Source organism: Acanthopagrus latus, chromosome 2 (assembly GCF_904848185.1).
Source record: "Acanthopagrus latus isolate v.2019 chromosome 2, fAcaLat1.1, whole genome shotgun sequence".
NCBI lineage: Eukaryota > Metazoa > Chordata > Actinopteri > Spariformes > Sparidae > Acanthopagrus > Acanthopagrus latus.
In genome coordinates, this window is record NC_051040.1 from 11505409 (window position 1) to 11631556 (window position 126148).

Below are 126148 nucleotides of genomic sequence, written 5' to 3' on the forward strand. Positions count from 1 at the left end.
GCCAGATATCTGTTCTGCAGACATGTCCAGTAGCTGCAGACCCACACGGAAAGAACCTATATGAGGATATATGCACATATGTGAAACCTAAATGCAGATTATCTGCGCATATAGGCCATGTATACAGCATATATGTGTATATTCTATATATATGCCAGATATGTATATCATATATGCTTATATATGCCACATATATGCCTCATGAAGGCCACATATAGGCCAAATTCAGGTCTATATATGTGCATATACTGGGCATATGAGTCTCCTATATTGTTTCTTTTTATCCACATATAAGCCCTATATATATATATATATATATATATATATATATATATATATATATATATATATATATATATATATATATATATATATATATATATATATATATATATATATATATACTATATAGCTTATAGACCCAGTGGCAGGTTATATTTGTCATACCTATTGTATAGCTCATATCTCACTTTTGCAACTGGCATGTTATGTGGAAACCAGTCATTATTAACTAAGTTACTGCCCCTTCTACATCAGTTTGTTGTTAAATATTAATTATTGAAAATTGTCATCATAGAATAATATAAACACTGAATGACCACTACTCCCTTGAAACTTTTTCCCTTTTTTGTTTATTCCTAACATTTTTAGGGGTAACTGACATCATGTCACACTAGTCAAGCTTCACATACTTGATGACGTCACCCTCATGCGCAGAACTAGCAGAAGCAGCTGGGAGCAAAAATGGCGCCATCACCCTTGGAGATTAGATATGCCCTGCTGGGATGGACAGAGGGTGGGGATAGAGGGGCACATAATAGCCGTTTTTATACTGGGCAGCAAGCCACCAATTTGGCCATCCTTTTTGCGGCCAGGTCCGCGGATTTAGACAGAGGGCGGTGTAAGAAAATATCGATACACTTAAGAATCGCAATATTTTTTTTTTCACAAAACCATATCGATATTCAGCAGCGCTGTATCGATATTTTATTAACAGTTAAGATGCACATACTCACGGCGTTAGTTAATTTTTGCGTTGCAATTAAACTTCCAGCCGCTAGTTGGCAGCAGTCATTGCGTCCTCCGCGCCAAAGGAACAATGAAATCCCGCGAGATCCTGCAAGAGCACCAGTCTGTGACAAACTGCATGCTAACCGCTAACTTAGCACAGTTCACCAGCGATGACTGAGGACGAGAGGATACAGCCGTCTCCAACAGCTTTTAAATCTGATGTTTGGTCATATTTTGATTTCAAAACAAAGGATGGCAGGTACGACTTCAACAAGAGTCATGCGGTCTGTAAACTCTCCAACGCCAGAGTCAAGTACTCTGGCAATTCTACAAATTTGCGATCACTTGTGGCGAGACACCATGACAATGTAGCATTACAGGCTAACGTGAAACGAGTGGATCCTGCTCAACAAACTATTCAAGAAGTTAACTTTTTGAAACTACCATCCACCTCAAATCACGAAACCAAGATAACACAGTCAGTACTTTCTTTTATTTGCAAAGACATGCGCCCTCTGAGTGTTGTGGAGAATGAGGGATTTCGTAATATGATGACAACACTGGAGCCCCGTTACACCATCCCTCCCTGACAACACATCACGGACATGGCTCTCCCAACGTTGTGTGGACAAGTCAAAGCAATGGTGCTGGACTTGCTCAGCTCAGTAGAGAGAGTCGCTTTGACATGCGACGCTTGGACTTTCGAGGGCCACTGAATCGTATGTAACTCTGACAGCATAGATGACCAGTGGAACCTCAAGTCCCATGTACTGCAAACCCGAGCCATGCGTGACAGTCACACGGGGGAACACATAGCATCATTACTGAATGAGGCTCTGACTGAATGGGGATTGGATGGAAAAGACCCCATTGTTAAGAGATAACCTTTTAACAGTCAATACATCTGTTAACTTATTTTTTTCATTTGTTTATCCAAAAAAATCCTGCAAATGCTTGTATTTCTTGTGAAATACAAATATAGATCCCTCTGTTTGAATTCAGTAAGCTGATGTTAAGCGTGTAACAGCATTCTGTGTTTACTATACTATGACAGTTTTCCTACAATTAAATTCTTTAAAAGAAACTCAATGTATCGTTGTTTCTACAGTATCACAATATATCACAATATATCGTATCGCCCCTGTTATCGTGATATCGCCAGATTCTTGCCAATACACACCCCTAAAAGTAAGTGTATTATTTATGATGATTTCATGTGCTTTGTTGACAGGAAGTATGTGAAATAAGGAGGTATAGTTAATACAAATTTGGGTTGAAAGTTAAAGTCTCTCTCTCTCTCTCTCTCTCTCTCTCTCTCTCTCTCTCTCTCTCTCTCTCTTATTATTATTATTATTATTATTATTATTATTATTATTATTATACTGTCTTGTCATTATTCTTGCCTTCTCTGTAGATGCTACACTAAAGACATGGCCAGCAGCCACGCGAGGGCAGATCGGCACATCCATTAATGCCAAGCTCACCGACCTTAGAAGAGCAAAGAAAGAATATTATTTTAGAAGTTTCTATTCATTTTTTGATGTTTAATTTATTATTTTTGTTCTTGTTCTTGTTTTATTTGATTGTTAAATTATGTAAAGCTCTACATTTGGGGTTTTTATTTGTTTGTGTAGGTTATGTTGCTATGGATTTTAATAATTCTAAAATCTTTAATGTACAGTTTTTAATAATGTACATGCAATCACATGTAAAGAAATTTCATCACTACATCACTAATAGGTACATATATATGTACCTATACATGCACCTATATATTAACCTATTTAAGTACCCATATGTGCATCTATATGCTCACATATAGGTACATATACACGTGAACATATGAGTACATATATGGGTGCATGTGTAGGTGAACATATGTGTACCTATATGTATATGTACATTATTTGAAACTTATATCAAAACCTATATTAAAACCTATGTTTAGATAGGTTCTTTCCGTGTGGGGAGACCACAGGATATAAACGCATAGAGCATTCTTGGCTATCCTTATCCAGACTAAAGTCTGTACAGGATACGTTAACCTCCTATCGTATGGGGTCAGAATGACCTGTGAGAAACATATTTTTCTGCCACAGTTGCCACATGACACATAACCTCACCACTCGGCATGACAGAACTCCAATTTTAACCATCAAGGTTGATCTCACTCAGTGAGTGAGATTGGAATTATGTTCTGAGCTCTGCTCTTCAGGCCTTACCAATCAACTCTATGTCTCATAGCATGGCTTTAAACATTCCAACACCAAGGTGGAAGGCTTTACAGTTGAAGTCAAGTCTCAGGAGACTGGGGGAAACTGGGGGAAACAAATAAATTAAGCCAAAGGTGTTTTTGTCTGTGAGACTCCAGATTGTATTATTTTATTCTAGTTTTATGAAGTGTGTTAAATGTTATGAATCAGGAATTAGGTATTGTGCATTTGTTTGTATTTAATTATACAGTACATCGATTGAGGTGATTGTGGATCAGGTCATCGACTGTTAACAAGGTTGGAGGTTATTTTCCCAGCTCTGAAACTCTGTGGTCTGCCAATGTTCAAGCCATCAAGTATAGTTGCAAGTATATGGGTATTTACCATTTGTACATGAATGTATGTTAAAGAAAAATGATATGAAGAAAAATGTTCAGCTGACAGTCTGGTTAATATTCTATTATGTCAAAATTGAAAGGACATTTGAATACTTTTGCTATCATTTATTTCAAGTATTTGTTATGGTTTTGAGGCTCCCTTACCCATCATACTCTTTTTTGTATTCTTCTCTGGTTTCAGTAAAATAATATAGCATTTTGGAATAAAAATGCAAATGAGCAGTCCAAAACTTGAAGCCAGAATAGCAAATATCTCCACAGCTACACTGAACTTCCCAGGAGAGCTGACATACGCTGGGATAAAAGTGATCCATACTGCACAGAATATCAGCATGCTAAAGGTGATAAATTTGGCTTCATTGAAATTATCAGGCAGTTTCCGAGCCAAAAAAGCAAGAATGAAACATAACATAGCCAGAAGTCCAATGTACCCAAGTACAGCCCAAAAGCCTACAGCTGAGCCCAGAGCACACTCTAAGATGATTTTGTTCTTGAGTTCCTTAAAATTCTTAAAGGGAAAAGGAGGAGAAATTGTTAACCAGAGGATACATATAATAACTTGTATAAGAGTGAAACCCAGAACACTGAGTTTCTGCTGTGCAGGCCCGAACCATTTCATCACATCACTACCTGGGAGTGTGGCCCTGAAGGCCATTAACACCACTATTGTTTTCCCCAGAACACAAGAGATACAGAGGACAAAGGTGATGCCGAATGCTGTGTGTCGCAGCATGCAGGACCACTCAGAGGGCCGGCCGATGAAGGTCAGAGAACACAGGAAACACAGAGTCAAGGAGAAGAGCAGCAGGAAGCTCAGCTCAGAGTTGTTGGCCCTGACAATAGGAGTCTGTCTGTATCTGAAGAAAATGAACGCCACAACAGCAGTCATGCATGTTCCAAAGAGAGAAACCGCAGTGAGCAGTGCTCCCATAATCTCCTCATATGAGAGAAACTCTGCCTCCTTCCTTACACAGGCATCTCTTCTCTCATTTGACCAGAACTCAGGATCACATCTCACACAAGTGATGGAATCTAAAAAAAATGATATTGAATTGTGTGTTAGACTTGCTCAGGACAGTTATCTTGTTTTGATCTTCATGATGTATCTTTTGAAGCCCATAAGACAATTATCAGATAACAAATTACTATCTTATTAACTTTAATTCACTCTCACTGTATTTATTGCAATTTGAGAGGATGGTCAGCAGTTAAAGTAAAATCTACCTTCGTGCAATGATACCACAAGGAGGACAACAGTATATATCTTTGATCTTTTTTTTTTGTATTTGAGTGAGTGCACCATTTTTTTTATAACCTTTCACAGTTAATTGCAATATTATTTTAATCAATTACACATAAGTAATAATTGTTATCGTATCCCTCACTGTGGTTGAAACAAATAATACACTGCTGCTGACAATGCATGACACAGTTCCATCCTTCTATTCCCATGGATTAGATCCAAGAAGTCTGAAAATGAAGGACTGAAAACAGGCAACCACTTTTTTTTTCTATAAACAATGACTTTGGGGTCATTTTAAATACACTTGAGTTCCAAATGTTTTATTTGACCTTGATGTGGATTTCCAAAACGGCACATAAATGCATGTTGCTGACACTGTTCAGATTTTTGTCTTGACTTGCATTAAATTTTACCACACCTGTGATGTTGCTGATTTCTCCCTCTGCACATCTTAAACAGTCATAACAGCAGACAGGCTTTCCTTTCTGAAGGACCTTGCGAGTTCCTGGTTGACATTTCTCACTGCAAACTGACAACGGCACCTGCATGAACAACCAAATATGTGGATACAGTCAACATAACTAATTTTTCATAATTTCATAATTATAAGAATACAATTTGCAGGGAGCAGATTGTATCTCACTTGTTGTGAATTCTGTGTCCAAACTAAAGGCTTATTTTGCAGAGTCAGCTGTTTGTCTGCAGGTAAAGATGCATCATAAAGACCAACTTTGACAAAGTCCACAATGCCATTTTCTGTTGGCTGCCAGTTTATAATTTCATACTTGGCCACTGGGTCTCCATTCTCATTAAAGTAAACCTCATCTCCTTCCTTTGTTGTGAACCGAATCTTTCTTATGTGCTGTAAAATCTAACGAGATGTCAAGATATACATCAATGAAGGGTATCATCTGAAAAATACAGTTCTATTGTCTCAACATGACAGACACCATTTTTTCACTGAATTGTTAACCAATTGTGTGAATGTGAACTCTGTGTGTGAATGTGACCTAATGTAAAAACAATTAACTTCACTCACCGTGAATGGATCTAGGTGTACCTTGTTGTCACAGGTTTTATTACATCTGAGAATATTATGAAGTGCATGAGCCACAGCATACACTCCTTTATAAACATTGTAAAAGATAGGCATGAGTGACATATCGTTGAAGCTGTTTTGCACTCCAGTTACGTCTTCATGCCCAGTACATTCCGTCTGATTCTCTGCTGATGACCTTGAATTATTCAACTTACAGCTAAATAATGTCTCCCAAAACTCTGTAAACAATTCATTACTAGATGAACTGAGCGGCTTCACATCCAAAATAAACTCTCTAAGGCCAGTGACATGTGCTTTGGGGATGGACAGGCCAATGGCACCATCCAGAATGTGATGCCTGTTCATTGCTGCAATATGAGAATCAGAGATCCAACCCTCACTGCCTACCCACTGGTATCCTGTCAAATTGTATCGAGACAGCTCATGTATTAGCACATCCATATCCATGTATGAGACGAAAGCTATAATCACCTTTGAAGTGGATGCTTTGATAATATCAAGTGTCTTTTGTATTTTGTCTGGTGCATCTGTTTTGAAGAAAGGCACAGAGTACTCCAGACAGATACCCAGCTGTTGGGCAGTTTCTATGAATGTGGCGATTCCATTATTACCATAATCATCATTTGATCTAATAGCTCCAACCCAAGTCCAACCAAAGTACTTGACCAACTGGGCCAGGGCTCTGCTCTGGTAGTAGTCACTGGGTATTGTTCTGAGGAATGATGGGTACTTGGTTTTATCACTGAGACAAGCACAAGTAGCAAAGTGGCTGATCTAAAAGAAGAAAAATATATACATTCTGACATAGGGATTTTACATAAAGCATTCACAAAATGCATCACAATTCTTTAAAACAAACAAACAAAAACCAGCTGCAAGAATTACAACATAATAACTTTTGTTCACATATACAATTTCATTTTAACTATTCTTACCCACCAGTGGTATATGAAAGGGTCCGATTACAGTAGATATGGCCATGCAAGGAGAGGAAGAGGTCACTCCTAAAAGAGCCTGCACATTGACTGGCCGGGTACATGGTACATCGGAGGGTGCAAATACCATGTCATTACCAGTAGCTGAGGCCAGTGCAACAGTCACACCTCTTGCAATGGAGCCACATACATCATAGATCTTATATCCTAGGGATATGCCAGGCAGTAATTGTGTGCTGTTATTAATCTCCGCTATGGCAAAGAGCATAGTCTGGGCATACTGGAACCCTCTGAAGTTCAAACTTGATGTAGACAGGTATATGTAAAAAAATATATTGTTGAAATTGCAACTATTTACTCCTTGAAATTAAAAGATTGGCATAGAAAATCAAACTTTGATGATATTAATTCACAAGAACATCTCTTATGTTACTCCTCGGTTTGATGACATCATACCTATTTTGTGTCTGCAGGAATTAAATATTCTAAATCTAAATGGCTTTCTATGGCATGATTTACCTGGTGCATTGCAGTGGCAGTGGTTTGTCCATGTAGGTGTCCTGTCTATCTTTCCATCGGCTGTGGAAAGAGAAGATTCCCCCCAACACAATGTCCCCATCCTTAGATAGCTGCGGATTCTCAGAATCCCCTCTCCTCCTGCAAACTAGCTCCTCAGCCTGAGAGACAGACACCAACAATAAGTGTAAGAGTGCCCAACCCTTTTCAGGCCACCTCTGTGCGGACGTCATAACACCTGAAAGAACTGAAGTACCTTAATGTAAATCCAAAGTTTGCACTGGTATTTATACATTTTGGAGCCGAATAAAAAACAATCAAAGAACAGTGATGTAGACCTTTGAGGTGGGGTGAGAGGAGGAAAGTGACCAAACAAAAAAGGATTTGTGGCCTTAATCTTTTTAAAACATCTTAACTGTATGTTTTATCAGATATCAATTCTCATTTGTTTCATCATAAGCACACAGTCATGTTGATTAATCAATTATTAAGTAATTGAAACACTGAAAAGCAGTGCGGTATAAAGGTGAAACTACCAATGTTAACTGAAATAGCCAACTGATTTATTTATTTCATTAACATATTATTAAGCCTGTTGCATTAATTTCATTAATGCAACAGGCTTAATAAATAACCAAGCAATGTAGCAATTGTGAAAGCAATTAATGGTCGAGCATCTGTAAACACCAAGCCAAAGCCACAGGCATGGAGTCAGATTGAGGAGTCAAATATTTAAAATGTATTTATTTGAATTTCTTGCCACTATGAAGTATTCTAACCTCCTCTTCTCTGGTCACATTTTGTTCTGCTTCTACTGCAAAATGTGTGTTGAAATTGTGCCGTGCATCAAAGGAAGACGCGATTAGTATGTTTGGTTTTGCTAACTTTGCATCAGTTTTTAAAAGTTTGCTTGATAGTTATGGCTAGTCTGCTGTTAGTGTGTTGTTTTGCATTAGAATCACTCACTTATTGACCATCTGTTTGCTAACATTTAGTGGTGCAGCTTAAGGCACTGTAAATTGTTTCAGTAATGATACATCAAAGGGAACAGGGGACTCTGCTATACAGTAAGTACAATTCAGATATAATTTAAAGAATGCCCAACTAGAATGTGTTTGCAATCTACAAACTGTGAGCTGTTATGATTTTGTGGAATATTTAATCTTGGACCTTAAAGTGAAACTCTCACCAAAAACCAACCTAGGTTTCATTTGTGATTGAATATAAGTCAAACCTCCATGTGAAAGCATAATTACGATGAAAGAGGCACCTTAAGACTCATTGTGGTTTTGTTTTCGGGCAAGCTAATTTTCAATGGAGTGCATGGGGCACCGGCACGCTAACATCAAAATCGCTATTTTTAAAAGACTAAGAAGGCTCGACACAACATCAAACGTTGCTCGTTGTATCACCAGGGTCTCTACACATGAACACAAGCATTGAGAACATCGTTTGTGTATGTAGAGTTCACTAAAAAGAAGGTTTTTGAACTGCTCACCGTCAGAGCTGGATCTCCGGCGCGCCGCCGTCATGGCAGACAAAAATTGTCGATCCCCGAGTGAAACCTAACAGGCAGAAGAGTAATAGTGGACGGCTCCTCAAGCCTTCCTGTGAGGTCACATTCGGGGATTGACACTTTTTGTCTGCCATCTTACCTGTCTAACACTCTGTTGTCTATATTTAACTAAGCCAGGCTCCAAGCGAGCATGGCGGGTGCCAGTACCAAACACAAACTCTATGGCTGTATCCAAAATCACTCACTACTCCCTATATAATGCACTACACAGTGACTAAGCCAATTTGTGGCGCTGTCCAAATGTCTAGAGGGAAATATTATACCCTATATAGTGCACTCAAAGTATGCCACAATGCATAGTGAAAAGTAGTGTACAATCGATGGTCACTGACCAAGCAATATTTACCATCATGCATTGCGCTCAATGAAAAATAGCAGACAAACGCATCATGGTCGCAGAGCTGGAGCGGATTTTCAAATATTAGTAATTTTGATATAATTTTCCTATGAACATTGGAGAATGTGTTGAAGTGTGTGTTAACAGTTGCTTAGCAGTGTTTATGGCATAATTTAAGGCATGATTTGCAGTTGGCTATGCTTGCTAATGTTAGCTGAATGTTAGCTAACTGTTAGCCCACTTCTCTACAGTAATTTGTAATTCCTATTAGCATCGGAGTTAAGTGAAAACTAACTTTGATGAGCTAAATTTCTCTAAATCATTAGCAATAAACGTACGTTTGAGTGTCACATTAGCACTAGAAAAAGTATCCTATTTTAATCTCTCCATGGACTGACAACGATGTGGCTAAACTGATCTGCCTGAGGAAACGCTTTGCATCTGGATGGGAGTAAGTCATGTCACATTATTATGAAGAAACATCTTATATTGTTGTGCATTCTTAATAAAGGTTAGATTAGTTTTATCTTGTGACTAAATTACAGTCTATCAAGACTAAGTTAAATTGATATATTTCACTGTTATCTGCTTGTTATTGCATTGTGTAGAGCTGTGTTGAAAGAGATGGGCTTGGCCAGTGTGGTGACTCCTGCCTGAGTGGCCAATAAATGGGAACATTTAAAAAAGACCTACAAGCTTTGTATTAAGTGTATTCTATTACCATAGCCCTATAAAGTGAAAGTGTATATGAATGATCACAGTTACTGTTGTTTGTTAGTGGTTTCTTTTCTGTATTAGCAAATTTTTACCTTTATTTTTTTTTAAAATATGAACATTACATGAATTATGGTCTACAAAAATGTGAAGACCTGTAGTTATATTTTAAATATGAGGTGCTTATTTTATTATGATTATAGGATATGTATGGCATACTAAGTAAAAACAATTGATGATTCAGGGAAGATAGAGTGAGTGATGGCTCCTCCAGTGCTTACTAAGTCTGATTTTATTTTATTTCAAAATGACCTTTTACCAATACACAGGTTGACAAGATTGTTCCTTTTTGAATGTGGGAATACTTAAAATAACTAAGTTTAATAGAAAACATAGGTATATGGGACAGTGTATTGTCATGAATAATGTCAGCCTCAATTAATACCAAACTTTTTGCGACATACCCTGTGATGATAGAATAGGTACTTGGTGGATTAAAAAGTAACTACAGTGTAAGTTCCCAAATTACCCCCTTTATTCCTTAACTTAATGTCTTGTTACTCTGTACCTACATATATGCGTTGGTATGTGCTGAACTGGTACACTGTGGGAATAGATGATTACACAGTAAACTCTGGGGTCAGGTTTTACATTGCAGGCTATAAACTGAAGTGATAATGAAATGTCATATACTTTAAAATGTGCGCAGGAGCAAAGGAAGCCACCGACAGGAAATGGCACTGAATCAGAGGAGCCCACTGCTGGGACATGGTGGTCCCAGAAGTGGTTCTTCCTCATGGATGAGACAAAAGGGGGCAGGCCATCTATTCAGCCTCCATGCCTCATTGCCTCAGCATGGGGAGAGAACCCTTTGGTGTCCAATTCAGTGTCCCCTGATTCAGTGCCACCTGACAGTGACACACCAGAGCCAGGGAATGTGTCAGGGAATGTGACTGATCGCCATCTGGTCCTCATGATGCCAAAGGCCCATTGTATGACTGAACCGGCCTTTGCATGGTGCTGGTTAAACCGTCCTTTGACCACACCGCTCACAGGCTCTTTGTAGGGGGTTACAAGGGCAACTGGTTGCAAGATGAGCAGTATCCACCATCCCCTAGGATGCAGTAGCCCTCAGGTGGACACAGGCTCTGGACATATAGAGGGCTGTTTTTTGGGACTCTTGAGTCATGCACTGAGCCTGGATAGCCAACAAATATGTCCAAAAATTGGCACTGGTGGTCACACATAGCTTGCAATTGTATTGAATAGAACATTTTCTGATTGAAATAGCACTGAGCTATATAGACCCCAGCCATGGTCAAACGGCCAGCAGAGGACGTGGACAAGATGGGCCACTGTTGGTTCAGTCTATAGTACTGAGTTGGTTGTTCACGCTGTAAAAAAAAATAAATAAAACTGATAATACAGTGTCATAAAATGAAATATGCAATAACAATCGTTTTTAACTTATTTAGTCATCTATCTTTTTATGAGCTACTGGACACCTTAATTTATTTCAAGGGATGAATAAAGTATTTATCTGTTTAGCCATCTATCTAATCTAATCAAATAACAAAGTTGTACCATGTCTGTTTCCACAGGAGGGGGCGTAGTTTGACAATATGAGTAAATTATTGACAATGACAGTACATCAGTGACTTAGCTGTCTAAAATCCTTCATCTTTATACTTACAATCTGACGACATCTTGCTAGGTTAGCAGGAGCCACAAATCTCACTCTTCTTCTTCTGGATTGCTCTGTTCTTCAGTAAGAAAACAGATGCATTTACGGTTGGTGGCATTTTCGGGAGCTCTTTGCTAAGGTATACATTTGAGGTAAATGGGGTTTACCTATAGCTCTTTGATCGTACAGTACAAGAAAACGGACAAAGACAAAAGATGTGATGTGAAAATTGTGTGTATTTATATACATGTATATTATATATATTTTATACATTTTCAGGATGTACATTGAAATGCTTGTGTTTTGACTCAATATTAACAGTAAACCTTTCAAATACTCATTATATAATTAAGTAGTTATTATAGATAGTCCACAGCCGCCGTTGATGTATAACATTTCAACTGGGGGACAGCAGTGACGTCATTAACAGTGACTGAATAGTGTCCCAAAGTGCAGTTTTCTTTCTGCCATTGAGCTCACCATATAGCCCACTATGTTGGACTCCCTATGTAGTGACAAGGGACTCGGGAATGAGTGGGTGATTTTGGACACATCCAAAGAGCAACTGCATTTTTTTGACAACAGGAAATCCAGAAGGAAGGTGGTTTACAGGGTTGAGCTGCTGTTAGATGATGTTACAAGTTGGATCTGTCTTGTAACAAAGGAGGAAGCTTTACCTTGATGGGCTATTAGGGGGACACAAACATCACTTTGATGGGCTTTAATTTGGCCAAATTACAAATCATCAAAACGTGCAAATCTGTAAAGTATCAGTAGTCTGAGGAGTGGATGGCTGAGTGTGTCAAACGGAGTGTGTAAAAGTAAGAATGAGCACATGTTATACATGTGGAAAGCTGGACATTCCATGGGGTCTGTCTTGGTGAAACAGAAAGAACTAGAGCATGGTTTCCCGTCATCTTAAATGCAGGTGAGCCAGGTGGTATAGGTGTGCCACGTCTGACAAGTCACTCCACTCCATTTTTAAGGTTAATATGCAAATAACACTCCACCATCCATCACGGGAACTTAATAACAATGTAAAGCCCATGTGCACCCCATGTTAACCTGTTAACTTTATGTGAAACTCATGTAAAATCTTGTAGACAGAAGTATGTGCAGGTTTATACTAAACGTGTTAGTACTTAGAATTTCTATAAAACGTTTTATCCAATTAAACACAAATGTAAACATAAGAACATGATATTCAGAATGATTTTGGTGCTCCCTTCCCCATCATACTCTTTTTTGTGTTCTTCTCTGGTTTCAGTAAGATAATGTAACATTTTGGAATAAAAATACAAATGAGCAGTCCAAAACTTGAAGCCAGAATAGCAAATATCTCCACAGCTACACTGAACTTCCCAGGAGAGCTGACATATGCTGGGATAAAAGTGATCCATACTGCACAGAATATCAGCATGCTAAAGGTGATAAATTTGGCTTCATTGAAATTATCAGGCAGTTTCCGAGCCAGAAAAGCAAGAATGAAACATAACATGGCAAGAAGTCCAATGTACCCAAGTACAGCCCAAAAGCCTACAGCTGAGCCCAGAGCACACTCTAAGATGATTTTGTCCTTGAATTCCTTAAAATTCTTAAAGGGAAAAGGAGGAGAAATTGTTAACCAGAGGATACATATGATGACTTGTATAAGAGTGAAACCCAGAACACTGAGTTTCTGCTGTGCAGGCCCAAACCATTTCATCACATCACTACCTGGGAGTGTGGCCCTGAAGGCCATTAACACCACTATTGTTTTCCCCAGAACACAAGAGATACAGAGGACAAAGGTGATGCCGAATGCTGTGTGTCGCAGCATGCAGGACCACTCAGAGGGCCGGCCGATGAAGGTCAGAGAACACAGGAAACACAGAGTCAAAGAGAAGAGCAGCAGGAAGCTCAGCTCAGAGTTGTTGGCCCTGACAATGGGAGTCTGTCTGTATCTGAAGAAAATGAACGCCACAACAGCAGTCATGCATGTTCCAAAGAGAGAAGCTGCAGTGAGCAGTGCTCCCATAATCTCCTCATATGAGAGAAACTCTGCTTCCTTCTTTACACAGGCATCTCTTCTCTCATTTGACCAGAACTCAGGACCACATCTCACACAAGTGATGGAATCTAAAAAAAATGATATTGAGTCGTGTGTTAGACTTGTTATCTTGTTTTGATCTTCATGATGTATCTTTTGAAACCCATAGGACAGATACTACATGATTATCAGATAACAAATTACTAACTCATTAACTTTAAGACAGCTACATGGTATTGTCATAAATGACTGGGTTCTTAGAACATACAGCATGAAAATGTTTTACTCCTTTCTTTTTGTTGAATGTTTTTCTTGTAATTTGTAATATCTGAAGTTTTGTGTTGACAAAATTGGTCTTTCTCTGATTTTTTTTATGCTTTGAGTACGTTTTTATTTTTTTTTTCTCTCATGCCATTTTTCTTTCTAGTGCTCTAGCAAAAACGCAATTTAATTCTCGCTCAATATATTTATTGCAGTTTGAGAGGATGGTCAGCAGATAAAGTCACAACTACCTGCACGCATTGATACCACAAGGAGGACAAAGGACTATCCCGTAGTCCTTTTTTAATTTTTATTTGAGTGAGCTCACCATTTTTATAACTTTTCAGTTATTTTACAAATTGTAGCATTCCAATATCATTGTTTTTTTTTTCACTTAATAATCAATTAGTTAATAAAGAATCATTTGTAACCCAAGCCCTCATTGTGGTTGATCCAAATTATATACTGCTGCTGACAATGCATGCCACAGTTCCATTCTTCTCTTCCCATGGATTAGATCCAAGAAGTCAGAGAATGAAGGACTGAAAACAGACAACCACTCTTTTTTCCTCTTTCTTTCTTTAAACAGTGACATTGGGGTCATTTTGAATACACTTGAGCTCCAAATGTTTCATTTGAACTTGATGTGCATTTCCAAAGCTGTGCATAAATGTATGTTGCTGACACCTTTCAGATTTTTGTCTTGACTTGTATTAAATTTTAATATACCTGTGATGTTGCTGATTTCTCCCTCTGCACATCTTAAACAGTCATAGCAGCAGACAGGCCTTCCTTTCTGAAGGACCTTGCGAGTTCCTGGTTGACATTTCTCACTGCAAACTGACAACGGCACCTGCATGAACAACCAAAGATGAGGATACAGTCAACATAACTAATATTTCATACAATTATAAGAATAAAATTTGCAGAGTGAAGATTGGATCTTACCTGTAGAGAGTTCTGTGTCCAAACTAAAAACTTATTTTGCAGATTCAACTGTTTGTCAGCAGGTAAAGATGCATCATAAAGACCAACTGCAACAAAATCCACAATCCCATTTTCTGTTGGCTGCCAGTTAATAATTTCATACTTTGCTGCTGGGTCTCCATTCTCATTAAAGTAAACTTCATCTCCTTCCTTTGTTGTGAACCGAATCTTTCTTACGTGTTGTAAAATCTAAGAAGATATGCATAAATAAAGGGCATAATCCAAAAAATACAATTATATTGTTTCGAGGTGACAGACACAATTTTTCCCCTCATTGTAACTGATTTCTTGTGAATGTAACCCAATGTAAAAACAATGAATCAACTCAACTCACCGTCAATGGATCTAGCTGCACATTGTTGTTACATGTTTTATTACAGCTGAGGATATTATGAAGTGCATGGGCCACAGCATACACTCCTTTATAAACATTGTAAAAGATAGGCATGAGTGACATATCAGTGAAGCTGTTTTGCACTCCAGTCACATCTTCATGTCCAGTACATTCTGTCTGATTCTCTGCTGATGACCTTGAATTATTCAACTTACAGCTAAATAATGTCTCCCAAAACTCTGTAAACAATTCATTACTAGATGAACTGAGAGGCTTCACATCCAAAATAAACTCTCTCATGCCACTGACATGTGCTTTGGGGATAGACAGACCAATGGCACCATCTAGAATGTGATGCCTATCCATGGCTGCAGTTTGGAAGTCAAAGATCCAGCCCTCAGTGCCTACCCACTGGTATCCTGTCAAGTTGTGGCGAGACAGCTCATGTATTAGCACATCCATATCCATGTGGGAGAGGAAAGCAACAATCACCTTTGAAGTGGAAGCTTTGATAATACCAACTGTCTTTTGTATTTTGTCTGGTGCATCTGTTCTAAAGACAGCTACAGAGTACTCCAAACAGATACCCAGCTGCTGGGCAGTTTCTGTAAATATGGCCATGCCATTATTACCATAGTCATCATTTGTTCTAATCGCTCCAACCCAAGTCCAACCAAAGTACTTGACCAACTGAGCCAAGGCTCTGCTCTGGTAGTAGTCACTGGGTATTGTTCTGAGGAATGATGGGTACTTGGTTTTATCACTGAGACAAGCACAAGTAGCAAAGTGGCTGATCTAAAAGAAGAAAAAAAAAGACATATTCTGAGGGAGACATATATTCTGACATTTTACATAAAACATCTACAACACACATGACATCTCAAAAAAAAAAAAAATTAAAAAAAAAATCCTGCTTCAAGGCCAAATGCAAGAATTACAACATAATAACTTTTATTCATATATATGATTCCATTTTAACTATTCTTACCCACCAGTGGTATATGAAAGGGTCCGATTACAGTAGATATGGCCATGCAAGGAGAGGAAGAGGTCACTCCTAAAAGAGCCTGCACATTGACTGGCCGGGTACATGGTACATCGGAGGGTGCAAATACCATGTCATTACCAGTAGCTGAGGCCAGTGCAACAGTCACACCTCTTGCAATGGAGCCACACACATCATAGATCTTATATCCTAGGGATATGCCAGGCAATAATTGTGTGCTGTTATTAATCTCCGCTATGGCAAAGAGCATAGTCTGGGCATACTGGAACCCTCTGAAGTTCAAACTTGATACAGACATTTACATTTGAAATAAATATTGTTGAAATTGCAACCGTTTGCTCTTTGGAATTAAAAGATTGGCATAGAAAATCAAACTTTGATGGTATTAATGCACAAGAACATCTCTTATTTTACTACTCAGTTTAATGACATTGTACCTATTTTGTGTCTGCAACAATAAAATATTCTAAATCTAAATAGATGTCTATGGTATGATTACCTGGTACATTGCAGTGGCAGTGGTTTGTCCATGTAGGTGTCTTGTCTATCTTTCCAGCTGCTGTGGAAAGAGAAGATTCCCCCCAACACGATGTCCCCATCCTTAGATAGCTGTGGATTCTCAGGATCCCCTCTCCTCCTGCAAACTAGCTCCTCAGCCTGACTGACAGACACCACCAACAATAAGTGTAGGAGCACCCAACCCTTTTCTGGCCACCTCTGTGTGGACGTCATAACATCTGAGAAAACTAAACTATCTTAATGTAAATCCAAAGTTTGCACTGATATTTATACATTTTGGAGCCACTTAAAAAAACAATCATAGAACAGTGATGTAGACCTTTGAGGTGGGGTGAGAGGAGGAAAGTTCCCAAACATCAAAGGACTGTAGCTGTCATCTTTGTTAAACATCTGGACTGTATATGTTATCAGATAACAACAGTGTGATGTAGCAATTGTGGAGGCAATTAATGTTGGAATATATGTAAACATCAATCCAAGGCCACAGGCATGGAGTCATATTGGGGAGTCAAATATTTAAAATGTGTTTATTTGATTTTCTTGCCAGTATGAAGTATTCTCTCCTCCTCTCCTCTGGTCATATCATAAAGTTACATACATTTATCTTGTATGATGTCTATGCCTTGCCTGCTTTTAGTGTGTTGTTTTGTGTTAGCATCACTTCCTAAATGACTGTGTGTTTGCCAACACTTAGAGGTGCAGCTTAAGGCACTGTAAATTGTTACAGTAATGATACATCAAAGAGGACGGGGGAATCTGCCGTTCAGCAAGTACAATTCAAATATAATTTAAAGAATTCCCAAGTAGAACGTGTTTGTAATCTACAAATATCACTGGGAAATGTGAACTGTGAGCTGTTATGATATTGTGGAATATTTGAGCTTGGACCACTTGGATCACTCTATTGTGTATATTTAGAGAGACATTAAAAGACATTCAACATACAATGATAGAAAAAAAGGGAAAAAACACAATGTTATTGACAGTGTTTTAATCAAAACTTTATCCAGGAGGATTCTGTAAAGAGTAGTCAAGATTCCCCCATGGAAACACTCATTCAGATTAACAATTTCCCATGTGAAACGCATGGGATTACATGTGAAACCCAGGAATCACACATGACTTGGTCGAACTACAAATTAACAAAATGTGCTAAACTGTTGTAAGTATCAGTAGTCTCAGGATTTGATGGGTGAGTGTATCATACAGTGTGTGTAATATAAAGAATTAATTCTGTTGTACATGTGGACAGGTGGACTTTCCATGGGGTCTGTCTCGGTAAAGGAGAGAGAAATAGAGCATGGTCTGGAGTCGTCTCAAATGTAGGTAAACCAGATGGTATAGTGTGCCATATCTTCCCTGTCAAGTCACTCCACCCTGTTTTTATGGGAAATATGCAAATAGCACTCCACTATCCATTTGATGGGAAATTAATACCCATGTGCACCCCATGTTAACATGGGCATTTACACAGGTATCATACTGTAAGCAGTCCAAGACGTTTCACATGTAATCCCATGCGTTTCACATGGGAATTTACATGTGTTTGTTCACAACCTTTGACACCCAGGACAAACCATGAACATGACCTTTCTGCTGGTGGTATGGAAATAATAGGTGCCATGAAAATATTTTGCACATGTGCTCTAAATGTTACATCAGATCTGAAACAAATGCAAAATAGAAGTAGATGTGTAGCTGTCGGATTCATGTATTCCTCTCTCTCTCTCTCTCTCTCTCTCTCTTAAAGACAAAATAACATATTATTCAAAAAGATTTTGGTTCTCCCTTCCCCATCATGTGCTTTTTTGTATTTTTTTCAGGTTTCAGTAAGATAATATAACATTTTGGAATAAAAATACAAAAAAGCAGTCCAAAACTTGAAGCCAGAATAGCAAATATCTCCACAGCTACACTGAACTTGCCAGGAGAGCTGACATACGCTGGGATAAAAGTGATCCATACTGCACAGAATATCAGCATGCTAAAGGTGATAAATTTGGCTTCATTGAAATTATCAGGCAGTTTCCGAGCCAGAAAAGCAAGAATAAAACATAACATGGCCAGAAGTCCTATGTACACAAGGATAGCCCAAAAGCCTACAGCTGAGCCCAGAGCACACTCTAAGATGATTTTATCATTATATAGTAACACATTTTTAGAAGGAAAGGGAGGATTGATTGTCAGCCATAGTATGCAAATTAATACTTGTACAAGAGTGAAACCCAGGACACTGAGTTTCTGCTGTGTAGGCCCAAACCATTTCATCACATCACTACCTGGGAGTGTGGCCTTGAAGGCCATTAACACCACTATTGTTTTCCCCAGAACACAAGAAATACAGAGGACAAAGGTGATGCCGAATGCTGTGTGTCGCAGCATGCAGGACCACTCAGAGGGCCGGCCGATGAAGGTCAGAGAACACAGGAAACACAGAGTCAAAGAGAAGAGCAGCAGGAAGCTCAGCTCAGAGTTGTTGGCTCTGACAACAGGAGTCTGTCTGTATCTGAAGAAAATGAACGCCACAACAGCAGTCATGCATGTTCCAAACAAGGAAGCTGCTGTAAGAAGTTTTCCCATAATCTCTTCATATGAGAGAAACTCTTCCTCCTTCTTAATACAGGAATCTCTTCTTTCATTTGACCAGAACTCAGGGTCACACCTCATACAGGTGATAGAGTCTGAAAAATAAGATTGCAGCTGGTGTTAAGACTTGGTCATCATGTTTGTATTGTTTTTTTGCCTATGTGGCATATTTTCTGTGCCTGCAAACGCTACATGATAACCAGATAATACATTGAATGAACTCATAATAACATATTTAATTCATACAGCACTTTTAAAAACAAAGTTTTTATCCGTTGAATTCGCCATCGCACCTCAGGTTTAGTATATCAAAGTACAGACACTGTCATTTCTAGTGGCCTACTGCTGTCACTGTGAGTATAATTAAAAACTGGCATTTAGATTTCCTCAGGCTACCACAGGAAATGTGGGGCAGAATGATGTATGAGAAATGATGTATGAGTAACTAGTTACTAGTAACTCCCTTTCCAAAACAATGAAACGATGAAATTCTACAAAAACTGAAAAGCTTTGCAACATAGCATAACAAAGATCTTCTTAATGCACTGACACTTAAGTTGATCTGGTCCATTCTCAAGGAAGAGTTTGTTAAAGTACAGCACCTGTATATGGCAATAAAAATAAATGCTGAATTCAGAATGGCTGAATTCCTTTGGTTTTTGGGTTGCGAAACCAACAGGCTTTTATGGAGATATGGATTTGATTATTAGCTACACTTATTAGTACCTAACATAATTGTTTTGATAGAGTTTGTTTGTTGCTCTACCTTGAATACTAAGAGTTTCAATAATCTAACCTGAATTTAATTAAAGCATGGATGTTTTGTCTTGAGGACCTCTCATTTTATTACTTCTCAACAGGTTAAAAGAAGATAGAAAGACGTCATTTGTTTTGCTAATTAAAAGTCCTGGACTGTCGTTCATACTTGACTTAAAAATGTCTGATCTTTTCAATAACATAGGTTGTTGCAATGCAAGCCACGATTACTTCTTTCTCCACCACAAATGTAACCCAAGGTGTCTAAAACTGACTGGGTGGAAAAAAATACCAACTGTTCAGATATTCCCAGTGATTTCTTTGTAGTCATATAAACAATGAAATGTGTGTAATTGCACGTCTTTAACCTTGATACCAGGTTTCAAACTTCATGACACCTTTTAGCTTTGTGTTTTTTCTGACATGAAATACTACCACACCTGTGGCATTGCTGATTTCTCCCTCTGCACATCTTAAACAGTCATAGCAACAAACGGGCTTTCCTTTCTGCAGAACCTTGCGAGTTCCTGGGGGGCATTTCTCACTACAAACTGACAAAGGCACCTGCATGAACAAAGTGGCAATGAGGAAAATCTATCAGCATTCAGTTTGACAAGATAGTTGTTATGCAAGCATGTATGAATATTGTTAATGCATCAAATGCATTGAATACTTTGCTACTAACAATGAATTTTAACTGACATACTTTCAATAATCAAAATACACTTTACATATTGATTACACAGAATGCATGGGGGCTAACCTGTTGTGAGTTCTGGGCCCAAATTAAAGACTGACTTTGCAGTTTCAGCTGTTTATCTGCAGGTAAAGTTGCATCATGAAGACCAACTGTGACAAAGTCCACAATGCCATTTTCAGTTGGCTGCCAGTTAATAATTTCATACTTTGCTGCTGGGTCTCCATTCTCATTAAAGTAAACCTCATCTCCTTCCTTTGTTTTGAAGTTAACCTCTTTTATGTGCTGTAAAATCTAAAGATATACATCAATGTAGAATGTTATCTGACAAATGTGTGTAGGTCTACAGCATGATAGACAAATTGCAACCATTTACTTTGTTCACCACACATGATGTACAAAACCACAAGTAGTTAAGTAAGTTTACCAATTTGTAATCTAACTCACCATAAATGGATCTAGCTGCACCGTGTTGTTACATGTTTCATTACAGCTGAGAACATTATGAAGTGCATGGGCCATAGCATACACTCCTTTATAAACATTGTAAAAGAGAGGCATGAGAGACATATCAGTGAAGCTGTTTTCTACTTCAGTAACATCTTCATGTCCAGTACATTCTCTCTGATTCTCTGCTGATGATTTTGAAAGTGTAAACTTACAGCTAAACAATGTCTCCCAAAACTCTGTAAACAATTCATCACTCGATGAATTTAGTGGCTTCACATCCAAAATGAACTCTCTCATGCCACTGACATGTGCTTTGGGGATGGACAGACCTATTGCACCATCGAGTACGTGATGCTTATCCACAGCTGCCGTTTGGAAATCAAAGATCCAGGCCTCAGTGCCTACCCACTGGTACCCAGTCAAGTTATGGTGAGACAACTCCTGTATAATCATATGCAACTCTGTGGGTGAGAGGAAAGTGACAATCACCTTGGAAGTTGAAGCTTTGATAATATCAACTATCTTTACTATTTTGTGTGGCGGATCTGTTCTCAAGACCGACACAGAGTACTCCAGACAGATACCCAGCTGCTGGGCAGTTTCTATAAATGTAGCCATGCCATTATTGCCATAATCATTATTTATTCTAATTGCTCCAACCCAAGTCCAACCAAAGTGCTTGACCAACTGGGCCAGGGCTCTGCTCTGGTGGTAGTCACTGGGTATTGTTCTAAGGAATGATGGGTACTTGGTTTTATCACTGAGACAAGCACAAGTAGCAAGGTGGCTGATCTGAAAGAAACAAAAAATAAATTATATCCCAAGACAAATAATATAAAATATACAACACCTAACAATACAGTACAATTCTTAACAGCATATTTTTCTTTGACACATGGATGAACTAAATAATGCTGTCTATTCAAAAACGTATTATTTGTGTCAATATTACCCACCAGTGGGATATTAAAGGGTCCGATGACAGTAGATATAGCCATGCAAGGAGAGGAAAATGTCCCTCCCAAAATGGCCTGCACTTGGGCAGGTCTGCTACATGGTGCCTCAGATGGTGCAAATATCACTTCATTGCCGTTAGCCAAGGCCAGAGCTACTGTCACTCCTCTGGCAATGAAGACACAATCATCATAGAACTTATATCCCAGAGAAATGCCAGGCAATAAATCTGTGCTGTTATTAATCTCTTCTATGGCGAAGAGCATAGCCTGGGCATACTGGAACCCTCTGAAATTCAAACTGTATGTGGACAGTAATAAATAGTTGAAATTGCAACTAATCCATCTTCAAAATAGAAAATACTGTATGAAGTAAAACCATTTGAAGGCAGTTCTACACATAAGGAATATTCTTTTTTATCCTCAGTTTGAAAGCCAAGCTTTTTTGTTACCTGTTTGCATCTGCACCCAATTACTCTTGCATAGTTGAAATTAAAAAAAAAAAAAGAAACAAAAAAGAAACAAAAAACGGTTCATTTACCTGGTGCATTGCAGTGGCAGTGGTTTTTGCATGTAGGTTTCCAGTCTGTTTTTCCACTTGTTGTGGAAAGAAAAGATTCCTCCTAACAAAATGTCCCCATCCTTAGATAGTTGTGGATTCTCTGGATCCCCAATCAGCCTGCACACTGGCTCTTCAGCCTGAGAGAAAGATGCCAACAACAACAAGAGTACCCATCCCTTCCCTGGCCCCCTCTGTGTAGACGTCATGTTTTCCAGGAGAACTAAACCACTGGGTGGCATCACATCTAGATTAATGCAAATCAAAAGCTTGCACTGATATTTATACATTTTGAAGCAGAAAAAATAATACTTGAATGGTGATGTTTTATCTGTGTGGACATAACAGGCAAGTTGAGAGGACGGTGGTGCCCAACAAGATTTTGTGCGGCTGAAGTTTTCTCTAAAGGTTGAGTGCGTATGATTTAGGGGGGGACTACTGGCAGAAATTAAGTAGATATTGAAAATCACGTATTACTTTTTTCAGTTTTACATTTCAATCTGTATTTTATCATCAGTAAACAAAGTAGATGTTTTCATTACCTCAGAATGACTCTTTTACATCTATAAAGGGCATAGTGTCTGCCATGTTGTATTGCCATACTGGCTGTAGTGAGGGTCACTGTAGTTCCTCCTATATGCTTACTGAGATGGGCTGTATTCAATTGGTTGCAATCTGCAACCTAACCCATACATGACACTAACTATTACACAGTAGTCCTTTAAATACCATAACAGTATGTAAACAGATATAAATTTATTTGTGCACCCAAAAAATCAGATCAATTCAAAGTACATTTTATTCATTTCACTCAAACTCACAAATCCTAATTTTCCTCAGAGGGCTTATCATATGTGCATTCTATAACACCATCTGTCCTTATACACTCTTTACAGTGAATGTCCCAAAATGAAAAAAAAAAAAAAAAAAAAATCGCCATTGAGTAGGGAACTTCCAAGATGTACAGACATGCAATACCATGGTGTACACCGTAAGGATTCAATAAAAAAGGACAAATCTCTACTTGAATGTCCTGTTAACAATCTATTATGTAAAATCATAATAGCACTAGAATGTCATTTCCACAATATTAATTTAAGTATTCATAATGATGTCTCCTTCCCCATCAAGTGTTTTTTTGTATTCTTCTCTGGTTTCAATAAGATAATATAACATTTTGGGATGAAAATACAAACAAGCAGTCCAAAACTTGAAGCCAGAATAGCAAATATCTCTACGGCAACACTGAACTTCCCAGGAGAGCTGATATATGCTGGGATAAAAGTGATCCATACTGCACAGAATATCAACATGCTAAAGGTGATAAATTTGGCTTCATTGAAATTATCAGGCAGTTTCCGAGCCAGAAAAGCAAGAATAAAACATAACAGAGCCAGAAGTCCAATGTACCCAAGTACAGCCCAAAAGCCTACAGCTGAGCCCAGAGCACACTCTAAGATGATTTTATCGTTATATAGTAACAAATTCTTAGAAGGAAAGGGAGGGTTGATTGTCAGCCATAGTATGCAAATCCAAACTTGTATGAGAGTGAAACCCAGGACACTGAGTTTCTGCTGTGTAGGCCCAAACCATTTCATCACATCACTACCTGGGAGTGTGGCCTTGAAGGCCATTAACACCACTATTGTTTTCCCCAGAACACAAGAGATACAGAGGACAAAGGTGATGCCGAATGCTGTGTGTCGCAGCATGCAGGACCACTCAGAGGGCCGGCCGATGAAGGTTAGAGAACACAGGAAACACAGAGTCAAAGAGAAGAGCAGCAGGAAGCTCAGCTCAGAGTTGTTGGCCCTGACAACAGGAGTCTGTCTGTATCTGAAGAAAATGAACGCAACAACAAAACTCATGCATGTTCCAAACAAGGACGCTGCTGTAAGAAGTTTTCCCATAATCTCTTCATATGAGAGAAACTCTTCCTCCTTCTTAATACAGGAATCTCTTCTTTCATTTGACCAGAACTCAGGGTCACACCTCATACAGGTGATAGAGTCTGAAAAATAAGATTACAGACGGTGTTAGACTTGCTAATTATGTTTGTATTGTTTTTTTGCCCATGTGGCATCTTTTCTGTGCCTGCAAACACTACATTATAACCAGATAATACATTGACTGAACTCATGCTGCTGTCATTGTATGTATAATTAAAAACTGGCATTTAGATTTCCTCAGGCTACCATGGGAAATGAAGGGCAGAATGAACGATGTATGAGTAACTAGTTACTTGTCCCTTTCCAATGGCAAAATGAAATTCTACAAAAACTCAAAAGCTTTGCAACATAGCATAACAAAGGTCTTCTTAATGCACTGGCTGTCTATCAAGTTGATCTGGTCCATTCTCAAGGAAGAATTTGTTAAAGTACAGCACCTGTATATGGCAATAAATATAAATGCTAAATTCAGAATGGCTGAATTCCTTTGGTTTTTGGGTTGCGAAACCAACAGGCTTTTATGGAGATATGGATTTGATAAGCAGCTACACTTATTAGTACCTAACATAATTGCTTTGATAGAGTTTGTTTGTTGCACTACCTTGAATACTAAGAGTTTCAATAATCTAAGAGAGATTTAATTAAAGCATGGATATTCTGTTTTGAGGACCTCTCTTTTAATGCTAATCAACAGGTAAAACAAGATAGTAAGATGTAATTTGTTTTTCTAATTGAAAGTCCTGGACAGTCGTTCATACTTGACTTACATATGCCTGTTCATTTCAGTCACATTGGTTGTTGCAAAAATGCACTGCTACTGACAATGCAAGCCACTATTACATCTTTCTCCACTACAAATGTGACCCAAGGTGTCTAAAACTGACTGGGTGGAAAACAATACCAACTGTTCAGATATTCCCAGTGATTTCTTTGAAGTCATATAAACAATGAAATGCGTGTACTTTCACATAAATGTATGTCTTTAACCTTGATACTAGATTTCAGACTTCATGACACCTTTTAGCTTTTAGTTTTTTCTATCATTAAATATCACCCCACCTGTGGCATTGCTGATTTCTCCTTCTGCACATCTTAAACAGTCATAGCAGCAGACAGGCTTTCCTTTCTGCAGAACCTTGCGAGTTCCTGGGGGACATTTCTCATTGCAAACTGACAAAGGCACCTGCATGAACAAAGTGGCAATGAGAAAAATCTATCAGCATTCAGTTTGACAAGATAGTTGTTATGCAAGCATGTATGAATATTTTTAATGCATCAAAACTGAATACTTTGCTACTAACAATGCCTTTTAACTAACACACTTTCAATTATCTTAATAACATTTGCATATTGATTACACTGAATGCATGGGGGCTAACCTGTTGTGAATTCTGGGCCCAAATTAAAGACTGACTTTGCAGTTTCAGCTGTTTGTCTGCAGGTAAAGATGCATCATGAAGACCAACTGTGACAAAGTCCACAATGCCATTTTCAGTTGGCTGCCAGTTAATAATTTCATACTTTGCTGCTGGGTCTCCATTCTCATTAAAGTAAACCTCATCTCCTTCCTTTGTTTTGAAGTTAACCTCTTTTATGTGCTGTAAAATCTAAAGATATACATCAATGTAGAATGCTGTCTGACAAATATGTTGTAAGTCTACAGCATGATAGACAAATTGCAATCATTTACTTTGTTCACCACACATGATGTACAAAACTACAAGTAGTTAAGTAAGTTTACCAATTTGTAATCTAACTCACCATGAATGGATCTAGCTGCACCGTGCTGTTACATGTTTTATTACAGCTGAGAACATTATGAAGTGCATGGGCCATAGCATACACTCCTTTATAAACATTGTAAAAGAGAGGCATGAGAGACATATCAGTGAAGCTGTTTTGTACTTCAGTAACATCTTCATGTCCAGTACATTCTCTCTGATTCTCTGCTGATGATTTTGAAAGTGTAAACTTACAGCTAAACAATGTCTCCCAAAACTCTGTAAACAATTCATCACTCGATGAATTTAGTGAATTCACATCCAACATGAACTCTCTCATGCCACTGACATGTGCTTTGGGGATGGACAGGCCTATTGCACCATCAAGTATGCGATGTCTATCCATTGCTGCCGTTTGGAAATCAAAGATCCAGGCCTCAGTGCCTACCCACTGGTACCCAGTCAAGTTATGGTGAGACAACTCCTGTATAATCATATACAACTCTGTCGGGGAGAGGAAAGCGACAATCACCTTGGAAGTTGAAGCTTTGATAATATCAACTATCTTAACTATTTTGTGTTGTGGATCTGTTCTGAAGACCGACACAGAGTACTCCAGACAGATACCCAGCTGCTGGGCAGTTTCTATAAATGTAGCCATGCCATTATTGCCATAATCATTATTTATTCTAATTGCTCCAACCCAAGTCCAACCAAAGTGCTTGACCAACTGGGCCAGGGCTCTGCTCTGGTGGTAGTCACTGGGTATTGTTCTGAGAAAGGATGGGTACTTGGTTTTATCACTGAGACAAGCACAAGTAGCAAGGTGGCTGATCTGAAAGAAACAAAAAATAAATTATATCCCAAGACAAAAATATAAAATATACAACACCTAACAACACAGTGCAATTCTTAACAGCATATTTTGCTTTGACACATGGATGAACTAAATAATGCTGTCTGTTCAAAAACATATTATTTGTGTCAATATTACCCACCAGTGGGATATTAAAGGGTCCGATGACAGTTGATATGGCCATGCAAGGAGAGGAAAACGTCCCTCCCAAAATGGCCTGCACTTGGGCAGGTCTGCTACATGGTGCCTCAGAGGGAGCAAATATCACTTCATTGCCATTAGCCAAGGCCAGAGCTACTGTCACTCCTCTGGCAATGAAGCCACAATCATCATAGAACTTATATCCCAGAGAAATGCCAGGCAATACATTTGTGCTGTTATTAATCTCTTCTATGGCAAAGAGCATAGCCTGGGCATACTGGAACCCTCTGAAATCCAAACTGTATGTGGACAGTAATACATAGTTGAAATTGAAACTAATCCATCTTCAAAATAGAAAATACTGTATGAAGTAAAAACATTAGAAGGCATATCTTCACATAAAGAATGTTCATTTGTTCCTCAGTTTGAAAGCCAAACTTTTTTATTACTTGTTTGCATCTGTACTCAATTACTGTTACATAGTTGATATCTGAAAATAGTTAATTTACCTGGTGCATTGCAGTGGCAGTGGTTTTTGCATGTAGGTTTCCAATCTGTTTTTCCACTTGTCATGGAAAGAAAAAATTCCTCCTAACAAAATGTCCCCATCCTTAGATAGTTGTGGATTTTCTGGATCCCCAATCAGCCTGCACACTGGCTCTTCAGCCTGAGAGAAAGATGCCAACAACAACAAGAGTACCCATCCCTTCCCTGGCCCCCTCTGTCTAGACGTCATGTTGTCCAGGAGAACTAAACCACTGGGTGGCATCACATCTAGATTATTGCAAATCATAAGCTTGCACTGATATTTATACATTTTGGAGAATAAAAAAAAAAAAAAAAAACTTGGAGATGTTTTATCTGTGTGGACATAACAGGTAGGTTGAGAGGAGGGTGGTGCCCAACAAGATTTTGTGCGGCTGAAGTTTTCGCTAAAGGTTGAGTGTGTATGTTTTGGGGGGACTACTGGCAGAAATTAAGTAGATATTGAAAATCACGTATTACTTTTTCAATTTTGTATTTCAATTTGTTTTTCATCATCAGTAAACAAAGTAAATGTTTTCATTACCTTGGAATGACTCTTTTACATCTATAAAGGCAATAGTGTCTGCCATCTTGTATTGTCATGCTTCCAGACTAGCTCTGAACAGACAAACCAAACACTGGCTGTAGTGAGGGTCACTGTAGTTCCTGCTATATGCTTACTGAGATGGGCTGTATTCATTTGGTTGCAATCTGCAACCTAACCCGTAAATGACACTAAATCATACACAGTGGTCCTTTGAATACCATAACAGTATGTAAGCAGATATAAATTGATTTGTGCGCCCCAAAAAATCAGGTCAATTCAAAGTACATTTTATTTATGTTACCCAAATTCACAAATCCTAATTTTCCTCAGGGGGCTTATCATATGTGCATTCTATAACACCATTTGTCCTTATACACTCTTTACAGTGAATGTCCCAAAATGAAAAAAGAACCTATTGCCATTGAGGAGGGGTCTTCCAAGATGTACCGACATGCAATACCATAGTGTACAGCGTAAGCATTCAATTAAAAAAGGACAGATCACTATTTGAATGTCCTGTTAACAATCTATTATGTAAAATCAAAAAAAGCACTAGAATGCCTTTTCTACAATATTAATTGAAGAATTCATAATGATGTCTCCTTCCCCATCAAGTGTTTTTTTGTATTCTTCTCTGGTTTCAGTAAGATAATATAACATTTTGGGATAAAAATACAAACAAGCAGTCCAAAACTTGAAGCCAGAATAGCAAATATCTCCACAGCCACACTGAACTTCCCAGGAGAGCTGACATACGCTGGGATAAAAGTGATCCATACTGCACAGAATATCAGCATGCTAAAGGTGATAAATTTGGCTTCATTGAAATTATCAGGCAGTTTCCGAGCAAGAAAAGCAAGAATGAAACATAACATGGCCAGAAATCCTATGTACCCAAGTACAGCCCAAAAGCCTACAGCTGAGCCCAGAGCACACTCTAAGATGATTTTATCCTTGAATATTTTAAAATTCTCAAATGGAAAAGGAGGAGCAATTGTTAACCAGAGGATACATATGATAACTTGTATAAGAGTGAAACCCAGAACACTGAGTTTCTGCTGTGCAGGCCCAAACCATTTCATCACATCACTACCTGGGAGTGTGGCCCTGAAGGCCATTAACACCACTATTGTTTTCCCCAGAACACAAGAGATACAGAGGACAAAGGTGATGCCGAATGCTGTGTGTCGCAGCATGCAGGACCACTCAGAGGGCCGGCCGATGAAGGTCAGAGAACACAGGAAACACAGAGTCAAAGAGAAGAGCAGCAGGAAGCTCAGCTCAGAGTTGTTGGCCCTGACAACAGGAGTCTGTCTGTATCTGAAGAAAATGAACGCAACAACAAAACTCATGCATGTTCCAAACAAGGACGCTGCTGTAAGAAGTTTTCCCATAATCTCTTCATATGAGAGAAACTCTTCCTCCTTCTTAATACAGGAATCTCTTCTTTCATTTGACCAGAACTCAGGGTCACACCTCATACAGGTGATAGAGTCTGAAAAATAAGATTACAGACGGTGTTAGACTTGCTAACTATGTTTGTATTGTTTTTTGCCTATGTGGCATCTTTTCTGTGCCTGCAAACACTACATGATAACCAGATAATACATTGACTGAACTCATGCTGCTGTCACTGTATGTATAATTAAAAACTGGCATTTAGATTTCCTCAGGCTACCATGGGAAATGTAGGGCAGAATGAACGATGTATGAGTAACTAGTTACTTGTCCCTTTCCAATGGTAAAATGAAATTCTACAAAAACTCAAAAGCTTTGCAACATAGCATAACAAAGGTCTTCTTAATGCACTGGCTGTCTATCAAGTTGATCTGGTCCATTCTCAAGGAAGAGTTTGTTAAAGTACAGCACCTGTATATGGCAATAAATATAAATGCTAAATTCAGAATGGCTCAATTCCTTTGGTTTTTGGGTTGCAAAACCAACAGGCATTTATGGAGATATGGATTTTATAAGCTGGTACACTTATTATTACCTAACATAATTGTTTTGATAGAGTTTGTTTGTTGCACTACCTTGAATACTAAGAGTTTCAATAATCTAACAGAGATTTAATTAAAGCATGGCTGTTCTGTTTGAGGACCTCTCTTTTGATGCTCCTCAACAGGTAAAACAAGACTGAAAGACGTCATTTGTTTTTCTAATTAAACGTCCTGGACTGTTGTTCATACTTGACTTACATATGTCTGTTCATTTCAGTCACATTGGTCGTTGCAAAAATGCACTGCTACTGACAATGCAAGCCACTATTACATCTTTCTTCACCACAAATGTAACCCAAGGTGTCTAAAACTGACTGGGTGGAAAACAATACCAACTGTTCAGATATTCCCATTGGTTTCTTTAAAGTCATATAAACAATAAAATTTGTGTACTTTCACATACATTTGTGTATTTAACCTTGATACCAGATTTCAGACTTCATGACACCTTTTAGCTTTTCATTTTTTCTAACAATAAATATCACCACACCTGTGGCATTGCTGATTTCTCCCTCTGCACATCTTAAACAGTCATAGCAGCAGATGGGCTTTCGTTTCTGCAGAACCTTGCGAGTTCCTGGAGGACATTGCTCATTGCAAACTGACAAAGGCACCTGCATGAACAAATTGGCAATGAGAAAAATCTCTGGGCGTTCATTTTTACAAGATGTTTGTAATGCAAGCATGTATGAATATTTTTAATGCATCAAAACTGAATACTTTGCTACTAACAATGCATTTTAACTAACACACTTTCAATTATCTTAATACACTTTACATATTGATTACACTGAATGCATGGGGGCTAACCTGTTGTGAATTCTGGGCCCAAATTAAAGACTGACTTTGCAGTTTCAGCTGTTTGTCTGCATGTAAAGATGCATCATGAAGACCAACTGTGACAAAGTCCACAATGCCATTTTCAGTTGGCTGCCAGTTAATAATTTCATACTTTGCTGCTGGGTCTCCATTCTCATTAAAGTAAACCTCATCTCCTTCCTTTGTTTTGAAGTTAACCTCTTTTATGTGCTGTAAAATCTAAAGATATACATCAATGTAGAATGTTATCTGACAAATGTGTGTAGGTCTACAGCATGATAGACAAATTGCAATCATTTACTTTGTTCACCACACATGATGTACAAAACTACAAGTAGTTAAGCAAGTTTACCAATTTGTAATCTAACTCACCATGAATGGATCTAGCTGCACCGTGCTGTTACATGTTTTATTACAGCTGAGAACATTATGAAGTGCATGGGCCATAGCATACACTCCTTTATAAACATTGTAAAAGAGAGGCATGAGAGACATATCAGTGAAGCTGTTTTGTACTTCAGTAACATCTTCATGTCCAGTACATTCTCTCTGATTCTCTGCTGATGATTTTGAAAGTGTAAACTTACAGCTAAACAATGTCTCCCAAAACTCTGTAAACAATTCATCACTCGATGAATTTAGTGGCTTCACATCCAAAATGAACTCTCTCATGCCACTGACATGTGCTTTGGGGATGGACAGGCCTATTGCACCATCGAGTATGTGATGCTTATCCACAGCTGCAGTTTGGAAATCAAAGATCCAGGCCTCAGTGCCTACCCACTGGTACCCAGTCAAGTTATGGTGAGACAACTCCTGTATAATCATATACAACTCTGCAGGGGAGAGGAAAGTGACAATCACCTTGGAAGTTGAAGCTTTGATAATGTCAACTATCTTTGCTATTTTGTGCGGCGGATCTGTTCTCAAGACCGACACAGAGTACTCCAGACAGATACCCAGCTGCTGGGCAGTTTCTATAAATGTAGCCATGCCATTATTGCCATAATCATTATTTATTCTAATTGCTCCGACCCAAGTCCAACCAAAGTGCTTGACCAACTGGGCCAGGGCTCTGCTCTGGTAGTAGTCACTGGGTATTGTTCTGAGAAAGGATGGGTACTTGGTTTTATCACTGAGACAAGCACAAGTAGCAAGGTGGCTGATCTGAAAGAAACAAAAAATAAATTATATCCCAAGACAAAAATATAAAATATACAACACCTAACAACACAGTGCAATTCTTAACAGCATATTTTGCTTTGACACATGGATGAACTAAATAATGCTGTCTGTTCAAACACATATTATCTGTGTCAATATTACCCACCAGTGGGATATTAAAGGGTCCGATGACAGTTGATATAGCCATGCAAGGAGAGGAAAACGTCCCTCCCAAAATGGCCTGCACTTGGGCAGGTCTGCTACATGGTGCCTCAGAGGGAGCAAATATCACTTCATTGCCGTTAGCCAAGGCCAGAGCTACTGTCACTCCTCTGGCAATGAAGACACAATCATCATAGAACTTATATCCCAGAGAAATGCCAGGCAATAAATCTGTGCTGTTATTAATCTCTTCTATGGCGAAGAGCATAGCCTGGGCATACTGGAACCCTCTGAAATCCAAACTGTATGTGGACAGTAATAAATAGTTGAAATTGCAACTAATCCATCTTCAAAATAGAAAATACTGTATGAAGTAAAAAACATTTGAAGATATTTCTACACATAAAGAATGCTCATTTTAATCCTCAGTTTGAAAGCCAAAGTTTTTTGTTACCTGTTTGCATCTGCACTCAATTACTCTTACATAGTTGAAATCTAAACATCATTTACCTGGTGCATTGCAGTGGCAGTGGTTTTTGCATGTAGGTTTCCAGTCTGTTTTTATACTTGATGTGGAAAGAAAAGATTCCTCCTAACAAAATGTCCCCATCCTTAGATAGTTGTGGATTCTCTGGATCCCCAATCAGCCTGCACACTGGCTCTTCAGCCTGAGAGAAAGATGCCAACAACAACAAGAGTACCCATCCCTTCCCTGGCCCCCTCTGTGTAGACGTCATGTTGTCCAGGAGAAGTAAACCACTGGGTGGTATCACATCTAGATTAATGCAAATCAAAAGCTTGCACTGATATTTATACATTTTGGAGAAGAATAAAAAAAAAAAAAAAAAAAAAACCCGGAGATGTTTTATCTGTGTGGACATAACAGGTAGGTCAAGAGGAGGGTGGTGCCCAACAAGATTTTGTGGGGCTGAAGTTTTCGCTAAAAGTTGAGTGTGTATGATTTGGGGGGACAACTGGCTGAAAATAAGTAGATATTGAAAATCATGTATCACTTTTTCAATTTTATATTTCAATTTGTATTTTATCATCAGTAAACAAAGTAAATGTTTTCATTACCTTGGAATGACTCTTTTACATCTATAAAGGGCATAGTGTCTGCCATCTTGTATTGTCATGCTTCCAGACTAGCTCTGAACAGACAAACCAAACACTGGCTGTAGTGAGGGTCACTGTAGTTCCTGCTATATGCTTACTGAGATGGGGTTAGGTTGCAGATTGCAACCAAATTAATATGGTTGCAATCTGCAACCTAACCCGTACATGACACTAAATCTTACACAGTGGTCCTTTAAATACCATAACAGTATGTAAATAGACATGATTGCTCCCAAAAAATCAGGTCAATTCAAAATACATTTTATTTATGTCACTCAAACTCACAAATCCTAATTTTCCTCAGGGGGGTTAATCAAATGTGCATTATATAACACCATCTGTCCTTATACACTCTTTAAAGTGAAGGAGAAGTCCCACAAGAAAAAAAAAAAATCATATAGCCATTGAGGAGGGGTCTCCCAGGATGTACAGACATGTAATACCATGGTGTACAATACAGCATATGCATGCAATAAAAAAGGACATACCTGAATTGTCCTGTTAACAATCTATTATGTAAAATCATATCATGATATCAGTACAATGCCTTTTTCCACAATATTGATTTAAGTATTCATAATGATGTATCCTTCCCCATAATGTGCTTTTTTGTATTCTTCTCTGGCTTCAGTAAGATGATATAACATTTTGGAATAAAAATACAAATGAGCAGTCCAAAACTTGAAGCCAGAATAGCAAATATCTCTACAGCAACACTGAACTTTCCAGGAGAGCTGACATATGCTGGGATAAAAGTGATCCATACTGCACAGAATATTAACATGCTAAAGGTGATAAATTTGGCTTCATTGAAATTATCAGGCAGTTTCCGAGCCAGAAAAGCAAGAATAAAACACAACATCGCCAGAAGTCCAATGTACCCAAGTACAGCCCAAAACCCTACAGTTGACCCCATGTCGCACTCTAAGATGATTTTGTCCTTGAACTTTTTAATATTCTTAAAGGGAAAAGGAGGAGAAATTGTTAACCAGAGGATGCAAATGACAACTTGTATAAGAGTGAAACCCAGAACAGTAAGTTTCTGCTGTGTAGGCCCAAACCATTTCATCACATCACTACCTGGGAGTGTGGCCCTGAAGGCCATTAACACCACTATTGTTTTCCCCAGAACACAAGAGATACAGAGGACAAAGGTGATGCCGAATGCTGTGTGTCGCAGCATGCAGGACCACTCAGAGGGTCGGCCCATGAAGGTCAGAGAACACAGGAAACACAGACTCAAGGAAAAGAGCAGCAGGAAGCTCAGCTCAGAGTTGTTGGCTCTGACAACAGGAGTCTGTCTGTATCTGAAGAAAATGAACGCCACAACAGCAGTCGTGCATGTTCCAAACAAGGACGCTGCAGTCAGCAGTGCTCCCATAATCCCGTCATATGAGAGGAACTCTGCCTCCTTCTTTACACAGGCATCTCTTCCCTCATTTGACCAGAACTCAGGGTCACATCGCACACAGGTGATAGAATCTGAAAAATAGCATAAAATCACAAGTTAGATTTTGTTCAACATTGAGTCTGTGTTGAATCTCTATTATGTGTAACACACAGTCACTGAAATATTTTCCAGATAATAATTGAATAACCATTGTGACCAGAAAACTATCCCTGCATAAGGGCAGAGCATTGTGCTCTGTGTGCGCAAATGTAGTTCTGTGAGCACGGGGCTGCAAAAAGCAGAAGCTTGACACTAATAGGCACACCAACAAGAAGTCAACTCTTGAGATTTTGGTGGCAGTGATGGGATAGACGGTGGATTATTTTATGCTGTTGCATAAATTTAACAATAATGCTGATTTTGCTCTGCTGTCAGTCTGGACAATGACATCATTACTTTTTAATTTCAGCGAAAACAGAAAGGTGAACAGCTCTGACTTCCAGGGTGTTTATTTGCTGACCTACCCAATGGTCAACAGCACCCCAGCATACTGGGGATACGTCTGTGAAGACCAGTTGTCCACACACACACACGCACACACACACACACACACACACACACACACACACACACACACACACACACACACACACACACACACACACACAGACACTCAATAAGATAATATAACATTTTGGAATAAAAATACAAATGAGCAGTCCAAAACTTGAAGCCAGAATAGCAAATATCTCTACAGCAACACTGAACTTCACAGGAGGGCTGACATACGCTGGGATAAAAGTGATTCATACAGCGCAGAATATCAGCATGCCAAAGGTGATACATTTGGCTTCATTCAAATTATCAGGCAGTTTCCGAGCCAGAAAAGCGAAAACAAAACACAACATTGCCAGAAGTCCTATGTACCCAAGTACAGCCCAAAACCCTGCAGTTGACCCCATGTCGCACTTTAAAGTGATTTGTCCTTGAACTTTTTAATATTCTTAAGGGAAAAGGAAATTGTTAACCAGAGGACACAAATGACAACTTGTATAAGAGTGAAACCCAGAACACTGAGTTTCTGCTGTGCAGGCCTAAACTATTTCATCACATCACTACCTGGAAGTGTGGCCCAGAAGGCCATTAACACCACTATTGTTTTCCCCAAAACACAAGAGATACAGAGGACAAAGGTCACACACACACACACACACACACACACACACACACACACACACACACACACACACACACACAGACTTGCCCTGTAGCACTACATCCATCCAACTTTCCATCAAGCCACCCATCCATCCATTGTCTTCAGACATGTATAATCACTCCAGCAGGTCCAGGGTCTGGCCCAAAGTCTCTTCGCAGTTTGTCATGCCAACGGAACACCAACAAAGTGGGGCATCCAGGAGGCATCCTAATCAGATCCCCCAACCACCTCAGCTGGCTCCTTTTGACACTAAGGAATAGTGGCTTTACTCCAAGCTCTGTGCAGATGTCTGAGCTCCTCACCCTCTCTCTATGGCTGGGCCCAGCCACGCTACAGAGGGCAAGACCCTGATGTTCTTTAAACTCATTCACTTGTGGTTGGCAATCACCCCCCTCGCAGACACAGCAATCTACTGTTTTCTAGCAGGGAACCATGGCGTCAGACTTAGAGGGGCTGACCCTAATCCTCACTGCTTCATACGCTGCTGCACACATCCTCAGTGCCTGCTGGACATCATACACTGATGAAACCACATCATCTGTATAAAGCAGAGCAACAATTCTGATGTTATGTAGTTGGAGTCCAACCCAAACTAGAAACATGCTTGAACTAGTGCTGAGTATGAAGCTCTCACTGAGGTTATAATAGGACTGGATAGCCCATATCACTAGGCCCAGTACCCCATACTCATGCAGTGCCCCCCTCAGTACTCGCTTGGGGACACAGTTGCAGGCCCTCTCCAAGTCTACAAAACACATGTAGATAGACAGGCAATCTCCCATGACCCCAACAAGAGAATAGCTTCAATGTGCTCCAAAAATATAAAACATTGCCTGATAGGACAGTTGACAAAGATAGAAGGACACAATTGTCCAAGTATTGACCACAGAGGTCTGCATAGCCATAGCTTTGTGCAGCTTACTAAGCAAGCCAACAAACAACAAACAAATACAAAAAATAAATAAAAAAATGTCAGGGAAAATGGCCTTGCCAAGAATGGAGCTCAAAAGAGAAACCAATGAAGAGAGGGCTCGATCCATCAGGGGGAGTGATGCGAAGTCAACTCACTTCTTACCTTGCATTTTGGAGAATCTTCTACACAATGCAGACAATTTTATTTGGCACTGGTATCTCAAAATGCAAATCAGGTTTTTTATAATCAATAAGGAGGAGCACTTGCAATGGTGTTTTATGAATCCTCACATCCTAGTGAAGGGCTGATTGCATTCTGGCGCCGTGCCAGATCTCCAGCGTACCGGCATGACTGCGAAAGAGAGATCTAACATACAGTTCTCTGAATCTAACAGAGGCACAACTGTCACTCAATCACACTAATGATAGGTCTACTAGCCAATCAGAAATATGGTGGGGGCAGGCCTAGGTCAAACAAACTGATCCAGAGAGCAGTCGGTCCACTCCTCTGAATCAATTCAAGCAAGCAGTGGCCCCCGACCATCTGCTGTCCCTCACTGGACACCTCTCGGTCTCCGCAAATTGAATCGAATCGTTAGGTTCTTAACAATACTCAACCCAAGAGATGGGTAACGATGGAAAGCCCTTTGGGAGCCGGTGATACTGTAATGTTGGCTCACATTGGGTTTGTTTATCTCATGTCTGAATGTTGTCCATTTATTTCCACAAAATTCACCAGAATCTATCATTTAAGAGGCTGTGTTTCAAAAATTTCTCCCAGGGAAACAACCCCTTGACGATACTGTAGCTCTGACATTGTTTCTTATCAAGAACAAGAAAAGCTGTAGCTCTGCCCATAGGTGCTACGGTTTGTAGGTACAGCAGGAGGGAGGGGGAGGGTCCTGGACCTCTGGCACACCCCCTCCCCCTTCACGTACACCCCCGTCGGCATGAAAAAAGTTTTCAGGCTCAGGCTTTGCAATCACCCCTGCTAGTGTGTAAAGGAGCAATATCGCAGGTCCTTCCTTCCTGCTGCTTTTAGACTTAACAACCAGCACTGCTCACAGTAGACCCCCAGCACACACCAAATCGACTTCAGAATGTGAAACCTAAATCCCAATAAGCAGTTTCTTTGCCTCAATATGCAGTGGTGTAAATAGTATTGTCAGTGTGTCATACTGTAAATGTTTTTAGAGTCTTTGTGTCTCATTTATATTGTTTATATTGTTTTTACTGTGTCTTTTTGACTTATTTATTACTAATGTTTAAACTTTCTATTTTTCCTGTCCCCTTGGCTATTTCCAGTCTCCCCATTGTGGGACGACTACAGGATTGTCTTATCTTATCTTAAATGGCAGGTTAATATGCTGCTGCCATTTGCCCTTACCAACAGGGTAATTGATTGTCTTTAAAGGAGAACACAGTTTCTGCATGTTCTTTCTCTGACAAAGCCATTTCTCTGAAGCAATTCAGAAAAAAGAGGAACCCCTTTGATTCACTACAAAAAGGCTAGAATTGGACATGCTTAAGTTGTGAAAAGAAAGCTGCATCTAAACACAAAATCCTCAAAACTCAGATCAAACTCTCGAACTAGGCGCTGCTGATCAAATATGGATCAGGATTCTGTAAATGCATTGCCTATACCTCACATAAAATGTTTAAGGAAATATTTCAGGGTTACTGTTGTGCTGTAATACCAGAATGTTTGTGACCAGGCAGCTGCCATTTTGTGCCATACTTAAACTGAACTCAGATCTAACTGTTAAATTCTGTTTGATTATTTTCTTACATTGCACATTTCTTTATTCCTCATTTATTTCTGGCTGTTTCTACCACCTTGAGTGCAGACACAGAGGAGAGAGTGGGGCTCATATGCACTGACAAGGACCAGACCAGTGCTCCGAACAAAGAACTGACAAACTTGTATTACAAAACACACAGCTGGAATGTGATGTCATTATCTGCTCAGCATGCCATTCCTCCACTGTATCTTCACAAGGAAAATCACCTTCTAGCTGTATTAATTGTCAAATCTGACACATTTTTGTTGAAAAATTAAACATGACAACTTTAAAAAAATAAAATTAATAAATCTTGCGCCAATATTACTACACCTGTGGTGTTGCTGATTTCTCCCTCTGCGCAACTTAAACAGTCATAGCAGCAGACAGGCTTTCCTTTCTTCAGAACTTTTCGGGTTCCTGGGGGACATTTCTCACTGCAAACTGACAACGGCACCTGCATGAACAAGATGACTGATGAGAAAAATGTATGTGCATTACTTTGTAAAGTATTTGTTACTAAACCTGATGTATCAAAGCCTAATGTTATGCAACACAAACAATAGTATATACAATTAGTGCAATTCAAATACACTGTTGTTTTTGATTAAGGTCATCACATGGGTGTTTTACCTGTAGTGAGTTCTGGGCCCAAACTAAAGACTTATTTTGTAGATTCAACTGTTTGTCTGCAGGTAAAGATGCATCATAAAGACCAACTGTGATGAAGTCCACAATTCCATTTTCTGTTGGCTGCCAGTTTATAATTTCATACTTTGCTGCTGGGTCTCCATTCTCATTAAAGTAAACATCATCACCTTCTTTTGTTTTGAACCAAACTGTTTTGATGTGCTGTAAGATCTAGAAAGATTTGGTATGTATCAATGTAATGTGAATGTAACGTGGCCCACAAATATTTTAAAGGCATATTATCTCAGACTGCGACAATGTTTTTTTTTTTGTTTGTTTGTTTTTTTTCAAAATTCTGTAGTTTCAAGTGTTTTCCTACTCAATTAATGTGACTTCATGTAAAGAAAAAAAGAAATAAACAAATGAAATATTTAGTGTTCAACTCACTGTGAATGGATCTAGCTGCACCTTGTTGTCACATGTTTTATTACATCTGAGAATATTATGAAGTGCATGAGCCACAGCATACACTCCTTTATAAACATTGTAAAAGATAGGCATGAGTGACATATCAGTGAAGCTGTTTTGCACTTCAGTCACATCTTCATGTCCAGTACATTCTCTCTGGTTCTCTGCTGATGAGTTTGACTGTTTGAACTCACAGCTGAATAATGTCTCCCACAACTCTATAAACAATTCATTACTAGATGAGTTGAGCAGCTTCACATCCAACATGAACTCTCTCATGCCACTGACATGTGCTTTGGGGATGGACAGGCCTATGGCACCATCCAGAATGTGATGCCTGTCCATAGCTGCAGTTTGGGAATCAAAGATCCAGGCCTCAGTACCTACCCATTGATACCCAGTCAAGTTGTGGTGAGAAAGCTTGTGTATTACCACATACAAATCAGAGGGAGAGAGGAATGTGACAATCACCTTTGACGTGGAAGCCTTGATAATGTCAACTATTTGTTGTAATTTGTCTGGTGGATCTGTTCTGAAGACAGAAACGGAGTACTCCAGACAGATACCCAGCTGCTGGGCAGTTTCTATGAATGTCGCCATGCCATTATTGCCATAACCATCATTTGATCTAATAGCTCCAACCCAAGTCCATCCAAAGTACTTGACCAGCTGGGCCAGAGCTCTGCTCTGGTAGTAGTCACTGGGTATTGTTCTGAGGAATGATGGGTACTTGGTTTTATCACTAAGGCAAGCACAAGTAGCAAAGTGACTGATCTAAAAGTGCAAAAAGAAAGTATCCCAATGAGCACATAAAATACTACAGTTATTTTAAAACCCCTTTATTCTCTGACCAGCTGAAGGAATTACAGAATAATAATTCATATTCACAATGATCGCTCATTTTAACTAATCTTACCCACCAGTGGGATATGAAAGGGTCCAATGACAGTAGCTATGGCCATGCAAGGAGAAGATGAGGTCTCTCCCATAATGGCCTGCACTTGGGCAGTTGTGGTACATGGTGCCTCAGAGGGTGCAAATACTTCTTCATTACCATTAGCCAGGGCCAGTGCAACCCTCACACCTCTAGCAATGGAGCTACAGGCATCGTGGATCTTATATCCCAGAGTTATGCCAGGCAGTAGGTCAGTGCTGTTATTAATCTCCTCTATTGCAAAGAGCATAGCCTGGGTATATTGGAACCCTCTGAAGTTTAATCTTGAAAGGACAGTTCTAATTAGTTAGAATTGTAGCCTATCTATCATTGCAATTAAACAATAGCAACAGCAAAATGTGATGGTAATTCTACAAACATATATATATATATATATATATATATATATATATATATATATATATATATATATATATATATATATATATATATATATATATATATATATATATATATATATATATATATATATATATTGAATACTTAATTTGATTAGTCCTTTGTAACTGCTTTGTATATTTACTTAATCATTCACAAATATTTTAAATCTACATAGATTTCCATAGAAGTATTTACCTGGTGCATTGCAGCGGCAATGGTTTTTCCATGTAATCATCCTGACTCTCTTTCCAGCTGCTGTGAAAAGAGAAGATCCCCCCCAGCACAAAGTCCCCAACCTTAGATAACTGTGGCTGCTCAGGATCCCCTCTCTGTCTGCATGCCAGCTGCTCAGCCTGAGAGACTGACACCACCACCAATAGCAGTAAGAGTGCCTGGCCCTTCTCTGACCACCTTCGTATGGACATCATATTGTCTAAAGAGATCTATACCACTGGGTAACATTGCATGTTCCTCACTGTATGTTGAAAGCTTCCACTGGTATTTATACATGTCAGAGCAACATAAAACATAACAAATGAACAGTCACGTTTTATCTCAGTGGACATGCAAGGTGGATGGAGAGGAGGGAGGTGCCCAAACAAAAAAACATCCTTGAGTTCTTATTTCAGACGTCTTTTTTGTATATCCTGTCAGATATGAATATCAAGTTATGCTTTATAAATCATTTTCCCCTTTATAAATGCACTATTGCAGTGCTTGTTCAAAATGTGTCTGCTTGCTCGTCCTCTGGTATTCCTGCTTGCAGATTTCTTGAGAATGACTCATCAAAACTACTTCACACCAAACAATGACTTTGCAGGGTTTTCAAAATGTAACATTAACATTAAAACGCACATAGCGCCCCTCTCCTGTTCTGACAATTAAGAGGGGTAGCTATCCTGAGTTCTTTAAATTAAGTGTTATCTTTAACAATAAGTGTGTTCTAGTAAGACCCACTCTATTTTAGTCAAACACAGAACTAAAATAAATGTTCACCTTTTAGTCCAGAGCTAAAGCTATGCATTAAGCCTTGAATACAAATATCCATTAAAATGCAAATTGTATATATTTAGCTATTTACTTACACAAAATACATACATCTGTACACAATTATTAATAAACAAAGAAGTAGTTTTTAGTTCACTGTAATTACTTTTACTTCAATACACCAATTGTAACACCAGCAACGCCTCTTAGGACTTGCACCTAAAGAGTATATTCCTTTAACTTTAATTTCTCCCAGAGGGTTTCCCAAAAACAACCCATACACAGGTCAGTACGCAAGTGAATACAGGCACGATGTAAGGTAATTTAACAAACTTTATTTATTACTCACAATAAAACAATTTCTTTATCATGTTTGTAAAATAACACTTATATAGTTCCTTTTTTTATTTCCAACACATATGAAGTTCTGCCGTCACCATACCACACAGTGGTTCGATTAGGAAGTGCTACACCACCAATCAGAGAATCCAATGGCTCACACGGCCAACAGCCCACCTCTTTAGACTCTGCATGTTGAATTGGATCAGACAATGTCCACGTGGCACTGAAAGCTTCCAGCGCAGCTGAACACACCGAACATATTTGTTCCCGACCTCGTCCGAGTCTCCCCAAACGCTTCAGAAGTCCAATGGTTCGGCCGGTGTGTTCCTGCCTTTAAGCTTGGGGCACTGGTTACCTGTGTCCTGCACACATCAGTACTTGTAGCTGCTAGCAGCTACGGCGGCAGCAGCAGCGAACCGGACAGACTCTCTCTCACACACACACACACACACACACATCTCTGCGCAATGCGCCAACCTACAACAGAGGACTGTCAGCACAGCACCTTATAACCTCTTCTCATCATGAGACTGTGCTACATACCTGCAGAACGCACACACGGCATATACCGTGTCGGGATACTACAGCTCGGAGGAGCTGCAGGCCAGCCAGCACTCGCTTCGGCAGAGGAGGGCGAGCGACTAAACAACCAGTGGTGTATATGAACCGGTCCGCACTAGCTGCCGAGGACGCGGCTGCACTACAGTTGCCAGTAAAGGGCATTCCACCCATCTGCCATGATCATCATACCTGCTGCAAAATAAACAGACTAAGGGACACGAGAAATGAAATAGAGAGAACAGAGCTGCCGCCATCACCGATGGCGCGCTGAGCCGGATGAATAGGCTAGCGATAGCCGCATTAGCTTCCTGTTGCATATCGGTGGCTCAGTCCGAGTTCTCTGAATTAACTTTACATAACACAACTACACTGCTGTACAATATTTCTGTGAGATTCACTTGTCATTCATCTACAAACATTTACAGCAGTAATGCTTAACTAGATGTGTTGTCCAGGTAAAACTATAGCTGTGTGGAGCATAGCTCAACTTGTCGTCTCACTGTTGTTTTCATCACTTCCTCTCAACCTTTCAACATGACCCTTCAACTTACATCTCATTGGCTCAGAAAATAAATGTAATGCAAAACTATACATTAGGCTTCCTATTCTTAAAACATTTCCAGCATTATGATCTCAGTATTTAAGAAAACAAAATACATTTTACCTCATGTAAACAACTCTCTGTAGAGGGGTTATTTTAGATCCCACACATGACCCACCCTAATCTGCCTCTTTTTGGCTACTTCCTGCCTGTTAAATAATGTGCATGTGCAACTTCACTAACTTCACTGACCCCCAGATAAAAGTGTGAATCCAAAGATTAGCATGATAACACATATTTAACTTATTTTTGGAACATAACAAATGACTCTTGACATTTTGGTCACAAATGGGACACAGATTAAGGTCTCTGTAGGAAAACTCATGACCAGTGAGCCATTCAACCACCTCAACTTTTTTTTTTTTTTTTTTCTCACTTTTTTTCTCAACTGCACTGCAGGGGAGCTTTGTGAAGTGACATTAGAAAGGTCCCTCTCATGGAAAAATCAGCATAGGGCCCTTGATTATGATGCTGTACTTGAGATGTTGGGACTTACTCATTCTAACCCTAACCAAGTATCTTTGGTGGCTAAATTTGACCTAATCATGATTTTTGTCACAAAGGTAACAGTCAAAATCTATGTGAAATGTTTGTCAGAAAGCTCTGTTTTGAAAGTCAAAATGATCATGCATTTTTACTATTCCTAACATGACATCAGCTAGTACTAACTGATGCTTGAGGGGCAAGTAGGACTGCAAAACTTGAAGCTTAAAGGCCACCAGCGAAACTGCCTTATTGATGAGTTGGGATTGAGAATATGTGGGTTATTTACGAATAGCGCTGGATGAAATTGGATAGATGAATCACAGTTGCAATCAGAATATCCTTTCCCTATTAGCAAAATCAAGAGGATCATCATCAACATTAGCAAAGTACTGCGTGGGTCCTGGGGCTAGACCAATCAGCGCTACACTTCACTGCCACTTCACTTACCATTATGTTGAAAGCTATCATTCTTGAACTCAAGCATCAGGAACCCACACAAGACCAACAATGTCAGGCCAAAGATGTTTTTCTCTTTAAAAATGTTGATTTTACACTTTGATCAAAATTTTATAGCAATAAGCAAATAAGAAAATCTGTGTGTGACATTTACATTAATTTGCACTTAATCATACATTTTGGTTAGTATATCTATTGCATTGTATAAAAGTCTGTTTTCACTATTCTATGTCTTCAGTGAAGACAGGCTTGTACTTAACATTCTGGGTCTGTATTCACGGAGATTTTTATCTTAACGTTAGGAGTACTCCTAAATCGGACTAAAAGTTTTTTTTTTTATATAGGAGTCATTTCTTTAAAGTAATTCACAAAGCTGCTCAGAACTACTTTTAGTTATGAAAACATTGAACTCCTAAACTAGAAGTAACTCTCCGTTGCTATGGATGACGTCATTGTATAAGGACACACTTAGAAGTGGTGACAACGGTGATTGGTCGTTGAGTGACAGGGAAGCCCATTGAAAAGTCATTTAGGTTATGCAATGCATGAAGTGAAAATAAGGAAGTTGCCTACAAGTTGACCCCGCCCCCCCAACAAAACTGGTTCGGACAAAAATTACAAATTAGAAGACTGCGATGAAACATGTGAATTGCCAATAAAAGCGGCATTTGTTCGAAAAGCTGCATCAAACCACTCTCCATTAAAATTTGGGAATTGTGTGTTGATCCGGGCCATTTCGCAACACTGTCGAGCACTGTCCAGTTTTGTAACATGCGTCAAATACAATTTGTGTATTGATGGAATGCAAGTTTTTCCAATTGAAAAAAGCCCTATTCGCATGGGACTAGTATAACCTGGTGATCTCCAGTAATTTGTAATGTAATTTTTTGTGTTTTCCACACCTTTTTTCTGCCTTTTCCTGGTCGAAAATTATGGAGGCTGCGTTAGGAATCATTTTGGGCGCAAATTCAGGAGGCTCATCAGAAGAGCAAAATCTCAAAAACTGATTACATGCATGGCAGCATGCAGTAAGGAACATTTTTCCATCTTTCAACAGGCTCACCAGTTATTATATTAAAAATATCCATATCTAACCTTTGTGCTGCTCCAGCAAGGGCTGCGGTGCGATCAACCCGGGGGATAATGTCAGTAAATTCGAGTCAAAACACAGATTTTGCTTATCCTGTGCGAATGTATCGCACGAAACACAGACGTGGTGGGATAATTTCTAAATCACTTGAGGTCCCCAGGTAATACTAGTCCTGTGCAAAGAGCTGCAATCTCCCCATAGCATAATACCAAAGTGTTGCCAAACATTTTAATCTGATTATTGGATTGTTTTGGTTGGTTGGGGAAGTCATTGCATCCCTCACCAATTCAACCACAACTTAAATCCCTTCACAGTCCATCCGTCATTGTTTTAATAATTCCCTGTCATTTAGCGTCTTGAAATCATTTAGCTGTGACTAGGTCTTAGTGAGTTAGGAGTCCTCTGGACTACTTTTAAGGTCTCCCAGACTTAGGTGCTACTTTTAGGCCTAAAATGTTTTGTGAATAACTCTTATTTTCAAAAATACTAAAGTTACGACTGACACGGCCATTAGTTTTAGGAGTTGCTCCTAAATTCTCATGTTAGAAGCTACTTTTCGCCTCAAGATTCTTTGTGAATATGGACTCTGGTTAACAAATTGTTATGGAAAAATTCAACAGGCACGAGAATGTCCTTACCAACAGAGTACTTCATGCTTTCAGGATGACTTTGGTGCTCCCTTCCCCATCATATTCTTTTTCGTGTTCTTCTCTGGTTTCAGTAAGATAATATAACATTTGGGGATAAAAATACAAATGAGCAGTCCAAAACTTGAAGCCAGAATAGCAAATATCTCCACAGCTACACTGAACTTCCCAGGAGAGCTGACATATGCAGGGATAAAAGTGATCCATACTGCACAGAATATCAGCATGCTAAAGGTGATAAATTTGGCTTCATTGAAATTATCAGGCAATTTCCGAGCCAGAAAAGCAAGAATAAAACACAACATAGCCAAAAGTCCTATGTACCCAAGTACAGCCCAAAAGCCTACAGCTGAGCCCAGAGCACACTCTAAGATGATCTTATCCTTAAATGTTTTAAAATTCTTAAAGGGAAAAGGAGGAGAAATTGTTAACCAGAGGATACATATGATAACTTGTACAAGAGTGAAACCCAGAACACTGAGTTTCTGCTGTGCAGGCCCAAACCATTTCATCACATCACTACCTGGGAGTGTGGCCCTGAAGGCCATTAACACCACTATTGTTTTCCCCAGAACACAAGAGATACAGAGGACAAAGGTGATGCCGAATGCTGTGTGTCGCAGCATGCAGGACCACTCAGAGGGCCGGCCGATGAAGGTCAGAGAACACAGGAAACACAGAATCAAGGAGAAGAGCAGCAGAAAGCTCAGCTCAGAGTTGTTGGCCCTGACAACAGGAGTCTGTCTGTATCTGAAGAAAATGAACGCCACAACAGCAGTCATACATGTTCCAAAGAGAGAAGCTGCAGTGAGCAGTGTTCCCATAATCTCCTCATATGAGAGAAACTCTGCTTCCTTCTTTACACAGGCATCTCTTCTCTCATTTGACCAGTAGTCGGGGTGGCATCGCACACAGGTGATTGAATCTATGAAAAAGAATATTGAAACAGAGGACCAACAATGATTATTCCACACTTGTTTTCATTTAGTTCAAGTGGGTGGTCCAGTGAAATAAAATGAGCAACTTGCTAATGCTGAGCTGAGATCATGTCAGGTCAGTCATGTACAAAACGGGTCTCACATTTTAAAGTCCAAAGGGTCAAAGCTAAAGACATAGCTGATATCAGACTTATGTATCAGTATTTATTGCCGACATTTTATCTTGACGTATTGATTTGGTGAACATATTGTTTTTGGTTTGCTTAAAATAGTCATATGAACATGAAACGTATATGTTGATCTTTGAGCTTGCATTAAATATTACTACACCTGTAGCGTTGCTTATTTCTCCCTCTGCACATCTTAAACAGTCATAGCAGCACACAGGCTTTCCTTTCTGCAGAACCTTACGAGTTCCTGGTGGACATTTGTCATTGCAAACTGACAAAGGCACCTGCATAAATAAATAGACAAGGACACTTTGACCTTTTGCTGATTTTGCAAGAACGAATCAATAACTTGAAGCATCAAACCCAAACATTGTAATACAGTGACAGCAGCTGAAAACATATGCATTAAAAACTGAGAACAAAACAATTGTCATTTGCAATAACAGTGATCACATGGTATAGTAACTGTGGTGATGATAACTTTTCAAATTTGACAACTTAATTAGATTTTCAATCACAAGTCCAATGATTACATGAAAACGTACCTGTTGTAAGTTCTGTGCCCAAACTAAAGACTCATTTTGCAGAGTCAGCTGTTTGTCTGCAGGTAAAGAAGCATCGTAAAGACCAACTCTGACAAAGTCCACCATGCCATTTTCATTTCGCTGCCAGTTCATAATTTCGTATTTGGCTGCTGGGTCTCCATTCTCATTAAAGTAAACTTCATCTCCTTCCTTTGTTGTGAACCGAATCTTTCTTATATGCTGCAAAATCTACAACAACACAAAAAGTAAAACAAGATATGTATCAATGAAGGGCATTATTGAAAAAATGCTATGCAGTTCAGCTCTGTCAACATGACAAACACGATTTATTTCCCCAGTTTATGAACAATTGCTCTGTAAGTGTGACCTAACATAAAAGCAATGAACTAACTTAACTCACCGTAAATGGATCTAGCTGCACCTTGTTGTTACATGTTTTATTACATCTGAGAATATTATGAAGTGCATGAGCCACAGCATACACTCCTTTATAAACATTGTAAAAGATAGGCATGAGTGACATATCAGTGAATGTGTTTTGCACTCCAGTCACATCCTCATTTCCAGTACATTCTGTCTGATTCTCTTCTGACGACTTTGATTTGTTCAACCTACAGCTAAATAATGTTTCCCAAAACTCTGTAAAAAATTCATTACTAGATGACCTGAGTGACTTCACATTCAAAATAAACTCTGTCATGCCACTGACATGTGCTTTGGGGATGGATAGGCCAATGGCACCATCCAGAATGTGATGCCTGTCCATTGCTGCAATTCTGGAATCAGAGTTCCAACCCTCAGTGCCGACCCACTGGTACCCAGTCAAGTTGTGGTGAGACAGCTCCTGTAGTAGCACATCCATATCCATATGTGAGAGGAAACCTACAATCACCTTGGAAGTGGAACCTTTCATAATGTCAATTATCTTTTGTATTTTGTCTGGTGCATCTGTTCTGAAGAAAGGCACAGAGTATTCCAGACAGATACCCAGCTGCTGGGCAGTTTCTGTAAATATGGCCATGCCATCATTGCCATAATCATCATTTGATCTAATAGCTCCAACCCAAGTCCAACCAAAGTAGTAGACCAACTGGGCCAGGGCTCTGCTCTGGTAGTAGTCACTGGGTATTGTTCTGAGGAATGATGGGTACTTGGTTTTATCACTGAGACAAGCACAAGTAGCAAAGTGGCTGATCTAAAAGAAATAAAAATATGGATATTCTGACATCAGTATTTTACACAAATATTTACATACAATTACAATTATTTGCAAAAGATAATAATAATAATAATAATAATAATAATAATAATAATAATAATAATAATATCAAAAAACACTTGGTTTAGACCAGATGCAAGAATTACAAAATAATAACTTTCATTCATATATATAATTCCATTTTAACTATTCTTACCCACCAGTGGTATATGAAAGGGTCCGATTACAGTAGATATGGCCATGCAAGGAGAGGAAGAGGTCACTCCCAAAAGAGCCTGCACATTGACTGGTCGGGTACATGGTACATCGGAGGGTGCAAATACCATTTCATTACCAGTAGTTGAGGCCAATGCAACAGTTAAAACTCTTCCAATGGAGCCACATACATCATAGATCTTATATCCCAGAGAGATGCCTGGTAGAATGTGTGTGCTATTATTAATCTCCGCTATGGCAAAGAGCATAGCCTGGGCATATTGAAACCCTCTGAAATTCAGACTAAATTCAGACAGTTATACTTAAAGTAAATATTTTTGAAATTGCAACCAATTTCTGCTTGAAAATAAAAGATTGGCATACAAAATCAAACTATTTAATGGTATTAATGCACAATATTCTCATCTCTTATCTCATAGTTTACTACTCAGTTTGATGACAGTGTACCTATTTTGTATCCGCAGGAATTAAATATTCTAAATCTAAATAAATGTCTTTGGTCTGATTTACCTGGTGCATTGCAGTGGCAATGGTTTGTCTATGTAGGTGTCTTTTCTATCTTTCCAGCGGCTGTGGAAAGAGAAGATTCCGCCCAACACAATATCCCCATCCTTAGATAGCTGTGGATTCTCAGGATCCCCTCTCCGCCTGCACAACAGCTCATCAGCCTGAGTGACAGACACCACCAACAATAAGTGCAGGAGCGCCCAACCCTTTTCTTGCCACCTCTGTATGGACGTCATAACATCTGAGAAAACTGAAGTACCTTACTGTTAATCCAAAGGATGCACTGGTATTTATTCATTTTGAAGTTGCGTATATCGTAGAACAGTGATGTAGACCTCTGAGGTGGGGTGAGAGGAGGAAAGTGCCCAAACAACAAATGATTTGTGGCTGTTGACCTTTTTTAAACCATATGTTTTATCAGATACCAATTTTCTATTTTTTGTTCATAAGCACAAACTCATGTTTATTAATTAATTATAAAATCAATGTAACACTGAACAACAACACAGAATAAGAGTGAAACTTTCAAGGTTAACTTAACGGCCTACTGATTTATTTATTTTGTTTCTTAAAATGTATTTTATTTATGTTCTTTTTGCCATTTGATAGCTTTGCAACAGGCTTTATGAAGAACAATTCAATGTAGCAATCATAAAGGCAATTAATGTTTGAGCGTTTTTACACATCAAGCCAAGGCCTTAGGCACTGAAGTTAAATTGGGAGTAAATCATTTTAAAGTGCATCCATCCAAATTTATTGCCACTGTAATGTATGCTCTCCTCCTTTTCTCTGGTCATATTTTGCTCTTCTACCTTTTGATAGCAATTCAGCATAACAATGCAAGATGAGAACCCTTCATAAAATTTTACTTTTGCACACATAGAACTGCAGTACACAACTAACTAAAACTGTAATAGAAAAATAAAAGCTGCAAGCAGCAATGAACAGGCCCTCGCAGTCCACGCGCATCGTGGGCATGCTCCGTACCCAGTCCCATTGCCCAGTTATTGCGTACACATCTCTTAACTGACCGTGTTTCGGATAATGCAGAAATGTAATTTCTTGTGTCCAACATGTGGTGCTGTGACTATGACTGTATATTTGTCTATGCGTTCAGGGCTGGACTCTTATCAGACATGTAAAGTTTGGTCCAGATAGGGATGAGGAAGTTGTTCCTTTATAATTTGGTGGCCTGCTCCTGCCGCTATTAAATAACGTACGCTAAAGTCAGAAGAACTCCCTGCAGTTTGCAGGGTGATGATACTGATACTGAGGATGATACTGAGGATGATACTGAGTGAATTGATGAGTGAGTGAATATGGAATTTCCAGTGTCAAACAAATGGGATTGCATGTGCAACCCAGAAATCACATGTGAAACCCATAGGGATTACATGTGAAACCCTGTAAATACTTGTGTTAAACCCATGTAAATTCCTATGGAAAACCTATAGGATTAAATGTGATACTCATGGGATTGCATGTTAAATATATCAAAAATTCATCAACCAGGCCTCTCTGATTACTGTATAAAAACACATACTGTATGTCTAACTTTATTCGCTGATTTCACACTGGATCATATTATATGGATTAAATGTTTTCTGGTTTTTACTCCAATGTCTTCTGGCTGGTCTGCCTGAGCCCTCTGTAATATGTAGAGTTTGTGATGTAGATGGCTGTACTTGCAGCTAAATATCCACTAACAGCAGCCAACTAAAACAGGCTCCAAGTGATCATGGCAGGTGTCGGTACCAAACACAATCTCTAAGACCAACTGCAGCCACTTTGACAAGGAAATTCAGAAGGGAGGTGGTTTACAGAGTTAAGCTGCTGTTACAAGTTTGCTCTATCCTGTAACAAAATAAGAAACTTTACCTTGATGGGCTATTAGAGGGACACAAAGATCACTTTGAAGGGCTTTAGTTAGGCCAAATTACAAATTAACAAAATGTGCAAATCTGTAATGAGTATCATTAGTCTGAGGAGTGGATGGGTGAGTGAGTGTGTCATATGGTGTGTGTAAAAGTAAGAATGCATGCATAATATGCATGTGATAAGCTGGACATTCCATGGGGTCTGTCTTGGTGAAGGACAAAGAACTTGAGCATGGTCTGCAGTCATCTTAAATGCAGGTGAGCCAGGTGGTATAGGTGTACCACATCTTCACTGACAAGTCACTCTACTCCATATTTAGAGGAAATATGCAAATAGCATTCCACTATCCATTTCATGGGGACTTACCCATGTACCCATGTAAAAGCCATGTGGACCCCATGTAAACATGTCAACATTATGTAAAACTCATGTAAAATCCTTTAGACAGAAGTATGTGTGGGAGAGTACAAAAAGTGTCTATAAAATGTTTTTTCTTCCAATTAAACACAGATGAAAACTTTGACTGTGAAACTGTCAAGTTAGATGATTAAAAGTTTTACATGGGTTTAACATGGCAAAATAGTAGAATATTTATAGTTTTCTTCTCTCTCTCTCTCTCTCTTTCTCTCTCTCTCTCTCTCTCTCTCTCTCTCTCTCTCTCTCTCTATGCAAAATAACATATTATTCAGGATGATTTTGGTGCTCCCTTCCCCATCATGTTCTTTTTTGTATTCTTCTCTGGTTTCAGTAAGATAATGTAACATTTTGGAATAAAAATACAAATGAGCAGTCCAAAACTTGAAGCCAGAATAGCAAATATCTCCACAGCTACACTGAACTTCCCAGGAGAGCTGACATACGCTGGGATAAAAGTGATCCATACTGCACAGAATATCAGCATGCTAAAGGTGATAAATTTGGCTTCATTGAAATTATCAGGCAGTTTCCGTGCCAGAAAAGCAAGAATGAAACATAACATGGCCAGAAGTCCAATGTACCCAAGTACAGCCCAAAAGCCTACAGCTGAGCCCAGAGCGCACTCTAAGATGATTTTGTCCTTGAATATTTTAAAATTCTCAAATGGAAAAGGAGGAGAAATTGTTAACCAGAGGATACATATGATAACTTGTATAAGAGTGAAAGCCAGAACACTGAGTTTCTGCTGTGCAGGCCCAAACCATTTCATCACATCACTACCTGGGAGTGTGGCCCTGAAGGCCATTAACACCACTATTGTTTTCCCCAGAACACAAGAGATACAGAGGACAAAGGTGATGCCGAATGCTGTGTGTCGCAGCATGCAGGACCACTCAGAGGGCCGGCCGATGAAGGTCAGAGAACACAGGAAACACAGAGTCAAGGAGAAGAGCAGCAGGAAGCTCAGCTCAGAGTTGTTGGCTCTGACAACAGGAGTCTGTCTGTATCTGAAGAAAATGAACGCCACAACAGCAGTCATGCATGTTCCAAAGAGAGAAGCTGCAGTGAGCAGTGCTCCCATAATCTCTTCATATGAGAGAAATTCTGCCTCCTTCTTTACACAGGCATCTCTTCTCTCATTTGACCAGAAGTCAGGGTGGCATTGCACACAGGTGATAGAATCTGAAAAAAATTGTATTGAATCAGAGGACCAAAGATAATGATTTCAGATTTGTTCTAACTTAGCTCAAGAAGGGTTTGAGACATGCAGCACTTTACTTTGATCATCAACAGAAGAGATTTTTATAAACATTTTACCTTCATATTTCACCAGAAAAACTGTTTACCTTGCCTTATTTGGTGTCTTTTTTTTTTCTTTTCATTTTGACATATTGTATTGACACAATGGACCTAAAACCACACAAACAACATAAAATCCGAGTAGGAAAAAGTTAAATTATTTATTGTGAAACCACAAAAATGTTTCACGAACCATTTTCATAACTGAGAATGCAAATATAAATTGTTGTTTTCTAAATTTATGCATGAGTTTATAGAAATTTACAAAGTTATACACAACTATTTACATGAAAATGCAGGCAATGCCTCAGTTTCCCTCTTTTCCCAGCTCAAAGATGAGCCACACGGTCTGCTCTACATTCAGTAAAAAGACTACACTACACACTAAACATTTTATACTACACACTAAATATACACTCCACACTTTTCAGAAAAAAGCACGGCATAAATTATTCATCATAAGTCTGGTTTTACTTTATTTAATTTAAAAACTGGTAAATAGTTTGAAGACCGCACTTTTGACACAAGTTGAGATGGAGACTCAGCGAGGCCAAATTTTGAATAGAAATTGACGTTACATTTTTAAATCTTATTTTATGTTAATATTGTGTTTTTCAAAAAAGGAGAAAAAAAACACTGTCACTGTCAGGACATTTTTTTACAGTTTAAGAGTGTGTCACAACCTCAACAGATCAGATGGAAACTATGTATGCTGAGGTAGATGAAACATACTGTGAACCTTTTTGTAATAGTAGCATGCTGACAATTGTTTTCTTCATATTGTTTGGTGCAGATAGATTTTGATTCGTAGCAACACATTATTACTTTTATAATTGATTTAATGATTAAAAATGTCTAGGTTTATGAATCACATTGATTGTACCAAATAATATACGGCTGCTGACAATGCCTGCTGCAATCCCTTCCTTCTCCTACTATGGATGTGAGGCCTGTGAATGGCTGGGATGAAAAAATCTGTCTGTTGCAATCTTTTTTAACAATTTTCTCACATGTTTATGTCAGAGTGAGACCCTTTTTATTGCAAGCCCAGATCACTTTTGCATGGTGTTTTTATTTGTTATGTATTGGACCAAGTTGACAAGTGATTTTAAATAGCTGGGACTGATTGCATCCCACGCCTACTGCTCAGGAGTGGTGGATAAGACCTCCGGCAGCTGTTAAAGGGAGACTGAAAACAGGTGACAGAAGACAGAAGCAATCGTGACACGAAACAGACAGCAGAGACTTTAAGCTTCCTGTGTGGGGGAAAAGAAGTGAACAAAGGAGTTTTCGCTGGGCACGGTTGCTGTAAAGGAGACGGCTGCACTGAACTAAAGAAAGAAAGATGGAACGAGATGCCGGACGGGCCGCCGAGCAGAGAACACCCACTAAGAAACGATAAGAAAAGGAAAGTGAACCACATGAGTTGATTAGGAGTATGAGAGCTGCTGTTGGTGTGTGTAACCACCACTGAAAGTATGTCCTTTGTTTGTTTCTTTCCACAGCGGTGGTGAGAGGAGGATGGCATGGTGGAGTACCACAGCCATCAGAGAGAGACTGACGGCCACAGGGGCCCCTGGGTGCCACCCTCCCCCCTAAGACTTGAGTACCTCCAATCTCCCCTTTTTCTTGTTACCCTCATGTTACGCATGACTTTATGTGTTTTACTGCATTTTTAATTGGTGTTTTTAATAGTTTAAAATAAACTATTTAAATTTGCTCAGTGCCTGTTTTTTTTTAACAGTGGAGTTATCATTGCTGGTATCATTAAGAACCTAACACTACAGTGGGACATTTACAAACTCTGAAAGTTGGGTCATTTTAAATACTTTTGTGTTACAATCACATTGGGATTTTAACACTGATAGGCATTTCCGAGACTGCATCAATTCATGCAGCTGATTTACGGCTTATGTATCAGTATTTTCTTTAGGACATTTTATCTTGATCTATATATATATTTTTTTCTTACATATTGTTTTTGGTTTTGCTTAAAATAGCAATATGAACATGACAATTTAAATGTTATTTGATCTGGCATCAAATATTACTATACCTGTGGCATTGCTTATTTCTCCATCGGCACATCTTAAGCAATCATAGCAGCAGACAGGCTTTCCTTTCTGCAGGACCTTGCGAGTTCCTGGTGGACATTTCTCACTGCAAACTGACAAAGGCACCTGCATGGACAAATAGACAATGACACTTTGACATGGTACTAATTTTGCAAGACTCAATCAACAATTTCAAGGATCGAACCCAGACATCATGATACAGCGACACCAGCTGAAAACATATGCATTAAAAATAAATAACAAGAAAATTGCCATTTCCAAATATAGTATTTACATGGAATCTTACCTGTAGTGAATTCTGGGCCCAAATTAAAGACTTATTTTGCAGAGTCAGTTGTTTCTCTGCAGGTAAAGATGCATCACAAAGACCGACTCTGACAAAGTCTACAGTAGCATTTTCTGTTGGCTGCCAGTTTATAATTTCATATTTTGCCACTGGGTCTCCATTCTCATCAAAGTAAACTTCATCTCCTTCCTTTGTTGTGAACCGAATCTTTCTTATGTGCTGTAAAATCTAAGAGGATAGGCACCAATGTAGGTCAATATCTGACAAATGTCTCAACAATATGAATGACTGCAGCAAAAACAATCAATATAGAAAACTTTCTTTGGTATTGAACTCACCGTAAAATGATCCAGCTGCACCTTGTTACATGTTTTATTACAGCTAAGAATATTATGAAGTGCATGGGCCATAGCATACACTCCTTTATAAACATTGTAAAAGAGAGGCATGAGTGTCATATCAGTATATGTGTTTTGCACTTCAGTCACATCCTCATGTCCTGTACATTCTCTCTGATTTTCAAATGATGAATTTAATTGCTTGAACGTACAGCTAAATAATTTCTCCCAAAACTCTGTAAACAATTCATTACTAGATGAATTGAGTGGCTTCACATCTAAAATGAACTCTCTCATGCCACTCACATGTGCATTGGGGATGAACAGGCCTATGGCACCATCCAGAATATGATGCTTATCCCAGGCTGCGGTTTGGAAATCAAAGATCCAGCTCTCAGTTCCCACCCACTGGTAGCCAGTCAAGTTGTGGTGAGACAGTTCCTCTATTATCACATATAAATCCATGGGGGAGAGGAAAGTGACAATCACCTTTGAAGTGGAAGCCTTGATAATGTCAACTATCTGCTGCAATTTTTCTGGTTGCTCTGTTCGAATGAAAGACACAGAGTACTCCAGACAGATACCCAGCTGCTGGGCAGTTTCTATGAACGTAGCCATACCATTATTACCATAATCATCATTTGTTCTAATAGCTCCAACCCAAGTCCACCCAAAGTAATTGACCAACTGTGCCAGGGCTCTGCTCTGGTAGTCATCACTGGGTATTGTTCTGAGGAATGATGGGTACTTAGTTTTATCACTCAGACAAGCACAAGTTGCAACATGGCCGATCTAAAAGACAAAATAAATAATATCCCAGATGATAAAATATTTACAATGCAGAATATGTCTGCTTTTATTGGACTGTTTGGAAGAAATAATGAATGATAATCAGATTGTGACAATTTAATTTATGCAAATCTTTACCCACCAGTGGTATATGAAAGGGTCCAAGAAGAGTAGATATTGCCATGCCAGGAGAGGAAGAGGTTGCCACAATATTAGCCTGCACTTGGGTACATGTTGTGTCAGAGGGTGTAAATGCCATTTCATCTCTAGTAATAGAGGCCAGTGCAACCCTCACACCTCTGGCAATGGAGAAACAATCATCATAGAACTTGTAGCCCAGAATAATGCCAGGCAGTATGTCTGTGCTGTTATTAATCTCCTCCATGGCAAAAAGCATAGCCTGGGCATACTGGAACCCTCTGAAATTCAAACTGGATGCAGACAGTTTTAAAGCATTGCAAATGCAACCAAGTTGAACAATGGAACAATATCACAGTAAATATATAAATTAAACCATTTGACAGATTGTTAAAACATAGGGAATATCAGTTTTTTTTTTAAATGTTTAAAGAGATTTTTAAAGAATTTGACAGACAGGGAATATATCTCATCATAAAACACATCTGTCAGTCATTGCTGTTAGGTATTTGAAATGTAAATAACATTTTTACAGTCTAATTTACCTGGTACATTGCAGTGGCTTTGGTTTCTGAATGTAGGTATCCTGTTTGGGTTTCCAACTTCTGTGGAAAGTGAAGAAACCCCCCAAAATAATGTCCCCATCCTTAAAAAGCAGCGGGTTCTCTGCATCCCCTCTCCGCCTGCACGCTGACTCTTGAGCTTGAGAGAAAGATATCACCATCACCAACAACAACTGTAAGAGAGCCAAACCCTTCTCTGGCTGCGTCTGAGTGGACGTCATCACATCTAACAGAGCTAAACCACTGTGTGGCAGCACAAAAGTTTACACATGTACTTATACATTTTGAATTTTGAAGGAAAAAAAAAGAAATGTGATGTCTGTCTATGTGTACATACAGAGTGAGCTGTGAGGAGGGAGGTCCCTGAAAAGAGAACCATTTTTTTGCCATTATTTTTTTCAGTATAAAAAAAAAAAAAAAAATGGTTGTGATGGTTGTGGAACCAGTATGGAATTCTGGATTAGGGTTATATACTCATATGTACTTAGTAGGTATAGTGGTCACAATCTATTTTAGTACAATAATTTAATTAATAATTTAATATGATGTTTGCTATTGCTCTCTAGATTCTTTAGACTCACTCTTGTTGTTACAGTGCTTGGTACGGGGCACAACCTAAAAGCATACAACGAGGCAGGAATAGAGTGAAGGAAGATTTATTGATACCTCACAATGAAATATGCAGGGGCAAGGTGTTGCGAAACTCAAGCTGGAAAGGAGGAGGGGGGAGGAGGGGTTGCTCACTGTGGCGATGGTGAACATGGTGGTGTGTGAATGTTCAAGTGAACTTGTGGCAGGGGTGTGGAGCCACTGGTAGTTGGGATTGCAGATGAACGCCGGTGGTAGGACCAAAGACAATTTGTTTTCGATGGGAAGACACAAAAATCTCTGATACAAGGATGTTACGAAGCGTCTTCAGGAGCCATATACCATTTCGATTTGACAAAGGTGGTGACTGCCAACCTGTTACAGGTGTACGTGTGTTGGCGCAACTCTGGTGAGGTGAAACTCCGCCCAGCCTCTCAGTGCACCTCTGCAAGCAGAACAAAACAGGAGCTCCTGAAACTGGTAGAATGTCATACAATCTTTGACAATTCCAATCTGGTTTTTGCCAAAAACTCAGCACAGAGACAGCGTGACTGAGAGTGTCTAATGACATTCTTATGCATGCTGACAAATGTGAAAGCTCCATCCTTATTGTTCTTGATCTGACTGCAGCCTTTCATACTATGCCATTTTACTGGATAGACTTCAGAACTGGGTTGGCATTTCTGGTACAGTCTTAAACTGGTCTCATTCCTATTTGACTAATAGAGTCTTCAAAGGCTGCATTAATAATCATGTTTCCTCTTCCGCTCCCCTGCTGTGTGGTGTCCCTCAGGGGTCGGTTCTTGGTCCAGTTTTATTCTTCATGTACATGCTGCCTCTGGGTCATTTGTTCAGCCGGTTCCCTGACATGTCATATCACTGTAATGCAGATGATACACAGATCTACTTTTCCGCAAAACCCAATAACCTGAATCAACTGAGTGCTTAGCTGCCATCAAAGACTGGATGTCTCTCGATTTTCTCCACTTAAATCCAGATAAAACTGAAACCATTTTATTTGGCCCTGACAAATTTGTCACTGTAGTTGATCAGTTTATTGGACCATTATGCACTAACATCAAACCCACTGTTAAGAATCTGGGTATCATCTTCGAGTAGCATATGACATTTGACCTACATGTTATGAAACTTGCCCAGTCCTGTTTCCTGCAGCTACAAAATGTTGCAAAAATCAAAAGATTCCTGTCCTCCAGTGATCTGGAACAAGTAAGTCATGGCTTCATTTTCTCCTGTCTAGATTACTGTAACTCTCTCTACACTTGCCTCAGCCAGTCTTCGTTAAACCGATTACACTTAGTCCAAAATGCAGCCGCTAGACATTTAACCAGAACCAGTCGTCGGTCCTATATTACTCTTGTTCTTCCATCACTTCATTGGCTTCCTGTGAAATTCAGAATCAATTAAAAAATCTTACTGATAACATATAAGGCACTTCATGACCTTCCCCAGTTACATCTCAAATCTCCCTTTTTCCTTATTCCACTCCACTCTTCAAATTTCAGCCTTTTATCTGTTCCACACTCAAACTGTAAAACAAAAGCTGACTGTGCCTTCGCTGTTTTAGCCCCAGCATTGTGGAATTATGAAGTCTCCCCCATTCACTAAGACTAACTGAATCTGTGGACAGTTTTAAGCAGCTGCTCAAAACCCACCTCTGCAGGCAAGCCTTTTTTATAGATTTCCTTGTTTGTTTCCTCATCTGTTGTGCCTCTCTTATTTATCGCTCCCCTCTGTTTTATCTTCCCTGTTTGTCCTTCTTGCTCTCTTTGTTTGCATTTTTGTGTGCTGCTATGTTTATCTGTTTTGTTGTTTAGAACTTTGGATCTCTGTATCAAAAGGTGCTATATTCATAAAGTTTTACTTTACTTACTTACTTTCCTTACCCTTACAACCAAATAAAACTATAGACGCCACACTTAACGCTACTAACATGGATCTACAATGGCTTAATTAGACAATGCAAACTGTAATTTGACTAATAGGGTGCCATATTGACAATGGTCAGACAAAGAACATAGCTCTTAAAGCCAGAAAAGGCCAAAAAAAAAAAATACTTAAAAAAAAAAAGAACATAGCTCAGAGGATGATGCATTTATTTATGCACTATGTAACAGAGTTTAGTAAATTACAAGGTCATGTTTTTTCTGGTTACAACCTTGTTAGTGCTTGATTATAATTTCGTCAAGGTTTATTGGTAACATTACAAGAAAACTGTTCAGCAAATTACAGACTGTTATGTGATTAAAAGATAGCTGGTCCATGTTGGTAGCAGTGAATGTGGTATCTTTGTTATAATTTGGTAGAAGGGGTAGAATGGCATCTCATTAAGATATTTTGGATTTTATATTTGATATTTTGATTCATTTATATTGAAGAATCCTTTTATTTGTGTTTTATGTTGTTGATTTGATTGTGTATGACATTGTGTTTTATGCTGTTATTTCAATATGCTATGGCAAGAAAATGATATGCATTGGGAAAAATTCTATTGTATTACAATTAATGTCCTTAATGTAATGAAGGCAGATGTCTATGTGACAGTCTGGTTAGCAAATTATATTCTACCTGAGGCCAGAAAATGCCTTTGCTACCTTGTCAAGTTTTCAGGATGATTTCGGTGCTCCCTTCCCCAGCATGTTCTTTTTTGTATTATTCTCTGGTTTCAGTAAAATAATGTAACATTTTGGAGAAAAAATACAAATGAGCAGTCCAAAACTTGAAGCCAGAATAGCAAATATCTCCACAGCTACACTGAACTTCCCAGGAGAGCTGACATATGCTGGGATAAATGTGATCCATACAGCGCAGAATATCAACATGCTAAATGTGATAAATTTGGCTTCATTGAAATTATCAGGCAGTTTCCGAGCAAGAAAAGCAAGAATAAAACATAACATGGCCAGAAGTCCTATGTACCCAAGTACAGCCCAAAAGCCTACAGCTGAGCCCAGAGCACACTCTAAGATGATTTTGTTCTTGAATATTTTAAAATTCTTGAAGGGAAAAGGAGGAGAAATTGTTAACCAGAGGATACATATGATAACTTGTAAAATAGTGAAACCCAGAACACTGAGTTTCTGCTGTGCAGGCCCAAACCATTTCATCACATCACTACCTGGGAGTGTGGCCCTGAAGGCCATTAACACCACTATTGTTTTCCCCAGAACACAAGAGATACAGAGGACAAAGGTGATGCCGAATGCTGTGTGTCGCAGCATGCAGGACCACTCAGAGGGCCGGCCGATGAAGGTCAGAGAACACAGGAAACACAGAGTCAAGGAGAAGAGCAGCAGGAAGCTCAGCTCAGAGTTGTTGGCCCTGACAACAGGAGTCTGTCTGTATCTGAAGAAAATGAACGCCACAACAGCAGTCATGCATGTTCCAAAGAGAGAAGCTGCAGTGAGCAGTGCTCCCATAATCTCTTCATATGAGAGAAACTCTGTCTCCTTCTGTACACAGGCATCTCTTCTCTCATTTGACCAGAAGTCGGAGTGACATTGCACACAGATGATAGAATCTGAAAAAAAGTGTATTGAATCAGAGGACCAAAGATAATGATTTCAGATTTGTTTTAACTTAGCTCAAGAAGGGTTTGAGACATGCAGCACTTTACTTCTGACCAACAAAGTGATAACTGAAAAAAATCCCCTTCATATGGATTTTTAATGGAACAGACATTTTAATGTCATTTGCACGCTGCATCTCATCGTATTTCCCAGCGGACGCATGTAAGCACATAACAACAGAGGGCCAGGGATAGAGCTTTGTTGAGTACCACATGTCAGAGAAAAGCTCTTTTTCTACAGCAGCATACATATTGCCAACCCACTTGGTAGGTGATCCAATGGAATAAAAAGAGCAACTTCCTAATGTTGAGCTGTGATCATGATTAATAAAAAAACTGAGCAATCTCAGAAAATCCTCTATAATTAAAAGATCTGACTTCAATTAGAGAAGGTTTGCTAGTTTGACATCAACAAAAACCTGATTCAGATGTATATGAGATTATGATAATTCATAGAAGAAACCATGTTTCGGTAAAATACAAAGAAAAACAAAAGAAAAAAAATATGTAAAAACATCTGATGATGTTGACAATTCATAAAAAAAGAAAATTAGCAGACGAGATGAAAACTATCTGCATGCTGAGGCAGAGGGAACATACTGCGAGCCTTTTCATAATAGGACTATGCTGGTAATAATTTTCTGTCTACTGGTTAGTACATATAGATTCTCAATATTAGCAACACATCATTACTTATCAATTAAGTTAATGAGTAAAACATTCTGGGTTTATGAGTCATACTGGGAGGTAAAAAAAATACACTGCTGCTGACAATGCCTGCTGCAATCCCTGGCCTGAGAATGATGGGGGGAGAAAAAAATCAGGCTCTTGCAATTTTTTTAATTATTTTTCTCATATGTATGAAAAACACTGAAAGCTGAGTCAATTTGAATGCCTTTGTGTTACAGTCAAATTGTGTTTTTTTTAAATTGATGGGCATTTCCAAGACTGCATCAATTAATGTAGCTGATTTCAGACTTATGTACTAGCATCTATCAGGGACATTTTATCTTGATCTGTTGATTCTTGAACACGTTGTTTTTCATTTGCTTAAAATTGGCATACGGACATAAATATTTATATATTTATGCTTGATCTTGCATTAAATATCACTAAACCTGTGGCATTGCTTATTTCTCCCTCTGCACATCTTAAACAGTCATAGCAGCAGACAGGCTTTCCTTTCTGCAGGACCTTGCGAGTTCCTGGTGGGCATTTCTCACTGCAAACTGACAGAGGGACCTGCATGATAAAAATAGACAATGACACTTCGACAAGGTACTGATGCAAGAATCAATCAATAATGTCAAGAATCGAACACAGACATTCTAATACAGCGACAACAGCTGAAAAAACTTATAACAAAAATTGCAATTACAGTGGTCACATGGTATCTTACCTGGACTGAGTTCTGGGCCCATGTTAAAGACTTATTTTTCAGATTAAGCTGTTTCTCTGCAGGTAAAGATGCATCATAAAGACCGACTCTGACAAACTCCACAATACCATTTTCTGTTGGCTGCCAGTTTATAATTTCATACTTTGCTGCTGGGTCTCCATTTTCATCAAAGTAAACCTCATCTCCTTCCTTTGTTGTGAACCGAATCTTTCTTATGTGCTGTAAAATCTAATAATAGATGTACCAATGTAGATCAATATCTGACAAATGTCTCATTATTTTTTTTCAATATAACAACATCAGTCGTTGGTGTTCAACTCACCGTGAAAGGATCTAGCTGCACCTTGTTGTTGCATGTTTTATTACAGCTTAGAACATTATGAAGTGCATGGGCCATAGCATACACTCCTTTATAAACATTGTAAAAGAGAGGCATGAGTGTCATATCAGTATATGTGTTTTGCACTTCAGTCACATCTTCATGTCCAGTACATTCTCTCTGATTTTCTACTGATGACTTTAATTGCTTGAACTTACAACTAAACAATGTCTCCCAAAACTCTGTAAACAATTCATTACTAGATGAATTGAGCGGCTTCACATCCAAAATGAACTCTCTCATGCCACTGACATGTGCACTGGGGATGAACAGGCCTATGGCACCATCCAGAATATGATGCTTATCCCGGGCTGCAGTTTGGAAATCAAAGATCCAGCTCTCAGTGCCCACCCACTGATACCCAGTCAAGTTGTGATAAGACATTTCCTGTATTATCAGATGTAATTCCGTAGGGAGGAGGAAAGTGACAATCACCTTGGAAGTGGAAGCTTTGATAATGTCAGCTATCTGCTGTATTTTGTCTGGTGGATCTGTTCGAAAGACAGATACAGAGTACTCCAGACAGATACCCAGCTGCTGGGCAGTTTCTATGAATGTGGCCATGCCATTATTACCATAATCATCATTAGTTCTAATAGCTCCAACCCAAGTCCACCCAAAGTACTTGACCAACTGTGCCAGGGCTCTGCTCTGGTAGTCATCACTGGGTATTGTTCTGAGGAATGATGGGTACTTGGTTTTATCACTGAGACAAGCGCAAGTTGCAACATGGCCGATCTAAAAGACAAAAAACATATAATATCCCCAGATGACAACATGTTTACAATGCTGAATATGATTTTTATGACTTTCCCATTTCTTGAACTCTTTGGAATAATTACAGAATTATAATCAGATTTTGTCATTTTAATTTATCCAAATGTTACCCACCAGTGGTACATTATAGGGTCCAAGAAGAGTAGATATTGCCATGCCAGGAGAGGAAGCTGTTCCCACCATATTAGCCTGCACTTGAGTACATGTTGTGTCAGAGGATGCAAATCCCACTTCATCTCTAGTAATAGAGGCCAGTGCAACCCTCAATCCTCTCACAATGGAGCCACAGTTATCAAAGAGCTTGTAGCCCAGAATGATGCCAGGCAGTATGTGTGTGCTGTTATTAATCTCCTCTATGGCAAAGAGCATCGCCTGGGCATACTGGAACCCTCTGAAATTCAAACTGGATGCAGACAGTTATAAATTGTTTGCCATGCAAATGCACCAAAGTTGAACTATGAAACAACATAGTAAATTTCTCAAATCAAAATGGATTTTACTGTCTAATCACCTGATACATTGCACTGGCTTTGGTTTGTGCAGATAGGTATCCTGTGTGACTTTCCACATTCTGTGGAAATCAAAGAATCCCCCCAACATAATGTCCCCATCCTTAGATAGCACTGGGTTCTCTGGATCCCCTCTCCGCCTGCACACTGACTCTTGAGTCTGTGAGAAAGATATCACCAACAACAAATGTAAGAGTGCCAAACCCTTCTCTGGCTGAGTCTGAGGGGACATCATAGCATCTAAGACAGCTAAACCACTGGGTGGCATTACATGCACCTCAGTGTAAATACACATTTTACACTTGTGCTTATACATTTTGGAGAGGGAAAAAAAAAAAGGAAAAGAAACATGATGCTTATCTATGTGTACTTAACCAAGTTGGTTGTGAGGAGGGAGGTGCCCAAACAGAAAGTTTTTCCACTACACTTCCACTTCCACTATTAGTGCACTGCAATGTGCCCCGTTCAATTTTCAAGGAAGATAGTACGTTATTGAGTATCATTCCCAGGTTGTCAAATGCTGATGCTTTGTGTTGGCCGTTTCATTGGCCTGGCCAGCTGGCCCAGAAACATCACTGTTTGATGACCTGGTAATCAGACTTAATCTTAACAATAGACTATCTTTCTTGAGAATTGCCTACTTCAGCTTTGCCTGGTTTGTTTTACCTCATTTGGGGAGCAGGGCAACAAGACTTGAACACAATGTTATCACATTGTTAAGTTAACATGGCTATTGTGTCATCACAATGACATGTGTATGAGTTTGTGTGTGGCATTTTCCTCTCAAAGTGGACAGAGGAGGATGAACAATGATTAGGAGTCACGTTTGCCTCCACCTGATGAATGTCACTCCAATATCAAGTCCACTTTTAGCTCTGTTTTAATATCCATTAACTCTTCATCTGTGCATTTCTTTCATCTGAGGTGTGGTGATGGGCAGGAGTGAATGCAATGCCATAGCAAATCCAAAAGATATTCATCAGACACTACCCTTGCTACCAAATAATACCATAGACACCACATTAATTCTGCCAACATGGACATACAATGGCTTGATTAGACAACGCAGACTGTAATTTGACAAAAATAGTGCTATACTGACAATGATCAGACAAAGAACATAGCTCAAGGGATGATACATTTATGTGTACTCCATGTAACATACAGTAGTTCATGTTATTACAGGGTAATGTGTTGCTGTTTATAACCTTGTTAGCACCTTATTCGACTTTTGTCAAGGTTTATTGATGACATTACAAAAAACCTGTTCAGCAAATTATAGCCTGTGTTGTGTAATTAAAAGATTGTACGTCCGTGCTGATAGCATTAAGTGTGTTGTATGCAGTTATTTCAATATCCTATGCTAAGGAAATGGTGTATATTTCAAAGAATCTGCAGTATTACAATTAATGTCCTCAGTGAAATGAAGGTAGATGTCTGTTTCATAGTTTGTTTAGAAATCATTCTCTGTGAGGTCAGAGAATTCCTTTGCCACCTCATCAAGTTTTCAGGATGATTTTGGTGCTCCCTTCCCCATCATTTTCTTTTTTGTATTATTTTCTGGTTTCAGTAAAATAATGTAACATTTTGGAATAAAAATACAAATGAGCAGTCCAAAACTTGAAGCCAGAATGGCAAATATCTCCACAGCTACACTGAACTTCCCAGGAGAGCTGACATACGCTGGGATAAATGTGATCCATACTGCACAGAATATCAGCATGCTAAAGGTGATAAATTTGGCTTCATTGAAATTATCAGGCAGTTTCCGAGCCAGAAAAGCAAGAATGAAACATAACATAGCCAGAAGTCCTATGTACCCAAGTACAGCCCAAAAGCCTACAGCTGAGCCCAGAGCACACTCTAAGATGATTTTATCCTTGAATATTTTAAAATTCTCAAATGGAAAAGGAGGAGAAATTGTTAACCAGAGGATACATATGATAACTTGTATAAGAGTGAAACCCAGAACACTGAGTTTCTGCTGTGCAGGCCCAAACCATTTCATCACATCACTACCTGGGAGTGTGGCCCTGAAGGCCATTAACACCACTATTGTTTTCCCCAGAACACAAGAGATACAGAGGACAAAGGTGATGCCGAACGCTGTGTGTCGCAGCATGCAGGACCACTCAGAGGGCCGGCCGATGAAGGTCAGAGAACACAGGAAACACAGAGTCAAGGAGAAGAGCAGCAGGAAGCTCAGCTCAGAGTTGTTGGCTCTGACAACAGGAGTCTGTCTGTATCTGAAGAAAATGAACGCCACAACAGCAGTCATGCATGTTCCAAAGAGAGAAGCTGCAGTGAGCAGTGCTCCCATAATCTCTTCATATGAGAGAAACTCTGCTTCCTTCTTTACACAGGAATCTCTTCTCTCATTTGACCAGAAGTCGGGTTGACATTGCTCACAGATGACTGAATCTGAAAAAATATATATATATATTTAAGCAGAGGACAAAAAATAATGATTTCATTATTTTATATATATATATATATATATATATATATATATATATATATATATATATATGTATATATATATATATATATATATATATATATATATGATTTTTTTTTACCTTTTTTATGGCTTTATTTGATAGTTGAGCTGAAGAGGTGACAGGAAACAGGATGAGAGAGAGGGGGAGTGATACACCGCAAAGTGACCTGGGATTACAGAATAATAATAAGATTGTTACAATTTAATTTATGCAAATCTTACTCACCAGTGGTATACGAAAGGGTCCAAGAACAGTAGATATTCCCAAGCCAGGAGAGGAAGAAGTTCCCACAATATTAGCCTGTACTTGGGTACATGTTGTGTCAGAGGGTGTAAATGCCACTTCATTTCTAGTAATAGAGGCCAGTGCAACCCTCACACCTCTGACAATGGAGCCACAGACATCATAAATCTTATAGCCCAGAGAGATGCCAGGCAGCATGTCTGTGCTGTTATTAATCTCCTCTATGGCAAAGAGCATTGCCTGGGCATACTGGAACCCTCTGAAATTCAAGCTGGATGCAGACAGTTGTAAACAGATGCAAATGCAACCATGTTGAACCATGAAACAACATCATAGTAAATGCATGAATCAAATGATTTTACAGATTGTTTTCAGATAGTGAATATCTAATTTTTGATGTATTTTGTTAGTTGGTGCTGTTAGGTATTTGATCTGCAAATAATATTGTCACAATCTAAATTACCTGGTACATTGCAATTGCTTTGGTTTGTGCATGAAGGTGTCCTGGTTGGATTTCCACCCTCTGTGGGAAGCAAAGAATCCCCCCAACATAATGTCCCCATCCTTAGATAGCAGCGGGTTCTCTGGATCCCCTCTCCGCCTGCACACTGACTCTTGAGCTTGGGAGAAAGATATCACCAACAACAAATGTAAGAGTGCCAAACCCTTCTCTGGCTGAGTCTGAGTGGACATCATCCCATCTAAAAGGGCTAAACTACTGCATGGCATCACATGCACCTCAGTGTGAATGAAGAGTTCACACTTGTACTTATACATTTTGGAGAAGAATTAACAAAACAGCGATTTTCATCCATGTGAACTTACAAAGTGGGCTGTGAGGAGGGAGGTGCTGAATAAGAAAACAAGTTTTTGCCATTAGGGTATTAGTGCATTGCAATGTGCGCATAAGCTCATTATTGTCAAAAAATTAAGGCTCTAGTCAATTCTCAAGGAAGATAATACATTATATCATTATATGATTGTCAAATACGGAGGGCATTGGGTTGGCCCCCAAAAAATCAGTGTTTGATGACCTGGTAATGTGATGTCATAATCAACTATCTAACTAGCTTTGTCCACCTGATGAATGTCACTCGAATATTGATTAATGAGTCTCCTTTGCCTCTTCAACTGTCTGACATGTGGTGATGGGCAGTAGCACATTACAGGTTTAGATTTGTTGCTGAATATAGCTTGTGAAGGCTGATAACAGTAATAGCAAAAGAGGCAAGATAGTTTTAACTATTAAACCTTTATTTTAATAACTCACATACATTAGAAATCATACAATAAAACAGCCTGTACAACACAAAGTTATTTATATCTAAAATGAAATTGTAAGGGGGAAGAAATCTTATATGTTTCATATATATATACGAAATTCTTCCCTGTACAAATTGAGAAGATTCAGTTCAGCTAGTTGTGCTGAGTCTTGCAGTCAGCATGATCTTTACTAGATACTATAGAAAGACAGTTATATACTTGTTTATATGTGTAACAAATGTAAATGATATGACCTTGTTTACAAAATAATAATAGTATAATTATATATGAAATATGAAACAATGTGAAAGAATATTAAAAAAAAAAAAAAAAAAGGGTGCCCTAACTTGATAGTAAGGAGTAACATGCCAATTTGTGTATCAAATCAGACAAAAATATATAGAAATACGAGGAAACAAATTAAGTTATAAACCACACACCTAAATCACGTTGCATGGAAACCACATACAATGCATTATTAGATTGATAATGTAGATACTTAAACTACTATACCAAATTATGTTCTAATTAGAAACCAAATAAAAAAACATCAAATGCAATGCCAAAATAAAAGTATATTCATCAGACACTACCCTTACTACCAAATAATACCATAGACACCACACTTAATGCTACCAGCATGGACCTACAATGGCTTAATTAAACAACACAAACTGTAATTTGACAAATATAGTGCCATACTGACAATGGTCAGACAAAGAAGAAAGAATATAGCTCAAAGGATGGTGCATTTATTTCTGCTCCATGTCACATACAGTAGTTCATTTTATTACAGGATAATGAGTTGCTGTTTACAACCTTGTTAGTGCCTTATTAGACTTCAATCAGAGTTTATTAGTGATATTGCAGGAAAAGTGTTCAGCAAATTACAGCCTGTGTTCTGTAGTTAAACGATCATAGGTCCATGTTGGTAGAATTAATTGTGGGTTCTGTGTTATAATTTGGTAGGAGGGAAAAAATAGCATCTTATTAACAAATTTTGGAATTTATTTGTGATATTGCATTTGATGTCTTATTGAATGTATGCAGTGTGCTGTATTCTGTTATTTCAATATGCTATGGTAAGGAAATTATGTACATTGGAAAAATCGACAGCATTACGATTCATGTCCTCAGTGAAATAAAGGTAGATGTCTCTTTGACAGTCTGGTTAGCAAATTATTGCGTGTGAAGACAGAAAATGCCTTTGCCACCTTATCAAGTTTTCAGGTTGATTTTGGTGCTCCTTTCCCCATCATGTTCTTTTTTGTATTATTCTCTGGTTTCAGTAAAATAATGTAACATTTTGGAGTAAAAATACAAATGAGCAGTCCAAAACTTGAAGCCAGAATAGCAAATATCTCCACAGCTACACTGAACTTCCCAGGAGAGCTGACATATGCTGGGATAAAAGTGATCCATACTGCACAGAATATCAACATGCTAAAGGTGATAAATTTGGCTTCATTAAAATTATCAGGCAGTTTACGTGCCAGAAAAGCAAGAATGAAACATAACATGGCCAGAAGTCCTATGTACCCAAGTACAGCCCAAAAGCCTACAGCTGAGCCCAGAGCACACTCTAAGATGATTTTGTTCTTGAATATTTCAAAATTCTTAAAGGGAAAAGGAGGAGAAATTGATAACCAGAGGATACATATGATAACTTGTACAAGAGTGAAAGCCAGAACACTGAGTTTCTGCTGTGCAGGCCCAAACCATTTCATCACATCACTACCTGGGAGTGTGGCCCTGAAGGCCATTAACACCACTATTGTTTTCCCCAGAACACAAGAGATGCAGAGGACAAAGGTGATGCCGAACGCTGTGTGTCGCAGCATGCAGGACCACTCAGAGGGCCGGCCGATGAAGGTCAGAGAACACAGGAAACAGAGATTCAAGGAGAAGAGCAGCAGGAAGCTCAGCTCAGAGTTGTTGGCTCTGACAACAGGTGTTTGTCTGTATCTGAAGAAAATGAACGCCACAAGAGTAGTCATGCATGTTCCAAATAGAGAAGCTGCTGTGAGCAGTGCCCCCATAATCTCTTGATATGAGAGAAACTCTGCCTCCTTCTGTACACAAGCATCTCTTCTCTCATTTGACCAGAAGTTGGGGTGGCATCCCACACACGTGATAGAATCTGAAAAAAAATAATATTGAAGCAGAGTGCCAAAATAATGATTTCAGACATGTTTTCATTACATTCAAGATGGTTTTGAGACATGCAGCGCCCTACTTCTGACTGACAAAATGATATGTTAAAATAATGCCCGCCATACTGGTTTTAAAGGAACATACCTTTTCAAGTCATATGCACAATGAATTCTATACTTGTTTATGGTATTCACCAATGGAAGAATGTATTCACAGAACAACAGGGGGCCAAAGAAAGAGCCTTGTTGATACATCAGGTCAGAGAAGAGCTTTTTCTCTACAGCAGCCAACCCACTTGGTAGGTGATCCATTAGGATAAAATGAGCAACTTGCTAATGCTAAGCAGAGATCATGAATAACAAAAACTGTAAAAGCTCAAAAACATACTGTATTAGTTTAGTTTAAAGTTGGCTTCAATGAAGGAAATTTTGCTATTAAGACATCAACACATACCTGTTTTAGATTCATATAATATTTTGATAATTCATAGATGAAGTAAAAACCAAAGATAAAAATACTATTTACCATGAAAACGGTCATTTACAAAACTTATCTCAAATGTAAAACTCATAAGCATTTTGATTCTAATAACAAATAATTTTGAAAATGAAATATATATCATCATCATCATCATCATCATCTCTCTCTCTCTCATGCTGACATGGAGGGAACATACTGTGAGCCTTTGTGTAATAGGAATATGCTGACAATTGTTTTCTTTCTGTTGTTTTGTGCAGATAGAGATAGTAGAAACATATTATTACTTTTATAATCATGTTATTGATTAAAAATGTCTGGGTTTATGAGTCATAGTGGTTGTAGCGAGTAATACACTTCGCCAAGGCTGAAAAAAATGATACTGTTGCAATCATTTCAACGATCTCTCATATGTATAAAAAACAAGGAAGCTTGAGTTATTTGAAATAGCTTTGTGTTACAATCACACTAGGGTTTTAACATTAATGGACATTTCCGAGACTGCACGAATTTAGGTTGCTGATTAAAGGCTTATGTATCAGTATTTTTTGAGGACATTTATCTTGATCTGTTGACTTCTGGAGGTCCTTTTTTTTTGTCTTGCTTAAAATACGCATGCGCACATGACAGTTTATGCTTGATCTTGCATCAAATATTACTACACCTGTGGCGTTACTTATTTCTCCCTCTGCACATCTTAAACAGTCAAAGCAGCAGACAGGTTTTCCTTTCTGCAGGACCTTGCGAGTTCCTGGTGGACATTTCTCACTGCAAACTGACAAAGGCACCTGCATGAACAAACAGACAATGACACTTTGACAGTGTTCTGATTTTGCAACAATCAGTCATTAATTGACCACATGGTATCTTACCTGTAGTGAGTTCTGTGCCCAAATTAAAGACTTATTTTGCAGAGTCAGCTGTTTCTCTGCAGGTAAAGATGCATCATAAACACCGACTCTGACAAACTCCACGATACCATTTTCTTTTGGCTGCCAGTTTACAATTTCATACTTTGCTGCTGGGTCTCCATTCTCATCAAAGTAAACCTCATCTCCTTCCTTTGTTGTGAACCGAATCTTTCTTATGTGCTGTAAAATCTAAGAAGATATACATCAATGTAGATCAATATCTGACAAATGTTTCAGCAACAAAAGTGACTCCAACATTTTTTTCAATAAAATAACATCAGTCTTTGGTGTTCAACTCACCGTGAAAGGATCTAACTGCACCTTGTTGTTACATGTTTCATTACAGCTTAGAATATTATGAAGTGCATGGGCCATAGAATACACTCCTTTATAAACATTGTAAAAGAGAGGCATGAGTGTCATATCAGTATATGTGTTTTTCACTTCAGTCACATCTTCATGTCCAGTACATTCTATCTTATTTTCTACTGATGAATTTAATTGCTTGAATGTACAGCTAAATAATTTCTCCCAAAACTCTGTAAACAATTCATTACTTGATGAATTGAGGGGCTTCACATCCAAAATGAACTCTCTCATGCCACTGACATGTGCTTTGGGGATGAAAAGGCCTATGGCACCATCCAGAATATGATGCCTATCCTGGGCTGCAGTTTGGAAATCAAAGATCCAGCTCTCAGTGCCCACCCACTGATACCCAGTCAAGTTGTGGTGAGAGAATTCCTGTATTATCACAAATAAATCTGCGGTGAGGAGGAAAGTGACAATCACCTTGGAAGTGGAAGCCTTTATAATATCAACTATCTGTCGTATTTTCTCGGGTGGATCTGTTCGAAAGACAGACACAGAATACTCCACACAGATACCCAACTGCTGGGCAGTTTCTGTGAATGTGGCCATGCCGTTATTACCATAATCATCATTTGTTCTAATAGCTCCAACCCAAGTCCAACCAAAGTACTTGACCAACTGGGCCAGGGCTCTGCTCTGGTAGTCATCACTGGGTATTGTTCTGAGGAATGATGGGTACTTGGTTTTATCACTGAGACATGCACAAGTAGCAATATGGCCGATCTAAAAGACAAAATGAATAATATCCCTAGATGATCAAACATTCACAATGCTGAATATGATTTTTTATGACTTCCTATTTTCTTGGATTGGCAGGGAGATTTCAGAATAATAATCTGACTTTTTTTTTTTTTATATCTAATTTATTCTTACCCACCAGTGGTATATGAAATGATCCAAGAACAGTAGATATTGCCATGGCCGTAGAGGAAGCTGTTCCTACCACATTAGCCTGTACTTGGGTACATGTTGTGTCAGAGGGTGCAAATCCCACTTCATCTCTAGTAATAGAGGCCAGTGCAACCCTCACGCCTTGGGCAATGTAGGCACAGTTATCATATAACTTGTATCCAAGAGAGATGCCAGGCAGTAAGTGTGTGCTGTTATTAATTTCTTCTATGGCAAAGAGCATTGCCTGGGCATACTGGAACCCTCTGAAATTCAAGCTGGATGCAGATAGTTATAAACAGATGCAAATGCAACCATGTTGAACTATGAAACAACATAGTAGATAATAATATGAAATATTTTAAAAGATTGTTCACACATAGGGAATATATCTCATTTTATAACTTTTTTGTTAATGTTTTCCGATAGATATTTGAAATGTTCATAATACGTTTCAGTCCAATTTACCTGGTACATTGCACTGGCTTTGGTTTGTGCATATAGGTATCCTGTTTGGCTATCCACCTTCTATGGAAAGTGAAGAATCCCCCCAACATAATGTCCCCATCCTTAGATAGCACCGGGTTCTCTGGATCCCCTCTCCGCCTGCACACTGACTCTTGAGAGTGAGAGAAAGACAATATCAACAGCAAATGTAAGAGTGCCCAACCCTTCTCCGGCTGCGTCTGAGTGGACATCATCACATCTAACAGAGCTCAACCACTGGGTGGCATTACATGCACCTCAGTGTAAATCCAAAGTTTCCACTTATGCTTATACATTTTGGAGAAGGAAAAAAAAAGAAAACGACATGATGTTTATCTATGTGAACTTAACCAAGTTGGTTGTGAGGAGGGAGGTGCCTAAACAGCAAAAATGTTTTTTCCACTACAGTATTAGTGTACTGCAATGTGTACAAAAGCATAATATTGTTAAGAAAATGCAGCCCAATTCAATTTTCAAGGAAGATAGTACGTTATTGAGTATCATTCTAAGGTTGTCAAATACTGATGCTTTGGGTTGGCCGCTTCATTGGCCTAGCCAGCTGGCCCAAAAACATCAGTGTTTGATGACGTGGTAATGAGACTTAACCTTAATAATGAACTATCTTTCTCTAGAATTGCCTACTTCAGCTTTGCCTCGTTTGTTTTACCTCATTTGGGGCCATTCGGAGAGCAGGGCAACAAGACTTGAACACAATGTTATCACACTGATAAGTTAACATGGCTATTGTGCCATTACAATGATATGTGTATGAGTTTGTGTGTGGCATTTTCCTCTCAAAGTGGACAGAGTAGGATGAACAATGATTAGGAGTCACGTTTGCCTCAACCTGATGAATGTCACTCTAACATCAAGTCCACTTTTTTAGTGTTACTAAGTATTGCTCGTGAAGGGTTATGGCAGTAATAGCACAAGAGGCAATATAGACTTAAATAGTATGCTTTTATGTTGATAACTCATGTACATTACAAAATACACAATAAAACAGACAGTACAACACATTTATTTACAATAATTTAGTGTAATTTTTGTCATTTTGTAATTGTGAGAAGGAAAAGTCTCATGTTTCGTATTGATACGAAATCCTTCCATGTTCAAATAGAGAAGATTGAGTTCAGTAAGTTGTGCTGAGCCTTGCAGTCAGCAATCAGATAACATTTCCCCATTAGCAGAACCAATGGGAGCAGCCTTAACAAAGACATAGCTTTGCTCTTTCGGCCTTACCAATCACTTCCACAGCATATGGGAGGAAAAGCTAAGGAGGTTTTTGTCTTTGGGGCCTGATTTTGACCTAGTCAGAATTAAAAAAAAAAAAAAAAAAAAAACATTATTAATGGTTGTGCAATCAGTAAGGAATTCTGAATTAGGGTTGTATTCTTATTTGTGCTGATAAGTTATATTACACAATTAAAGTACATTGGTAAGATATCAATAGCAAATTATAGCAAATTAGGCAATAATAAGAAATGACATGGCCTCCATTAGAAATTATTATTATTAGTTATGAATCATACACCCAAATCACATTGTATGGAAACCACTTGTATTGCATTATTAGACCTAATATGTACTTAGACTACTATACCAGATGATGTTCTCATTAGAAACCAAATGGGTGATTCTCATAAACATATGCAATTAAAAATCAAATGCAATGCCAAAGCAAATCCAAAATATGTTCATTAGACACTACCCTTACCACCAAATGATACCCAAGACACCACCCTTAATGCTACCAGCATGGATCTACAATGGCTTAATAAAACAACGCAGACTGTATTTTGACAAATACAGTGCCATATCGTGAATGGTCAAACAAAGAACATAGCTCAGAGGATAGTACGTTTATTTGTGCTCCATATTACATACAGTAGTTCATGTTATTACAGGGTAATGTGTTGCTGTTTACAACCTTGTTAGTGCCTTATCAGAAGGTCAAGGTTTATTAGTGACATTGCAAGAAAACTGTTCAGCAAATTACAGCCTGTGCTCTGTAGTTAAAAGATCATAGGTCCATGTTGGTAGCGTTAAGTGTGGTGTCTGTGTTATAATTTGGTACTAGGGATAAAATAGAGTCTTATTAATATACTTTGGAATTGATATGTGATATTGCAGTTGATGTCTTATTGAATAATGTTTTAATGTGTAATATACTGTATGTAGTGTGTTGTATGCTGTTCTATCAATATGCTATGGTAAGGAAATCATGTACATTGGAAAAATTGACAGCATTACAATTCATGTCCTCAGTGAAATGAAGGTAGATGTCTCTTTGACAGTCTGGTTAGCAAATTATCGCGTGTGAAGACAGACAATTTCTTTGCCACCTTATCAAGTTTTCAGGATGATTTTGGTGCTCCTTTCCCCATCATGTTCTTTTTTGTATTCTTCTCTGGTTTCAGTAAGATAATGTAACATTTTGGAGTAAAAATACAAATGAGCAGTCCAAAACTTGAAGCCAGAATAGCAAATATCTCCACAGCTACACTGAACTTCCCAGGAGAGCTGACATATGCTGGGATAAAAGTGATCCATACTGCACAGAATATCAACATGCTAAAGGTGATAAATTTGGCTTCATTGAAATTATCAGGCAGTTTCCGAGCCAGAAAAGCAAGTATGAAACAAAACATGGCCAGAAGTCCAATGTACCCAAGTACAGCCCAAAAGCCTACAGCTGAGCCCAGAGCACACTCTAAGATGATTTTGTTCTTGAATATTTTAAAATTCTTAAAGGGAAAAGGAGGAGAAATTGTTAACCAGAGGATACATATGATAACTTGTATAAGAGTGAAACCCAGAACACTGAGTTTCTGCTGTGTAGGCCCAAACCATTTCATCACATCACTACCTGGGAGTGTGGCCCTGAAGGCCATTAACACCACTATTGTTTTCCCCAGAACACAAGAGATACAGAGGACAAAGGTGATGCCGAATGCTGTGTGTCGCAGCATGCAGGACCACTCAGAGGGCCGGCCGATGAAGGTCAGAGAACACAGGAAACACAGAGTCAAGGAGAAGAGCAGCAGGAAGCTCAGCTCAGAGTTGTTGGCCCTGACAACAGGAGTCTGTCTGTATCTGAAGAAAATGAACGCCACAACAGCAGTCATGCATGTTCCAAAGAGAGAAGCTGCAGTGAGCAGTGCTCCCATAATCTCTTCATATGAGAGGAACTCTGTCTCCTTCTTTACACAGGCATCTCTTCTCTCATTTGACCAGAAGTCGGGGTGACATTGCTCACAGATGACTGAATCTGAAAAAAATAATAATGAAGCAGAGTGCCAAAAATAACGATTTCAGACGTGTTTTCATTAAATTCAAGAAGGTTTGGAGACACGTAGCGCCCTACTTCTGACCAACAAAATGATATGTGGAAAAAATTACCCGCCATACTGGTTTTAAATGGAACATGCCTTTTCAAATAATCTTAACACTGAATCTTATATCTGTTTATGGTATTTGCCAGTGGAAACATATATGCACAGAACAACAGTAGGCCAGAGAGAGAGCCTTGTTGATACCTCAGGTCAGCGAAGAGCTTTTTCTCTACAGCTAGAGGTCTATTGCCAACCCTCTTGGTAGATGATCCAATGGAATAAAATGAGCAACTTGCTAATGCTAAGCTGAGATGATGAATGATAAAAACAGAAAAATCTAAAATAATTCTCTATTAGTTAAAGATTTGGCTTCAGTGAGGGAATATTTGCTAGTAAGACATGAACAGAAACTTGTTTTAAATTCGTATGATGTTTTGATAATTCATAGACGTAAAAGTAAAGTAACCCCCCCCAAAATAAAAATTAAAACAAATACTTTTTTACTATGAAAACTGTCATTTACAAAACTAATCTCAAATTTAAAATGTTACTCTAAATTATTTTCTAATTATAATATAATATAATATAATATAATATAATATAATATAATATAATATAATATAATATAATATAATATAATGAGATCAGATTAAAACAAAATCATTTGCAACATGTCATTTACAAGACAGGTCTCAGTTTTAAAAGTCAAGAGGGTCAAGGCTACATTTTCTAAAGACAATTGTATTCTAAAAACTAATGACTTAGAACATAAGAAAAAAAAATGTTATTTTATGTTAATATTGTGGTTTTCAAAAAATGAGAAAAAAAACATTGTCAATGTCAATACATTTTTTCACAATTTTGGTGAGCCTTTTTTAACAGGAATATGCTGACAATTGTTTTCTTTCTATTGTTTAGTGCAGATAGTGTCTAGGTTTATGAGTCATACTGGTTGTAACAAAAAATGCACTGGTGCCGGGCTGAAAAAATGAGACTGTTGCAATCTTTTCAACGATCTCTCATGTATGTAAAAAATAATGAAGGTTGAGTTGCTTAAAATACCTTTGTGTTACAATCACACTAGGGTTTTAACATAGATGAGCATGTCTGAGACTGCATGAATTAAGGATGCTGATTAAAGGCTTGTCTATCAGTATTTTTTGAGGACATTTATCTTGATCTTTTGACTTCTGAAGGTAAATATTTTCATTTTGCTAAAATAGGCATATGCACATGACAAGTTTTACGTTGATGTTTAATCAAATATTACTACACCTGTGGCGTTACTTATTTCTCCCTCAGCACATCTTACACAGTCAAAGCAGCAGACAGGTTTTCCTTTCTGCAGGACCTTGCGAGTTCCTGGTGGACATTTCTCACTGCAAACTGACAAAGGCACCTGCATGAACAAACAGACAATGACATTTTGACAATGTTCTGATTCTGCAAGAAACAATCATTAATTGATCACATGTATCTTACCTGTAGTGAGTTCTGGGCCCAAATTAAAGACTTATTTTGCAGAGTCAGCTGTTTCTCTGCAGGTAACGATGCATCATAAACACCGACTCTGACAAAGTCTACAATACCATTTTCGGTTGGCTGCCAGTTTATAATTTCATACTTTGCTGCTGGGTCTCCATTCTCATCAAAGTAAACCTCATCTCCTTCCTTTGTTGTGAACCGAATCTTTCTTATGTGCTGTAAAATCTAAGAAGATATATATCAATGTAGATCAGTATCTGAGAAATGTTTCAGCAACATAAGTGACTGCAACATTTTTTTTGTTTGTTTAATATAACAACCACTTAACAGTTATTTAATATAAAAATCAGTCTTTGGTGTTCAACTCACCGTGAAAGGATCTGGCTGCACCTTGTTGTTACATGTTTTATTACAGCTTAGAATATTATGAAGTGCATGGGCCATAGAATACACTCCTTTATAAACATTGTAAAAGAGAGGCATGAGAGTCATATCAGTGAAGGTGTTTTGCACTTCAGTCACATCCTCATTTCCCGTACATTCTGTCTGATTTTCTACTGATGAATTTAACTGCTTGAACTTACAGCTAAATAATTTCTCCCAAAACTCTGAAAACAATTCATTACTTGATGTATTTAATGGCTTCACATCCAACATGAACTCTCTCATGCCACTGACATGTGCACTGGGGATGAATAGACCTATGGCACCATCCATAATATGATGCCTATCCTGGGCTGCAGTTTGGAAATCAAAGATCCAGCTCTCAGTGCCCACCCACTGATACCCAGTCAAGTTGTGGTGAGACAATTCCTGTATTATCACATACAATTCCGTAGGGAGGAGGAAAGTGACAATGACCTTGGAAGTGGAAGCTTTGATTACGTCAACTATCTGCTGTATTTTGTCTGGTGGATCTGTTCGAAAGACAGAAACAGAGTACTCCAGACAGATACCCAGCTGCTGGGCAGTTTCTATGAATGTGGCCATGCCGTTATTACCATAATCATCATTTGTTCTAATAGCTCCAACCCAAGTCCAACCAAAGTACTTAACCAACTGTGCCAGGGCTCTGCTCTGGTAATCATCACTGGGTATTGTTCTGAGGAATGATGGGTACTTGGTTTTATCACTGAGACAAGCACAAGTAGCAATGTGGCCGATCTAAAAGACAGATAAATAATAGTTATAGCTTATAAAACATTCACAATGCTGAACATGTTTTTTTTATGACTGCCCCTTTCCTTTGACTTGCTGGATGAATTACAGAATAGTAATCAGATTTTTTTTTACAATTTAATTCATGCTTATCTTACTCACCAGTGGTATGTGAAAGGGTCCAAGAATTGTAGCTATTCCCATGCTGGGAGAGGAAGAGATTCCCACAATGTTAGCCTGTACTCGGGTGCATGTTGTGTCAGAGGGTGTAAATGCCACTTCATCCCTAGTAACAGAGGCCAGTGCAACCCTCACACCTCTGACAATGGAGCCACAAACATCATAAATCTTACAGCCCAGAGAGATGTCAGGCAGTATGTCTGTGCTGTTATTAATCTCCTCTATGGCAAAGAGCATCACCTGGGCATACTGGAACCCTCTGAAATTCAAGCTGGATGCAGACAGTTATAAATAGATGCAGATGCAACCATGTTGAACTATGAAACAACAACAAAGCAAATAAATTAATCAAATATTTTTACAGATTGTTTTTACATCGGGAATATTTCTTTTTTTTTTTTTTTCATTTAATTTGTTAAGTGGTGCCATCAGGTATTTGAAATGTAAGGAACATTTTTACAATCTAATATACCTGGTACATTGTAGTTGCTTTGGTTTGTGCATGTAGGTGTCCTGGTTGGATGTCCACCTTCTGTGGAAAGCAAAGAAACCCCCCAACATAATGTCCCCATCCTTAGATAGCAGCGGGTTCTCTGGATCCCCTCTCCGCCTGCACACTGACTCCTGAGTTTGAGAGAAAGATATCACCAACAACAAATGTAAGAGTGCCAAACCCTTTTCCGGCTGCGTCTGAGTGGACATTATCACATCTAAGAGAGCTAAACCACTGGGTGGCATCACATGCACCTCAGTAAATCAGTAAATCAAACATTTACACTTGTACTTATACATTTTGGAGAAGAAATAAACAAAACATTGATGTTTATCCATGTGAACTTACCAAGTGGGCTGTGAGGAGGGAGGTGCCCAAACAGAAAAAAAAAACAGTTTTTGTCATTAACGTATTAGTGCACTGTAATGTGTGCCAAAGCACATTATTGTCAAAAAAATTAAAGTGAAACTCTCGCCAAAAAGCAACTGATGGGTTATTTGAGATTGAATATGAGTCAAGCCTTCATGTAAATGCATAATTACAATGAAAGAGGCACTCTTATGATTAGAGTTTCAGTTTTGGGCAAGCTCATTTTCAGTGGAGTGCTGGGGGTGCTGGCACACTAGCATCAAAATCGCTATTTTTAAAACACTAAGAAGGAGAGTAATGGTGGAACGCTCATCAAGCCTGCCTGTTAGGTCGCACTCGGGCATCGACACTTTTTGTCTGCCGTGACGGTGACGCGCCGGAGATCCAGCTCCTACAGTGAATAGTCCAAAAACCTTCTTTTTGTAAAATCTACGTACACAAACAATGGTCTCATTACTCGTGTTCATGTGTAGAGACCCTGGTGGTTTAATATTGCGTCAGGCCTTCTTGCCAGTTCCCCTAGCACTCCATTGAAAATTAGCTTGCCCAAAAACAAAACTACAGTAAATCTTACAAGTGTGTCTTTCGTCATAATTATGCATTTACACGAAGGTTTGGCTCATATTCAAACACAAATAAAGCCTTAGTTGCTTTTTGGCGAGAGTTTCACTTTCAGGCTCTAGTCAATTCTCAAGGAAGATAATAGATTATTGAGTCTTATTGCCCGTCAAATACTGATGGCTTTGGGTTGGCCCAAAAAGAGTCAGTGTTTGATGACCTGGTAATGTGACTTAATAATCAGCTATCTGTCTTTAGAATTGCCTACTTCAGCTTTACCTGGTTTGTTTTAATTCATTTGTGGACAATTGGGCACCTGATGAATGTCACTCCGATTTTGACTCCACTTTTAGCTCCGTTTTAGTCTCCTTTACATCTTCAGCTGGGAAATTTGCCTGTCTGACGTGGTGATGGGCAGTAGCACATTGCAGGTTTTAGATTTGTTGCTGAGTATAATTTGATGGCAGTAATAGCAAAAGAGGCAAGATAGATAAATAGTAAATAAGCCTTTATTTTAATAACTCACATACATTACAAATTACACAACAAAACAGCCCGTACAACAAAAACTTATTTATATTTATTTGTAATTCATTGTTATTCTGAAATTGTAAGAGGAAAACATCTTTTATGTCTTATACATATACAAAATTCTTCCCTGTACAAATTGAGAAGATTCAGTTCAGCTAGTTGTGCTGAGCCTTGCAGTCAGAATGATCTTTATTAGATACTATAGAAAGACAGTTATACCCTAAGTAAAATAATAAACCATAATAAAACAAATTGAAATGATATGACATTGTTTAAACAATAAAAATGTTATAATAATATAAAATATGAAAGAATATGAAAGAAGTTGAATATGAAAGAATAATACAAAAAAAACTGGTAAGGGTGCCCTACCTTGCTAGTAAGGAGTAACATGCCGAATTGTGTATCAAATCAGATAACAATATATAGAAATACAAGGAAACAGAGTTAGTTATAAACCATACACCTAAATCACATTGTATGGAAGCCACATATAATGCATTATTAGATTGATAATGTATATAGTTATACTACTATACCAAATTATGTTCTATTAGATACCAAATGGGTGAATTTTATATACATATGCAATAAAAAATCAAATGCAATGCCAAAATAAAAATATATTAATCAGACACTAACCTTACTACCAAATAATGCCATAGACACCACACTTAATGCTACCATCATGGATCTACAATGGCTTAATTAGACAACACAGACTGTAATTTGACAAATATAGTGCCATATTGACAATGGTCAGACAAAGAACATAGCTCAGAGGATGGTACATTTATTTACGCTCTATGTAACATAGTTAAGTTCATTACAGGGTAATTTGTTGCCGTTCAAAACCTTGTTAGTGCCTTATTAGACTTTAGCCAAGGTTTATTAATGACATCACAAGAAAACTGTTCAACAAATTACAGCCTGTGTTATACAACTAAAAGATCGTAGGTCCATGTTGGTAGCAGTAAGTGTGGTCTCTGTGTTATTAATTGGTAGAAGGGGTAAAATTGTATCTAATTAACATATTTTGCATTTTATATTTGATAATGTGATTTATTCATATTGAAGAATCTTTTTATGTGTTTTATGTTGTTGACATGATTGTGTATGACATTGTGTTGTATGCTGTTATTTCAATATGCAATGGCAAAAAAATGATTGGAAAAATTCTACAAAGTCTTTGCCACCTTGTCAAGTATTCAGGATGATTTTGGTGCTCCCTTCCCCATCATGTTCTTTTTTGTATTCTTCTCTGGTTTCAATAAGATAATATAACATTTTGGAATAAAAATACAAATGAGCAGTCCAAAACTTGAAGCCAGAATAGCAAATATCTCCACAGCAACACTGAACTTCCCAGGAGAGCTGACATACGCTGGGATAAAAGTGACCCATACTGCACAGAATATCAGCATGCTAAAGGTGATAAATTTGGCTTCATTGAAATTATCAGGCAGTTTCCGAGCCAGAAAAGCAAGAATGAAACATAACATGGCCAGAAGTCCTATGTACCCAAGTACAGCCCAAAAGCCTACAGCTGAGCCCAGAGCACACTCTAAGATGATTTTGTCCTTGAATGTTTTAAAATTCTTAAAGGGAAAAGGAGGAGAAATTGTTAACCAGAGGATACATATGATAACTTGTATAAGAGTGAAACCCAGAACACTGAGTTTCTGCTGTGCAGGCCCAAACCATTTCATCACATCACTACCTGGGAGTGTGGCCCTGAAGGCCATTAACACCACTATTGTTTTCCCCAGAACACAAGAGATACAGAGGACAAAGGTGATGCCGAATGCTGTGTGTCGCAGCATGCAGGACCACTCAGAGGGCCGGCCGATGAAGGTCAGAGAACACAGGAAACACAGAGTCAAAGAGAAGAGCAGCAGGAAGCTCAGCTCAGAGTTGTTGGCCCTGACAACAGGAGTCTGTCTGTATCTGAAGAAAATGAACGCCACAACAGCAGTCATGCATGTTCCAAAGAGAGAAGCTGCAGTGAGCAGTGCTCCCATAATCTCTTCATATGAGAGGAACTCTGCCTCCTTCTTTACACAAGCATCTCTTCTCTCATTTGACCAGAACTCAGGGTGGCATTGCACACAGGTGATGGAGTCTGAAAATTAATATAGAGTTTGGATTGTTTGGATTGTACATTTGTCGTGCTTTGTGCATGTATTGCATCTTTCCTATACCTATAGACAATGCGTGAGTACCAGATCGTTTATGAGTAATTGTACAATACATTTTTTTTCAATACAAAAGAATATGCTTTACATGGAAGAAAGAGAATCAAAACACATTTAAGAACCAAGGCAAATACATTAGAAATAAAGTAGAAAAAATAACTCACTGTAATGATAAAATAACAATATGTATACAACAGATAAGACATGTGGGAATTTAAACATAAGAAGAATTAATAAAAGTTTTGATAAGTGATTTGAAAAAAATGTTGTTTCTGCAGTATTCTGACCTTTAGGCAGGGTGCAAAAATGCCCTGCTATAAAAGGTTGTTTTCCCTAACTCCTGGGGCTGGAATCACCAGCAGAACCCTGCCTAAGGATCTGAGTCTGTGTTCTGGCTCATAGAGCAACAATTTATCAATCAAACCTGAAGCAAAACCATAATGTGTTAAAGGTTATAAAAGTAATCAGAAAAATCTTAAACTTAATTCTTAAGCTGGCCGATAACCAAGTGCAGCTAGGACAAGGGTGATTTAATCTTTATTTCTATTCTTGTTAAAAAATGAGCAACTGCATTTTGTACCAGCAGAGGGTTTGAGATTGTTTGATGGCTTAATCTGAATACAAATAGTCAACAATTGAACAAAGCTTAAAGGTCCCATATTATGAGAAACGTTTTCTCTCGTCTCTATACATATAAACTGGTCCTCCCTGAGCCTGCCATCTCCCAGAGTGAGGAAAACAAGCATGTCCTGCATGGTCTCTGCAGCCCACCCACTGGTAAAATGGGGCTCCTACAGGCTGTTCAGATTCAACCCCCTTCGTTATGTAACGAAAGGGATAATTTACATAGACAAGCCTCTTCTGCGTGGTGATAGGAGATATCTGAGAGGGGGGCGTTCATCCACACAGTTCAGTGTGTAAGATAGCAGTGTTTTGCAATGTCGTCGATCAGTGTTGGTTACGCAAATTGCTCTGTTGTTGGTTGTGACAATCAACGTAAGTGCCTACATTCTCTCCCAGCTGCAGAACAGCAGAAGAGATAGTGGTTGTGTTTCATTTTTTAATGACAACGTGCTGGCTACGGTTCATGTTAGCTTGTATGTCTGCTGACCACTTCACATCGGACTGCTTCAGTAATGAGGGTACAAAGCTTGCTTTGCCTCGACACTGACCCTCGTAAAAGGATCAGTCCCACCGACACCGGACCCAACTGCACTCGAGCCACAGGTAAGTGTCGCCGCGTTTTGATAGTATTTACAGTTGCCTACAAGTATGGTGAACTCAGCTGGAAAGTGGCTAACTAGTTAGCTCCGCTTCAGTCCGCTGTGCAATGCCGTTTGAAGCGAAGTTAATGTTAATAATATTACGAGGGAGCTTGCTTGACGCAGTAAAAAGTCTGGAATGTGACTGCCTCCTGCCGGTAGTGCTTGTTGGATGTCTGTGTGTGTTTGTCTCAGTGTGTCTGTCTGCAGGTCGCTGATGGGTGGTGCTTTGTCACCTGTGTGGGCCTGGCCAGTCCCCAGGTGAAGGCCACAAGAGTGTGGCACTCCTCCCCCTTCCTCCCTCTTTTGCCTCACTCTGTTCCAGCGGGAGAGCTGGGCGCAGCTCCGTCGCAGCTCCTCGTGTTTCCTTTGTGTTCTTTTGGTTGATTATGTTTTGTTGAGATATTCTTTTGGTGAATAAATCTGTTCATTTCTTATTCTACCCATACATCATCGTGTTTGTCCTGCCTAGGGCCGGGTCGTGACAGGAAACGTGCAGACTGGAGACAGAGACGATGCGAACAGTGTCCAAGAGTTTGGAGACTGTGTTGGAGACAAAAACAGCTTTCGCCAGCTGTTAGCCATTAGCTACATGGTAGTAACTGTAAAAATACATACGAACAAACTAACATTATTCAGACACACTAACCATTCTGAAACGCCCTGCTGCAACCACAGTCTGTATTTTTTCAGGAGTCTCTCCTTCTGGGTCAAACTGGCATGGTTGAATGAAAGCATCTTTGCGAGCTATAGTGATACATCCAGAATAAAACCTCAGAGATGCTACCGCTAGAACAAGCGGCATCCCCTCCCTGAGAGGAGCTCATTAGCATTAAAAGGTGCAGGCACAGAAACAGCCCACTCTCAGTAGAGCGACTTTTAGACAGCTAAAATTCAGGACCACCGATGGGTTTGGGGCAATGCATATCAAATACAGTGTTGTTGAACAGCTGACAGCTGTATGAAATTGATGAAAAACAGTATAATATGGGACCTTTAATTTAAATAATGCATGACCATCTCAAGATCCCTGGGAAAATATGTGAGTTTTAAAATGCTCTTCAGTTAATGAAAAACAATGCACATGAGTGTGGTGACATGCACAATTGTGTTTCCTCAAGAATGAAATTTACCACACCTGTGATGTTGCTGATTTCTCCCTCTGCACACCTTAAACAGTCATAGCAGCAGACAGGCTTTCCTTTCTGCAGAACCTTACGAGTTCCTGGGGGACATTTTTCACTGCAAACTGACAAAGGCACCTGCATGAACAAATAGGAAATGAGGAGGAAAAAAAACACATGGGTATTAACTATGATAAGATGTTGTTTTGTAAGAATCCATTATTAATTCAACATATTGAAATCAAAAATTATGATATGGTAACAATTACCTGTGGTGAGTTGCGTGCCCAAATTAAAGGCTTACTTTGCAGATTCAGCTGTTTGTCTGCAGGTAAAGATGTATCATGAAGACCAACTGAGACAAAGTCCACAATGCCATTTTCTCTTGGTTGCCAGTTTATAATTTCATACTTTCCTGCTGGGTCTCCATTCTCATTGAAATAGACCTCATCTCCTGCCTTTGTTTTGAACTGAATCTTCCTTATGTGATGTAAAATCTAAGAAGATGCATATAAATGTAGGTCATCATCTGACAAATGTCTCAACACTGAGATAGATTGACTCCAACTATTTACTTTTCTTAGAATAAAGGTTATTTATTTATTTTGTTTTTATTTATTTTTCTGCTTAACTATAATCAAAATTTTGGCTTTCAACTCACCATAAATGGATCTAGCTGCACCTTGCTGTTACATGTTTTATTACACATCAGGATCTTATGAAGTGCATGGGCCATTGCATACACTCCTTTATAGACATTGTAAAACAAAGACATGAGTGACATATCAGTATATGTGTTTTGGACTCGACTTAGATCTTCATGTCCAGTACATTCTCTCTGATTCCCTGTGGCTGACTTGAACTTACAGCTAAATAATTTCTCCCAAAACTCTGCAAACAATTCATGACTAGATGAATTGAGTGGCTTAACATCCAACATGAACTCTCTCATGCCACTGACATTTACTTTTGGGATCGACAGGCCTATGGCACCATCCAGAATGTGATGCTTATCCCGGGTTGCAGTTTGGGAATCAGAGATCCAGCTCTCACTCCCTACCCATTGGTATCCAGTCAAGTTGTGGTTAGACAACTCCTGTAGTATCATGTACAAATCCGTGAGCGAGAGGAAAGTGACAATCACTTTGGATGTGGAGGCCTTGATAATGTCAACTATTTTTTGTATTTTATGCAGTGGATCTGTTCTAAAGACAGCCACAGAGTACTCCACACAGATACCCAGCTGCTGGGCAGTTTCTGTAAATATGGCCATGCCATTATTACCATAATCATCATTTGTTCTAATAGCTCCAACCCAAGTCCAACCAAAGTACTTCACTAAATGGGCCATGGCTCTGCTCTGGTAGTAGTCACTGGGTATTGTTCTGAGGAATGATGGGTACTTGGTTTTATCACTGAGACAAGCACAACTTGCAATATGGCCGATCTAAAAGACAAAATAAATAATATGATATATAAGATAACACATTTACACTGCAGCCTACAATTGTTTCTTTAAAAAAAACAAGAACAGTAGCCTGTTCTGTGACTTACTGGATGAAGTACACAGTAATAATCTGATTTGTACACTTTAATTTTTGGCAATTTTACCCACCAGTGAAATGTAAAAGGGTCCAAGGACTGTGGCTATTGCCATGCAAGGAGAGGATGAGGTCCCTACCATGATTGCCTGTATTTGGGCATCTCTGTTACATGCAGAGGGTGCAAATGTAATTGCATTACCAGTAACAGAGGCCAGCGCAACCCTCACACCTCTGGCAATGGAGCCACAACCATCATAAAACTTATAACCCAGAGAGATGCCAGGTAATAGGTCTGTGCTGTTATTAATTTCCTCTATGGCAAAGAGCATAGCCTGGGCATACTGGAACCCTCTGAAATTCAAGCTAAATGCAGACAGTCATGCATATTTACTATCAACCACGTTAAACTTGAAACAAAATGAAAGCATTTCTGGGATTTAAGACACACAAGGAACATTTACCACTTTAAATCTCATTTTTTGTATTTTGGAATATTATATCTACACTTATTATATAGCAGTCACTTGATATTTACATTGGTTGAAAAAAAAAAATACCTGGTGCAATGCAGTGGCTTTGGTTTGTGCGTGTAGTTTTCCATTCTGTCGTTCCACTTGCTGTGAAAGTTGAAGACTCCCCCCAACATAATATTCCCATCCTTGGATAGCAGAGGGTTCTCTGGATCCCCTCTGTGCCTACACCTCACCTCCACAGCCTGAGAAAAAGATGCAACCAATAACATGTGTAAGAGTGCCCAACCCTTCTCTTGCGTCTGGGTGGACATCATCACTTCTGAGAAAGTCACACCACTGGGTTGCATCACATATACCTAAGTGTAAATCAAAGGTTCTCACAAGTACTTATACATTTTGGGACTGAAAAAGAAAAAAAAAAGAAAAAACAGACGCACACACACACATGCACGCACACACACACACACACACACACACACACACACACACACACACACACACACACACACACACACAAACAAAACAGAATTGTAATAAAATTCTCCAAAGATCTCTCCTTCTCACTAATTTTTTTACATTAAGCAAGTACAGTTTATACTTGATTTTATAGGTGCAATTCAAATATAAAAAAGTGATTGCAAGGTTAAAGTGAAAAAAAGACTTAAAGCGCTGACTGCAATGCCCGCAACATAAGAGTATTTTTTAAAAATGCATTAAATATTTCATTTTGTTTTTGGGAACATTCAGGTGGAGTGCAACAAGTTATGCACTTTAAAAATAAAAAAAAGTCACATTGTAAAATGTATTTTACTATTGTATCATCACAATTACTTGTGAGTATGTACTTATTTCCACTCCAAGCAGACAAAGAGCACTACCAGCATTGGTTTGAGAAATGTTAATGTCTATCTGATGAATTACAGACCTCCTTTCAGTTCTGCTTTGATCTCCATTCATTCTTTAGCTTAGAAATGCTCTCATATGTTCAGTAATTAGTTCCAAACTTTATGGGCCCTATTCAGACGGTCTGTAATGCATAGTCTAAAATAGTGCTCTCCAATGGCAGTTCTAGACAAATTGGGGCAGGGTGGGGCCAGTGTTAAATCAGAGGGGCACATTAAAAAACGGAAACAAATGATATTTAAACATTAAATACTTTAATTTTGCTCTACATTAAGATCATACAAAAGTTTATTTTGTACATAAAGAGTGCATCGAATGAATCAATGAGATAGGGCCATAAACAATGAGAAATTAAATACAGTCAAATCAAATCAAATCAACTTTATTTATAGAGCACTTTCCATACACAAGTGTGCAGCACAAAGTGCTTTACACAAGAAGGATAGAACAATAATAAAGAAAGCCCTTCCCTCCCACCCTCCATAACTACATACAGGCACATACACACACACACACACACACACACACACACCTGTACACTCTTACTACTGGCAATGGGGAGACATGGCAAGGCATTGAGGATTGAGAAAGCGCCACCTTTGGGGCCGTGCACACTGGGCCGCAAAGGTGGCATAACTATGGAAGCCGATGCCGTGTCTCCTGATGACATCCAAAAGAGGAAACATGTAAAGATTAAAAAGAAGTGGACCTAAAATTGACACTTGGGGAACCCCACATCCAATTTCATGGGTTCCTGTGGAACACGTATTCATACTTACATAAAAGCATTAGTCTGCGATAAAGGAACAAAACCAGTTGAGGACAGAACCAGAGAGGCAGACCAGATGGCTGAGTCTGTTTAATAAAGTGTAAATCTCTACTGTATCAAAAGTGGCGCTTAGATCCAGTAGAACCAACACTGTGAGCTTTTTGTTATCTAAATTCCATCTGATGTTGTTTAAAATCTTTAAAAGTGCTGTCTCGGTATTGTGGTTTCCTGTAAAACCAGACTGATGTTTCTCTAACATGTTATTTCTGTTAAAAAAAAATCATTAACTTGGTTAAAAAAAAACAGTTTTTCTAAAATGTTAACGGTAAGTTGGATACAATTTGTTATTAAAAATGTTGGGGTCTAAGTTGCTCTTCTTAAGAAGTGGCTTCACCACCACCATCTTAAGACATCCATCTGAAGAGAGCAGTTCATGATGTTTAAAAACTGTTCCTCAAAGAATCCAGAAAACGATTTTAAGAGTGATGTGGGAACTGGATGTAAAAGGCAGGTTGTTGCGTTTACTTGGGAGAGTACTCGACCAAGTGTCCTTGCATCAACCAGGGCAAAACTCTCCAGTGTTTCCTCAGGCAAAGACAACAGTTCAGGTGTGTTAACAGATAAAACTTGATGGGACAAGGCAGGACTAGTCGGGAGACTTTTTCTCAATGGTGGGGCACTTCCAACTTTACATCAAATACCTGCAGATGAAGGACATGTAAGTATACAAATAATCAGCTGTGTGTTTCTTTTGTATATTAGTGAACTTGTGCGTGATGTAGTGTGTGTTTTGAGAACGAGGTAAGTCTGGCAGCTAACCGCTAGCTTCTCTGACCACACCACAAGTCAGTGATACAGCAGACTCGTTCTGTGTTGTACGTTTCTGATCTTGCAAATGATTTAATGCATGTCCTAGGGAAATGTCAGAATGAACAAGTATTTAACTGTGTTTGTTTCTCAATTTTAAACAAACTAACCAAGCAGTGTTTTCCACACAGTACAAGCTAACACTAACCGCTAGCTTCTAGTTAGCAATCAGCACGGTCTCCACTTGCAAACCCAGAGACCCAGTCGGTCAAGCAGTACATAAACACACCCTCCGCCGGGATAAGTTTTCGGGATTTTGTGAAATAATGCATTTGGAAATGTTTCCTAAACTGGAATATGCCAGTGAAGCCCAGGGCAAAACAAAGTGTTTGGCACAGCACAATTTACACTCCAAGCCAACCATTCTGTGTAATGAGTTTCCTTTCCTGAAGTTTATTTCTGAGCGATCCTTTTTTATGCTTTATGTAGCTGTTGGAATAGCTATAGATGTCAGATAAAGTTGATGTCACTTTCTTATATAGGCCAGTACATCATTACAGTTACCTGCTAGCACTACAAGAAACATTGGCTGCCAGACTGAGCCACCTCAGAGACGCACTGTTGGTACACAACTCTCTTCTAGAACTCTTCATTCACATTAGAGAAGTAAAGGGTTGTAGTGTTCTAGATTGCAAATTGCTTTTGATCAAGTTTAACAAGGAGCTGTTGCTGCCTTTAGTGCTTGAATTTATACTGTGACAGTGCTGCCATGTTTAACTCCTATCCATATCTGGGAATGCTGTGCAGGTAAATTAAACTGTGATAACTTGTTGAGAACATTTGCCCATTTCTTGCAATTGTTTTCATGTTTGATTGTATTTTGACTGTTCAAGACTCTACCTGGCTGCACTGCATTACAATGAGAATGCTTTTCAAACAGAGCTTTCCAAAGTCCAGGAAGGGAGAGTGCAGAGGCAAACCAGTGAAGAGGCGACATTCCGTAAGTTTTACAATCTTTTATTTAAGCCCCACATATTAAAATAAGCATGGACACACAGGCATAACACAAAAGGTTGAAAATAAACACTAACAAATAAAATCAGAATTATTCTAAGATGGTTTTCAAAATAAATAATAAGCGGAATGTATAAATAAGAAGTAATTAGGAGAAATAAGAGAAACGTTACACTGCAACACAAGGCTTTTTGGTTCTAGTGCAATTTCCTGTAAACATTATGTTTTGTTTATTGCACTGCAGACTGATGCACTGTTGGACCTGATCTTCGAGGATTTCCATGACCCTGACCCATATGTGAACAAGGTGCTGAAACTCATAATCCCTGAAGACCTCTCGGCTCAGTATGATCCGACAAGCTGGACATTATAGCCAGTTATGTGTCAAGGTTCAGGAACTTTGCACAAATCCTCAGCACCACGCAGACAGGCAGCACAACTTTCACTCTCCGCCCCAGCGCCAGCTTACAAAGCTTCTGTAGGCTATGTTGGCTGGACACAATTCAACATAAAGCCAGCACTCAGTGTTCACATCTATGGCAATTAGATTTTCATGTCAGCAAGTAAAATACAGTAAACTATTAGCAATGTAAGATAGAGGAAGCAGTTATGTACTTTTCATCATAACATTTTTGCGATGTATGTATGGACTAAGAGCTTACTACACTAGTCCCCTCAGACGTAAAGGTCCATAGTCTGCCCGATTAATGTTCAGTGCATTCTGCAGCGAAAATACATTCAGGCAGACAGGTTCTAGGCCGGGATGGTCCACCATGCATGACAGTGGCTCAGGAAGCTGCTGTAGTCTTCATGTAACCTAGAAATTGTGAAAGGTAAGTGAGTGACAATAGATTAGAGAAAAGAGACTGCAAAATGACAGCCATGTTTGCCCAGTGTTCACACTTAATTATGGCATTTCCATACAGCAGATATTCTCAGATTCTGTAGGCATTTGTTTACAATTGCCACAGGAACACCTGCTTTTAAGCAGAATTTGTATTATTCATTGGAAACTATGACAGCTAATCAATCATGTTGTGTTGTTTCTTTTGTAATATAATTCAAGTGTATAAACTGTTGTAACCGGTTACAAAAACAATACTGCTGGTAGAGAGGTGATGGGAGACAACTGTGGCTTATTGAAAACCACAGTTGTTGAAAATTGCTGGCAGTAGCTTAGTACAAGTCATCATTGCAAATAAGAGCAGGTTGTCGATCGACTTACCTGGCTACATAAAGGTAAATTTAAAAAAATAAACAAAACAGGGTTACGCTTTTCTATAGTAATGGCAATTGCTAAATTGCATTCACTTTACTGCAACAGAACACCTGTAAACACTTGCCGAGGTTTTGCTAAGCTGTATTATGTAAACACTCAAGGCGGGAGCAGGGAGTTGTTATCTGTTGCAACATGGGGGAGACAGCCAGTAAGCCTGTAAAACTTTTGTTAGTCTATGCAGTAACACAAAAGTAACAAACTTAACTACTAACCACTGAGAAACATCCATGTTCATTCCTGGCTGCTGACTTTCTTCTTGTTCTGAGTCGGACTCCGGCTTCTCCCACAAAAACACCCATTGCCATGGTCACACGATGCCATCCTCACGTCATCCGCGAGGCAGGAAGAGGTGGGTGGTGCAAATACCGTCTTTGGGCAAAGTACTCAGTAACTCATTAGCATTTAAAGGGAAAGGCACTCAGCTCCTGTCTTTACTCAAGTGTCCAAGACATCTAGCCACAGTTCTGGTGACATGACTGCTAAGTCATCTGCCTTTGGCCTTGGGGAGCCTGGTACCATGTACACTTACGGACGGTCTTTATTCAGACTTGGTGTTTGCTCTGGCCAATTAGAGAACAGTGCTGAGACAGCACCCCTTCCACAATGCCACCCAGCCAAGGTCTCCCAGATAGTTGGATATTCAGAGGTTCCATTCAGTGCAAAAGTACAAATGACAGTCACAGCTTTCCCCTAAGCAAATTCAGTCACATAAAGGTGACCTTGCCATTGCTCTGGCAGCACTCCAAGATTGTGGTGCCCAGCTGGGGTCTTGTGAGTGTCCCCTCACTCGCCCAGTACCTCTAACCCTGGGCAACTCCCAAAAAGGAGTATCCAGCCCCTCTTCAGGAGTTTGGTTTCTGTGAAAAAAGAGATGAGGGAACCTATTTCTAGTTGGTACCTCTCTACCCCCTGCACCAGTTCTGGCTCTTCCTCCCTCCACCACATGTCACTTACCAAGAGGTACCACCCAGGTCACTGCCCTCACCCATTCCCCATCACACACTGCCCCCAACCCAATTTCACTCCACTTCAGGTGATCAGTCCACAGATGGGCTAGTACGTAAAACTAAAATATATAAATTCAACAATATGTATATGTTTTACATTTCCATACTTCTGGGATGGGTGCTCTGGATGAAAACAAAGATCGCCTGAATAGCAACGTCATCATCCTGAGCCAGTTCAGCTAGTTGTTCTGAGCTTTGCAGTTGTAGGGAGTTTCTGTCCTCATTAGCAAAACCAAAAGAAACAGCCTCAGGTTCAGATTGAGTCGATCAGCTATACAGCTAATGTTGGGATATGACAGCAAGGGGCGAGTTCTCATTATTAAAATTAGGCCATAGGTGAAAATGTCAACTTCATTCTTTGATGACAATCCAAAAAACATAACAGTTGGTGATTACGTAAGAAATTGGGGTTGCATTTTTTCATTGAATTATATGTATCGGTTAATAGGAATATATAATACTTTGTTTTACATTCTGTCAGTGTGGTACAATGCAAGTCATCAATGAAATGAAGTCTGGTTACTAAACTATTCTGTAAAATATTATAGTAATAATAGTAACAAAAATGTGCCACTATATCATTTTGAGCTTTCTGAATTATTTGGGTGCCCCTCTCCACATCATGCTCTTTTTTGTATTCTTCTGTGGTTTCAGTAAGATAATGTAACATTTTGGAACAAAAATACAAATGAGCAGTCCAAAACTTGAAGCCAGAATAGCAAATATCTCCACAGCAACACTGAACTTTCCAGGAGAGCTGACATACGCTGGGATAAAAGTGATCCATACTGCACAGAATATCAGCATGCTAAAGGTGATAAATTTGGCTTCATTGAAATTATCAGGCAGTTTCCGAGCCAGAAAAGCAAGTATAAAACACAACATGGCCAGAAGTCCTATGTACCCAAGTACAGCCCAAAAGCCGACAGCTGAGCCCAAAGCACACTCTAAGATGATTTTGTCCTTGAATTCCTTAAAATTCTTAAAGGGAAAAGGAGGAGAAATTGTTAACCAGAGGACACATATGATAACTTGTATAAGAGTGAAGCCAAGAACAGTAAGTTTCTGCTGAGCAGGCCCAAACCATTTCATCACATCACTACCTGGGAGTGTGGCCCTGAAGGCCATTAACACCACTATTGTTTTCCCCAGAACACAAGAGATACAGAGGACAAAGGTGATGCCAAATGCTGTGTGTCGCAGCATGCAGGACCACTCAGAGGGCCGGCCGATGAAGGTCAGAGAACACAGGAAACACAGAGTCAAGGAGAAGAGCAGCAGGAAGCTCAGCTCAGAGTTGTTGGCCCTGACAATAGGAGTGTGCCTATTTCTGAAGAAAATGAACGCCACAACAGCAGTCATGCATGTTCCAAAGAGAGAAGCTGCAGTGAGCAGTGCTCCCATAATCTCTTCATATGAGAGAAACTCTGCCTCCTTCTTTACACAGGCATTTCTTCTTTCAGTTGACCAGAACTCAGGGTGGCATCGCACACAGGTGATGGAATCTGAAAAATAACACAGAAGTTGAAAATGTGTAGGATTTGCTCATTACATTTGACTTGTCCTGTGCCTATGTAATTACTCCTTTCCATAAAAGTTATGGCAGTGTGCTGTAAATCTTAGTGTTAGATGCAACAATTTGCTAATTCTCTTCAATACATACTGAACTGAAATCAGATCAAAGATAATGTACTGTATATAATGTTTCACCTCATCCATTTCATATATTTGAGAAAATATATGCTATTTCTGAATTTGAAGTGAATGATTTGTTTCAAAATAGTTAACAAAAGACTGGGAAGGTTGATGAATGCACAATGTAGCAATGTACAAAACTCCTAGGCAGCACATTCCATTTGTAAGCTGGTTGACTGTTAAAAAGGTGATTGTGTCATGATTGGATATGAAAGGGTAGTCATAAAAAATTGTTTGTCATCATTCAAAGGGGAGGTTTCACCAGTTTGTGAAAAAGTACGTGCGGGAACACTTATTTTGTCTAAGAACATTAGTAACATTAACAATGGTAAGGGATTTCATGATTTCACCATCTATGATCCAATATTAAAAGATTAAAAGTACATTTTTTAAAGTATACACTTATGAATTGGATGCCTGCATTTATTATGACTAAACCTGTAGTGTTACTGATTTCTCCCTCTGCACATTGTAAACAGTCATAGCAGCAGACAGGTTTTCCTTTTTGGAGAATCTTGCGAGTTCCTGGGGGACATTTCTCACTGCAAACTGACAGAGGCACCTGTGTGGGCAAAGTGGCAATTAAAAACAAAAAATGTATGTGAATTCACTTTGACAACAAGTTTTTATTGCAAACATTAATTATAAATTTGAATTATGATATATGAATGAAATTATGATACCAAAATAATGACTATAGAATCAATGTCAGCAGATAACTTGCCTTGTGTGAGTTCTGAGCCCAAATTAAAGGCTTATTTTGCAGTTTCATCTGATTGTCTGCAGGTAAAGACGCATCATAAAGCCCGACTGTGACAAAGTCCACAATTCCATTTTCTGTTGGCTGCCAGTTTATAATTTCATACTTTGCTGCTGGATCTCCATTCTCAGTGAAGTAAACTTCATCTCCTTCCTTTGTTGTGAACCGAATCTTTCTTATGTGCTGCAAAATCTAAGCAGATTTGAATAAATATATATCATTATCCAACAAATATTGTGTAGGTCTAGTGTCTCTGCACCCCAAATTTAGTTTTTAGAAAATATAAACAATTGTTTTGGTTGTTGATGTGATTAAATGTAAAGACTGATTGAAGTGTCTGTATTCAGCTCACCTGAAATGGATCTAGCTGCACATTTTTGTTACATGTTTTATTACATCTCAGAATATTATGAAGTGCATGGGCCACAGCATACACTCCTTTATAGATATTGTTAAAGATAGGCATTAGTGACATATCAGTGAAGCTGTTTTGGACTGCAGTCACATCTTCATGCCCAGTACATTCTTTATGATTCCCGTCTGAGGACTCTGACAGATTGAACTTGCAGTCAAACAATTTCTCCCAAAACTCTGTAAACAGTTTATTACTAGATGAATTGAGTGGCTTCACATCCAAAATGAACTCTCTCATGCCACTGACATGTGCTTTGGGGATGGACAGGCCAATGGCACCATCCAGAATGTGATGTCCATCCATGGCTGCAGTATGGAAATCAAAGATCCAGCCTTCATTGCCTACCCACTGGAACCCAGTCATGTTTTGCAGAGATAACTCCTGTATTATCACATACAAATCCGTGGGGGAGAGGAAAGTGACAATCACTTTGGAAGTGGAAGCCTTGATAATGTCAACAATCTGTCGTATTTTGTCTGGTGGATCTGTTCTAAAAACAGATACAGAGTACTCCAGACAGATACCCAGCTGCTGGGCAGTCTCTATGAATGTGGCCATGCCGTTATTACCATAATCATCATTGGTTCTAATAGCTCCGACCCAAGTCCAACCAAAGTACTTGACCAACTGTGCCAGGGCTCTGCTCTGGTAGTAGTCACTGGGTATTGTTCTGAGAAATGATGGGTACTTGGTTTTATCACTGAGACAAGCACAAGTAGCAAAGTGGCTGATCTAAAAGCAAAAAAAAAAAAAAGAAATCCCATGATAAGATACAAAACATTTAAACAGCACAATACTAGTATTTTAAAACCTGTTTTGCTGTAACCATCTGGCAGAATAATAATCAATTTCCACAAATATTATTTGATTCCAACCAATACCCACCAGTGGGATATAAAAAGGTCCAATAACAGTAGATATAGCCATAGAAGGAGATGAAAAAGTCTCTCCCATAATGGCCTGCACTTGGGCAGGTCTGGTACATTCTCCCACGGAGGGTGCAAATACTTCCTCATTACCATTCGCCAGGGCCAGTGCAACTGTGACACCTCTGGCAATGGAGGCACAGGCATCATGGATCTTATATCCCAGAGAGATGCCTGGCAGTAGGTCTGTGCTGTTATTAATCTCCTCTAAGGCAAAGAGCATAGCCTGGGCAAACTGGAACCCTCTGAAATTTAAGCTTCATGTGGAACAATTGATTTAGTTGGAATTGCAGGCAATTTGACTTTTGAATGAAACAATAGCAGAATTTATTAAAAAAAAAAAAAAAAAAAAAACGAAAAAAAACATTTGATGGTATTAATAAACAGAAAACAATCACATCTCATTTAAATACATAGTTATCCCCTGTTATACCTGTTTTAAATACTCTTATGCTTTCACATGTTTGAAATCTAAATATAATTTTTACAGTATAATTTACCTGATGCAGTGCAGTGGCAGTGGTTTGTGCATGTATGTATCCTGTCTGTCCATCCACGTGTTGTGGAAAGAGAAAATACCCCCCAACATGATGTCACCATCCTTTGATAGCTGTGGATTTTCTGGATCCCCTCTCCTTCTGCATGGCAGCTCCCCAGCCTGAGCAACAGATGCCACCAGCAACAGATGACAAAGTGCCCAACCCTTCTCTGACCACCCATGTGTGGACGTCATAATGTCTAAGAGAGCTGGACTACTTGCTGCCTCACATGAACCATAATGTAAATCAAAATGTTGCCTCTGATATTTATACATTTTAGAGAAGTACAAAACAGAATGGAACAGTGATGTTATATCTCTGCGGACACACCAGGTGGATTGAGAGGAGGGAGATGGCCTGACAGTCTTGGGCCAGAGCCATTTTTTTTTATTCTAGCCTATTTAATAATAGTGGGATAATTGAAAACATTATTTTAGAGCCAACAGTACACTTATGTTATTCATGAAAAAAACTGAAAGATTACCAAATAATCTAGAGATGGAAAAAGAGGGAATACGTAGTCCAGTAGATTTCATGAGATATTAAGGTCAACGTGAGAACCTCAAATACAAAACAGCCTATCTGGATGATCTACAACCAATAGAGTGGAGAACGTATTAATTTGGTCTCGTTTTTTTGAGTGCTGCTCTGATGGCTTCTCCATCTAAGGTTTTCAGTTTAGAAAATAAATTAAAATGAACATAGCAAGCCAATCAATTCCCTGGTTTCTGACACAGGACAGTTGTTGACTAGGCCTATTGCTATATACCATTTGAGAGCTGTACATTTTCACAGCCTGGTTTTGCCAATGAATCTGAAGATTACCTGATGTCTGCTCAATCCCTTTCATGTCATGATACAGAATTTCATTTCATTACAACTGTATTAGTATTTGTGAAATGTCTGTACATCGGTATGATGGTACGGTGATATGATTCTTTATTATATTGTATTAAATTCTGTCATGTTACAAATACCATTAAATACAGTGTAGAATTGTAGAGGTGCACAGTTTAATAAAATGAAGATAGATGTCTCCTTGCCAGTCTGATGTACAAAGTTCTGAGTAAATCTTGCTCCCAATGGCCACTTTTTAGTTTCAACAGTACATCGGTTCATTGATGCAAATATCTAATCTAAAGAGTCATGTGGCAGAAACAGAATGCATAAAGGTAGGCAGACATGGTTAAGGAGTTAAGATGTTATTCTGACCAATCACCAGGATGTAGATGAAATCTGATCAAAGTGATGATTGTTTAGGGTGGCTTGAGTATCTCAGTTGCTCCTAATCTGCTGGGAAATTCATGCACAACAGGATCTAGAGTTTACATGCTCACCTAAAATAGACAGTAGAAAACTGGACAAACATTGCTTAGCCTGGCCAAACCTGATTTCTGGATGAAAGTAGAGCTGACGAACATGCCAACATGGACCAGAATTTCAATGGAACTTTGGAGTACTTGTTAAAAACATGTCACAAATATTCAAGCTGTCCAAAGGAAACATGGAGACCTACCCATGATTAGAAAGTTGTACCCAATGAAGAGGCCACTAAGTGTGTGCCTTTGTTTTAAAGCATTCAGGTAGACTTTGGTGCTCCTTTCCCCATCATATTCTTTTTTGTATTCTTCTCTGGTTTCAGTAAGATAATGTAACATTTTGGAATAAAAATACAAATGAGCAGTCCAAAACTTGAAGCCAGAATAGCAAATATCTCCACAGCTACACTGAACTTCCCAGGAGAGCTGACATACGCTGGGATAAAAGTGATCCATACTGCACAGAATATCAGCATGCTGAATGTGATAAATTTGGCTTCATTGAAATTATCTGGTAGTTTCCGAGCCAGAAAAGCAAGACTAAAACATAACATGGCCAGAAGTCCAATGTACCCAAGTACAGCCCAAAAGCCTACAGCTGAGCCCAGAGCACACTCTAAGATGATTTTGTTCTTGAAAGTCTTAAAATTCTTAAAAGGAAAGGGAGGAGAAATTGTTAACCAGAAGATACATATGATAACTTGTACAAGAGTGAAACCCAGAACACTGAGTTTCTGCTGTGTAGGCCCAAACCATTTCATCACATCACTACCTGGGAGTGTGGCCCTGAAGGCCATTAACACCACTATTGTTTTCCCCAGAACACAAGAGATACAGAGGACAAAGGTGATGCCGAATGCTGTGTGTCGAAGCATGCAGGACCACTCAGAGGGCCGGCCGATGAAGGTTAGAGAACACAGGAAACACAGAGTCAAAGAGAAGAGCAGCAGGAAGCTCAGCTCAGAGTTGTTGGCCCTGACAACAGGAGTCTGTCTGTATCTGAAGAAAATGAACGCCACAACAAAAGTCATGCATGTTCCAAATAGAGAGGCTGCAGTGAGCAGTGCTCCCATAATCTCCTCATATGACAGAAACTCTGCCTCCTTCTTTACGCAGGCATCTCTTCTCTCATTTGACCAGAACTCAGGGTGGCATCGCACACAGGAGATGGAATCTGAAAAATGATTTCAAAGAAGGTGTTAGACTTGCTAATGACATTTGTCTCTATGATGCATCTTTTTTGTCCATACAAGACAGACACCACATGATTACTATCCAATAAATGGAATCACTGACAGTTTGAAGACACTGAAAACATTGTCTATTCACTCCCTATTGTATCCCTATTCCCTATTGTTTCAAGACTACCACTTCATTATATATTCCGTATGGGGTAACTATAGCTATGAGTAGAGGGTGCTGTCTGCAAACAAGAGTGACCCAAAGAAAATCAATAAAGGCCCTGAAAGATGCAGAGACCAACCCTTCAATTGGCATCTCAGGACTGCCAGCAAGCCTGACTAGGAGAGATAACAAAATGGTTAAGAATATGTAAAACACATGGCCTAGTCATCTACAGACCCTGAGACCTATAGATTGTTAAAGAAACTGGCAGCTATGACAGAAGTCAAGTACACTGAAGCCCCTGAATTGTGTCCTTGACCTGATAAGACAGCCTAGGCTTTAACAAAGATCTGCCAAAATGACTGGATTTGAAGGGAAATGCTTGTCACTCTTGCTTAGGATTTTCTGAATTCTCTTTAAACAATTAAAATTGAAGTAAATTTAAGTATACTTAATTTATATAATAGTTTCATATTGGGGCTTTAACCTTGATTTAGATTTCCAAGATTGTGCATACATGTATATAGTTCATTTCAGACACATGTTTGAATATATGTTTAGGATATCTTATGCATTAACTTTAAATGCAATGATAGGGATTTTCAGTTTGTTTGAAAAAAAAAAAAAAAAAACAACTACACAGTTATTATGTATCCCCCAGTGCTTTTGAAATAAGAAAACAGTAACATTTGTTAACATTTGCATGTCAACATGACAACTTTTTGTAATGTTACTAAACCTGTAATGTTGCTTATTTCTCCCTCTGCACATCTTAAACAGTCATAGCAGCAGACAGGCTTTCCTTTCTGGAGAACCTTTCGACTTCCTGGGGGACATTTCTCACTGCAAACTGATGAAGGCACCTGCATAAACAAAAAGACAATGAGAAAAATGTGTGGACAATCACTTTGACTTTGTTTTTAAAAGCAAGAACTGTTATTTGAGATACAGCAGAACAAAACATTATCTATCCAGTTGAATCAATTGATAATTATTACGACAATTGATCAGATCAACAAAAACATTTACAGTAGTCACATGGTATCTTACCTGTAGTGAATTACGTGCCCAAATGAGAGGCTTATTTAGCAGATTCAGCTGTTTATCTGCAGGTAAAGATGTATCATGAACTCCAACTGTGACAAAGTCCACAATACCATTTTCTGTTGGCTGCCAGTTTATAATTTCATACTTTGCTGCTGGGTCTCCATTCTCAGTGAAGTAAACTTCATCTCCCTCCTTTGTTGTGAACCGAATCTTTCTTATGCGCTGTAAAATCTAAGAAGACATGCATCAGTGTAGATCAGCTGCTAAATATTGTGTGGTTCTTCTTTTTTAAGAGAATGACAGACAGACTGGACCCATTTAAACCATTTTCTTTGTTGACATGACTGAATGTAGAAATTGGGACTTTGGTGTTCAACTCACCGTCAGTGGCTCCAGCTTCACCTTGTTGTTACATGTTTTATTACAGTTGAGAATATTATGAAGTGCATGGGCCACAGCATACACTCCTTTATAAACATTGTAAAAGATAGGCATGAGTGACATATCAGTAAATGTGTTTTGCGCTCCAGTCACATCTTCATGTCCAGTACATTCTCTCTGATTCCCTGCTGAGGACCTTGACAGCATAAACTTACAGTCAAACAATGTCTCCCAGAACTCTACGAACAATTCATTTTTAGAGGAATTGAGCGGCTTTACATCCAAAATAAACTCTCTCATGCCACTGACATGTGCACTGGGGATGGACAGGCCAATGGCACCATCCAGAATATGATGCCTATCCATGCTCGCAGTTTGGAAATCAAAGATCCAGCTCTCAGTGCCTACCCACTGATACCCAGTCAAGTTGTGGAGAGACAGCTCATGTATAAGGATGTCTATATCCATGTGAGCGAGGAAAGTGACAATCACTTTGGAAGTGGAAGTTTTAATAATGTCAACTATCTTTTTTATTTTGTCTGGTGGATCTGTCTTATCGAAAGATACAGAGTACTCTAGACAAATGCCCAGCTGCTGGGCGGTTTCTGTAAATATGGCCATGCCATTATTGCCATAATCATTGTTTGATCTAATAGCTCCAACCCAAGTCCAACCAAAGTACCTGACCAAGTGGGCCAAGGCTCTACTCTGGTAGTAGTCACTGGGTATTGTTCTGAGGAATGATGGGTACTTGGTTTTATCACTGAGACAAGCACAAGTAGCGTAGTGGCTGATCTAAAAGACAATAAAAGATATCCCACGATAAACATATCGATAATATAAAATAGATACATAAAATACTGACACAACTCATAATATTAAATCTCCTTTTGCTATGATCAACTAGAAGAATACACTCACAAAATTTAACTTTCACTGACTTACCCACCAGTGGGATATTAAAGGGTCCAATAACAGTCGAGATAGCCATGGAAGGAGTGGAATGACCTACACCCACAATGGCCTGCACTTGGCCAGGTCTGGCACATGCTCCATCAGAGGCTGAAGATATCTCTTCATTACCATTAGTCAAGGCCAGTGTGACCCCCACCCCTCTTGAAATGGAGCCACAGATATCATAGATCTTATATCCCAGAGAGATGCCAGGCAATAGATCAGTGCTGTTATTAATCTCTTCTATGGCTAAGAGCATAGCCTGGGTATACTGGATCCCTCTTAAATTGAAACTTGATGCAGACAATCATGAAGAAAAACATTTTTTTTAACAATTTGTTCTTGAAAGAGAAACAAGATCACAGTAAATGAAAGCATTCTCATTGTATTAACACACACAGTAATGGATATGTTAATCCTCAGTTTGATAACCATTTTGTACCTTTTCTATCTGCAATCCCTTCTTCTTAGATATTTTAAATCTAAATATATTCCTGCCGTATTATTTACCTTGTGCATTGCAGCGGCAGTGGTTTATGCATATAGGTATCTATTCTGTCATCCCATTTGCTATGGAAAAAAAACATCCCCCCCAACAGAATGTCCCCATCTTTAGATAGCTGTGGGTTCTCTGGATCTGATCTTCGCCTACAGACTGGCTCCTCAGCCTGAGAGACAGATGCAACCAACAAAAGCTGTAAGAGTACCCAACCCTTCTTTGACAGACTCCTTGTGTGCGTCATACTTTCTAAGAAAAGTTAACCACTGGGTGACCTCACACAAACCATAATGTAAGTTATGGAGTGGCTCTGACATTTATACATTTTGGAGCAGCATAAAACAGAATGGAACAGAGATGTTTTATCTCTGGGGACATACAAGGTCAATTAAGAGGAGGGAGATGGCCTTACACAGTTTTCTTTTTTTTTTTTTTTTTTTGCTTTTGTTTTTTTAGCCTATTGTATTTGGATCTTCAACACAGTGGTGGTGTATTAAGGAACATTTCAAATTGTGCTTACAATACACTTGTGCAATGTTTTAGTAAAATTCAGCTGCTCAAATGATCCAGACATGGAGAAACTAGAAATACAAAACACAAAACTTTGTAGACTCCACAGGAATTTGAGGTCAAATTGAGAACAGGGGAGAAAAGATGGACTGAGCGAGCCAATCCATGCCTCACACTTTGAGGCAGGACAGTTGTTGACTAGGCCAACTGCTATACCATTGTGAGCTGTGAATTTCCACGGACAGTTGTATGCCAGTAAATATGAAGATGACTTGCTGTTTGACTCTCTTTTCAAAAATTTCTTTAATCTTTCACAAAGAAAACAAAAATAATGGAAATAGAATCTCTGAGTCTGTCTGCAAAACTAAATGTTATTCTTTCATTACAACCTTATCAATTATTGTGAGACCTCTATATATAGATTAATTTGATTGTTTATTACACCGTATTAAATGATGCCATCTCAATATGATGTGCTGCAAATATTATCATATACTGTGGGAAAATATTACAGTGTTACCATTAAATAAAATTAAGGTCGGAGTCAACTTGCCAGTCAATTGCTACTTTTTTCGGTTTATCTGTACATCTTGTCTTTAATGAAAATATGTAATGAGACAATAATATTGCAGCAACTCAAATGCGTAAAGGGATGCTTGTGGTGTCAAGAGGCCGAGTTATTGTTCAGAGAAAACACCAGGATGGAGACAAATTGTGATCAAAATGAGTAGTGACTAATGTCCTGGAATTTTCTGGCAGTTTACAAATAATGATATTATTGGTGATGTTTTTTTTATCTGATCAATCCACTTGAGAAAGGAGACTTAAGAGACAAGATGCCTTAAGTTGGAGTTATAAGTGAAGCTCTATAGAGGAGAGCAGGCTGGACACTACATAAAGTCACACACTGTGCTGCCATGCCAGTTTTGAAGGACACTTCTCTTCTGTCTGTGACAACTTAACCCTAGTGAAGAATATGCATATAAGGCTATGCCTGAACCCCAAATATATCATTATCCGCTGCAGAATACACTGCGGAAATGCACTTACTTAAGTCACATTGCAATTGATGGGAGCATATGGACAGCATGACCTCAGGGTAACTCTACCTCCACGATGAACAGAGTGGGAGACATATATTGACACATTTATGACTATGAACTTCTGCAACTTAATATATGGAATTTGCTTTATATTATGACAAGAAAAAACTAAACTCTGAGTGACACCTTGGTGGGAAAAATGCTTTGTAATGAGAGAGTTCAGCGGAGAAGGGCCTTACTGATTTAAGCTGATTGGAAGGTGACCATGACTCAAATATCAATGCCTTACAACAATGTCATACAAAAGACCATCTCTGAACACACATAACTTCGATCCTTGATGTGGATTGGCTTCAGCAGCAGCAAACTGCACGGGGTTCAACCCCTGTGTGTGAAGAACAGGAAACAAGGGATATTGTGGCCACAGGGGAAAAAAACTGGACAGTAGAAACTCGACAAACATATATTTTACCTGGTAAATCTTGATTTCTGAGTGAATGTCTTGCTGGTGATCATGTCAAAATGGACGAGAAACTCAAAGTAACATTTCCAGTCTTATTTGAATCATGTCACAGAGATTCCATCCAGGGCAAAAGGGTGTCCTATACCCATGATTAGAAAAGTGGACCTTAAAAAGTGGCCACCAAGTGTATGCCTGTTTTCAATCTTTCATGAAGATTTTGGTGCCCCCTTCTCCATCATATTCTTTTTTGTATTCTTCTCTGGTTTCAGTAGGATAATATAACATTTTGGAATAAAAATACAAATGAGCAGTCCAAAACTTGAAGCCAGAATAGCAAATATCTCCACAGCAACACTGAACTTCCCAGGAGAGCTGACATATGCTGGGATAAAAGTGATCCATACTGCACAGAATATCAACATGCTAAAGGTGATGAATTTGGCTTCATTGAAATTATCAGGCAGTTTCCGAGCCAGAAAAGCAAGAACGAAACATAAGATGGCCAGAAGTCCTATGTACCCAAGTACAGCCCAAAAGCCTACAGCTGAGCCCAGAGCACACTCTAAGATGATTTTGTCCTTGAACTTCTTAAAATTCTTAAAGGGAAAGGGAGGTGATATTGTTAACCAGAGGATACATATGATAACTTGTATAAGAGTGAAACCCAGAACACTGAGTTTCTGCTGTGCAGGCCCAAACCATTTCATCACATCACTACCTGGGAGTGTGGCCCTGAAGGCCATTAACACCACTATTGTTTTCCCCAGAACACAAGAGATACAGAGGACAAAGGTGATGCCAAATACTGTGTGTCGCAGCATGCAGGACCACTCAGAGGGCCGGCCCATGAAGGTCAGAGAACACAGGAAACACAGAATCAAGGAGAAGAGCAGCAGGAAGCTCAGCTCAGAGTTGTTGGCCCTGACAATAGGAGTCTGTCTGTATCTGAAGAAAATGAACGCCACAACAGCAGTCATGCATGTTCCAAAGAGAGAAGCTGCAGTGAGCAGTGCTCCCATAATCTCTTCATATGACAGAAACTCTGCCTCCTTCTTTACACAGGCATCTCTTTCCTCATTGGACCAGAACTCAGGATGGCATATCACACAAGTGATCGAATCTGAAATATAATGAAAACAAATGTTCTAAACTCAAGAATTGCGCTTCACACTTGGGCTTTAACCCTGACACTTACACACAAAAAAAACCACATAGATAGATAGATAGATAGATAGATAGATAGATAGATAGATAGATAGATAGATAGATAGATAGATAGATAGATAGATAGATAGATAGATAGATAGATAGATAGATAGAATTTTTGGATTAAAAAATCTGCATAATAGCCATACAATCCCTGCAGGGACTACTCCCACGCTTTTGAAATCAGATGATCCATTCTATTCCTCAACATTTGCATGTGATCATGGCAACTTTTTGTCATATAACTAATCATACTGCACCTGTGGTGTTGCTGATTTGTCCTTCTGTACATCTTAAACAGTCATAGCAGCAGACAGGCTTTCCTTTCTGCAGAACCTTTCGAGTCCCAGGAGGACATTTGTCACTGCAAACTGACAGAGGCACCTGCATGAACAAAATGACAATGATAAAAATATATGTGTATATGTGCATTGACCAGGGGTCTTTGAAAGCGTCCATTGTTGACACAAATATAGTCAAACAAAACATTGTTTATCCAGTGACATATGTTAGAAATTAGAATATATTAACATTAACAATTACAGCAATCAGTTGTTAGCTTACCTGTTGTGAGTTCTGAGCCCAAATTAAAGACTTATTTTGCAGTTTAAGTTGTTTGTCTGCAGATAAAGATGCATCATAAAGACCAACTGTGACAAAGTCTACAATACCATTTTCTGTTGGCTGCCAGTTTATAATTTCATATTTTGCTGCTGGGTCTCCATTCTCGTTAAAATAAACTTCATCTCCTTCCTTTGTTGTGAACCGAATCTTTCTTATGTGCTGTAAAATCTGGGAACATATGGATCAATGTAGGTCATTATCTGACTAACTTTATATGGGACTATTGTGTCAAGAATGATAGACAGCAACCATTTGTTTTTAAAAACTTTAAACATTTTCTTTCTCAAATTGACTAAATCTATATCAAAATATTAGTCTTTGGTGTTTAACTCACCGTGAAAGGATCTAGCTTCACCATATTGTTACATGTTCTATTACAGCTGAGAATATTATGAAGTGCATGGGCCACAGTATACACTCCTTTATAAACATTGTAAAAGATTGGCATGAGTGACATATCAGTATATGTGTTTTCCACTCCAGTCACAACTTCATGTCCAGTACATTCTTTTTGATTCTCTGATGATGACTTTGAGTGTTTGAACTTACAGTCAAACAATGTCTCCCAGAAATCTGTAAACAATTCATTTCTAGTTGAATTGAGTGGCTTCACATTCAAAATGAACTCTCTCATGCCACTGACATGTGCTTTGGGGATAGACAGGCCTATTGCACCATCCAGAATGTGATGCTTATCCATGGATGCAGTTTGGGAATCAAAGATCCAGGCCTCAGTGCCTACCCACTGATACCCAGTCAAATTGTGGCGAGACAGCTCATGTATTAGCAAGTCTATATCCATGTGAGCGAGGAAAGTGACAATGACCTTGGAGGTAGAAGTTTTAATAATGTTAACTATCTTTTTTATTTTGTCTGGTGGATCTGTTCGATAGAAAGATACAGAGTACTCCAGACAGATACCCAGCTGCTGGGCAGTTTCTGTAAATATGGCCATGCCATCATTACCATAATCATCGTTTGATCTAATAGCTCCAACCCAAGTCCAACCAAAGTACTTAACCAACTGGGCCAGGGCTCTGCTCTGGTAGTAGTCACTGGGTATTGTTCTGAGGAATGATGGGTACTTGGTTTTATCACTGAGACAAGCACACGTAGCGAAGTGGCTGATCTAAAAGGAAAAGATATGATACTCCAAGAAGACTATAATACAGAGCAAATACATAACTCACAACAACTTTTTCAAAGCTCCTTATTATTACCAAATGGAAGAACACACTCACAAATACAATTTAGTTTTCACTAACTTACCCACCAGTGGGATATGAAAAGGTCCAATAACAGTCGAGATAGCCATGGAAGGAGTGGAATGACCTACACCCACAATGGCCTGCACTTGGCCAGGTCTGGCACATGCTCCATCAGAGGCTGAAGATATCTCTTCATTACCATTAGTCAAGGCCAGTGTGACCCCCACCCCTCTTGAAATGGAGCCACATATATCATAGATCTTATATCCCAGAGAGATGCCAGGCAATAGATCAGTGCTGTTATTAATCTCTTCTATGGCTAAGAGCATAGCCTGGATATACTGGATCCCTCTTAAATTGAAACTTGATGCAGAAAATGGAGACAAAGAAAATTAAATTAAAACAAAATACAAAGCAAAAAAAAACAAGAGCACAATTAATGAAAGCATTAAGATTGTTTTTACACACACATTAAGTGTTAAGATGTTAATCCCCACTTTGATAACCATTGTGTACCTTTTTTATCTGCACACCCTTCTTCTTAGATATTTTACATCTAAATATGTTTCCAGTGTAATTTACCTGGTGCATTGCAGTGGCAGTGGTTTCTGCATGTAGGTATCCATTCTGCCTTGCCATTTGCTGTGTAAAGAAAAGACTCCCCCTAACATAATGTCCCCATTCTTAGATAGTTGCGGGGTCTCTGGATCTGCTCTTCGCCTGCACACCGCTTCCTCAGCCTGAGAGGTGGACGCCACCATTAAAAGCAATACGATTGCCCAACCCCTCTCTGGCCACCTCTGTGTGGACATCATAATGTTATCAAAGAACATCACCCGTACCAATAGCATACATCCAAATATCTCCCCAGTATTTATACATTTTGGAGAACCATAAAAAATAGTAGATGTTGGATCTCAGTGGATCCAGATGGTGGAGAGAGGGAGGAGGGAGGTGCCCTCCTCTTGCATGCCACATGTCTCATCCTTGTTCAAATATCTTAACTGCGGATGCTGTCAAATAGGAATATTTAATTGTGCTTCACAAATTGTTTCATTTAAGAAAAAAAGTACACAACATTGTAACATTATGGGGCACAATCTATACTTTAAATCAATAATAATACAGAATGAACATGCTGTGGATTTTTTTATTAGACTCAACTAAAATGCCCAAAAGTAGCAAAGGTCCACAAGGGTTTCTCACAAGGCTCAGTTCTTGGCCCAATATTAACAACTGTACACATACATTTCCCTGGACATAATATTCCGAACAGAGCTTTACATTTCAACATTAATAATACAAGTCCAGCGTCGATAACTCCAACTTAACGCAGATAAATCAAACCAGTTTACTGTACCACTTCAAAAACAGTAAGATTTACACTGTCTGAGATAGATGTGACCAGAACAACAAATTGAGATGGTACCTACTTGGGGTCTCATTTATCAAAGTTTGTAGATGACCCGCACTTAATGTTTGTTTATGTTAAAATGATTAAATATATGTTTGGCGATTTTTTTTTTTTTTTTCTGATTCATAAAACCTGCCCTACACCCAGCAGTGCACAGTTTTCCTTAAAATCCTCTCATCCTCGCCTGATGAGACAAACACATGCAGACCGACACAGTGAATTATGACTTTGACCCCCCTTTACATTTCTCTTGAAGAGTCTTTGACACTCTTCCAGATTTTAACAAAGTTAGAGTAACTATTAAGTCAGAACCTATTCTTCTGAAAATTGATGTATTGACGTCCTCAGGAACCGACCAATAATATAGATTTGTGAAAAAAAATGAAATTAGCCAAATTTGGACATAGGAGGTTTCTGCCTGACAGAAACGATATGCACAAGAGTGACTGACACTTCTCAGACACTCCACTTGGCTCTAATTGACTGTATTGACCCAGGAGTGGTGGATTCTTGCAAATCAAATTAGGGTCACAGACAGTGGATTTTTATACAGCTGTCCTGTATCTTATTCTACTGTCTGATCACAATGACAATTTTAGAAAATATAATCCAAAAATAGTTACAGACTACAGCTTTAAGGACGGGATCTTTCTCTGTGTTTCAGCTTCAGCTTTTGTTAAGTTTCATCCAGAACTAAGTTCTGTCTTACTTGTTTAATCAAGTTAAGTACCATGACCTGATTTAAAGAAAGTAAACTTTAACTTGAAATCTTGTATTAATTTAATCAAGTGTAACTTGATTGGCCAACTAAGCATCCTTTGGTTATTCTAGTGAAGTTATTAAATGAGTTTATCAGTCAGGGCCTCACCACTGACGGATCAAGATCAAAATCTTCATCAAGACCATCATCATTAAAAAATATGTTAAGGAAACCTGCTGTTTAAGAAACCATGTGAGTGGTTTCCAACGAAAAACAGACTCTTTTGCCCGGTCGAACCAGCTCTGCCCCCAGTGTACCCGAGCTGTACCACCAGCTGGGTTTTGGATCAAGACTGCCACCCTGCAGTTAAAGGACAGCCAAGGCCAACAGGTACAGCTTGCTGACTCTCTAAACAACGCTCAGATGCTCAAGTATCCATTCATTAATCCTGCTGGATTCACAAATATGAAATATGAGTTGGTGTTGGTGTTCTGAGTTAATGTCTTTGATTTGAGGAACATCTGATTTGAAATTGGTTAGAATGAATTATGGTTTAAGTTAACCTTGAATGATATTGATTAAGTTAACCAAGTTTAGTCAAATTTGATTTATTTCCTCAGGATTAGTCAAAGAGATAAAAGAGTGGAGGAGGTGCCCCTATTTATGAGTGCTTTAGTACAGGAGAACTTCAGTCGATTTAAACATGCAGCTTCATTGCTCAAGCTACCTTGACTTGCCAGTACCAAAGACGCAAACACATTTGGTCCAACCATTACAGGGCTCCGTGAACGGACAGTTAACATAGCTTTCAATGCCAAATCTCTGTTCACCGAACCCTGTAATGGTTGGACCAAATGTGTTTGCGTCTTCAGCACTGGCAAGTCAAGGGTACCTTGAGCAATGAAGCTGCATGTTTAAATCGACCAAAGTTCTCCTTTAATCCCAAGTGATTATAATAAATTCAATTTATAAGCAGTGAATCATCCTACATGTGGAACTGAGCCTGCTAATTGATGGTTCTTTATAGTGAATCATTGTTACAACTGAGATGAAGACACATTAAATCACACCGAAAACGAGGTGTTTGTTGACGAGGCAGACAATAAAAAGCTCATGTTGTTAACTCTTTCATACAGCCGTACAAGGACATTGAAAGTGTGCACATCCTTCACTCACAAGTGTATTTATATGTTTACAGCTGTCAGATTGACTGCTTCACACCTGCCAAAATGATCACAACAATCAGTGGTAACCCCCACCCTAGGATAACATTTGAAAATGGAAGTTTGATGCTTGAACACAATTTATTTATCAAGTTTAATTATGGTTAACTCAGCCTGCATCATGATTAGTACTCTCAATAAGGATTAGAGTGTAACTTTCCTTCCAGTCTTCGATAATTTATACAATCTATTCAGTGTGCTCTGATTGCCTGTCAGTAGTCACGTTTACCCCAGCAATTTTACACACAAAACTATATGGACACTGATATTGCTAAAATTGTACTAAGAGCTATATCCACAGTATTAGAAGATATCATTGATTCTAGTCAATATCTAGCGGTCTTAGAGTGATTTGATATTAGGCTTTGCTTACATCTTTAAAAATTGAAAGGTGGTTATGGAATAAAAATAGCAGCAATAAGTACACATAATGCGGCTAGTTTTCATGTTTATAGTGAAGTGGAACTACTTAGCTTAGCTTTTGCTAATGGAACAACACAAATTTTTCAGTATTTAGCTGCATATGATAAATCGCACAGATTAACTCTGCTAAAACATGAGATAGCTCTTGTCCATAATTTGGCAAAAGCTGGAGGTCTATGACATTAAACAGGTGCGCCATGTGTCTTATCCCTGATAATTCGATAAAAAGCACAGTGCTTCGGAAGATTTAGGATGCATTTTGGTCCTGTGTCCTGTCTGTGGAGTAGTATGGAATTCTGACTAAACATTAAGCGATAAAATGTTTGTCTTAATGACATTTTCATCGAATTTCTAAATATGTTGTGTTCATGCTTTATGACACAAGGGGGCAATATGGGAATTTAACATTTAAGATTTAGAAACCAATGCATGGATAAGAACACACTCTTCATCTGGGGTGTGGGGAGTTGTCAGAAAGTCAAATAAGAGATGACTCTCTTTATCTATAGTTTTTGTTAGACAAACTCATGGTCATAATCTTGCAAAATATCAAGGGGTCATTCCACTGGGGAAGGCATGTCAGGAGGTCTGTATATGTTGTTCTGTTGCTATCTGACAATAAGTGAAGAAAGTCTGAAAGCCTTGAAGAACACTCTGCTTGGGTCCTCTCTCCATGCTACATGAATGAAAGAGATCTGATTCAGTGAATGTATAATGTATTGAATGAACATTTTGATATCATTGCTAAAATATTATTTTAAGCCTTCACAATGATTTTGGTGCTCCTTTGCCCATTATGTTCTTTTTTGTATTCTTCTCTGGTTTCAGTAAGATAATGTAACTTTTTGGAATAAAAATACAAATGAGCAGTCCAAAACTTGAAGCCAGAATAGCAAATATCTCCACAGCAACACTGAATTTACCAGGAGAGCTGACATACGCTGGGATAAAAGTGATCCATACTGCACAGAATATCAGCATGCTAAAGGTGATAAATTTGGCTTCATTGAAATTATCAGGCAGTTTCCGAGCCAGAAAAGCAAGAAAAAAACATAACATAGCCAGGAGTCCAATGTACCCAAGTACAGACCAGAAGCCTACAGCTGAGCCCAGAGCACACTCTAAGATGATTTTGTCTTTGAACTGTTGAAAATTCTTAAAGGGAAAAGGAGGAGAAATTGATAACCAGAGGATACATATGATAACTTGTATAAGAGTGAAACCCAGAACACTGAGTTTCTGCTGTGCAGGCCCAAACCATTTCATCACATCACTACCTGGGAGTGTGGCCCTGAAGGCCATTAACACCACAATTGTTTTCCCCAGAACACAAGAGATACAGAGGACAAAGGTGATGCCGAATGCTGTGTGTCGCAGCATGCAGGACCACTCAGAGGGCCGGCCGATGAAGGTCAGAGAACACAGGAAACACAGAGTCAAGGAAAAGAGCAGCAGGAAGCTCAGCTCAGAGTTGTTGGCCCTGACAATAGGAGTCTGTCTGTATCTGAAGAAAATGAACGCCACAACAGCAGTCATGCATGTTCCAAAGAGAGAAGCTGCAGTGAGCAGTGCTCCCATAATCTCTTCATATGATAGAAACTCTGCCTCCTTCTTTACACAGGCATCTCTTCTCTCATTTGACCAGGACTCAGGGTCACATCGCACACAGGTGATGGAATCTGAAAAAGAATGTTAAAGCAGGTGCTAGATTAGCTCACTACATTTTTTTTTCTTTTTTATGTATCAATTTGGCATCTTTTCTGTGCCTTTGAGACCAAAACTACATTATTCTAAAATTGTAATAACCTTACAAAAGCTACATGGGATCATCATGAATGGCTTGGATCACATAACGAGCAATGTTTTTCCCCCTGTGCTGGTGATAGCTGAGATTGGCAGTATTATTTCTTCAGGTTGACAGTCCAGTTCTGAGCAATTCTTGTGAACCCTCAAGGACTTAAAGGCCCTATTTGTAAGAAAAATTCCACCTTGTCATATACTGATGCTCTGGGTTTCCCAGGTCTTCAAGAACTGACGTGTTGGAATTAAAGGACCAGTTGGCCACCAGTTGGGAGTGAGACTTTAAAATCTTTTTTTTGCTGTTGTTACAAATAGGAATGAGCTGATTAAATGTTGGTGGTCAAAATTAAAATTTGCTGTGACTTCATGGTATTCCATTCTCGTGAACAACATATCTCAGTGTTGGGACAGATGAAGTCATTCACTGTGGATTTCAAAATGGACCCAGATTGAGCTCAGTTTCCCAGAATTCTCTAATCTTCACACCTAGGTGCAAATTCAGCTTTGAGCTACATTTAGTTGGAGTGAGAGACCACTCTCTCACTAGACAGTCAAAACTCCAGTTCCATTGCTTCTTCCATTGCTCTCTCTCTTCTATGAGTGAGCACATTATGCAGAACCACCATTTCATGCTGCTTATTTAATATTGCGCACAAGTTCATGTTGCCAGCTTGTAATCTGTCAAGTACTCCAAAACCCATATACCATTACTAGCTGTCTATCTTCCCCTTCTTCAGGTGTGGTGTCCCAAGGTGATCTCAGGTAGGGTGGAACTTATTATTTATCATAATTAATAATTGTCTCTGAAAATCATTCATTATTAATGACAGACTAAATTAACCCAAAACTCTCTTTTAATGTTGCATTAAGCACTACATCAGGAATACCCTGAAGTGATGGATCAAGTCTTTGGATGTGGGGGTTATATGAGGTATTCATCGATGGTCAGAGTATTACTTGCACTGAATGACTATCAGTTCTCCCCCCGTGTGGAGAAGTAGCTCATAGCGAAAACAGGGGAGCAGGACATTGTACTGCTGTAAACCAAGCACTGTGTTATGCCCGAGATCAGCTGTTTGGTTTGCACTTTCAGCAGCTGTCTGAGGCGATGGAAAAGTCCCTCATCCAGCCCCACAACAAAAGACCTGAACTATCCCATTACAGGATTGTTTTTTTTTTTTTTTTTAACTCAAATTTGCCATAAACATCCATTTTGATGAGCTGATTGGAATTTGGTGGTCAAAGGTCAATGTCACTGGGAGCTCACAAAGCTTTTATTTTCTCAAAAAATCACTTCACCTGTGGTGTTGCTAATTTCTCCCTCTGCACATCTTAAACAGTCATAGCAGCAGACAGGCTTTCCTTTCTGCAGGACCTTACGAGTTCCAGGGGGACATTTCTCACTGCAAACTGACAAAGGCACCTGCATAAAAGAAAATACGGTGAGATTACATTTATGGGCATTCACTTTGACAAGATTTTTGTCATGGCAAGCGTCTATTACTAATTCTAATGAATGAATAGCACATGTCACTTCTCATAAACAATTGAAGTGATCAGATGGTACCTGTGGTGAGTTCTGTGTCCAAATTAAAGATTTATTTTGCAGTTTCAGCTGTTTGTCTGCAGGTAAAGAGGCATCATAAAGGCCAACTGTGACAAATTCCACAATGCCATTTTCTGTTGGCTGCCAGTTTATAATTTCATACTTTGCTGCTGGATCTCCATTCTCATTAAAGTAAACCTCATCTCCTTCCTTTGTTTTAAACCAAATCTTTCTTATGTTCTGTAAAATCTAAGGAGATATAACATCATTATAGATCATTATCTATTTGCAACAATATATTTGTCGACATTTAAACAATTAGATATTGTGACTTAACAACTACAAACTATTTTTTTTCTTTTCCACTCACTGTAAATGGATCTAGAGGCACCTTGTTGTTACATGTTTCATTACAGCTGAGAATATTATGAAGTGCATGGGCCACAGCATACACTCCTTTATAAATATTGTAAAAGATAGGCATGAGTGACATATCAGTGAAGCTGTTTTGCACTCTAGTCACATCTTCATGTCCAGTACATTCTGTCAAATTCCCTGCTGATGACTTTGACTGCTTGAACTTACAGCTAAACAATGTCTCCCAGAACTCTGCAAACAAGTCATAACTAGATGAATTGAGCGGTTTCACATCCAACATGAACTCTCTCATGCCACTGACATGTGCTTTAGGGATGGACAGGCCAATGGCACCATCCAGAATGTGATGCTTATCCAAGGCTGCAGTGTGGGAATCAAAGATCCAGCCTTCATTGCCTACCCACTGGTACCCAGTCATGTTGTGGAGAGACAGTTCATGTATTACCATATACAAATCCATGGGAGAGAGGAAAGTGACAATCACCTTTGAAGTGGAGGCCTTGATAATGTCAACTATCTGTTTCATTTTGTGTGGTGGACCCGTTCTAAAGACAGCCACAGAGTACTCCAGACAGATACCCAGCTGCTGGGCAGTTTCTATGAATGTGGCCATGCCATTATTGCCATAATCATCATTTGTTCTAATAGCTCCAACCCAAGTCCAACCAAAGTACTTGACCAACTGTGCCAGGGCTCTGCTCTGGTAATAGTCACTGGGTATTGTTCTGAGGAATGATGGGTACTTAGTTTTATCACTGAGACAAGCACAGGTAGCAAAGTGGCTGATCTAAAAATAAATAAATGATATCACAAGATAAATACATATAATTTCAGAAATCTTGACAATACCAATTTTTGCTATGACAAATCCCAGAGTACATTTATGTTTCACAAATATATAATTTGTACCCACCAGTGGGATATGAAAGGGTCCAATGACAGTAGATATAGCCATGCAGGGAGAGGAAGAGGTCTCTCCCATAATGGCCTGTACTTGGGCAGGTCTGGTACATTGTGCTTCAGATGGTGCAAATGTCACCTCATTACCATTAGCCAGGGCCAATGCAATACTCACACCTCTGGCAATGGAGCCACAGGCATCATAGATCATATAGCCTAGAGAGATGCCAGGCAGTAGGTCTGTGCTGTTATTAATCTCCTCTATGGCAAAGAGCATAGCCTGGGCAAACTGGAACCCTCTGAAATGCAAACTGGATGTGGACAGCAAAAAGCCATTTGAATAACAACACATTCGTCTTTGAAATAGAAACAATAGCATCACAAGTAATAGCCTTTGATGGTATTAATACAAACAATAATTAATGTTTCTTATTTCATTCTCAGTTTAATAACACTTGTGCACCTCTTGTATCTACTGTATACTCCCTTTCAGATATTCTAAATCTCCATAGATTTTTAGCGCATTATTTACCTGGTGCATTGCAGTTGGAATGGTTTGTGAATATAGGCATCCTCTCTGTGTTTCCAGCTGCTGTGAAAATAGAAAATTCCTCCCAACATAATGTCCCCATCTTTAGATAGCTGTGGGTACTCATGATCCCCTCTCCGCTTGCATACTAAATCCTCAGCATGAGAGACAGACACCACCGACAACAACTGTAAGAGCGCCCAACCCTGTTCTATCCAGCTCTGTGTCAACATCATACTGACTGAAAGAACTAAACCACTCAGTGACATAACATGTACCTTAATGAACATGAAAAACTTGCACTGGGATTTATACATTTTTGCAGAAGCATAAAGGATGATGAACAACTGCAATGTTTTGTCACTGTGGACCTACACGTAGGGGAGACGAGGGGGGTGTTGAAATAGCTATTAAGTTGTGCTAAAAGTTTTTCCTTTCCCAAATCAACAGTTTACTATTTATAACAAGTCTCTGCTAATTTATGTATTAAGTGTACCCAGAGCAATATCAACATTGATTTAAAATCATGTTTGTGTCTACTTGATTAACATAAGTCCAATATTCACTCTTTTTTTCAGCTTTGTTTTGGTCGCCATCAACTTTTGATCTGCAAAATTGCTCCTCTATTTTCATCACCAGTTTGCCAACTTTTAATGCAACATTTGGCAGGGAGCTGATAGTTTACACTTGTTTTTTAGATGTGCTTATGAGTAGGTCAACAGCCTGCTACAGCTTAAAGTAGGGGTTTCACCAACTGGTCATAAGTCCGCTAGTCAAGCACTAACAGTAACATTAACACCAACGAACAATGCATTGTAGCCTACAGGGGAACACAAGCCTTCATCCCTCCCAAGTTAATGCCGACATTTTTTTAACTCTAACTAAAAAGATGGCACGGTGGATGTTTTAAGCGAGCAGAATAATGAGAGAAAGTAATGTGTTATTATTGACAAACATACTGGATTTATTGTGCTGTTTAAGATACCACCACAGAGTTGGTTGCAATTTCGTTGAGTCCAGTTTCTGTTCTTGTTGTTGTAAAAATGAATTTATTTCCCTGGTGAGAAACAAACATTCTGAGGCAAACTATCTTTCTGGTTATCTATTAAGGAAAACATTTACAGAGTAATCAGGTTTCAGCTGAAAAGATAGAGCTCATGCACCCAAGGTGAGTGTCTGAGGTCTCCTTTCCCCATTACCAGAATCAAGATGAATGATGTTTCGCCCTGCTCTGGTCTTCAAGCCAGGCTAGTAAGCTGTACAGTGCATTGCAGGGCTTCATACATGACATCTCAATATGCTATGTCAGAGATTATGATGCAGAAATGCTACTGGGGTACAATGCAATTCAACAAAATGAAGAAAGATGTCTACTCAGCAGTTTGGTTAAAAGTTAAAGGCATGAATACATTGTGCTGGCAATAGAATGTCCATGCCAAAAGATTATTGGAAGCTTTCAAAATTATTTCTGTGCCCCCTTTCCAATCATATTTTTTTTCGTATTCTCCTCTGGTTTCAGTAAGATAATGTAACATTTTGGAATAAAAATACAAATGAGCAGTCCATAACTTGAAGCCAGAATAGCAAAAATTTCCACAGCAACACTGAATTTCCCAGGAGAGCTGACATACGCTGGGATAAAAGTGATCCATACTGCACAGAATATCAGAATGCTAAAGGTGATGAATTTGGCTTCATTGAAATTATCAGGCAGTTTCCGAGCCAGAAAAGCAAGAATAAAACACAACATGGCCAGAAGTCCTATGTACCCAAGTACAGCCCAAAAGCCTACAGCTGAGCCCAGAGCACACTCTAAGATAATTTTGTTCTTGAACTTCTTGAAATTCTTAAATGGAAAAGGAGGAGAAATTGTTAACCAGAGGATACATATGACAACTTGTATAAGAGTGAAACCCAGAACACTGAGTTTCTGCTGTGCAGGCCCAAAATATTTCATCACATCACTACCTGGGAGTGTGGCCCTGAAGGCCATTAACACCACTATTGTTTTCCCCAGAACACAAGAGATACAGAGGACAAAGGTGATGCCGAATGCTGTGTGTCGCAGCATGCAGGACCACTCAGAGGGCCGGCCGATGAAGGTCAGAGAACACAGGAAACACAGAGTCAAGGAGAAGAGCAGCAGGAAGCTCAGCTCAGAGTTGTTGGCCTTGACAACAGGAGTCTGTCTGTATCTGAAGAAAATGAACGCCACAACAGCAGTCATGCATGTTCCAAAGAGAGAAGCTGCAGTGAGCAGTGCTCCCATAATCTCTTTGTATGAGAGAAACTCTGTCTCCTTCTTTACACAGGCATCTCTTCTCTCATTTGACCAGAACTCAGGGTGGCATCTCAGACAGGTGATAGAATCTGAAAAATAATTAAAACAGGTGTTGGACTTGCTCAGTTCATTTGTCCATTGCTATTTCAACGTTCTTTATTTTTTATGTTTGCAAGTACAAGATACAGTACAGCATGAAGAGGCAGGACTTGTTAATATTGTTAAGCAAAAACATCTTGAATGAATACATGTTGTCCTGTTTCTTCAGGGTGTCTGCGATCTTTAGGACAAATACCAACACGATCCAGTGAAAAATAAATGATTGTTTAGGCCTTCACATGCATTTCCACAACTGTGCAAATATGTATGACCCTGTTTCCAACTTATGTATCTGTATTTGTTTAGTGTGCTCAGAATAATAGTGTGATGTTTTATTGCTGATGTAATGATATTTTGAATTTTGGTTTGTATAAAAATAATTCATTAAAATTTCTATAGCAACATGACAGTTTTTACATGTTGTTTTGTTTTGTATCTAATATTACTACACCTGTAATGTTGCTGATTTCTCCCTCTGCACATCTTAAACAGTCATAGCAGCAGACAGGCTTTCCTTTCTGGAGAACCTTGCGAGTTCCTGGGGGACATTTCTCACTGCAAACTGACAAAGGCACCTGCATGAACAAAATGGCAATGGAAAATATAAAGCAATGGTTTTCACTCAGACAGGGTGTTGTCTATAAAATCTATCAATACTAATCAAACATTGAATGCAATTAATAGATATTCAATTTGAACAATTCAAATTTCATTAAGAATTATTGATCACAAAGTAACTTGCCTGTTGTGAGTTCTGGGCCCAAAATAAAGACTTATTTTGGAGACTCAGCTGTTTATCTGCAGGTAAAGATGCATCATAAAGACCGACTGCAACAAAGTCCACAACGCCATTTTCTGGTGGCTGCCAGTTTATTATTTCATACTTTGCTGATGGGTCTCCATTCTCATTAAAGTAAACCTCATCTCCTTCCTTGGTTGTGAACCGAATCTTTTTTATGTGTTGTAAAATCTAAGAGGAGATTCATGAATGTAGATCAATTTCCGACAACATTTTTATAAGTCAATTGTCTTAAGAGCTTGATGGACAGAATGCAATCATATATTTACTATAATATACACCGTTTAATTTATTAATGTAATTAACTCATTAAGTCTTAGGAGTTCAACTCACCATGAAAGGATCTAGCTGCACCTTTTTGTTACATGTATTATTACAGCTGAGAATATTATGAAGTGCATGGGCCACAGCATACACTCCTTTATAAATATTGTAAAATATAGGCATGAGTGACATATCAGTGAAGGTGTTTTGCACTTCAGTCACATCTTCATGTCCAGTACATTCTCTCCGATTCTCTGATGATGAATTTGAATACTTGAACTTACAATCAAATAATTTCTCCCAAAACTCTGTAAACAATTCATTACTAGATGAATTTAGTGGCTTCACATCCAACATGAACTCTCTCATGCCACTGACATGTGCTTTGGGGATGGACAGACCAATGGCACCATCCAGAATGTGATGGCTGTCCCTTGCGGCAGTTTCAGAATCAAAGATCCAGGCCTCAGTGCCTACCCACTGGTACCCAGTCAAATTGTGGTAAAAGAACTCATGCATTAACACATACAACTCCGTGGGGGAGATGAAAGTGACAATCACTTTGGAAGTGGAATCCTTGATAATTTCAATTATCTGTTGTATTTTGTCTGGTGGATCTGCTCTGAAGACAGACACAGAGTACTCCAGACAGATACCCAGCTGCTGGGCAGTTTCTATGAATGTAGCCATGCCATTATTGCCATAATCATCATTTGTTCTAATAGCTCCAACCCAAGTCCAACCAAAGTACTTGACCAACTGGGCCAGGGCTCTGCTCTGGTAGTAGTCACTGGGTATTGTTCTGAGGAATGATGGGTACTTGGTTTTATCACTGAGACAAGCACAAGTAGCAAAGTGGCTGATCTAAAAGAAGATGAAATTATATCCCACTTGAAACATATTGACAGCACACTTTTCGCTATGACTACAGCAGTGAATTAATGAATAATAACACATTTTCACATGTCATTTCACTTTTTTTATCAATTTTACCCACCAGTGGGAGATTAAATTGTCCGATGACTGTAGATATAGCCATGCAGGAGGAGGAAAAGCTCTCTCCCATTATCGCCTGCACTTGGGCAGGTCTGATGCATGGTGCTTCAGATGGTGCAAATGCCACTTCATTACCATTAGCCAAGGCCAGTGCAACCCTCACACCTCTCGCAATGGATGCACAGGCATCATAGATCTTATATCCCAGAGAGATGCCAGGCAGTAATTCTGTGCTGTTGTTAATCTCCTCAATGGCAAAGAGTATAACCTGGGCATACTGGAATGCTCTAAAATTCAAACTTGATTAAAATAAGAGTAAAGTGCAATCAATTTCTCCTCAAAATAGAAACAATAACCATCAAAATACAGACAGGCAATGATTCTTATTTTCAAATATCCTTTTTTCAAAACCATCTTTTTTAAATGTCAAATGTTGAATTTACTTCCTCTTAGATATATTCATTTAAATACGTTTTTGTGGTATGATTTACCTGATGCATTGCAGTGGCAATGGTTTTTCCATGTAGGTATCCTGTCTGTTTTTCCACCGCAAGTGGAAAGATATGATTCCCCCAATCATAATATCTTCATTCTTAGATAGCAATGGAATCTCGGGATCCCCTCTCAGTCTGCATCGTGTCTCCTCAATTGAAAAAACAGAAATGGAGGCCACTAATAACAGCTGAAACAGTGCCCAACCCCTCTCTCGCCACCTCTGTGTGAATGTCATACCGTTCAACAACAACAGATGTGCTATGATGTGAACAAAATCTCTCACTGGTATTTATACATTTTGGAGTACCACCAAAAATAATTATGGAACAGAGATGTCTGAGGAGGGAGCGGAGGACAGTGCACAAACAGAAATAGAGTTATGGGCTTTAGCCTCCCAGTGGGACATTTTTCTTCTAAAAGACATAAGAAAAATTCTAAAAGATTGATCTAGACTAAAATTGGGTTAATTTGGTTCAAAAGTTGAAGTTTTATAGACATATATATATCATACCTGGCTGTTATTTCTACACCATTTCAGTGGCTATACATTAAATAAATCAGTCTAAAGGACACTCACTAAACAGCTTGAACAAAATTTAACCCAGTTTTTGCCTAAACGTTTACTAGACACTGGTTAGATCTCTGAATACAAATATACTTATTTTACTGCCTCGCAATACACTCAACAAGCTTCTGCACAACAGCCTGTATGAAAATCTCCACTTCTTTTGAATGAGAGATGAATTACATCTGGAAGGACATTTACATGGGGCATCTTCACCAACCATATCTGGATGCCTCTAACAATAGAAGCCTTTCAGATTATGTTCTGATGAATATGTCAACAATTTAAAAAAAAAAAAAAAAAATCTTATATCATTTTAGTGTTCGATGTTGGTATTGTCAGTATGACGGACATGTTTTTTAGAATAATTATTCATAGTAAATATAAGAATGAAATTCATCCAAAAGACTAACAATAAATAAACAAATCATTAAAACAGGGACCAATAACCAGACCAAAAACAGTCTCAAAAGAAGGGTTTGCTGATAATGTAAATATTTGTAAAATATTTAGAATAAAAGGAATCGTGAACGAAATGAATCCGAGAACTGACCATCACAACCAGAAGTTACCTCAAAACATATGCACAGAATAATCACAGAAAACTGTGAAATGTAATAGAATTTATTAATGTCAGAAAATGTATCAAATCAATAATACTCTAATAAGCAAACAATCATCATTCACCTAGAGTCGCTAAACTAGGAGATGTATTGTGTGTGTGTCAGAGAGACAAAGAAAGAGAGCCAAGATGGCGGTGTTGAGAAAGAGAGCCAAGATGGCCAATGTGATCTCTTGGAAGATGAAATCACGGAGTATTCAAGCCACATGAGGCTTCAACAAACCATGAAAGAACATTGTTTTCACACATGCACTTTTAAATACACACATTATTGCTCCCCAATTTAGCAGTGCTAACACGAGAAAACCGTATCTAAGGTTATTGTGCTGATACCTCGAGACACACATTTCTTAATGATACAGTGAGGTCATTGATCATAAGTCTCCAAAAGTAGTGCATACGATTAGTGTATGTGTACGTGTGGGAAGAGTTTAGCAAGCAACAAACAGTGTTTTGTAAAACTCACAGCGAAAAAAGAAAAAAAAAAAAAAAAAAAAGACTACATGTTAATTTCTAGTATCTGCCCAGACATGAATTAAGCCTCACTTCTAGCGTGTGTTTCTTTTATCCAGCTCCATCGGCATGGAATAAAGGAGTTGCAGTGGCCTGCGGTGGCTGTTCGAACAGCGAATTAGACGTGGGCAAAGAAAACGGGTCAAATCGGGTGTTTTCTGTAGGGGTTGAGAGGCTGGGTTGTGCAGCCCTTCTCTGGATCCAGAAAACGTTTGGTAAACACAGGGCAGTTGTTGGTTAGGGTCCCAACACTGACTTGATCTGGTTTGAGGAATAATAATTTGCCAGTGTTTACTCTACTACTACACAGAAATTAGTAATGATCGCCAGTGCTTATGGAAGCTATGTTTGAAGAAATTATCCAATGCAAGGCCTCTTTTGCATTCCATCGTGCCAAGCATCCCTATGCATGACATTCATTTGTGACTTGAATTGTAGAATTAAAACTATTGCCCACTTTTGAGGGGGATCCCCTTATGCATTTGACTAACTTGAGCCCCAGAAATTGTGTCAATGACATCATCCCAGGCCTCAGTGTTCT

The 126148-nt window shown here is 38.8% G+C and overlaps 16 protein-coding genes and 2 long non-coding RNA genes across 18 annotated transcripts; 1 reads left to right on the top strand and 17 right to left on the bottom strand.

Moving 5' to 3' along the window:
* Window positions 1-3743: 3743 nt before the first annotated feature.
* LOC119008493 lies at window positions 3744-17036 on the bottom strand. The gene is given in 12 exon segments (XM_037078857.1): window positions 3744-4654; window positions 5284-5407; window positions 5509-5736; window positions 5905-6699; window positions 6865-7162; window positions 7380-7592; window positions 12902-13805; window positions 14707-14830; window positions 14926-15153; window positions 15266-16093; window positions 16291-16588; window positions 16804-17036. Coding segments are annotated over 12 exon segments (5184 nt in total).
* Window positions 17037-18590: 1554 nt separating this feature from the next.
* On the bottom strand, window positions 18591-23033 carry LOC119008498 (extracellular calcium-sensing receptor-like). Its single transcript, XM_037078871.1, has 6 exons — window positions 22807-23033; window positions 22269-22566; window positions 21310-22104; window positions 20929-21156; window positions 20606-20729; window positions 18591-19504 (listed from the first exon to the last, which is right to left on the bottom strand). The coding sequence occupies exons 1-6, from the start codon at window positions 23031-23033 to the stop codon at window positions 18591-18593; spliced, it is 2586 nt and encodes an 861-aa protein (XP_036934766.1).
* An 894-nt stretch (window positions 23034-23927) lies between these two features.
* Window positions 23928-28047, bottom strand: LOC119013386 (extracellular calcium-sensing receptor-like). Its single transcript, XM_037087863.1, has 6 exons — window positions 28001-28047; window positions 27493-27790; window positions 26535-27329; window positions 26153-26380; window positions 25833-25956; window positions 23928-24835 (listed from the first exon to the last, which is right to left on the bottom strand). The coding sequence occupies exons 1-6, from the start codon at window positions 28030-28032 to the stop codon at window positions 23928-23930; spliced, it is 2385 nt and encodes a 794-aa protein (XP_036943758.1). The 5' UTR covers window positions 28033-28047.
* Window positions 28048-29150: 1103 nt separating this feature from the next.
* On the bottom strand, window positions 29151-33445 carry LOC119008518 (extracellular calcium-sensing receptor-like). Its single transcript, XM_037078903.1, has 6 exons — window positions 33219-33445; window positions 32713-33010; window positions 31755-32549; window positions 31374-31601; window positions 31054-31177; window positions 29151-30058 (listed from the first exon to the last, which is right to left on the bottom strand). The coding sequence occupies exons 1-6, from the start codon at window positions 33443-33445 to the stop codon at window positions 29151-29153; spliced, it is 2580 nt and encodes an 859-aa protein (XP_036934798.1).
* Window positions 33446-34398: 953 nt separating this feature from the next.
* Window positions 34399-50561, bottom strand: LOC119008524. The gene is made up of 12 exons (XM_037078916.1): window positions 50329-50561; window positions 49803-50100; window positions 48784-49578; window positions 48384-48611; window positions 47999-48122; window positions 46752-47655; window positions 41756-41971; window positions 41145-41442; window positions 40204-40998; window positions 39760-39987; window positions 39460-39583; window positions 34399-35306 (listed from the first exon to the last, which is right to left on the bottom strand). The coding sequence occupies exons 1-12, from the start codon at window positions 50559-50561 to the stop codon at window positions 34399-34401; spliced, it is 5151 nt and encodes a 1716-aa protein (XP_036934811.1).
* Window positions 50562-52888: 2327 nt separating this feature from the next.
* Window positions 52889-59440, bottom strand: LOC119008529 (extracellular calcium-sensing receptor-like). Its single transcript, XM_037078930.1, has 7 exons — window positions 59417-59440; window positions 58091-58281; window positions 57550-57838; window positions 56619-57410; window positions 56281-56508; window positions 55976-56099; window positions 52889-53802 (listed from the first exon to the last, which is right to left on the bottom strand). The coding sequence occupies exons 1-7, from the start codon at window positions 59438-59440 to the stop codon at window positions 52889-52891; spliced, it is 2562 nt and encodes an 853-aa protein (XP_036934825.1).
* A 1880-nt stretch (window positions 59441-61320) lies between these two features.
* LOC119008532 (extracellular calcium-sensing receptor-like) lies at window positions 61321-65509 on the bottom strand. The gene is made up of 6 exons (XM_037078945.1): window positions 65349-65509; window positions 64952-65240; window positions 64004-64798; window positions 63682-63909; window positions 63401-63524; window positions 61321-62234 (listed from the first exon to the last, which is right to left on the bottom strand). The coding sequence occupies exons 1-6, from the start codon at window positions 65435-65437 to the stop codon at window positions 61321-61323; spliced, it is 2439 nt and encodes an 812-aa protein (XP_036934840.1). The 5' UTR covers window positions 65438-65509.
* Window positions 65510-66853: 1344 nt separating this feature from the next.
* Window positions 66854-67666, bottom strand: LOC119008547 (extracellular calcium-sensing receptor-like). The gene has a single exon (XM_037078966.1). The coding sequence runs from the start codon at window positions 67664-67666 to the stop codon at window positions 66854-66856; it is 813 nt and encodes a 270-aa protein (XP_036934861.1).
* Window positions 67667-70579: 2913 nt separating this feature from the next.
* LOC119008550 (extracellular calcium-sensing receptor-like) lies at window positions 70580-75313 on the bottom strand. The gene is made up of 6 exons (XM_037078980.1): window positions 75309-75313; window positions 74184-74433; window positions 73196-73990; window positions 72857-73084; window positions 72649-72772; window positions 70580-71493 (listed from the first exon to the last, which is right to left on the bottom strand). Exons 1-6 carry the CDS (start codon window positions 75311-75313, stop codon window positions 70580-70582), a joined length of 2316 nt encoding a protein of 771 aa, XP_036934875.1.
* A 1685-nt stretch (window positions 75314-76998) lies between these two features.
* Window positions 76999-81036, bottom strand: LOC119008557 (extracellular calcium-sensing receptor-like). The gene is made up of 5 exons (XM_037078993.1): window positions 80782-81036; window positions 79831-80625; window positions 79459-79686; window positions 79252-79375; window positions 76999-77912 (listed from the first exon to the last, which is right to left on the bottom strand). Exons 1-5 carry the CDS (start codon window positions 81034-81036, stop codon window positions 76999-77001), a joined length of 2316 nt encoding a protein of 771 aa, XP_036934888.1.
* A 2922-nt stretch (window positions 81037-83958) lies between these two features.
* LOC119008561 (extracellular calcium-sensing receptor-like) lies at window positions 83959-89626 on the bottom strand. Its single transcript, XM_037079010.1, has 6 exons — window positions 89433-89626; window positions 88947-89238; window positions 87993-88778; window positions 87601-87828; window positions 87346-87469; window positions 83959-84872 (listed from the first exon to the last, which is right to left on the bottom strand). The coding sequence occupies exons 1-6, from the start codon at window positions 89615-89617 to the stop codon at window positions 83959-83961; spliced, it is 2529 nt and encodes an 842-aa protein (XP_036934905.1). The 5' UTR covers window positions 89618-89626.
* A 2905-nt stretch (window positions 89627-92531) lies between these two features.
* LOC119006752 lies at window positions 92532-93198 on the top strand. Its single transcript, XR_005070878.1, has 3 exons — window positions 92532-92634; window positions 92768-92827; window positions 93086-93198. It is a non-coding gene; the product is annotated as an uncharacterized LOC119006752 (long non-coding RNA).
* LOC119006757 lies at window positions 92829-94445 on the bottom strand. The gene is made up of 2 exons (XR_005070881.1): window positions 94333-94445; window positions 92829-93658 (listed from the first exon to the last, which is right to left on the bottom strand). It is a non-coding gene; the product is annotated as an uncharacterized LOC119006757 (long non-coding RNA).
* A 1279-nt stretch (window positions 94446-95724) lies between these two features.
* On the bottom strand, window positions 95725-99491 carry LOC119008566 (extracellular calcium-sensing receptor-like). The gene is made up of 6 exons (XM_037079023.1): window positions 99424-99491; window positions 98883-99180; window positions 97935-98729; window positions 97547-97774; window positions 97261-97384; window positions 95725-96632 (listed from the first exon to the last, which is right to left on the bottom strand). The coding sequence occupies exons 1-6, from the start codon at window positions 99474-99476 to the stop codon at window positions 95725-95727; spliced, it is 2406 nt and encodes an 801-aa protein (XP_036934918.1). The 5' UTR covers window positions 99477-99491.
* A 1550-nt stretch (window positions 99492-101041) lies between these two features.
* Window positions 101042-105064, bottom strand: LOC119008573 (extracellular calcium-sensing receptor-like). The gene is made up of 6 exons (XM_037079031.1): window positions 105018-105064; window positions 104503-104800; window positions 103554-104348; window positions 103176-103403; window positions 102865-102988; window positions 101042-101955 (listed from the first exon to the last, which is right to left on the bottom strand). The coding sequence occupies exons 1-6, from the start codon at window positions 105047-105049 to the stop codon at window positions 101042-101044; spliced, it is 2391 nt and encodes a 796-aa protein (XP_036934926.1). The 5' UTR covers window positions 105050-105064.
* Window positions 105065-107228: 2164 nt separating this feature from the next.
* Window positions 107229-110836, bottom strand: LOC119008586 (extracellular calcium-sensing receptor-like). Its single transcript, XM_037079056.1, has 6 exons — window positions 110643-110836; window positions 110126-110423; window positions 109187-109981; window positions 108793-109020; window positions 108489-108612; window positions 107229-108142 (listed from the first exon to the last, which is right to left on the bottom strand). Exons 1-6 carry the CDS (start codon window positions 110819-110821, stop codon window positions 107229-107231), a joined length of 2538 nt encoding a protein of 845 aa, XP_036934951.1. The 5' UTR covers window positions 110822-110836.
* Window positions 110837-114585: 3749 nt separating this feature from the next.
* Window positions 114586-119209, bottom strand: LOC119008595 (extracellular calcium-sensing receptor-like). Its single transcript, XM_037079085.1, has 6 exons — window positions 118977-119209; window positions 118458-118755; window positions 117537-118331; window positions 117188-117415; window positions 116920-117043; window positions 114586-115499 (listed from the first exon to the last, which is right to left on the bottom strand). Exons 1-6 carry the CDS (start codon window positions 119207-119209, stop codon window positions 114586-114588), a joined length of 2592 nt encoding a protein of 863 aa, XP_036934980.1.
* A 1226-nt stretch (window positions 119210-120435) lies between these two features.
* Window positions 120436-124142, bottom strand: LOC119008604 (extracellular calcium-sensing receptor-like). Its single transcript, XM_037079114.1, has 6 exons — window positions 123904-124142; window positions 123414-123711; window positions 122486-123280; window positions 122096-122323; window positions 121805-121928; window positions 120436-121343 (listed from the first exon to the last, which is right to left on the bottom strand). The coding sequence occupies exons 1-6, from the start codon at window positions 124140-124142 to the stop codon at window positions 120436-120438; spliced, it is 2592 nt and encodes an 863-aa protein (XP_036935009.1).
* Window positions 124143-126148: the final 2006 nt, after the last annotated feature.

Excerpts from the sequence above, each read along its gene's own strand:
- LOC119008561 (XM_037079010.1), bottom strand. The coding sequence starts at position 89,617 with ATGTTATTGGTTGCATCTTTTTCTCAGGCTGTGGAGGTGAGGTGTAGG. Across the intron at positions 87,829-87,992 it reads TGCAGCTAGATCCATTTATG|ATTTTACATCACATAAGGAA; the intron begins GTGAGTTGAAAG and ends GCATCTTCTTAG. Across the intron at positions 84,873-87,345 it reads AGAAATCAGCAACATCACAG|ACTCCATCACCTGTGTGCAA; the intron begins GTGTGGTAAATT and ends ATTAATTTTCAG.
- LOC119008524 (XM_037078916.1), bottom strand. The coding sequence starts at position 50,561 with ATGACGTCCATACAGAGGTGGCAAGAAAAGGGTTGGGCGCTCCTGCAC. Across the intron at positions 41,972-46,751 it reads ATGGGGAAGGGAGCACCAAA|GTGGTCAGAGAAGGGCCAGG; the intron begins GTCATCCTGAAA and ends GTCCATACGAAG. Across the intron at positions 39,584-39,759 it reads GGGCCCAGAACTCACTACAG|GTGCCGTTGTCAGTTTGCAG; the intron begins GTAAAACACCCA and ends TTGTTCATGCAG.
- LOC119013386 (XM_037087863.1), bottom strand. The coding sequence starts at position 28,032 with ATGCAAAAACCACTGCCACTGCAATGCACCAG. Across the intron at positions 27,791-28,000 it reads CTGCCACTGCAATGCACCAG|TTTGGATTTCAGAGGGTTCC; the intron begins GTAAATTAACTA and ends GTCCACATACAG. Across the intron at positions 25,957-26,152 it reads GGGCCCAGAATTCACAACAG|GTGCCTTTGTCAGTTTGCAA; the intron begins GTTAGCCCCCAT and ends TTGTTCATGCAG.
- LOC119008557 (XM_037078993.1), bottom strand. The coding sequence starts at position 81,036 with ATGCTCTTTGCCATAGAGGAGATTAATAACAGCACAGACATACTGCCT. Across the intron at positions 80,626-80,781 it reads GACCCTTTCACATACCACTG|ATCGGCCACATTGCTACTTG; the intron begins GTGAGTAAGATA and ends TCTGTCTTTTAG. Across the intron at positions 79,687-79,830 it reads TGCAGCCAGATCCTTTCACG|ATTTTACAGCACATAAGAAA; the intron begins GTGAGTTGAACA and ends ATATCTTCTTAG.
- LOC119008498 (XM_037078871.1), bottom strand. The coding sequence starts at position 23,033 with ATGACGTCTACACAGAGGGGGCCAGGGAAGGGATGGGTACTCTTGTTG. Across the intron at positions 20,730-20,928 it reads GGGCCCAGAACTCACAACAG|GTGCCTTTGTCAGTTTGTAG; the intron begins GTTAGCCCCCAT and ends TTGTTCATGCAG. Across the intron at positions 19,505-20,605 it reads AGAAATCAGCAATGCCACAG|ACTCTATCACCTGTATGAGG; the intron begins GTGTGGTAGTAT and ends CTTATTTTTCAG.
- LOC119008595 (XM_037079085.1), bottom strand. The coding sequence starts at position 119,209 with ATGATGTTGACACAGAGCTGGATAGAACAGGGTTGGGCGCTCTTACAG. Across the intron at positions 118,332-118,457 it reads GACCCTTTCATATCCCACTG|ATCAGCCACTTTGCTACCTG; the intron begins GTGGGTACAAAT and ends ATTTATTTTTAG. Across the intron at positions 115,500-116,919 it reads AGAAATTAGCAACACCACAG|ATTCCATCACCTGTGTGCGA; the intron begins GTGAAGTGATTT and ends ATTCTTTTTCAG.
- LOC119008518 (XM_037078903.1), bottom strand. The coding sequence starts at position 33,445 with ATGACGTCTACACAGAGGGGGCCAGGGAAGGGATGGGTACTCTTGTTG. Across the intron at positions 31,602-31,754 it reads TGCAGCTAGATCCATTCATG|ATTTTACAGCACATAAAAGA; the intron begins GTGAGTTAGATT and ends GTATATCTTTAG. Across the intron at positions 31,178-31,373 it reads GGGCCCAGAATTCACAACAG|GTGCCTTTGTCAGTTTGCAA; the intron begins GTTAGCCCCCAT and ends TTGTTCATGCAG.
- LOC119008566 (XM_037079023.1), bottom strand. The coding sequence starts at position 99,476 with ATGGACAGACAGGATACATACATGCACAAACCACTGCCACTGCACTGC. Across the intron at positions 98,730-98,882 it reads GACCTTTTTATATCCCACTG|ATCAGCCACTTTGCTACTTG; the intron begins GTGGGTATTGGT and ends TTTTGCTTTTAG. Across the intron at positions 97,775-97,934 it reads TGCAGCTAGATCCATTTCAG|ATTTTGCAGCACATAAGAAA; the intron begins GTGAGCTGAATA and ends AAATCTGCTTAG.
- LOC119008532 (XM_037078945.1), bottom strand. The coding sequence starts at position 65,437 with ATGTTGGGGGGATTCTTTGATTTCCACAGAATGTGGAAAGTCACACAG. Across the intron at positions 63,910-64,003 it reads TGCAGCTAGATCCTTTCACG|ATTTTACAGCACATAAGAAA; the intron begins GTGAGTTGAACA and ends ATCTATTATTAG. Across the intron at positions 63,525-63,681 it reads GGGCCCAGAACTCAGTCCAG|GTCCCTCTGTCAGTTTGCAG; the intron begins GTAAGATACCAT and ends TTTATCATGCAG.
- LOC119008586 (XM_037079056.1), bottom strand. The coding sequence starts at position 110,821 with ATGGTGGCGTCCACCTCTCAGGCTGAGGAAGCGGTGTGCAGGCGAAGA. Across the intron at positions 109,021-109,186 it reads TGAAGCTAGATCCTTTCACG|ATTTTACAGCACATAAGAAA; the intron begins GTGAGTTAAACA and ends ATATGTTCCCAG. Across the intron at positions 108,143-108,488 it reads ACAAATCAGCAACACCACAG|ATTCGATCACTTGTGTGATA; the intron begins GTGCAGTATGAT and ends ATTATATTTCAG.
- LOC119008529 (XM_037078930.1), bottom strand. The coding sequence starts at position 59,440 with ATGCAGCCTTTGAAGACTCTATTA. Across the intron at positions 58,282-59,416 it reads AGCCTTTGAAGACTCTATTA|TTGTTGTTGGTGATGGTGAT; the intron begins GTCAAATAGGAA and ends GCTCTCTTACAG. Across the intron at positions 53,803-55,975 it reads AGAAATAAGCAATGCCACAG|ATTCTATCACCTGTGTGCAA; the intron begins GTATAGTAATAT and ends AATTTTTTTCAG.
- LOC119008604 (XM_037079114.1), bottom strand. The coding sequence starts at position 124,142 with ATGACATTCACACAGAGGTGGCGAGAGAGGGGTTGGGCACTGTTTCAG. Across the intron at positions 123,281-123,413 it reads GACAATTTAATCTCCCACTG|ATCAGCCACTTTGCTACTTG; the intron begins GTGGGTAAAATT and ends ATCTTCTTTTAG. Across the intron at positions 122,324-122,485 it reads TGCAGCTAGATCCTTTCATG|ATTTTACAACACATAAAAAA; the intron begins GTGAGTTGAACT and ends ATCTCCTCTTAG.
- LOC119008573 (XM_037079031.1), bottom strand. The coding sequence starts at position 105,049 with ATGCATAAACCACTGCCGCTGCAATGCACAAG. Across the intron at positions 104,349-104,502 it reads GACCCTTTAATATCCCACTG|ATCAGCCACTACGCTACTTG; the intron begins GTGGGTAAGTCA and ends ATTGTCTTTTAG. Across the intron at positions 101,956-102,864 it reads AGAAATAAGCAACATTACAG|ATTCCATCTCCTGTGTGCGA; the intron begins GTTTAGTAACAT and ends ATCATTTTTCAG.
- LOC119008547 (XM_037078966.1), bottom strand. The coding sequence starts at position 67,666 with ATGGGAGCACTGCTCACTGCAGCTTCTCTCTTTGGAACATGCATGACT.
- LOC119008550 (XM_037078980.1), bottom strand. Across the intron at positions 72,773-72,856 it reads GGGCACAGAACTCACTACAG|GTGCCTTTGTCAGTTTGCAG; the intron begins GTAAGATACCAT and ends TTGTTCATGCAG. Across the intron at positions 71,494-72,648 it reads AGAAATAAGTAACGCCACAG|ATTCTATCACGTGTGTGGGA; the intron begins GTGTAGTAATAT and ends ATTTTTTTTCAG.